At 46.2% G+C, this 121,896-nt stretch overlaps 3 protein-coding genes across 8 annotated transcripts in view; 1 reads left to right on the forward strand and 2 right to left on the reverse strand.

The window, feature by feature from the left end:
- sulf2b (sulfatase 2b) overlaps positions 1-738 on the forward strand; it is an 87,961-nt gene extending 87,223 nt beyond the window's left edge. For all 6 annotated transcript variants that reach the window (XM_061735659.1, XM_061735658.1, XM_061735663.1 and 3 more), the window contains one exon: positions 1-738. This exon is cut by the window's left edge and continues 3,008 nt beyond it. The gene's annotated coding sequence lies outside the window, so the exon portion shown is untranslated.
- Positions 739-4,311: 3,573 nt separating this feature from the next.
- On the reverse strand, positions 4,312-48,129 carry LOC133456938 (myosin-7B-like). Its single transcript, XM_061735657.1, has 46 exons — positions 48,055-48,129; positions 46,117-46,216; positions 45,933-46,036; positions 43,617-43,760; positions 43,370-43,526; positions 40,045-40,072; positions 37,386-37,479; positions 37,179-37,271; positions 37,027-37,090; positions 36,667-36,765; positions 35,874-35,977; positions 35,646-35,784; positions 33,936-34,054; positions 33,711-33,860; positions 32,451-32,621; positions 32,194-32,373; positions 30,122-30,254; positions 29,939-30,015; positions 29,500-29,587; positions 27,853-27,970; positions 27,649-27,772; positions 27,411-27,547; positions 26,254-26,424; positions 26,092-26,176; positions 24,708-24,950; positions 24,454-24,630; positions 23,299-23,444; positions 23,112-23,202; positions 22,866-23,023; positions 19,774-20,005; positions 19,412-19,538; positions 17,702-17,820; positions 17,396-17,592; positions 15,396-15,579; positions 15,149-15,314; positions 14,819-14,943; positions 14,622-14,737; positions 14,300-14,486; positions 13,835-14,044; positions 13,129-13,254; positions 12,795-12,885; positions 7,274-7,353; positions 6,787-6,891; positions 6,612-6,707; positions 4,556-4,696; positions 4,312-4,480 (listed from the first exon to the last, which is right to left on the reverse strand). The coding sequence occupies exons 2-46, from the start codon at positions 46,214-46,216 to the stop codon at positions 4,469-4,471; spliced, it is 5,808 nt and encodes a 1,935-aa protein (XP_061591641.1). The 5' UTR covers positions 48,055-48,129; the 3' UTR covers positions 4,312-4,468.
- Positions 48,130-55,224: 7,095 nt separating this feature from the next.
- On the reverse strand, positions 55,225-121,562 carry itpr3 (inositol 1,4,5-trisphosphate receptor, type 3). The gene is made up of 60 exons (XM_061735652.1): positions 121,028-121,562; positions 107,891-107,961; positions 102,803-102,924; positions 101,689-101,775; positions 99,146-99,304; positions 97,931-98,029; positions 97,524-97,607; positions 97,141-97,287; positions 96,925-97,020; positions 96,576-96,620; positions 95,806-95,948; positions 95,002-95,101; positions 91,769-91,929; positions 91,547-91,688; positions 91,170-91,334; positions 90,907-91,079; positions 89,833-89,952; positions 89,526-89,607; positions 88,811-88,926; positions 88,477-88,728; positions 87,143-87,287; positions 86,905-87,049; positions 86,605-86,819; positions 86,343-86,463; positions 84,290-84,344; positions 84,038-84,203; positions 82,456-82,623; positions 82,268-82,342; positions 81,672-81,791; positions 81,359-81,481; positions 80,788-80,988; positions 80,572-80,687; positions 79,234-79,369; positions 78,910-79,035; positions 77,571-77,696; positions 77,370-77,490; positions 77,098-77,279; positions 74,768-74,916; positions 74,573-74,681; positions 72,762-72,855; positions 72,386-72,561; positions 70,614-70,773; positions 69,478-69,674; positions 69,134-69,334; positions 68,491-68,601; positions 68,015-68,110; positions 67,823-67,924; positions 67,620-67,703; positions 67,414-67,524; positions 65,478-65,670; positions 65,275-65,394; positions 64,932-65,104; positions 64,113-64,277; positions 63,852-64,041; positions 63,668-63,769; positions 62,741-62,859; positions 57,889-58,054; positions 57,624-57,784; positions 55,899-56,060; positions 55,225-55,817 (listed from the first exon to the last, which is right to left on the reverse strand). Exons 1-60 carry the CDS (start codon positions 121,117-121,119, stop codon positions 55,701-55,703), a joined length of 8,055 nt encoding a protein of 2,684 aa, XP_061591636.1. The 5' UTR covers positions 121,120-121,562; the 3' UTR covers positions 55,225-55,700.
- Positions 121,563-121,896: the final 334 nt, after the last annotated feature.

The raw sequence follows: 121,896 nt of genomic DNA on the forward strand, positions 1-121,896 counted from the left end.
GCAGTCAGTCTGTTATCTGTCAAGTTTCCATTCCTCTCTTTAAGCCCTCACTCTGTATTTACTCTGTGGTGCTACTTGATGTCCGATGCTGAATTCATGGTTTCCATGTCCACAAACCCATAAGACTCCGCAACCCCCACGGTTCTGTTCACGCTACCTTTCGGTTCAACTGCAACTTTCCATGAATGCACATTAAATAGTTCTGCTGGACACTGCAGACATGTAGATACCGATGAACCCTTTCAGAACAACCTTCCCTGCTGACCTTGAGCTCCTTCTGCTTCTCCGATGTTTCCGGGAGGCTCATCCAGGCCCACCACCCGCCATCTATGCTACTAAACTTTTCTGGACGCTCCAGGGACCAGACGCCCCTCACAGACCACTGCAGATGTCCACATCTGCGCCACACAGGGCTCATACACACCCGGAAACCATGAATGGGCTTTAACGATCCTGATTGTGTTTGAATGTATTTGTAAATGTTTAGCTGTATTATTTTAAATAATAAACCGAGGTGGTTTGGCTAAGATTGGAGAAACACACACACACGCACACACACACACAGAAGGACAAACTGCAACGCACTTTGAGTGGAGGGTGGACGGGCGGACCTGTGGAGTGTTCGTGGGGAGACGAGCAGCCGGTTAACACTGATCTAACATGCGTGTACAGTCACCACTGACCTGTGGACACTGATTGGTTTTAGTTTATGAATAAAGTGTTGAATGCCAAAATGTACCGAATGTATCAAAGTGTGTTTGTGTAAACCAGAGCACCGGTAACCCGGCCGAGACGCTCCTACCTGACTGTGTGTGACATTGTTGTTAAACACAACCACAGAGACGGAGGGATGGAGGTATGTGATGAAACCGAGCCTGCAGAGACATCCTCCTCCTGCAGAAGTTTGCTCCTTTGTGATCCAGTTTAGTGTTTCTGCCTAGGACCTGGTGAGGACGGCCCCCGGACACCTCCCAGTCTTCTGGTTGCCCCAAGCTTGACCAGCATGTTAGCAGGGTTTGTTGTGTACCATCAGGATTTCCAGTGGCACTCTCCATCCTGCTACATCGCCATGGTAACGCCCGCTGTACATCCAAATATTCAAATAATTCAGACTCTTCTTGTGATCGTAACTCCTGCTGAAACCGTTTTAAATAATCACTGGAACCAACCTGAAAGTTCTCGATGTAAACTGAAGAAACGCTGTCAGGCCGCGCATCTGGACGCTGATTTTATAAGACGTGTAATCAGAAAACGTGTTGATTCATTCTTTTCAGCTCTGAATCTGTTGGAAAGTTCATCTTGCACTTGCACCTGTTCAAAAAACCTATCTAATACCAGAGATTTGTGTTCGGTTAACAACCAGTGATGGAAGACGTTAGAGTTGTAGGACATGAACCATGGAAGCATTGTGGACTCTTGGACTGCAGCAGCTACGGAGACACGCCGTTGCTCAGGTATCTGAGGTTTGACTTGGACTTAAACATCGATGTGAGATGAGATAACTTGTCTTGGAGCAGAGTCTGTGGTTTAACCTGCAGCTGAAGCTCAGCGTCATCTCCGTTATGTCCTCAAAAAAGAAGAAAGAACCACTATTTTCCTGCCTGTTGGCTTCCACTTCATACAGCTTAGTCTTAACATAGCTCAGATTACTTTGTTTATTTTGAGTTTATGTTAAAACATCAGTTTCAATTTTATTTGAGGGAATACTAGCTTAGTTTTGAGGAGCACGGTCTCACTGCAGCGGCGTAGAAAAGAATCACGTGGGTTCCATCCTGGGACATCTTCTGTTTAACATACACACTCCTTCTGCCACAGATTATAAAGAACAACAAAATAAACAACTATAGCTATACAGATGACACGCAGATCTATATTACAATGTCACCAGGAGACCGAGGCCCTGTACAGGCTCTTGGTAAATGCATTGAGATTAATGACTGGATGTGCCACAACTTTCTCCAGCTAAACAAAATAAAAACTGAGGTAATTGTGTTTGGAGCCAAAGAGAAATTATTACTTCCCCACAGAGCTTCAACCTATACACCTAAAAACCACCAACCAGGCCAGAAATCTGGGTGTAGTGATGGACTCAGACCTAAATCTGGAAAAACATATTAAGGCAATAACAAAGTCAACCTACTATCACCTTAAGAATATATCAATGTTAAAAGACCTGATGTCTCAGCAAGACCTGCAGACACTAGTCCAGCATTCATCTTTAGTAGCTGGATTATTGTAACAGCATCTTTACAGTCCACCTTAAAACTCAGTGAGACAACTGCAGCTCATCCAGAACTCTGCTGCTCCAGTCCTCACTAAGACCAACAAAGTGGACCACATCAGTCCAGCTCGGAGGTCTTCACACTGGCTGCCTGTCCGTCAGAGGACTTTAAAGTTCTGATGCTGGTCTATAAAGCTCTGAATGGTCCAGGACCAGAATACATCAGGGACCTCCTGAGCCAGTATGGACCTCCCAGACCCCCCAGCTCATCTGGATCTGGTTTTTAATCAGTTCCCAGAGTCAGAACCAGACATGGAGAAGCTGCATTCAGCTTCTATGCTCCACATGTCTGGAACAAACTCCCAGAAAGCCTCAGATCAGCTGAGACACTCAGTTTATTTAAGACCAGGTTGAAGACTCACCTGTTCTCAGTTGCATCTGATGCTCAAAACCTGCAGTTTTACTTTTAAACTTGAGTTTAGAAACTGGATCATATTTTAACTCGTTTTATCTGTTCTTGATTCTTTTTGTTAAATTTTAAATCATGCTTTTTATTTCTGCTATGTGATGTTATGTCTCTGTGAAGCACTTTGAATCTCCTTGTTGCGGAATTGTACTACACTAATACACGTGCCTTGCCTTGTCTTGCCTTGCCTAAATACGGAAGAGAAAATGACAAGGCACTAAACGGAAATAAATCTTGCTGTCGAAGCACTAAACATTTACACCTCATTAGGGACCCTTCGAACTATAAATCCCAAATCTCCTTCAATAACTGATGCTCCATTTAGACCTTGCTGGTCCCACAAGGCCCTTACTCAAAAATAATAACACCTTTTATTAAATGTACCCAAATGTATGCTGAGTGGCTCCAAATCCGTCCTGAATGTGATCAGAGCTGGTGTTAGCGCTGGTCGCTAAGAGTCCGTCTGCTCGATCTGAACAGGGTCCGAGTTCATCCTTAGATCCAAAGAGACACAAACTGAGTTTGTCTTTCGTCCTCTACTCATGCAGAGCGTTGTCTCTGAAGAACAGACCGGCAGGAGAACACGTATTTATGGTTCATTATTTATTCAGCAGAAAAACAAACACACTCAACACGTGAAGCTTTAATGAATCAAACTCATGTGACAGATGGATCAAATGATCATCAAGGCTGTCAGGACGTCCTTTCATGTCTTCTCAGTTTGTGTAACTGAGCTTAACTTACAGGCCCTATCAGCCTGCTGTACTTGCACTGAGTATTTTCATTTCTGAGTCTGGACAGCAAATACAAGACTTGTTGAGACACCAAACGGGGTGGATTCACGACCGGCATCTAATTACCTTGGTAATATGTTGAGAAACGTAGATTCTTGTCCCTATTTTGAGAAGTAATATGTGCTAAAACAAGGGGGAGAAGCAGGTAAGTGTCAAACCGTTTCCTTTGAATCAAATCAAACCCACACATCTTCCACAGTTTTTGAAGAAACCTCAGTGGCTCGTTGGCGAAGGCAGGTGGAGAAAAGGTACCGAGTCTAAATCCAAATGTACACTAGGGGGTGCTATAATCTGCACATTTAGGCATTTTAGAGTTACCGTTGATAGAAAGTTCAAAGATCAAATTGCTTTTTTTTCCCCCTCGATGTTTCTCAAAATAACGATTTCATGAACAAGGGGGAGGAGACAAGTCAATCTGAGGCGTTTCTTCCAGCTGACGTGAAGTTTGCTGCGCGTGGTATCCAGACAGCACTGACGAAAACAAAGAAACGTGATTTCTGAAGCAGTTTCAGCATCATAGGTCGTTAGATGGGGAGAGGCCAGGGGGTTAACGGCTCTGTGACGTTCATTCAAGTCTGACACATTTAGTAAAATGACCCCTGTGGGGGCGTCGGTGAAGCCCTTCAACCACAAGCTCCTCCCCCAAACCTGCTTGGGCCATGATGATTACCACTATGAGTTATGCGTTTAGAAAGAAAATGCATATAAAGAAAATCCATATGAGTTTTGCGTTTTCTTTAAAATTGTCCTATTCTTCACACTTATTTTCACGACCTTCTTGTTATGAACGAACTGTCTAGAGAAAGGTGACCATCAGGAAGAAGTCCCATCAGATGAAGCCAGTCCCGCTACAGCCGGTACTATCCGTGTTCAGCGCTACAAACAGACATGACCACACAGAGGATTCCCATTATTAACATAACTGGAAGCTTCTACGACAACAGCACGCAGAGGTCAAACAAGGGGATGGTGAAGGACGATGCAGCTTCAGTCAGTCATCTGAAACGCAGACAGAACGTCACATTTACTTGGATTACAACTCTGAACCAATAACGCGCCTTCAGCGGGACTCACCAAGGATAACCTGCTGGTCTGTTCACGGGTTCGAATCCGCAGCTTAACGCTTGTTTCAGCGACGTCAGCTCGTTCCTCAGCCTCGTCCAGCTTGTGTTGGATCTTCCGGAAGTGCACGGCACTGCAGTCCACCTGCTCCTCCTGGTGGAGGAACAGAGGAATGACATGTTAATGACGAACTCAACGTCCAGACCTGGGGTCTCACTTATAAAACCCAGCTACAAATGCTCAGTGACAAGCAGGACTTGATTATCATTGCAGCGATAGAGCCTGTTGGTCAAAGCGTGAATCACGGCAACAAAGGAGGAAAAAATAAATAAAGGAAAGAAGTTTATCCCACAAAGAAACTGAACTGCTCGTGGGAGAGATGGAGGCGGGGAAAGAAACTCACAAATTGAAGAAAACGCTGCAGGTGGCAACATGTTGCGTTGCAGTTTAGCAAAACTGAAGAAAGAAGTGGTTGGACTTCAAGGTAAAGCAAAAAAAGAGACAGTTGGAAGAGCTCAGGTTCAGTCCGAAGCGCCAGCCATGTCATAGCTGATGATGGTAAAGACTGTAGAGCTGTGATGTGTAACAGAGTGGCACATCTGGTCGGGGAGGGGCCTGCGGCTCGGAGTAGGGCTGGGCAATATATCGAGTATACTCATGGTATCTCTCTGTGCGATGTACAAAATGACTATCGTGAATATTCGAGTATAAATTGTCACGCATTTGCTTTTAGCCGCGGGTATTAAATTACAGGTTTTTCGCACTCTCTCGTCTCGTCTCTCCTTCTCAGAGAAATAATACAAACGCACCTAGTTACATACGTCAGTCACGTGCGTGCATCATCATACGCCCCCGACCAGCTGCAGGTGTCGGCGCTGCTGTCCGGTCTGCCGCTGAGTTCCACCAATCTTTCCCAAACTCGGCTTGTTTGCGCCGTGAGCTCATCCGTGTGGTTGCTACGCGCGACGGACTCTCTTCAAAGCAAACTGGGATGGTTTAGTAAAGACGGGAGGGGATGTTTTCTCCTCGCACGAGAGCCGAGGAGCCGCTCAGTGCCCCGCCGAGCCTTTCTCTTCCAGAGCTGAGAAAAGTCACTTAAGTGTTGCTTAAATGTGGCCACATGAAATCAATCACTATCATCGAAACAAAGTCAAACAAGACTATATGACGTCATATTTCTAAAAGTAAATGAAAGTGATGCAAAGTAAAGGAGGAGAGGATGAAACATTGCAGTCCCTACACCTACATTAGTCTGAATATAAAGGTGCTGTAAAGGCCCCTCCTGCTCATCCTGGTAAAACCAGGTAAAACCAGGACCAGAACATGTTCTTAGCAGATGTTCTTCAGACGGGGAGTCAGAGAGATGCAACGTGCACTTTCTGTTTTAAAATGACACTTTTTATATTTTTGCCACTCACTGCTTAGTAACTGTTTATTAAATACAGTTTTGGTCAATTTGACTTAGTTGTGATATTCCCCTTTTTGCATGAAAGTTTAAAATAAGCATATATTAATGCAGTATGAACAAGAATGTTTTAATGTAGACATATAGAATCATCATACTGGTGTGATTGTAGGCATCAAAGTGTTAATTCAAGGCTAAGGCAAAATATCGAGATTTATATCGCGTATCGTGACATGGCCTAAAAATATCGAAATATTAGTAAAAGGCCATATCGCCCAGCCCAAGCTCGGAGTCCTCATAATGGGGCGGTGGGAGACCAGGAGGGACATGGGGGCTCATGGGGAACTCCACACACCGCAACGATATTGTAGACTTTTGTCAGGTGGTGGAAAAGTCTGCCACCAGCTAACGACCGCTAATGACCGCCAATGACATTCTAAAATGGTTAAGTTGTTAAATCAAACTACAAAGGATCCTGGATGAATAAATAGAGCTAATAATAAGTAAACATCTGTTCATTGCATCAGTAGTTTCCTAAACGTGTGCTACAGAACAAGCCAGGAGACTTCCTACGTGACCTGGTGGATGTAGTTCGTCCCACCACCTCGTCCCCAGTTCAGCTGGTGGGAGACAGAGAGATAAACGTCTGTGGTAACAACTCACCGCGCTCTCCGCTTGCCTCTTGTAGCTCTTAACTTTGGCCTGAAGCTTATTGATCAGCTCCTGCATCCTCAGCAAAGTCTTCCTGTCCTCCTCAGACTGCAGGAACACAGAGAACCAGTAAGAGCCCAGAACCGGCAGAACTCTGGCCGGCATGAGTCCAACGACCGGATCAGACCTGGTATGTCAGCTCTTTGACTCTCCTCTCGTAGAGCTGGACTCCTTTCTGGTACTCCTCGCTCCTCCTTTGCTCCAGCGTCAGCTCTGCCTGCAGCTCCTTCACCTGCACACAGTAGTTTTACTGGATAAAGATGATCGAAAAAGGAAAATATCAGCAGAATATGGTTCCACTTTCCAGATATTTGTACTACTAATGTTCAGGTAACAGAAAAACAAAACGGTTCTGTTTTTGTTGGGTAAGGGTCAGAACCCCAGGCAGGCCAGTCCAGTACCAGGTTACCCCTCAGCCCTTCTTCATGTTCAGAATGTGGTTTTGTTTGTCACTCAGGCCTCTCAAGCAGTTACTACCATCCATCCATCCATTCATCATTCTCTTTGCTATTGCCAGGTCTGATTTTCTACCAGCTGTCCAGTAATTAATCTCAATAAGAAACCTAGAGGTTCGCTTTCTGTCCAAAAAGTGGGCAAAAGGAGGTTGTACTCACCCTCGTCTCCAGTTTATGAAGTTGTTTCCTTCCTCCCTTCAGGGCCATTTGCTCCGTCTCGTCCAGTTTGATCTGAAGCTCTGCCAGAAACACACCAACTCTGTTTACACCCACATGAACAGAAACTGTGTTTTTCTCTCAGGGCTGGATCATGTCTCTTGGTTGACACGTCTGTGCAACATCGCGTGGACTTCAGGGGACAGTACCTCTGGATTGGGACTGGGTGCTGGTCTCCCTCTTTAAAAAAGGGAGACAGGAGGTTGTGCTCCAACTACGTAGGGATCAACACCCTCAGCCTCCCTGGTAAGGGCTGTTCTACTGTACTGTTCTGTACGGTACTGTACAGAAAAAGCCTGTCAGATTGTGATCCTTGGATAAAAGAGGAGCAGTGTGGATTTCGTCCTGGCCGTGGTACGGTGGACCAGCTCTACACCCAGTAGGGTCCTGGAGGGGGCATGGAAGTTTGCCCAAACAGTCTACATGTGTTTTGTGGACCTGGAGAAGACATTCGACCGTGTCCCTCTGGGACTCTAGTCGGGGTACTCTGGGAGTATGGGGTGCCCAAATCCCTTATAAAGGCTGTACGCACCCTGTACACCCAGTGTCAAAGCTTGGTCCGCATTGACACCGGTAAATCTGACTCGTTTCCAGTGTTGGTTGGTCTTTGCCAAGCCAACCCTTTGTCACAAATTTGGTTCACTACAGTGAAGGGGGTCTGGTTTGGTCACCTCAGGCTTCATGAGGCCAGGACCTGCAAATCTCACTGGAGCAGTTCACAGCTGAATGTGAAGCGGCAGAATGAGAATCAGCAACTCAGCAATCCTCAGCCATGGTCCTCAGCCAGAATTTCAATTCAATTTTATTTATATAGCGTCTATTACAACACAAGTTGTCTCTAGGATCTTTCTAGAGACCCAAAACATGACCCTCGAGCAATTATTACATAAACAGTGGCAAGAAAAACTCCCCTTTAGGAGGGAAGAAACCTGGATCAGGGCCTCATACGGGGGGACCCTCCTGCCGAAGGCCAGCTAGCCAGAGCAGGAAAAGAGAGATCAGAAAAAGAAAGGGGTGGAGTACCCTCTCCTGGTTGGGGATTAGATTCTACCCCAAGTGGAGGAGTTCAAGTATCCCAGGGTCTTGTTGACAAGTGAGGGAAGAACAGAGCAGGAGATTGACAGGCGCGTGGTGCGGCGTCCAAAGAGATTTGGTCTATTGTGGTGAGGAAATAGCTGAGCTGAAAGGTGAAGCTATCGATTTACCCGTCGGTTTATGTTACTATCCTCACCTATGGTCATGAGCTGTGGGTAATGGCCAAAAGAACAAGGTTGCAGATACAAGTTCATTTCATTAAGGCTGTGATCCTAAGTTTTAGGATCATCGAGATGGTCTAACAAAGGCTGTAGTGAAGTGTTGCTATCTGACCTGATGTGCCAACACAGTCTCACTCCTAACTCATCAAAAACCGACGCCTGGTTAGGAACCTTGAGCGACACCTACTGACGCAAAAGGTACCCATCTGCGTCTCTTTCAGACGCAAGTAAACTCCAATAGGGTCCAATGTAATCCCGTCTGCGGCTATATGTGACGCCAACCCAGTCTCACATAAAAACGTACCCTGCCTACGTTTCTCATTTTTTAGTGAAACAAATCAATATTTTGAGTTAGTTTCTGCATAAAACTGCATTTTGATTACATTTCTAACAAGAAATATATATTTTACTTTCATAATATTCACTCAGTGAATGTACATAGTCACACGTTTCCTCGTTGTTGGGAAGTTAAAACTGCGTTTTGATTACATTTCTAGCGAGAAATATATATTTTACTTTCATAATCACACGCTTCCTCGTTGTTGGGAAGTTGTTTCAGATCTCGCCAGAATAATGTGAAATCGCAACGTTTCAATAATGTGGAATTGCAACATTTTGGAGCTGGGATACGTGGTCGTGATATATACACGGATTATTACATTATTATGGCAAATGTCTTACACTTATATAGCGCTTTCCAGCTGTACTCCTACAGCCCCAAAGCGCTTTACTGTAGCTGTAGCATACAGTCTACAGTGTAAAGATATTTTGTTATTCACTGTATCAAACACTGTGGACAGGTCCAAAGACACCAAAACAGCAGGATTACCTGAGTCGACAGTTAAAAGAAGGTCATTAACAACTCTTAAAAGAGCAGTTTCTGTGCTGTGATGTTATTTAAAACCAGACTGAAACTTTTCATGAAAGTCATTGTTGAGTTAAAATGGCTGGAGTTAATTTAATAGCAACGTTGTCTCTCTTGACAGAGAAGGCAACTTCAAAACGCGCCGATAATTAGAAAGAACAACTGGGTCAAGATTACTCTTTTTCGTGAGAGGCTGCAGGACAGCATGTTTAAAACAGCTGGAGCACAACCTGATCTCAAAATGAGAAAACTCGCTGTCTGAAAAACATCTCCAAAGAGGCGTGAAGGAGGGCTCTCTCAAGGAAAAGAGCAAGGCTGTAATTGATGTACCAACTCCTGTAAAACAGGAAAAGTTACTGGTTCAAACTGCTCAAAAACAGCTGAGCATGATGATGGAGGGATACAAAGGTCAGAATCTCTCAATTTCATGAAATGAAGAGAAAAAGTCTTTCAATAAAAATCTGGATCTGGAATCAAAAACGTGTGGAACAGAACATGAGGCCTATGACTACTCAAGGAAACTATGTTGGACAGATGGACAGTCTCAACAGATTTAACAGCTTTCTGATTCTTGGACAAACAATAGCAAGAGTGTCCAGGGAGAAGTAGAGCTCGTCTTTCGTCCTTTTTGTCTTAACACGTCTGGACTCCTCTCTGAGGGGGCGGGTCCTGCCAGTTAACCTGGGCTGAGAGGGTGATCGGACCCGTTTTGTTTTAGCCAGAAAATCCAGAATGTCGGTGGAAGTGGAGATTAACAAGTTGGCGATCTCCTCAAAGTCCAGTTTGGTACAGAACTGCAGAAGCAGCAGACAAATGCACTGCAGTTGATGGATTTATCACGCGCGTATGACGCACAGAGCATGTGGAGTCCTCCCTCGCACTGGGGACCAGGGTGGTGATGAGGTGGACAGCGTAAAGGAGGGGAAATGTCCATCTACATCAGCTACAGCTCAAAGCTGCTGTAAAAATCTAATTCAATCCATACACAGTTAAAATTAGATTGAAAAACAGACGTCAGACCTCCGCTTGGCCAGTGGTCTGAGGAGAATTAAAATATTTGCAGCCCGGAGGAATAAGTTCAGAACGGGACAGACTCACCCGGACAGAGCAAGTTTCAGTCAAGCACATAAACGTCACTGAGCAGAAATGTCTTGTTAGCTGTCGGTTGCACATTCAGGAGCACCTCCCAGACTTTAAAGTCCGGGTTAACTGGAAAGGATGCATGTTGCAAGGGGCGTGGTTATCAAAACTCACACCACCTCCAGGGACTACCACAGACCTGGTGTTGTGAATCCAGTGATGTAGGAGTAAGAGTGGATCTAACCAAATGATGCTGAAATCTATGTAAATTATTCAGTAACAATATTTTATAATTACCATTTAAGGTTACTATTAAACAAAAGACACAAAAACTTAAATAAGGGAAATCAAAGTTGCAGAAAAATGTAATCAATTGGTAATATGTTTTGTTTTGTTTCTATATACAATATTATTTTAATGACATACAGTAGTAAAATGTGTTCCTCCTATAGACAAGAGTTAGCCGGTAAAATAACTAAAACTGGATATCTACTTGACTATTCTGAAGAGTTTAGTTTTATAACATATTTTATGGAAGAGTTTTGATTTGTTTTACCTTTAAGTAAATTCAAACATTTAAATGTTAAAGTCAGTGCTATGTTCAAGCACTTTGTCACTTTATTACATAAAGAGATTAAATTAATAAAGAGACAAAAATTATTTTGAATATATTGGTTATTGCTTTTATTTTTTTCCAGTAAATATATTAACTTTGACATTAATATGCACTCTGTTCTGCTCCTGTGCATTTGCCAGGAGAGATTGAGTTCCTAATTAATAGTAAGTGAATTTGTAACGGATGCTCCAACAATTGTAGTCTTCATTTTTGTAATTATACGCCATATTTATACATAAATGGTGCTTGTAATAATTTTTTCCTTTCTTTCAGGTTGACGTCAGATCAATATGGCTTCGAGCCGTTGCCAACATGAAGAAGTACACCAGTCAACTCTGTTTAGTTTGTTTTCTACCTGAAAAATGCTGAAGTTTGAATGGAATGTAACTTCTGATATTCAGTCACAGTAATTAAACGTTGAACTCAATTCATTTGTCCGGGCAGTTGTATCTTTACCGGCGTTTTTAAAACATAAGATTAGAACAACAGTCTTCTGTGACATCACCGTTACGTCTGAGGAGGCGGCTTCCTCGTACCGGGTGGAGCCTTGTTGACTATGAGTTAGGCCTCTTGGCAGACATCAGTCAGGTATTTTATAGTGCTCAGCAGAACTGCAGGTCTGGACCCAGCATCTAGTGGTGAGTAGAGGAACTGCAGGTCTGGATCCAGACCCTAGTGGTCAGTAGAGGAACTGCAGGTCTGGACCCAGCATCTAGTGGTCAGTAGAGGAACTGCAGGTCTGGACCCAGCATCTAGTGGTCAGTAGAGGAACTGCAGGTCGGGACCCAGCATCTAGTGGTGAGTAGAGGAACTGCAGGTCTGGACCCAGCATCTAGTGGTCAGTAGAGGAACTGCAGGTCTGGACCCAGCATCTAGTGGTCAGTAGAGGAACTGCAGGTCGGGACCCAGCATCTAGTGGTCAGTAGAGGAACTGCAGGTCTTGATCCAGACCCTAGTGGTCGGTAGAGGAACTGCATGTTACATGTTGATGACAGATGAGCATCCAGACGGGGGAATCAGGTTTGACGCAGTTGTGTTTTGGGGTTTCTATAAAATAATCTCAACGTTTCCAGATAATCACAGAAATAACAAAAAAGAAATTCACGCCACTCTTCCTTTAAACCCATGTTGTGTTTGTTTTCAGCTCTACACATGAAAGACCAGAACCGCCTGAACCCAGCAAGGTTTCTCTGAAGAGCGACCACTCCGTGCGCTGCAACGAGTGACCCGCAAATGTGAGCCCCAGATGAGTCGAATGAAGGACCCTTGCATGCCTCAACATGAAAGCCTTTGGACCGACCTGGAGCTGAAGGAGGCAGCAGACCAGCAGGCACCACACCCCTCAACACCCCTTTACACCCCTCCGCCAGTCCATTCTTCCTCCCTCGCGCATAAACAAGCCCTGAGATACTTCAACTCCTCCACCTCGTTCCCGACCTAGGGGCCTTCCACTGAGTAATACGGCCTCTGATCTGGAGGAGCTGATTCTCATCTCTGCTCTTTCCCACTGATGGAGATGTGATCAGCGGTTTGTTTTTCTCTTTTCTTTTCCCCTTTGCTTTTTCATTTTCCTCCTGTTTGGGTGGACTTTGGATTTCTCTGCAGGGTGAGGTTTGGCCACGAGCTCACCACCAGGGTGCTGCCTACCTTTCACCGTAGACTCCGTGTTCCTCTTCAGCCTCTCCAAGATGCTGCTGCTGTCCTGCTCCTTCTTCAGCTCCTCCGCCATCAGAGCCGCCTGGCGAAACACAGAAATCCAAGGATGCGGTCAACAGCCCTCAAACTGTCCCAAACACGTATAAGGGCCACCGAGCTGGTTAAAGGACTCATTACAACACAGCAAACATGGAGAAATGTCAGGACTGTGGGTTACAAGATGGATGATCTCCAGCATCAAGCAACTTTAGAAACGATAAGTGTACTGAGAAACAAATGCAGAGGAAATGTTCATCTGTTTTTGGCGGCAGGGGTCACAACTGACATCAGTGACGGCCTTCTTGGCTTTCTCCTCGGCGCCGCGGCTCTCTTGAATGGCGTCGTCCACCTCACCCGCCAGCACAGACAGATCTGCCTCCAGCTTCTTGTTCTGGCTCACCAAACATCCGTTCTGATGCACAGGAAGCAGTCGATCAATCACTGACACATACCTGATCTATGAATCACAACAAGTGACATTACTCTGTCATTATTTACTGAAGACAGAATGTAGGAGCAGTGTTGGACCGCTGAAGCCCAGCCTCACCAACTCCAACTGGAACCTCGGCTGATTGAACCAATTCTGAACACCTGAAATCCAAAACTCACAGCTTCTGAACTGTTTGTTAACTACAGGTGGTGTAATCCTGGACATGTGATGGTTGGATATAAGTTAGATGTAAGAATCAAGGTGTTAAAATGGTCCAATAATCGTCCAGTCCTCCACCTGACGGAGATGAAAGCATCGTTGTGTAGAAGAAGGACCAGAGTTCCTCCATGTGAGCAAAATACAGAGAAAACCAGTTCTTCCAGTTAAAGGTGGATCTACAGCCTTCTGGGTTCTCCAAATGCTTCTGCATTTTGTCTTAGATTTTGTTCAGCAAATATGACATAATAATATCACAGGATGCTTGTAATAATTTAAGACTTGATACAAGAAGATGTTTTCAGTTATGTCCTGATATATGAAGCCAAAGTTTGGCGTCTTGAACCTGGACGGTGAGCAGGTTGACCCTCTCTGCCGCCTCCTCCAGCTCGTGTTCGGCCATCCTCCGGGCATGGTAGGTTTGCTCCAGGATCCCACGCAGGTCGTCCTCCTCCGCTGCCAACAGCGAGCAGCGCCGCTCCAACAGGACCGTCTGTTCGCGGAGCTGGTTGGTCAGCTGGACTTTCTCCTCCAGCTCCACCTGCTGCTCTTTGACCTGTGGCATAAAAAGGGAAACTGTGTCGTCTTCATCTGTGGGTTTCCTCACACAGACACAGGAGACAGACAGAAATATAACACCTGCAACATCATTCTAACTCTGCTTTCAGTTGGGCTGTCTTCTCATTTCAACTGTAGAGTTGGTGCCAGCAGCTGTTCTGATGACGTGCTTTTCTGAAATTTAACCATAAACCTGACCGCTGCCTGCTGGTCTGTTCTCCTGAACCAGTTCTGACGGGATTGGTGAGCCTACCTGAGTCTGCAGGTGCCTGATGATCTTCTGGCTTTCAGCCGCCTTTCTGTTGGTGTGTTCCAACTGAACTTCCATCTCCTTCAGGTCCGACTCCATCTTCTGTTTCAGACGAACCGCCTCGCTGCGACTACGAGCCTCCGCTTCCAGACCGGCCCGCATGGTTTCCAGGGAATGCTGGTGGCTCCTCCTGGAGGACAGGACTGGAATTACTACTTACAAACACCTCCCGTGATCATTCTTACTTTGGCACCCGCAGCCAGTTTTTAGCTTTTTACTGAGGTCTTCTTAACATCCCTGATGCGCTCTTCCTCAGGTTGGGTACCTGAGGATGTTGATCTCTTCATCTTTCTCTGCAATCTTTCGGTCAACCTCAGTCCTGATATCCTGCAATGCTGTCTTACATCTCAAGGTCTTGGTCTCCTCGTACTCCAGCGTGCCCTGGTGGTGCAGAGTAAGAAGGAAGTTTAGTGAGCGTTTCCCGTGAGAGCTTGCTGGCATCCATAGCAGAAAGAGAGTTACCTCTGCTTCCTCCAGAGCAGCTCTGATGTCACTCTTCTCAACGTTGAGCAACTTTTTCACCCTCTCCAACTCATGGATGGTTTTGCCTCCCTGGCTAATCTGGTCTGTCAAATCCAGGATCTCATCTGGAATGGAGACCAACAAACTTCTACTCACAAAGTTAAACCAGCCTTGGAAGCATCGTGCTTTGTTCGACTCAAGCGGCACTTCCCCTTAAACTGCTCCTTTGCTCATTCATGTCTTTACTAATGGTTTAAAACAGTGTGACTTGTGCTGGAATACTAACTGAATGTCCAGCGGCAGTAAGTGAGGACAGAGGGATGAAGGTACCTTGCAAGTTCCTGTTTTCCCATTGAACCGTCTCCAGGTGATCCAGAGCTTCTTCGTGGCTGTTCTTAAGCTTGAAAAGCTCCGTGCTCAGGTGGCGAGACTCCTTCTGCGACACCTCCAGATCTGTCTGACTTTCTTCAAACTTCAGCTTCCAGTCACTCAGCAGCTGCATCAAACATCACAAACCCGTCTTCCTGCATACTTCCTCATCTACAAACCTTGCCCAGATGTGTCACGGCATCTGTACCTTATCAAAGCTGCGCTGCTTCTTGTCCAAAGCCAGAGAGGCAGCGTTGGAGCGCTCCAGGGCAAGCGCCAGCTCTTCTATCTCCATCTGCAGACGCTGTTTGCTTCTCTCCAACGAGGAGCATCTGGTCTTAGACACCTCGACAGCTTCTTCAGCAGTCTGCAGTTTCACCACTAACTTTTTCCTGAAACATCCATAAAGACATCAATGACCGTCAAGGGATGAAGACAATCCTGCTAAGGGAAACGTGTGGATTTTCTTGAAAATTAATGGTTCCGGTATTGTCAGGTATTTGTATTCCTGAATGTTTCTGATTGGTCAAGACTTGCCACGGTTTTATTTCAGCCAGTCTGTGAGCCAGGCTTTGAACTGTTAGACCTGTTTAGATTAAGACCAAATGAGCAGCATAGATGAATTTTTGTAAGTTTTAGGTTTTAGCACATTGAGTCTCCATACAGCTGAAGGAGGTTAAGTTGTTCTTGTTTGGTCTCTTCCTCAATCATTCCATCATTTCCTTTTCTGTAATTACTTTCTTGAGCCTCTTAATAACCTCTGCAGTTCAGTTCCTTGTAGCTGATGTTCCTTGCAGCTCTGTTCCCTGCAGCTCTGTTCCCTGTAGCTCTGTTCCCTGCATTGACGTTCCCTGTAGCTCTGTTCCCTGTAGCTCTGTTCCCTGCAGCTCTGTTCCCTGTAGCTCTGTTCCCTGTAGCTCTGTTCCCTGCATTGACGTTCCCTGTAGCTCTGTTCCCTGTAGCTCTGTTCCCTGCAGCTCTGTTCCCTGTAGCTCTGTTCCCTGCAGTGATGTTCCCTGCAGCTCTGTTCCCTGTAGCTCTGTTCCCTGCAGTGATGTTCCCTGTAGCTCTGTTCCCTGTAGCTCTGTTCCCTGTAGCTCTGTTCCCTGTAGCTCTGTTCCCTGTAGCTCTGTTCCCTGTAGCTCTGTTCCCTGCAGCTCTGTTCCCTGTAGCTCTGTTCCCTGTAGCTCTGTTCCCTGCATTGACGTTCCCTGTAGCTCTGTTCCCTGTAGCTCTTTTCCCTGCAGCTCTGTTCCCTGTAGCTCTGTTCCCTGCATTGACGTTCCCTGTAGCTCTTTTCCCTGCAGCTCTGTTCCCTGTAGCTCTGTTCCCTGTAGCTCTGTTCCCTGCAGCTCTGTTCCCTGTAGCTCTGTTCCCTGCAGCTCTGTTCCCTGTAGCTCTGTTCCCTGTAGCTCTGTTCCCTGCATTGACGTTCCCTGTAGCTCTGTTCCCTGCAGCTCTGTTCCCTGCAGCTCTGTTCCCTGTAGCTCTGTTCCCTGTAGCTCTGTTCCCTGCAGCTCTGTTCCCTGTAGCTCTGTTCCCTGTAGCTCTGTTCCCTGCATTGACTCTCCCTGTAGCTCTATGTTGTTGACGTGTGACATGGCACCGAAACTTTTTATTATTAACGTTTTTATTATTTATAAATCTGCGTGAAGCTTGCATGTTCTCCCTCTGTGTCGTATAAACCAGTCATCTGTCATTTGAACTGGTTTGATTGTTTGTCTCGGTGCACATACGCTTTCATCTGAAGACAGCTGGGATAGGGTCCATCTAACTTTAAGGATGCCGAATACTTAAAATGATTGTGAAAACTACAAAGTATTTAGCTTAAGGTCTCCTCAGAAGTAGCTGTATGGTTTCGTTTGGACGTTAATAGTAAATGTGTGAAATGCACTACAAATATTTCACCATCCTCAAACATCAACTCTGCTGTTGTTGCAGCTTGTGAGAGGGAACGGTGCCATCTGCTGGCATTCTGCGCAGATCATCTGCAGTACGAGGAGGGAAACCAAACACTTGCGAAGGAGGTTCCCACCGTCACATCGCCTACAAACTGGCAGGAGATGGATCTCAACTCTGTAAAGCTTGTCTCCAGCGTAAGGCGCATGAGAAGATGGTGAAATGTTTGCAGGTAAAGGTAAACATTTGAATGATTGAGCCTCGTTCTCCTGGAATAAGTGGAAGTGCACAGCGACAATATCATCATACTTTGTATTTTCCAGCTCCTCCATTTTCAGCACGGCGTCGGTCTCGTACTTGGCCCTCCACTCAACCACCTGACTGTTGGCGTTTGACAGCATTCCCTGGAGTTCAGCATTGGCCTCCTGCTTCTCCTCCAGCTGATCTTTCAGCAGACTGCAGTCGTGACGGGAAGCCTGCAGCGCGTGAGCCAACACCACGCGGGCCTGCAGCGCAGAGAGGAGAAAAACGGACAGAAATCAGGGTTGTAACTTCGGACTATCAGGGATATCTAGAATTAAATGACTGTCGAGGGTTTGAAGAGTCCGGCATCACCTTGCTGTCCTCCTCCAGCTGCTTTTTCAGGTCTTCTGTGTTCTGATCGAGTCCTGTTTTGGTGCGCTGCAGATGACCAATCAAAACATCCCGCTCCTCCAGGCGACGTCTGTATTCAACTGAGAACACAACACACAAGAAAGTCCCTAATTATTCAGTTCAACCGGTCCCGAGTCCTAAAACCTGTCCTGGCCCTCGGTCTTGGTTGAAAACTCTTTACTAAGATGCTACAACAAAAACTAACAGCAACTGGTTTCTTGCTATTCAACCAATAGTTTGTGGGTTTATAGTGGAGCAGGCATCCGCATCCTGCTGCCTCTTGATGGGTACCCCAAGGCTCTGTACTGGGACCCCTTCTCCTTACAATATGCACCACTTTCTTGGGGCCGGTCAGGTACTTTTATTTTTGCAATTTACCACATATTGGCAAGTATTTGTTATGGCTTGTGGTCAGCGGTTTGAGGGACTTGGATGGCCCAAAGGCTCAACAAAAACCTAGCCTTGGACCGTGTCTGGTGGGTATGTGGACGGGTTTATGTAGCAACAGTCATACTCCAAATACGCCAAATGTGAGCTGAAGAAGGTGAGACCCATAATTCGACCAAATTTCTTTTTCTCTCTGGAGGACACATATGTCAGGAATAAACCACCAAATGTTGTCACAGAAGGCTTATTTCTGCCCACGTACATGAATATCTTTAGAAAACATGTCCAAGACTGAGCTTGTTGTCTGTCCAGCCAGTCATTCCTTACCTCCTCAGATAAGTGTACAGTTGGATTCCACCACGCTTGTGCCCAAGTCTTCTGCTAGGAATCTTGGTGTCATATTAGACAGCCAGCTGACCTTTAAGGACCATGTTGCCTCGGTTTCCCAGTCGTGCCGAATCGCTCTTTATAAAATCAGGAAAATCAGACCCTACCTGACAGAACATACGGCACAGCTCTTGGTTCAGGCTCTGGTCATGTCACGTATTGACTACTGTAATTCCTTGTTGGTCGGCCTTCCTGCGTGCTCAGTTAAAGCTCTGCAGATGATGCAGAATGCGTCTGGTCTTCAACCAACCCAAGAGAGCTCATGTCCCTCCCCTGCTAATCTCCCTGCACTGGCTTCCCGTTGCAGCGCGCATCAAGTTTAAAGTTCTGCTTCCCGCTACCAAACAATAACCCAAACGGCTCCTGCCTACCTTCACTTCTCCACCCAGAGCTACACTCCCTCTCGATGGCTCCGCTCAGCCAGTGAAAGAATTCTGGTGCTAGCACTAGCATGACAGCACCTGTGTCCAACTGGACTCTCAGCAGTCTGACCAGCACTTATATAGCTGGACCCTCCTTTGTGGTTTCTTGCTTGTGTTGTTCTCTCAGATGTAAGTCGCTTTGGATAAAAGCATCTGCTAAACGACAGTATGATGGGTTGTAATAGTAGCCCGGATAGCAAAAGATGTTAAATAAATGTTGAATTATGGCCAAAAAGTTTGATTTTTGGTTAAGGTCGACGATTGATGGTAGCTCAACCATCAATCATTCATCCAATTCTAATGCCAACGTGTAATCAATGTTGAATCAACGTATTCTGTTGTTGCGGACCGGGATTCAACATGGCTTCAATGTTTCTGCCTAAACATATTTCAACATCGATTCACTCATATTTTGCTATCAGGGAGGGGTGCATGTGTGCATGTGTGCGTGCGTGCGTGCGTGCGTGTACTCTACCCGTCTCTGCGAGGGCTCTGGTTTCCTGATCAGACACCTCTGCCAGTCGTCTCTGCAGGTCTTCAGCTCTGATGCTGCTCTCCCTCAGCTGGTCTTCATACACCCTGCACGTCTTCTCTGCCACCCCCTGCACACAGATCATTGACTAGAACTGACTTCCTCGTTGACAACTGAACCTCGATCAGTTCATCCAGAAGCAGTAGTTTTTTTTTTTCTTCTTGCATTTCCACCTGATTCTGGTCCTGTCTATTTGACCTTGTGTCATAGCGTCCCTCCTACCATGGTAGATCAGCCGGACTGGGCCAGCATGCCTGAAACTGCTGCTGTGTGTGTTTTTGGAGGTGTTGTGTTGCGTGTCGTACTTTTGCCCAGGTGAGTTGCCCGACGTTCGACGCAAGGTTGTCGGCCTCAATCCGAAGCTCGGCCTTCTCCTTCTCCAGTTTCAGTTTGGTTCTCTGCAGAGAGTCCATCTGTTCACCGAGCTCCACCACTGTGTCTGCGTGCGTCTTCCTCAGAGTGGCGGTTGTTGCCTCATGGTGAAGCCCGGCCTCCTCAAGTTCCCGCCGCAGCTTTAGAAAATCTGCCTCTCGTTTCCTGAGTTATAGTTGGAGGACACATTGGTCAGGAGGTAGGGGACACGTTCTGTAAATAGTCATGACCTGGAGACATTGTAATTCAGATATGACACTAATACGCGTTTAAAAGGTCATTTTCGCTCTAATGATTTTTTTTGCCTTTAACACAGGGATAGTAAACCATTTACCACTTTTTAAAGTCGTGGTTCCATCCCTGCAACACTTAAAAGCATTCTGGCTTTAAAGATATCGAATGACAGAATTTCAGGTACTGTCTTGTCCGACTGAGTCATCTGAAGGGTCACGCTTCCAGCTCAGGGTTGATCCATCTACACACTGAAATACCGCCAGATTTCTCGGCGGGTCGAATTATATTTTGTACTTTAGGAGAATAATCCAAATCCGCTCCAATCATTTTTGATAAACACTGTTTTTTTAACATTTCATTGTTGACCGAGTGGAGTTCCTCCGCATGGATACAACGGCGTGTGCTGCGTACTGGTGCAGGAATCATACTTAGTAGGTAGTTTTGAACCTCAGAAGTGATCGCGCTGCAGCAGAAGTAGAAGCTGGTCACGTGACCATGGTTGACGGCTCCTGCTGTGGTGGTTCATCCCACTGTGGGGAACTGGATCCCGCTGTTTCATCGTTACAATCACATCCCTACGCCACTTGTTTGAAATGATATAGTTATTTTTTCTTGCTAGCTTGCTAGCACTACCTTTCATAGAATGTGTTGAAGCCCTTGTTGGGCGTCGCCCATGTGAACTCTGAACTTATAAAATGTATGAACATTTTGTGATTATGAAGTCCAGTAAGGCCAGACTCGGCCCTGCTTCCTGAAGTCAGTTTTATGACCCCCTGCTGCTAACTTCTGGTTATCTCGGCCGGGCTCGAGATAGTCCATTTACGACCCCCGCTGCATGGCAGATCAAAAAGCAGGACAGCAAAACCCAGTAAACCAGGCCTCGGAGGGGGGGTGCTGCCCCTTTGAACAGAAGAAAACTTTGAAACCCTGGTCAACCCCCCAAGCCTGAAACCGGCTTTAATGGGCCTCCTAAAATGGCCACGGTGCCATGAACTACAACCCCCAGCATGCCTTGCGTGGGGGGGGCGACCCCTACAAGCGGCGCGCATCCAATCGCAACGAGGCACCGATGACGTCATTGCAGCGCGCGTAGGATCAAAACGCTGCGCTGCTCCTTCATCGCTCTCTTTTTCCTTCATTCCGCTGGCGGGTCAGCACGTCCTTTGGCTCCGGGCCGAAGGGACCACGACCTTCCCCCCCCAAAGGGGGGGATAAGAGGAGAGATCTGCCGCGTGCTCCAGCCGCAGGATCCGAGGACCCACGGCGCGCGCCGCTTCCCTCTCCCCTTTCTCCTCTCTCTTCCTACAACATCTCGTCCTGGAACAGCTGGATCTTTTTGGCTCCGTGCCAAAGATCCCATCTCTCTCTCCCCCCGGGCTGGGGGGAGGCAGGAGGCCCGCACCGGACCGGGCCCTGCGGGGTCCGGCCGTTGAAGCCGCGGTCCCGGGGAAGGCTCCGGCTTCCACTAAACTCTGTCCTCTTAAGTTTCACAGATCCGAGCTTCCGACGCCCACGCGCTCCCGGCAACCAGATCGGGACACAGCTGCGACTGAACGCTCCGACTGGACCCCCCCCTCCCCGCTCCGAGCCCCTGTCTGCTGACCGCGCAGGGATCGGGACGGACGGCCGGCGTCTCGCCCGGCGTGAGCTCTCGCGGGGCCCGGACGGCCGCGCGTCGGCGACCGGCGCGCAGGGAAGCACGGCAGGAGAGACCGGTCCCCCGCCGCGCCTAGGAATGCGTGTGAGCGTCCGTTTGGTCCGGAACCACGGCCCGGCACGAGGCGGCCCCGCCGCTGTCTAATCCGTTTCAGGGGAAGGGACGGCCCCAGTCGACAAAACCCGCAGGCACCCGATCCGGATCCCAGGTGAGACGTGAGCCCGTGAGCAGCAGATCAGTAGGACTAAGAATGGTTCAGAACTGTGTGAAGTCGGGATCCTTGTTTATCAGTAACTTAAGAACGTTTTCAGAGCTAAATCTGTGTTCAGAGCTGAGATTACATCAGCATCATTATCATGACTGTTGTCATTAATTTGTAGTCACCACTTTCTGCTAGTCATTCATGTTTTAAAGCGCCGTTCCGCCAGTTGATCACGGTTTAAACACCGGGATCACCACCCGTTCTAGATCTGCACGGGGCGTGGTTACAGTCCCGCCATCTTTAAAAAAACGCAGCCATCTTTATGCAGCCACAATATTTTACTTAAGTTCTGCCATCAGGTTTATTTGGGGTGTTGCGTTTATCATCTTTTGACACCTGTATGTAAATAAATCCTGATTGATTTTTAATGAGTGGTTGTTGTTATTTCATGCAAGATTTGGTCACAAATTGATTTGTTTAAGCAGAGCCTAGTGTTCGGATATCACGCCTTCAATTGTTATTCTGTAAGATATAGTAAGATTTGCTGTTCTGCAGGATAATTCAAATCATATGAGACTGATTTTCTGCTGTTTAGTTATCAATTTCCCCCGGAGTAAGGCATCGGGGGTGGTGCCCCTACGAGAATTATTATCATTTTGATAATACAATTTGATAAATAGTCAACTTTATTAATTATTAATAATTATTAATAATATTCATTAATAGCCTTCGATAACTGGACAGCCAAGCTACCTGAGTTGCACAACACCCTGAAACGTCAAACTGGATGTATGTTGATAAAAGGCAATTTGGTTACTGAGAAAGAGCGGGAAATTTGAAGTTGGACAAAAAACTTGATGTTCTTGTGTCTAAGGTGGTGTTCTGTGCAGCTCTTCATCCACCACACCGGGGGAGATGTCTGTGTTAAGAACCTGCTGAGGGCTATCTGAGCTGCCGACGCTCCACCTGTCTCCTCCAGCTTCTCTCCCAGCTCCTCTAGCTCTCTGGCGATGTCGTTCCTCTGACGTTCAGCTTTGAGGCGCCAGGCCCGCGCTACCTCCAGCGCCTCCTCCAGCTCCTCCACACGAGTCTGCGGGGAGAGTCGGAGGAGCGTGCTGAAGCAGCAGCAGTGACGAAGACGGAGATCAAAAGCAGAGCAAGTCCTGATCTGGACCAACCTGAAGCGCCTTCGTCTTCTTCTGAAGCTCAGCAACCAAACTCTGCTCAGCCTCCATTTTGCCTCGAAACTGACCCAACTCGGTGTCTTTTCTTTAGATAAGTGAGAAGTGGGAACGTCATATAAAGTTCATAATTCCTGAGTTGATCTGAAACATTTTCAGCTGAATGCTTAATAGTCTTTCATACTTTCTGAGTCTCTCCTCCAGCTCTACCTTCTGGCTCTCCAGGTCCCTAACCGAGTCCATGGACAGCTTCAGATCACCCTCGAGCTTCCGCTTGAATCGTTCCAGGTCATTTCGTGTCTTCTTCTCCTGCTCCAAGGACGATTCGACCTACCAGAAGCAGAACACAGTTCTTTACTCGCCTCTTCTGGCGAGTAAAGAAAGTTGGTGGTTCCTGAGAAAACTACGGAGGCTGGGTTAGTAGTTAGTTCAAATTGCTCATCGTCATGGTCTGAGGTGATAATCGACAGCACTCTTCACCTCTGTAAACAATTAGCCCAAAAGGGAATTGGGGGGTCATGTATTAGGATCAATCATAAAGGTTCCCAAAAATAAATAAGAGCTCAAACTGTTGTGACGCTCATGTGGTTCAAGTGTATCTCTGAAGATGGTCATCAATATCAAACACATACGTAATGTCATCTGAAGAAACTGAAGGATGTATGACGAAGCTGTCAGTACGGCCATCAGTGAACTCTGATGCGGTCCATTCGTGGTCGATTTGATCCAACCACGCTGTGAACTCAGCGAAGTTGAGCTAAAAGTGCTTCCCCAGACAGCTGGGTGGTGTACAATGGTTTTTACAGCCCAAATAAAAGAAAATAACCAACTCTGGGTCAGAATGTGTAGTTTTAGCTCTTTGCTTCAGGCTGGTTACCATGGAAACAACAGTACGGTAGGCTGTGACATGGCTAGTAGTGCAGCTACTGTGGACACGAACAGATCTAACTGAAAAACGATCTGGTCTGAAGCGAGGCCACGCCACGCCACAGGTGTACACCAACATATGTGAAAAAAAAAAAGACCTTCGTTAACCGAGCCGCACCGAACAGGGCATTTGTGGTACTTGCTACCTAATTGTTGCATCTGCAATTGTTATGTGGGGCAGATGTGGCCCAAAGGCTATGGACCGGGCCAATTTGGAGAAATACCTACTAAAGGAAATGTGTATAGTTTGGCCTAAGCTTTCTTTGCTATCACAACATTTGGTGCCTCCCCCTGTAAATCCTGTCTAAGACAGTTAAAATAATTTATTTTTACAAATAGGTCATTCTGAACATTACAAGCTTAAACTCAACATTACGGCACATTGTTCTGAATGAGGCAGATGTTTCCTCACATTTTCCACTAGCTCCTCCAGTCTAGCGTTGGCCTTTACCACCGTGTTGACCTTGTCCTCCTGGGCCTGGAGATCAGTCAGTGCCTGCTGGTGAGCTCCCTGAAGGGCAGCCTTCTCTCTGTTCAGAGACGCGATAGATTGATCCAGAACATACATCTCATGTGACAGGTTCTTCACCTGGACACAAGAAAGGAAGCGTTTTATTCTATTTGTGGAGGAAACCCAGAGTGATGGATATTTGAGTGCTGTCCCACTTTGCTCTCAGCCCCGTGTCTCTCTTTCTCCACTTTAGCCAGTGTCATCTCCAAGTCGTCCACATCTTGCTTCAGCGATGACACCTCGCCCTCCAGCTGACCCTTCTTGGACATCAGCCTGGCGTTCACTTCCTCCTCGTCCTCCAGACGCTCTTGCATCTCCTTCAGTTTTGAGTCCAGAGAGATCTTAGACCGGATCAGCTGGTTGCAACGGTCCTCTACATCTGTCAGGTTGTCTTGCTCCTGGGTGATTAATTCATGGAAATGTGCTATGATGAAATGTTACCAGTTAATGCCCTGCTCATTCCTAGGTTCATCCGTCCATCCATCCATCCATCCATCCATCCATCCATCCATCCATGGTAGTGGGGCCGGTAGTGTACTCGCTCCCTGCTTTATCTAGAGTTCCTGTCTGAGTTTTCAGATTTCTTATCTGATTTATTGATCAGTACAGATGAAGTCATCATAGTAGTTGGCTTTAACGTTGATATGGATGCTGACAGTAAAAGCCTCAAGTTTGCTTTTAATTCTCTTCTAGAATCGATAAATGAATCAACGCACAGCCTAAATCATACCTTGGATCTCTTCTACAGTATAAAAACTGATAATCTGTTACTGCCGCTTGTAAACTCCCTCCACTCCGACCGCTATTTAATAAAGTTTGAAATTAACATTGTTGACGTTTAAGTGCAAAATAAAACGTCTTATGTTAGCAGATGTTTATCCAATAGTGCTGTTGCTAAATTAAAGGATGCCATGGCTATTCATCTTCCTACAGTGAAACTATCTGAGCTGATCTCAGTCATCAATCCATCCTGTCAAGATGGTGACAATCGGAGCTTCAACAATTCAACCTAAAAAAACCTGCAGCTGAAGCTACACTAGGAGTCGTCAGCTCTTTTTATACGCTCTATGTTCACAGCTCACATCACTATTGACTTCCTTGGTTCTGCTTCCAGGCAGGAAAGATGAACCACTGTCTAAGTTGTCCGTCATGTAAGAGGACATCATAACTGGACACCAACCACATGGTTCCTCCCATGACTTCATTCACCATCTGGGCAGTGCAACCATGATGTCACGTTGCCAAGTTCTATTTAATTGCATTTTCAGCAACGTCAAGCACGTATTCTTCCACATATTATTTTTGAATCCCCGTCCTGTAACTTTGAGACAGCTCCTTTAATGTTTTACAATAATAGTGTGTGATGGTGTCGAAATTGTCGGGCATTTTACAAAGTTTCAGAGAACAAGGACCCTTTTTACTGCTATCACTGAATATGACGCTCTCTGTACTGGTAACAGACCCCTACAAAACAAATGGATGTTTGTGGGGGTCCAGTAAGGATAACCAAATCCTCCTTCGACTTTCAATGTGACTTACAGCTTGAAGCTGGAGACTGAGGTCATTTTTCTCCTGAACCAGCACCACCTGTTGCTCCTCGGCCTCCTGTTGCTTCTTTTCCGACCTGACAGAGAACAATAAAGCCATCAGATAACACTGGAGGGCTGTGCGGGTTTTGAATGTGTAAGAAAGGAAACAGACCTGTCAAAGTCTTCCTTCAGCTTGTTGAAGTCTTCTGTCAGAGCGGTGACTTCCTTATCCACCCGGGTGCTCTGGAGCATCGGGCGGAGCTTGTAGAGCAACCTCATCCACTGCCAAGTTCTTACTGAGAAGAACGCCCGAAGGTTGGACTGGATCACCCTCAGGGCATCCCTAAAGGGAAGAATGAAAACCCACAAAACAGCTCAAAGACAAGAAAGAAATCTCATGAATGCTAACAGATTTTATGTTCATTTTTCTTCCTCAATCATGTCACCAAGTGATTCATCCAGTACTCGAGTTGAGGGGGGATGAGGGGGGATGGCATCCCCCCTGAAATAAAAACGGTCAAAATCATCCCCCCTTTCCATCCCTTATGTCATTTCATCAATGAATGTGCTATTTCAACATTTAGAGTCATTACCAGAAAAATAACTTATTTGACCATTTTCACCTGTTTCAAGTAAATTTTCACTTGAAATAAGTAGAAAAATCTGCCAGTGGAACAAGATTTATCTTCTCATTACAAGCAATAAAATCTTGTACCACATGCAGATTTTTTTTTTACTTATTTTAAGTGAAAATCTACTTGAAACAGATGAAAATTGTTGTTTTTTCCAGTGATGAGTCTTGTTTTAAGTGTAATGAGATTTTTTTACTAAAATGAGATATTTTAACTAGAAATAAGACAAATATTCTTGTTAAGATTTTGAGTTTTTGCAGTGATCCATTTTACTTATCCTGTGAAGGACAGAGTCATATTGATAAGTTCAGAAAACTGTTTTTTATTGTTGTGTTTTGATGTATTTGATGTAAGCCCAGTGGATATTTAAAGCTTACAGAAGGCTGCATTTAACTGCTGCTATGTTATTCCTGCAGTATTTCTGCAGGTGTTTTGGTCAGTGCTATTATTTCTAATATATTATAATATTTGTAATCAGCACAAATTATCTGTCCCCATATGATAAAATCCACCATCCCCCCTGATCTTTTTTTACAACTCGAGTACTGGATTCATCTGACACGCTGAGTTATGGGATGTTCATGTTTGCCCATGCGGCCAAGACGCTCAGTAAATACGTGGTCCTGAAGCATTTTCCTCATCAGTATAACAGGAACTACTTTCTCCCTGAAGGAGTGAAAAACGAGTTGGTAGTGACCTTTTCAACATCAGCTCCTGTCGTTCCATCCTCATCAGCTTCCCTCTAGACATTGCCTGAACAGCGGTGAGGATCTGAGACAGACGGCTGTCCCTCATGTCCTCCAGCTGGCCCAACAGACCCACCTTGAAGAACACCTGAAGTGGAGGGAGAAGATGGATGGATGGGGAGGAGGGGGTCATGTCTAAGCATCAGCTTATGTTTGTGAACAGAGGAGTTAAATCAGAGTTAGTAGCACCTTTGTGTGTCCAAACCGGTACTGGGTGTGGTCTATGTCAAGAGAGCCCAGCAGCTTCTCTGCAGCCTTCCTGCTGTCCACAAACGAGTCCTCTGGGATCGCAAAGGTATTCAGAATGCGATATCTGACGGAGAGAGAATCGTGGCTCAGAGATGACAAGGAACGAGGCTCGAGATGTGGACGACTGAGTCATCAGGGACTCACCGCTGTTTGAACTCGCCGTACAAGATCCGGTTCGGAAAGCCCTTCCTGCAAATCTGGATCCCCTCGAGGACGCCGTTGCATCTCAGCTGGTGGAGAACCAGAAAGGGATCTATCACACCTGGAAATAACACATGGGGATGTCAGCTTCAAGAAGACACTGAGGGAAACCTTACTTTTCTTTTGTTAATGCAGTTTAATTGAAGTCAGAGGAACCAATCGGAGACTGAGGATCTGTAGTACAGGTGTCAGCTCTGCCATATTCCCGCGAGACTTGGATTAACAACCTCCAGATTTCCTACTGAAATAATTCCAGTGCTGTATGTCAGAAACCCATATTTTATTCCAGGTGATGATGATCGCCAATCTGTACAATCCCCTCTTCTTCTAACAATCGTCAATATCTGTCCATATATGTCTGGAACTGAGGAGACCAGCTGACGGAGCTTTGGCAGAAGAATGATGGAGGTCTGGGAGAAAAAATGCTGTCCCATCCTGGTCAGATCACATCGGATTCTAGCTGCTCAAGGGTCCTGGCTCTTCTTCCTCATATTTCTCATTTTGTGATGCTCGAACTGTTTCTCGTTAGTGGGAGGTCTGGACTCCAGCGAAACCAGTTCAGAACCCAGGCTCTTCTACTATAAAAAAAAAACAAACATATTCCAGGTGGGAGCAGATGTTGCTCTAAAACATTTCAGTATTGATATTTAATCTCCCGATGTGCCAGCTACTCAGAGACCATCAACAGCGCTGAAGACAGGTCAGATGGTCCCCTTCTCTTTAGTCTGGAGGATGGAACATCAGTGGTGTCGAAACAGCATTTCACCTTTTCTGACCGCAGTTTTTCAGTTTGCTTGCCAGCCTGGTTTCGGGCATCTGCTCTTAAATTACAACTGCGCCCTGTACAGGGGGCTCTGGTAAGCAAGGGCTTTTTTAGAGGACTTTGGTTCAGGGAAGGCGGCTGCGTCCTGGATCATGTTAACATATGGCTTCTGCTTCACATGATGGAGCTTTGACCTACGTTCGTGGATGACAGGACCAACTGTGCTCTTAGATGGAGGATTCTGGATCTGTTTGCAATGAGGGAACAAGGTCACAGACATCCAATAGTGATCTCCAAACTTTCACAGTTTGTCGAGTCTCGCGTATCGGTGAAAATCTGTCCATCTTCTGTAACCCAACTCACCACACATGCACTGATAAGCTTCTTAACGTGCACCAGGACCATGCTTGGGCATATTTGGGGGGAGGTTCTTCCATCTTCTTCCATCTTACTTCTGAGAGACTCGTCCTCTCTAAGATTATCTTTTTATAGTCATGTGACTTACCTGTTGATAATCAAGTTAGTTAAATTAGTTGCCAGATGTTTCTCCGGGTTTCTTTTTAGTACCACTTTCCTCGTCTTTTGGAGACGTGATGATCCTGCCATCAGACTGAAAATGTGCTTATATTTTTCATGGGATGGAAAAACGTCTCACTTTTAACATTCGATATGCGTTCTATGTTGTTGTGAATAAAATTTTTGTTAGGGTCCTTGCATTTGATTTTGTTTACATTTACACAACATCACATTGTTTTTTTAAACTAGCGACATGAGCCTCAAACAGTGGACGGATTCGTTCAGATGATGAAACAGCTCCATGCTTTTACCTGGGTGCTTGCCCTCGTTGGGGATTATGCAGCGGACAAAGTGAGGCTGTGTGCTGCGGAGGTTCGCCACCAGCTTATTGATATTTTCCTTTAATTAAACAAAGAATTGACAATTTCAGTACAGCGTACAGTGATTACGTTTCAAGTGAATGTTACTTCCTGCAGAGCATTCAGATGAAGGTAAAGAAGAGTCTGGTTAACTGTTACTGAGGGACAGAACATTTATCTCATTTGTCTGATATGATGCAAGTCCTTCACATGAGAGAACAGCTAACGACCTTGGAGATCAAGCTGCAGAATGTCTTAACTTTGCATAGGTGACAGTAGACGTTAGAGGCACTTTAAAGAACCATTAAGTGACTTTGGTCAGAGCTCATACCCCTCTTTGCCCTCACCGCCTGCTTTACGATGTCCTACAGCATGTGTCAACATGACTTGCCTTGTGCAACTGTGAAACTGTCTGGAAAGAAGCTGCTTTCCTTTTCCTCTGTTTGGATTCCACCTTCGGGTCACTACCTAAAAAGACATCAAAGAGAACACCCATTTTCAACAGTCTCACTGCAGCTCCTTTGTAATTTGTTGTGTTGCAAGCTGTTGAACTGCCATCAGTGAAGACATTTACCCATCTCTAAACTGACGTAATTCTCAAAGAGTCCAGCCATGAGTTTGTTGGAGGACTTCTGGAAGAGCGCCACTACCGTCTCATTCAGAGGATCTCTGTTCTTGTCCAGCCAGCCTGCAATGTTGTACGGCACCTACAGCACAAAGCAACAGTTACACTTTATATTATATACAGAGAAACTGTCATTACATGAGGACCTTTTACGATCAAACCCTAATGTGACATTTACCTTGATTAGAGTTTATTGTAAAGAGACCAAAACTTTCTATTTTAACACTATTTCCTTGATGAAATGTCCCCTTTATATAACTCAGTACAAGTCTCAGCTCACATAAACGATGTTCCACACAGCTCCAGTCTGGGGCCTCTACTTTTCAGAATACAAACTGTGATTAAGGACTATAACAAACATCTGACAACATTAGCCCCAACTTTGGTTCCAAATGATTAATTATTCAATTGTTCCAATTAACATAATTTTAAAAATATCTCTTGGTTTGACCTAAACTATTGTAGAAACCTTTGGAAATGTTACGGAGTGAGGTTTTGGACCCAAATGCAGCACACGGTGGTAATTTGTTTGGTTTGCTTTATTTCCCACAACAGGAACGAAGAGCAGGCAGGAATGAAAGACAAGGATCAGGCAGCAATCAGTGTCAGGTTCGGAAGACAAGGTCGGGCACCGGAGAACACTGTAGGAGACAAGGTAGAGTCCAGGAACAGGCAGGGTCAGCAACGGGAGGTCAGGACAGAGAACGCTGGAGAGTCTTGCATGGCAAAGTGTGACGATCTGGGAGTGAGTGTGCAGGAGAGTGGAGCTTTTATGCTGTCCTGATTGTTGAGGAGCTGCAGCTGGGAGAGTAGGTGAAGGGAGTGAGTGACAAGGTGGGCGTGGCTGGCAGATGGAGTGAGCAGGAGAGAGGTGAGTGGAAAACTACTGAAGGCTGGACGGCCAACCATGACAGGAAAAACCAAAACAAGTAAAAAAAATGGTGGTGATATAAACAGTAATTTCAGGAGTACTGTTTTAGTAATGCCTGGTATACACTGCACCATTTTGAGCTGTTGCTGATTAAATATGAACATGAAAGAATCATCCTTTTCACTGTTGCTTCAAACTGGCGGTTCTTCGTCTTACGACTGAGTGGTCAGATGACGGCCATCTCAAAGGTTTTGAAAACAGTAAAGTACAACCAAAGGTTGCACAAGACCATTTTTTCACTGCCAGAAATCCTGCAACTGTCTACTGATGAGCCGATTAAAATCCAAAATGGATATGTTGTTTTAATAATTGCAACTTATTGCTGATCTAAAGAAACAGTAACGGAAGCAAATTGTAAAAGAAATCAAGGTTTGTGGGACTCAAATTGTTTTCTATCGCTAGATCTGTTTTAAATTATCTTGGCACACATAATAGCTACCAAACTGTGGTTCATTTTCATGTCTTGCTTATTGTCAGTAGATGCTGATGATACTATTCCTGATCTGGTCTAGCCTACAGTTCAGGAGTTCCCATCGTATAATCTATATACACCATTTTTGACATTGTACTCAAGATGAAGCAGATGCAAGTTGCAGTTTGAGGTGTGACGATCTCATGAGACTAAAAATCAAGCAGTCTATGAAAAGATAAAGCTTTTCCAAGTCTTGACATTTTAATTTGCTTATCACATTAATAAACTGATAAAGCCAACACACAGCTCGAGCTTTGTTATGTACAAACCAAATGTCAAGCAATTATTTTACGCAATCATTACAGGATGCCTGAAGGCTTAGTGTTTGTTAGAAAATGGCATATGCAGGATGTTGACCTCAGCTACTAGAAGGATAATCACATATGTCCAGTTTATTTGGGCTGAAATAGTCTGCTTCAGCTTTCCAAGTCGAAAATGTTGGGAAATCTTAATCGAAAGAATCTACTAGGGTCATGACCAGATGTTTATGCTGGACATTCAGCAGAGAAAATGTAAAAGCTTTGCCTCCTTGAGAAGTCGGCTTTCTGCCTGGGATGCATCAAACCATTAACTCCAAAGAGACTTCAAGAGTAAAGGAAGAGGCTGGACGATACCCACCACTCCAGCATAGTGAACCAACTCAAAGTGCGTCTCATATTTGCGCTTTTTGTCAGGTCGTGGCTGCTGGAAGTTAGGGGACTTCCCCAGATGGTGGTCCAACAGTTTGGTTTTCAAGCTGTTGTCTGTGGCCTTGGGGAACATACACTCCTCCTCCATAATGGACAGAATACCCATCGGCTGCACACAGAAACACACATTCATTTAAAATATGTTCACATTCATTGTACTTTCAAATCATCTTCATTCAGACGCACCTTCTCTATGAGGTCTATGCAAGCCTGTAAGTCCAGACCAAAGTCTATGAAGGTCCACTCTATCCCGTCAGCCTTGTACTCATCCTGCTCCAGGACGAACATGTGCTGGTTGAAATACTGCTGCAGCTTCTCGTTGGTGAAGTTGATGCACAGCTGCTCAAAGCTGTTGAACTGTGAAGAACCGTATTTTTGCTGTGTCAGAGGCGGCGTCGGGCCAAGGCCATAGAAACAACTGAATTATAATTCAACGGGGACTCACCGTTCCAAGAAAAGACATAGTTTCTATTAACTCCAAAACAAGGTAGACCCATAAAAGGCAGTTTAAAAAAACTGCGGTTTGTTTATTTTAGGTTTCTTGAACTCGTGTTGCCTTTAAAGTAAACGTTAAACCCGTTAAACGTCAAAAACGTTAAACGTTAAACCCCAACCCCCCCCCATCTCTTAAATTAAATGCTAACAGCTAACTATGGTTTTTTCTTGGGTAGGCCAGTTTAACTGCCAATCATATGGTGACAAATGTCACTGAAGATGTTTCATAGTCCACCTGCTGTAAAGGTCCATGAGAGGGACAACGTCCCAATGAGGTCAAGACTCCAGCAGAACGTGTAATGCAAAAAAACTCAGAAAAGAAGATCATTTTTAACCTTAAAACCTTTTTTCTAAAATCTTAATCTTCTTAACATGGGTTTTACGGTACTTTGGGGGTTAATCTTTTTCTCAATGCAGCTCCAGTAGTTTGAATCTTACTTGTTGACCTGCAGCCACAGATCCTGGTTCAGATCCAGGAAAACTGGCGCTACCTTGGCACCAAAACTTTGCTGGTCTAGATTAAAATGTGTACACACATGCATCTGGATAGATCAGATCTGACCTTCCTGCTCTCCCGCAAATTAACGTGCCATTGCGTGTCATTTTTGCTAGCAAACACTGAGTGCATTGTTATTTTTTACTGCATGAGGCATCAGCAGTCTGACCATTGACGTAAAAGAGTATGTCAAAGAATCAAACCAGAAACTCAGTTATCTGGGTATTATATTATAGTGTGAATAAGTGATATTTAAACACCTCCCCCCAAATATGCCCAAGCATGGTCCTGGTGCACGTTAAGAAGCTTATCAGTGCATGTGTGGTGAGTTGGGTTGTAGCTGATCATTACGTAACTTTTATCACAGCCACAGCTCCATCAATTAAGCCAGATGTTGTTGGACTCTGACTCGTTTGGAAGGTTTCTGTGGTTGTCTGTCTCGAGTTCATTTTCACCTCAAAAATCTCGAAGCCAGCGATGTCCAGGACTCCAATGAAGTGCTGACGAGGCCGGGATTTGTACAAGGACAGGTTTATACGGCTCACCATCCACTCGAACATGCGGTCATAGGTAGTTTTGGCCAAAGCTGCCACTGCGTAGTTCACCTGCAGTCAGACGCAGAATTACCTGTCGGGATCCAGTTTTACACTCTCAGATCGGGGCGGTTGATTACGGGTTACCTGTTCCACTGTCTGCCCTTTAACGATGAACTCGTTTCCAACTCTGACTCTGGGGTTCAGCAGACCTTTCAGCAGGTCTACGGAGCTGATCCCCATCAGGTGCGCTGCCTTGTCCACATCTTAACATACACAACACATAAACCCATGACATGAACCAATTAATATGTTATGCAATAGTGTCATTTGCTAGATTCACTCCTTTTGATTGATGTTCTACAGAAAGTCTGTCGTAATATAGGTACTGTATGAAGCCATATTTTGCAGCTCCAGCTCAACCCTTTCATCAGAACATGATCAAGTCTGAGATTGGGCCGAGTGAATGCTGGATCCGCAAACGTGTGGATAAAAGTCAGTGGCTATGTCAGTCCTCGGAGAGTAAAGAGAGTTTGGTTCCCTCCGAGCGTGCTGATCATGAGGGTATCTGCTGGAAACCTTATCCTAACATGACACACGGCTGTGCCAAATATCTGTCGGGTGTTTTGGTCGTTTTGTCGTTTTGTTTTCGTGTTTGGACCAGCTCTACACCCTCCGCAGGGTGCTCGAGGGTTCATGGGAATTTGCCCAACCAGTCTACATGTGTTTTGTGGATCTGGAGAAGGCATTTGACCGTGTCCCTCGTGCCATTCTGTGGGGGGTGCTGAGTGAGTATGGAGTCCGGGGCCCTCTACAAAGGGCTGTCCGGTCTCTGTATGATCGAAGCAGGAGTTTGGTTTGCATTGCCGGCAGTAAGTCAGACTTGTTCCCAGTGCATGTTGGACTCCGGCAGGGCTGCCCTTTGTCACCGGTCCTTTTCATAATTTTTATGGACAGGTTTTCTAGGCGCAGCCAGGGGCCGGAGGGGATCCGGTTTGGGAACCTCAGGATTTCGTCTCTGCTTTTTGCAGATGATGTTGTCCTGTTGGCTTCATCGGACCGGGACCTCCAGCATGTGCTGGGGCGGTTTGCGGCCGAGTGCGACACGGCAGGGATGAGAATCAGCACCTCCAAGACCGAGGCCATGGTTCTCCATCGGGAAAGGGTGGCACGCCTTCTCTGGGTGGGTGGAGAAGTCCTGCCTCAGGTGGAGGAGTTCAAGTATCTCAGGATCTTGTTCACGAGTGAGGGAACGATGGAGCGGGAGATTGACAGGCGGATCGGTGCAGCGTCCGCAGTAATGCGGTCGATGTACTGGACCGTCGTGGTGAAGAAGGAGCTGAGTCCAAAGGCGAAGCTCTCGATTTACCGGTCAATCTACGCCCCTACCCTCACCTATGGTCATGAACTTTGGGTAGTGACCGAAAGGACAAGATCATGGATACAAGCGGCCGAGATGAGTTTCCTCCGCAGGGTGGCTGGACGCTCCCTTAGAGATAGGGTGAGGAGTTCAGTCACCCGGGAGGAGCTCGGAGTCGAGCCGCTGCTCCTTCACATTGAGAGGAGTCAGCTGAGGTGGCTTGGGCATCTGTACCGGATCCTCCTGGACGCCTCCCTAGGGAGGTGTTCCAGAGACCCCGGGGGAAGACCCAGGACGCGCTGGAGAGACTATGTCTCTCGGCTGGCCTGGGAACGCCTCGGACTCCCCTCGGAAGAGCTGGAGGAAGTGTCTGGGGTGAAAGAAGTCTGGGCATCCCTGCTGAGGCTGCTGCCCCCGCGACCCGGGAACGGAAAAAGCGGGAGAAGATGAGTGAGTGAGATGAGTGAGTGTTTTGGTCGTGTTCAGAGACTGCGTACTCTGAGTGCCGTCAGCCTCGGCCTGCTCTTCTCTCTGCTTCTTCTTGAACTTCGTGTTGCCGAAGTGCATGAGGGCGCCAACGATTTTGTAGCAGCCGTGCTTCTCCTCTGCGGTGAAGCCCAGCACGTCCATGGCGTGCTGCAAACACAAAGACGCTGATTATACATCGGAGGCGGTATCGGGGCGCAGAAGGAGCTCGTCATCTGGGAAGCAGGTGTGTCTCTTACGTCGGTGAGATTCAACTGTTCACCGTCGTTGACGCCCTCCACGGAGGTCACACCCTGGGAGCAGAACTGGTAGTCGTGGGGGTTGGTGGTCAGCAGCAGCTTTTCTGCAGAGCAAGACTCTTAACATCATCCCCAACCCTCAGATAAAACATGCGTATATGTCTCGTAATTCTCTTTAGTACCATTAACTCCTGGAGCTGCAAGGAGTTATAAATGTATCAATAAACCCAACCTTTATGGAGTAACAGTATGTGTGAATTTCTGCAACAGAAGCCCCCGAGTCCACCTCAAACGGTGCCAGGGTTCAAGTGACCCTATGCAGGTATTTTCCTCCTATGCAGTATGAACTGGATCTGACCAGTAGATGTGTAGGCAGTAAAAACTGCATGGATTTGTATATTTACAGATTGGTTTCAGGCTTCATTCATAAGTGGGAATGAATCCGACATGAATCAGATCATGTCAGTAATTATGGTGACAGCAAATCCAGACTAAGAGCTTGATTAGATGGCTGTTTTGAGTTGTTGGTTTAACTGTGGACCAACTAAACCTGTCGCTGACGTAAAACTGCAGTCACCTTTGTGCTCAGTTGTGGGTTAAACTGGAAAGGTTCTGTTTTAAACCCCAGCCAAGTTACTGACTTATCGTGCTGTTGATTTACGAACTCGGCTGCCGCCTGGGGACATCAGTGTCAGTAACAGAATGAATCCAGCCAGTGAACCCAGCAAATGGTGTTGATGGTCGAGGTTGTGTTGATTTCTGGTGGTCGGACCATTGCGGTGGTGGTTGTTACCTTGCAGCTCCGGCCTGTGACTGGACAGAATCTGGTAGAAGATATGGTAGCTTCTCTCTCCCGGCTGCTGAAACACGACTCTGGACTTCTCTAGAAGGTCTGAGAAAACAAGCGCATTAACAAAAGGATGTCACTGAGGAACATGCGTTCAGTGTTCGGACCACTTCTGTTGGCGAGGTTCATGAATCAAACCAGTTGTCGTCATGTTTTTGCTCAGTAGTGTGGATTTGTCAGGCACACTTGGCGTTCTGTAGCACAGTTACACGGTTTAACACAAACCTCATCTGAAAATATACAGTAAGATACCATATATGGATGAAAGTGGCAGGAATTGTTTATAAAATTGTAAATGCGACTCACAGATGTTGATGTCAGCAGATGCCAGCTTTCCATTTGGCCCAAAATGAATTCTGATGAATTTTCCCTAAAAAAACCCCGACACACCGTTGTTAATGACCTATAGACCCATAAACGTTCAACTCCAGAGTTGGCCATAATCTAAATGTACTCACAAAGCGGGAGGAGTTGTCATTGCGGATGGTTTTGGCATTGCCGAATGCCTCCATCGCTGGATTTGCCTCAATGATCTGATCTTCTAAAGAGCCCTGATCACACAGAGAGAAGAGGAACGTCACAAATGTCTGCCAGAGTCAGACATTTCTGAAATAATCTTAGCAAAAAATGCTAATGCTAATGTGGATCAAGAGCATAACACTTACTCCTTTCTTCACATTTTTTCCCAAAGCAGCAACGATGGCAAAGTACTGGATCACCCTTTTGGTGTTGACCGTTTTTCCTGCACCCGATTCCCCACTGATGAGAAAGCAATGAAGCAATAATAGTAACAGACCTGGTAAAACTTAAAAATTTAAATGCAAAAAACAGATCCACTCATACTCCCGTAATAACCGTTTTAAAACACTTCTACAGTTTTTAACGCATATGCTTAATCTCTGGATTTCGGATAATTTTTGTCTTAATGTCAAAATTCTGGAGAAGGTTGTCTACCAGAAATTACACAGGTATCTGTCATATAATAGCCTGTTTGATGTTTACCAGTCTGGTTTTAGAAAAAACCACAGTACTGAAACTGCCCTCGTCAGAGTTATCAATGATCTGAAGATTAACACAGACAACCACAAAGTCTCTATTCTGTTACTTCTCGACCTTAGTGCAGCTTTTGATACTGTGGACCATGTCATTCTACTTCAGCGCCTTGAACAGTGTTTGGGCCTCAGAGGCCTCAGTTCTTAACTGGTTTTCATCATATCTAAGTGGTAGATCTTTCTCTGTTTCGGTCGGCAGCTATGAATCTGATAATGTCACCATTCAATATGGAGTCCCACAAGGGTCAATTCTAGGTCCTCTACTTTTCAATTTGTATATGTTACCACTTGGATCATTCGGCATCATAATATTCAATATCATTCTTATGCTGATGACACACAATTATATGTATCTGTTACTGTGGATCATTTGAGCCCAGTCAATGACCTCATTCAATGCATTACAGATATCAAGTATTGGATGGCAACAAACTTTTTACAGCTAAATGAAGAAAAAACTGAGATTCTTTTAGTTGGTCCAAGTGCTCTGAGGCAACATATTCTCCCTTTGTTACCTCCTCTGTCAGTAAAACCTTGTGAACTTGTCAAAAACTTGGGTGTTATGTTAGATGCTGATCTTAGCTTCCAGAAACACATAGCTAATGTCTCCAGGACTGCCTTCTATCATCTCATAAATATATCTAAAGTAAGATGCTTTCTGTCACAAACAGACTCTGAAAAGCTGGTTCATGCCTTAGTCTCAAGTAGATTAGATTATTGCAATGCACTTTTTGCAGGACTGACAAAGCAAGTGTTACATAAACTCCTGCTTATTCAAAATGCTGCAGCCAGAATTCTAACCAAAACCAAAAGGTATGAACACATCACTCCTGTTTTATCCTCTCTTCATTGGCTCCCCGTTAAACAAAGAGTAGATTTTAAAGTACTTCTTATTGTCTTTAAATCTAAGAATGGCTTAGCTCCCTCCTACATGGTTGACATGCTCACTGAATACATACCGGACAGATCCCTTAAGAGTCTGCTCATCATACCTAGAATTCACACTAGATCTGCTCATGGTGCTTTCAGCCATACAGTTACACTCTCTGGAATTCCTTGCTGCAAGAACTAAGGTCTGCTCCAACAGTGCCCTCTTTAAAAAGCAGACTAAAAACTTACCTTTTTGCGCAGGCGTTTGACTAAACTCTACATGAATGGCTGAGTGATAGTACTTTTGTTTTAATGGAATTATTGTTGTTATTGTTGTTTTTTATTTTTCTCTTGACATCCTTTTGTCTAATTCTGCTATTGTTACCCTGTAATTTTGTTTGTTTGTTTGTTTATGTATTTGAGCACATTGAGTCCATGCTCGTCGTGTGAAATGTGCTTTATAAATAAATTTGCCTTTGCCTTTAATCTTTAAATCATTTATGATTTATACCGATGCAACAATTATGTAGGCAGTCAACATGTGGCCCAATAATTACTCCATCATACACTGGATGACGGGCTCCTTTTCTTTTTTGTTTATTTCCTTTATGTACCCTAGGTAGGAATGGAGCAAATAAAACATATCTCATCAGCGATTGGTCCTGGTAAATGATGAGCGTTACAGCAGTCGAGCCTTCTATCCTGCTTGAAAATGAAGAAGAAGGAGCAGGAAATATCATATTTTTCATATTTGCTTTAGTGTGTGTGGACTGAAATCATAGATATATTTTAGAGGAGGGGCATGTCAAGCCATGGCGGAGGTTACGGTGCAGGGGTCCAGCCACGGCGACGGACACAAGTCATCAGTTTGAGACGGAGGTAGAAATCAGCTGCTGGATAACTTTTCTTACGATATGATCATAAATAAAAGGTTGAATAAAAAAAAAGGTAAATGGTAGGTCAGTAGGTAGGAGGGTCATCATACAATGATGTCAGTCACAGTTTGATATCGGAGGTCTTATTTATTCATTCAGCCTATTTGAATTCATTTATCTGACATCAGTTGTAAATTATTTGAACGATTTTAGCATATGCTTATTTCTTAAGCTAACTATGTATCTATGCATTGCATTACTGTTTCTAAGAAGCTTTTTTCTGATCTTATTCTACATAACAATAATTCGTACGTCATCTGAAATATTTCCAGAACTTCCCATGGGAAACTTCTGGAAAGTTTCTGGAGAGGTTCCTAGCCAATATAGGATAGTAGGAATCTGAGGTAGCATCTGAAATATCAGAATCACCTACAAAGCTCAATGTAACTGCTCAGAAATGCAGTATTTTTGATTATGATGTAAAATTTACAGCTATTACTACGAAAGCAGCAGTGAGTCCGACTTACGTGATGAGTATCGTCTGGTTCTCACGATCTGTGGAAGAAAATTAGACAAGATGATTAAACCATGATGGAACAACAAGCAGGAATGTTATTTTGCTGTTTTTAGGAGACTGTTTTATATTTTTAAAGTGTCAGGGTTGAGGCAGCTCTTTTAGAAGGTGTTAAAGCTAACATTTAATATCTGATGACTGGGAACATAGATCTGGGTAAATTATATATATACTGTGTATATATATATATATATATTTATTACATATACTTATATATTATATATTTTTTTATATTTATATATTTATTACAGCATTAAATACAAGAAATAGTGGTTTTCATGCAAATCCTTGTGGGACACCACCATTAATTAAGTGTACAAAATATTCAAAATGGCTGTGGGTGCTGAAGTGCGTGTTAGTTCCCCCATGACTTCAGTGCCCACACCATGGGTGGGGTTGGCGAAAGGATCTTTCTGTGTGGAGTTTGTATGTTCTCCCCGTGTTCCCTGGGTAGCTAATGGGAGCTATCCTCACAAAAACATGCACACAGTCCTGGGCTATACATGCCCCCTCTGGCCAGCCGGGGCGCCAGATGGGGTGGGGAGGATCCGGCCGGAATAACGTGATCCTTCCACGCGCTACGTTCGGCCGGAGAAACCCCACCCTGTCTGGTGAAAAGATGCGGCCTGCTCACTCCTCAGGTTAAGGAGGAGACCTGAGCTCAGTGCAGGGCCCTCCCGGGGTTGGTAGAGGATGGCAATGCCCAGGACTGTCACTTAGGTAGGAGCACGGGGTGGTAAAAATGGGAAAAAAAACCGGGATAAAAATAAAAAAAAAAAAAAAAATATTCAAAATGAACAAAAGAACAGAAATTATTTTAAATAATTTTACTATGTTAATACTCTTTGCTGAATGAGAAGCACCCAAACTCATCATCACCAACTACAGGTTCATTTTTATTAAAACAATCTGATGTTAAAAAAATAAAAACCAATGAATTGACTGACGCAGTAGATAGGTACCGGCAGGCCAAGCGGGCCGCGGCTCGGGCAGTCTTGGAGGCAAAAACTCGGGTCTGGGAGGAGTTCGGGGAGGCCATGGAGGAGGACTTTCGGTCGGCCTCGAGGAAATTCTGGAGGACCGTTCGGCGCCTCAGAAGGGGGAAGCAGTACTCTGCCGGCACCATTTATGGTGCTGGTGGGGAGCTGTTGACCTCGACTGGGGACATTGTCGGACGGTGGAAGGAATACTTTGAGGATCTCCTTAACCCGACTGACATGCCTTCCACTGAGGAAGCAGAGGGTTGGGGCTCGGAGGCGTGCTCATCCATCACCCAAGCCGAGGTCACCGAGGTGGTTCGTAAGCTCCTCGGTGGCCGGGCACCGGGGGTGGATGAGATTCGCCCTGAGTACCTCAAGTCTCTGGATGTCGTAGGGCTATCTTGGCTGACACGCCTGTGCGACATTGCATGGAGGAAGGGGACAGTACCGCTGGGGTGGCAAACCGGGGTGGTGGTCCCTCTGTTTAAAAAGGGGGACCGGAGAGTGTGTTCCAACTACAGGGGGATCACACTTCTCAGCCTCCCGGGGAAAGTCTACGCCAGGGTACTGGAGAGGAGATTACGGCCGATAGTCGAACCTCGGATTCAGGAGGAACAATGCGGTTTTCGTCCCGGTCGTGGAACACTGGACCAGCTCTATACCCTCCGCAGGGTGCTCGAGGGTTCATGGGAATTTGCCCAACCAGTCTACATGTGCTTTGTGGATCTGGAGAAGGCATTTGACCGTGTCCCTCGTGCCATTCTGTGGGGGGTGCTGAGTGAGTATGGAGTCCGGGGCCCTCTACTAAGGGCTGTCCGGTCTCTGTATGATCGAAGCAGGAGTCTGGTTCGCATTGCCGGCAGTAAGTCAGACTTGTTCCCGGTGCATGTTGGACTCCGGCAGGGCTGCCCTTTGTCACCGGTCCTGTTCATAATTTTTATGGACAGGATTTCTAGGCGCAGCCAGGGGCCGGAGGGGATCCGGTTTGGGAACCTCAGGATTTCATCTCTGCTTTTTGCAGATGATGTTGTCCTGTTGGCTTCATCAGACCGGGACCTCCAGCATGTGCTGGGGCGGTTTGCGGCCGAGTGCGACGCGGCAGGGATGAGAATCAGCACCTCCAAGACCGAGGCCATGGTTCTCGACCGGAAAAGGGTGGCATGCCTTCTCCGGGTGGGTGGAGAAGTCCTGCCTCAGGTGGAGGAGTTCAAGTATCTCGGGATCTTGTTCACGAGTGAGGGAACAATGGAGCGTGAGATTGACAGGCGGATCGGTGCAGCGTCCGCAGTAATGCGGTCGATGTACTGGACCGTTGTGGTAAAGAGGGAGCTGAGTCGAAAGGCGAAGCTCTCGATTTACCGGTCAATCTACGCCCCTACCCTCACCTATGGTCATGAACTTTGGGTAGTGACCGAAAGGACAAGATCGCGGATACAAGCGGCCGAGATGAGTTTCCTCCGCAGGGTGGCTGGACGCTCCCTTAGAGATAGGGTGAGGAGTTCGGTCACCCGGGAGGAGCTCGGAGTCGAGCCGCTACTCCTCCACATTGAGAGGAGTCAGCTGAGGTGGCTTGGGCATCTGTACCGGATGCCTCCTGGACGCCTCCCTAGGGAGGTGTTCCAGGCATGTCCCACCGGGAGGAGACCCCGGGGAAGACCCAGGACACGCTGGAGAGACTATGTCTCTCGGCTGGCCTGGGAACGCCTCGGACTCCCCCCGGAAGAGCTGGAGGAAGTGTCTGGGGTGAGGGAAGTCTGGGCATCCCTGCTGAGGCTGCTGCCCCCGCGACCCGGTAACGGATAAGCGGGAGAAGATGAGTGAGTGAGTGAGTGAGAATTGACTGAGCCTTTTAGCAGCTTGAGCTTCACCATGTTCCCTGTCCACATAAATATCTAAAGACACAGATGCACACAATGAATTACCTTTGGGGATGAATTAAATATCTTTGAATTTCGATTGAATTTGAATGTGTCATTGAGTGTCAACATGGGTTCCATAATAAAATATTGTTCTTTTAAACGTTTATCCAGGAAAATGTCAAGACTTGATTGCCTTGATTTCTGGAAAATGTGCTTTTGACAACTTAAAGTCAAAACCCTTTTCTAATAAAACAAGGACTGAAAATATTTTATGTTTTATAAGAAGTGCAGTTTCCATGAATACTTGCATGTTAAAAATACATTAAAACATTTAGTCAGCCTGCCATTAAATGCCACCCAGGGGGTTGGAGTTTAATGGGAGACTAACAGTAAAAGAACACCTGCGTGAGGTCAAGAACAGCAGATAAAGGTGACCTACTCTGCAGCATGTCGGTGTAGGCATTGTCTGCGACAGCATAGATGTGGGGCGGCATGTCAGCACGACGCCTCCCTTTGTAGGCCGTAACCACCTCAGTGCCATAGACGGGCAGCCACTTGTACGGGTTGACCGTCACACAGAACAGACCTGAGTAGGTCTGACACACAAACACGGTTAGAAATAATAGATGGAAGCAAAAGAGAAGGATTTGATTGTAATTGATGTTTTGTGTGTTTCCAACGCTAACATAGATCATCCACATGCTGTATCTCCTTCTCAGGTTGAAGAGGACCGAAGGTTCATTTAGGTGAGTCAACATGGCCATGTCCTCGATCATGTCAAACGTAGGAGGGTTCACTGGCTGCAGGTCTTCTTCTTTTGCCATCAGAAACTGAAACACACACAATAATAGTTTAAAGGTATTGTGACATGAAAAACAAATTTTTCTTGATTTTTTGTGTTTTGTTGGGTGTCTTGACATCAATTACACCCAAAAAACAACAAACTTTTAACATTCAGTGTATTGTGTGCTTTCTGGGATTTTCCGCATAACTATGCAAAAACGGCGCATCTGGTTTGGTGGCGGGCCGTGACGTCAAGGCCCGCTAAATCACCGCCCCCTCCACCCAGCTCCCTGCCTCCTCTCCAGCGCACCATAAAGGCTGTTTTATGGTTCCGCGTTACACCGACGCAGAGCCTACGGCGTAGGGTTAAGCGGCGACGCGCACCGTACGCTGAACCCTACGGCGTAGGCTCTGCGTCGATTTAACGCGGAACCATAAACCAGGCTTAACACGGAGCTGTTTAGAGCCTCTTTTGTTCTAATCACCGAGGAAAACTGCTAAGAAGACCCGCGGCCACTGACTGGACTTAAGATAAGGGGACAGTGCTGCTTGCATGCCTTTATTTTTATGATTGTTTGCTGTGGTTCGCCCTCCTGCTTTTCCGTGCATGCTTCGCCTGTCGCTCCCGGCTTCACTCTCCGACGCCGCTGTGAGCGTATGGCTGGGTTGGAGGAGGTTTGGAGGAGGAGCGGAGCAATGATTGACAGGAAAGGGGGAAAAGGAAGCGTTTTTCACGGCGCAAAAAAACACTTTCATAAAAAGCCAGGAATGGAGTACTAGAGTGAAGTTTTTCTTGTTACACTGTTTTAGACACATTTGAGGGATGTTGGCCAAGACTTTTAATAGTGTTAAAAGCATTTTAAAAATGATGTCACAATACCTTTAAATAAGAGCTTCGGTGAACCAACAGAAAAACAGACCGGTTCATCTCTCAGTGTTAGAGAGAGAGAGAGATCTATCAGATCTATCAGGGTCAATTCAGGGTTAACTGACAAAAATAAATAATTACAACTTAGACATTTAGTTGGTTTTCAGAAAATAAGAATTGTTTGGCAGAGTGACTGTTTCTTTTTTGTCAAATCAGCCCGGATATCTGAGAGTGCCGATAACGCACCTATCTCTTAGAATGGGAGTCGATGACAGATGCCATCTTCGGTAAAGATAAAGTTTAGTATTTTTAACTCGCTCTAACTCCGGAATAAAACCCCTTACCACCTTAAAAAATGACATCATAATGTTCAGGAAAGACATCTACCACTAACACCCTACAAATGTTATTGATATCTCTAGGTCGCTTAGACATTTCAGCAGAGAGACTCAGGCTTCCGCAGGCAGGAGGATAATCAGCGGTGCAGCTGCGCAGGTGCAGCTCGTTTATCGGATGACGAGTGTCACGTTAATGGCTCCATTATAATGGAAGAGCCTTCAGATATCCTTGAAAACCTTTGTCATCTTTCAGGCCTTATTACTTCAGCATACTTTCAGCTAGAGTCCTCGAGGGCCGCAATCCTGCATGTTTTAGATGTCTCCCTGCATCAACACACCTGATTCAAATTAATGGTCGTCACCAGCTTGTCATCAAGGTCTGGACCGCTCTGTTGGTGTCACAGCTCCTTTTATCACGGTGTGCTGAAGCAGGGAAACATCTGAAACATGCAGGAATGCGGCCCTCGAGGACTGGAGTCCGACACCCCTGAGCTAGATAGTACGTTCGAACTTTAAACTATTATGTAATGATTCAACTTTTTAAAATAATTTGTATGTTTTGAAATATTAACCTTTTAAAATGAGTAATATTCAGCGATTATTGAAAAACTGTCATCTTTGACATATTTAGAAAATACTCATCTTTTTAAGTGTCTTATCCTGCCCTCAACTCAAGAGTTTTCAAATATTTCAGCTATGTTTTGCCATTTTCTTCACATTTTTGCCAGATTCTTAGCTATTTCATTGAATTTCATCAGTTCAGCTTTTTTTCAGCAATGTTTAGCTAGCTCTCATTCATCTTTCATTCAGCATCACAGCATTCAACCCTGCATTTTCACAGGAAATGCAGCCTTTCCTAGTTTAGTTGGTCATCTGGGGGAAAAAAAATCTATTATTGAAAAGTCAATCTGATTGCCTTATTTCAGACACTACACTGAAATAATTGAGGGTGCATGTAATGTGATGTCCCATTGGTTGTAAAGCAAATGAGCAATTTTAGCTGGCTAACTAACCCGTCCATCTTTGGTCTCTACAGTCGTCTTGTCCCCGTTCAGTTCTCTGATCTCCACTTCGATGTACGCATCAACATCATCCGGCATCCAAACACGCTTCGTCCCTGAGACAGGAGCACAGTGTTTCATTTTGCACTCAGTGAGGTGTGTACGCACAAGCAGTCGTAAAGATGAAGAAGCGTACCGTCGAGAGCCTGGGCCTTGGCAGCCAGCTGCTCCAGGCTGCTGGGCCGGAGGTAGCGAGCAGCGTCTCCAAGCACTGTTACGTCCAGAAAGCAAGACATCTGAGGAAATACAGACATCTTTGAAGAAACCATTTTTCTGCTCTTTTTATTCACAAGCTGACACCGTTTTCTCGGGTCTTACTGAAATGTCCATAACATGTTATCGTCAAAATATACAAAACAGCCTGGGGTGCTGGAATCCCCCCCCCACCTGGGGAGGGGGAAACGGTGCGTGAACGTACTTCTTTGTCAGTGAGAATGCGGTCCTGCCATGGAGGATTTGGGCCTCCATTGGCAGGACAACAAAATGTAATAATTCATTGGTATTATTACTATACAAAGAGGGTTATTAATATAATTATTATTATTATCATCATTGTTATTGTTTTCATCATTATTGTTGTTAGTATATTATATTATTATTATTGTTATTATAGAAATTGGATGGGTGAATGGATGGATGAATGCTGGGGTCTGGGGCCCTCCATTGTCGGGCCCGCGCGGGTGTCGCCCTGTTGGAGGGTTCCCTCTCTCCGGGCGCTCCTCTGGTCCTGGAGGGCCGCTTTTGTGGGGGCGGGTGCGCCTGCCCGCGTCGGCGGCCGGGGCGGCTCTGTCTCTCCGTGCAGGTTGGCTTCTCGCCGGGTGGGGGTCGTTGGCCTGGAGGGTGAGGGCCTCCTGGCCACATGTCCGGCCCGGAGCGGGTGGCCGGGGTTCACCTGGGTCGCTGTCCGCCGCCGCGGGTGCCCTGGTTGCCTCTTCCCGTAGTCGCGGGTCCCCCGCCTGCAGGTCCCCTCGGCTGCCACTGGAGGGGGGCGGACCTCGCTGGCGGTGGGTTTCCTCCCGCCCTCTTCTCGCCCTCTATGGGGTTGCTGGTGGCCTGGGTTCCAGGTTCTTCCTTGTCGGCCTCTGGTCTCGCGGGTGGCGGGGTATTGTGTATTTACCCAATAAGTACAGAATTTTTTTACCTGGCTTTTACTCAGTAATTAAAGTGAAACTGGACTGTAAAAGAAAGCATGTGTTGTTTCCATAATATTACCTGGTACTTCCTCATTAAGTACAGAAATAATTAGTAGTAATTATTAGTAATAGTACCAGGTAATATTATGGAAACAACACACGCTTTCTTTTACAGTCCAGTTTCACTTTAATTACTGAGTAAAAGCCATGTAAAGATTTCTGTACTTATTGGGTAAATACTTAGGAAATAGAATTACTGGGCAAGTAACTACAAGGTAAGTACCTTCCAATTGCCAGGTAAAACATGGTAACTATCAGGTTAATTACAAGGTCAATAGAGTCATTTACACCCCTCGGGGGTACATGCACCAATCCATTGATAATACATAAATCAATAATGAATGGGTAAATACCCGGTAGTTATCCATGAAATGTATAGTAAATACAAGGTATTTACATGGTCATTGAAGTGTAATTAGCTGGTAACTACCTCAAATATAGGTTATAATTTCCTGGTAGTTTGCAGAAAAATACTTAGTAACTACCTGGTACTTACTTAGAAATAATTCATGTAATTTCAGAGTAATTACATGGTAAATTGACTGGTAGTTACCAATATTAACCTAGTAAATACCTGTAATTTCCCTCATAGTTCCCATCTAATGTCTTTGTAATTACCTAGTAATGTTTAGTTTAAACAACCAGGTATTTACCATGTTATCACATGGTAAATACATATAATTACATGGTACAAGAAAATACGTAATAATTACCTAGTACTTACTGGGTAAATTACCCAGTAGTTACCATGTAATTACCTAGTAAATACAAGGTACTACTAGGTAATTACAGTGTAATTACCATGGTATTACCTGGTTATTACTGTACTGTAAAAGAAAGGGTTACCGTGTTTATCAGGTGAGTGTGTGTGGCGTACTCACCGGGCCTGTTGGTTTGGGTCAGAGGCCTGTGCAGGTTCTGGTGTTGTCGTTGTGAGGATGTGCAGAAGAATAAGAGCAGCAGCAGAGCGTCACCTCGCTTTTAAAAGGTCCCAGTGGACGTCTCGGCAGCATGTGACCTCTTCAGCTGCAGCTCAGTGGACCCACCGTTCTCACTGGACATAAAAGGGCGGCAGCTCAGGCTGAAATACCGGGATGGAGCAGATGTAACGGATCGGCAGCTTTACTCATTCCTCTCATCTCCTGCTGCATCGAGGTCTATCTGTGGAAACAGTACACGTCCTCCCGCTCATGTTCCTCTCCGTGCGTCTGTCCGTCTGTGACTGATCCAGCAGGATTATCTTTGGACATTAAAGTCCAGCCTTTCTCTGGACTGAAGTCTATGAAAAAAAACAAAACCTGGATTTACTCTGATTATTTTTGGTCATTTGAACCTCCTTTGCAGCGCTGACATGCGTCCATACCTATCTTTATTAAAACTTTTTGTTGCAGCTCTGAACAGCACATATTTGGTGAAATAAAGGGTCAGGTAAATCTGTCATTACTTTAGTTTGATTTTATTTTTATAAAAAAACCAAACAGTTAACGGTTCAGATGAAATCATTCCTGCAGCTGTCACTCTTCCTTTTCACCTGTAAGAAGGGGTTCTTCATCCAGGTAAATCAGTCCTCCAGGTGGTCTCAGCAGTGCATTTAGGTCCACTGGTGGGCGATGGCTGTCTAGACGTTTCCACCTCACGGTGGACTTGTCTTCATGGTTCTTGAAGACATGTCAGGTCTCATCTGAACGTCTTTTTCTGCTGTGACGGACTGGTGGAGCCTCGGGTTCCTTGACTGTTGTCAGAACCCTTGAGAAGATGCAAATCAGGGGTCCAGCCGTCCCTCCTGTGGGACCTTCCATCTGCCGGGTCAGCACGCCAGATGTTTTGGTCACATGAGTGAATGTTTGTGAAACCACCTGGAGGTGATTCACTTCCTCCTCTGACATCGTCTTTGTAATCATTCACCCATCTCCTAACTCACGTGTCTCCTAAGTGATCCATCGCATAACTTACCTGTCGCCTAACTCACCCATTGCCTAACTCAACCGTCTCCTAACTTAGCCCTCTCCTAACTCACCCGTCTCCTCCGTGTAGAGTCTGTGACATCCTGATATCCTGTAGTTGCTGGTGGACCTGGTCCAGGACTGGGGGACGCTGCTCTCCCGCATTGGTCCTTGTGTTTGTAGAGTTGTTTAAAGTTCAGGTGGTTCTTCACCGGACCAGATTGCAAATGCAACACTGCCCGGTTTCTCTTCGGCTGTCTCATCCTGACAGTTACATTGAAAACCCTCCTAAATATCCCGTTTGGACGAGTTTCCTTTGCGTTTGATGATGATGCTTTTTTTTTCCAGATCTCTTCGTTGACTTAATACAGAAGCAGAGAAGTCAAGTACTCAAAAAAGTATCTTGTTACTTCATGTAGTCATGTAGAACCACCTGCATTAACATATTTTTATATTTATATATTCTTATATTGGATTTCATAACAAATGAAAGCCGTTATCAGATCAGGAAAGCAGTGTCAGGTGGTTCATAGAGACAAGACTTTTAGATCGAAGTATTCAAACTGCAGGTGAGGAAACCTGGATATGCAGCTGTGAAGGAGCGTCTCTGCACCTGGATATTGGTTGGATACAGTCCTGAGATTAATAGTTTACATAAGTAACACAACTACATAACCCTAGGTTAGTTTAAACTAGCTAGTGCTTTGGGAAGTTTGGTAGCATGACAATTACGGATGAGCAAGTTATAATGGCTAGCCATTGCCGGCTGTCAATCAATCAATCAAAATTAGAAATAAATGTTTTCTTTATATAAACTCTCTTGACGTGGTTGAAAAACATTCACCCCCCTCAGAGTTGTCATGGTGTCAAATCAAACGACTAAAACCAAAACATTTTATTTTTAGCCAGACTGTAATCAGGTGTATTTCTCCTCTAAAGTTGGACATTTAAAGGAGCTTGAGGCCGGATTGTGGCAAGATTTATAAAAAAAATCTGTATACATTTTAAGTTTTCTAGTAATAATGTCAGATGAAGCGTTCCAAACCAAAAAGAATGAGCCCTCTAGTGTATCTCTCCTTTGCCTTGAACAGGCTGTTGCTGCAAAATGTGCTGCAATTCGGTCCCGAATTTCCCACGCTGGGCTGCGGATGTGACGTCACATGACGCTGCATGCGCGTTCTCCCCGTTCTCCCGTGCCGGCTTCACTGTTGGCTGCAGTACCCCCAACGACCGTCGTGGTGAAGGGTGGCGCTAGAGAGTCTCATTTCTTTAAAGGAGCCTCAAGCTCCTTTAAACAGAGAAGATGGACTGGCTTTGCGGCCTCTAGTGGCCAGTCGGGGAACTGCACAAGTAGTGTGGATGTTTGACGGTTGGTGTTTGTTCTAGACGGACCAAAGCTGGGAAGATCCACCAGACGGGCCTGACACGCCTAGAGGGCCAGTCACGGACTGACATACCCGGTCCCACATCCCCCGGTCTTCCATGCAGCGTTGGACGTCCCTCTACGATGGACACAGCATCTCATCGTGGACCCAGTAGCTGGCTGTAGGGACCTGCAGTCAGTGGACTGTACTGCTCTTCGCGACACTCATATTAAGAACTACAAATAAACTAGATTTTAACCCTGATTTTATTCTTGGGTCTGTTTTGGTAACAGTCCAGAGACAGAAATATTGTCCCAGGGCCGTTGACTCTCCACTGATACTGATCAGAAATATAGAATATATTTAACTTTGTGGAAGCTGTTTTAAGTTGGGATTGAAACCAGATAATGCGGCTGCTAACGCTTACACCTTGAGCAGCTCTTGGACGTTAATGTCAGATGAGTCAACAACAAGCTGGTGGGTGTGGAAATGAGTCAGCAGCTGTTTAGGTACATTCATTACCCGCACATGGCAGCTTCTGCCACCGTTGATGATGGACTGACTCCTCATATTGGAGTGGGATTGTCCTTTCACCGGGTCGTCTGTCCACCTTAAACACCTTCATCCCTCTGTGATCTCCATCACTGACAGTTACAGATGAGGGCCAGCTGTTGGGACGTGTCGCCGTCCCTGAGGAGACGTGAGACCCGATGTGTGTCGGTTGTTTTCCATGAACAGTTGAACTGAAATGATAAATCTGCTGTGAGCTTTAGCTCAAGGCCTTCAGCGTTGTTCCATCTATTTTTACACAACAGAATAACTCTTGAAAGTGTTTCCACACTGACACAGATGACGGCAGGCTGGCTGAAGTTTAAATGCACGATCTGTGATTCATAACCCAACCATCTCAAATCTACATTCTGTCGAATCAAAACCTCTGGATTTCACTGCATGGTGCTGGAAGTGGCTGGCTCCAGACTGATGGAGGTGGAGCTGATGGAGCTGGTCGAGCTCCTTGTGAGCCTTTGTGTTAAGTGTTTATATAATATAGAATATAATAAATAAAGCTTTACATGACAGAGTTCCCCGCTACACATGTCTCTGTAAGCCCCTTCATCCATCATCCATCCATCCATCCATCCATCCATCCACCCATCATCCATCCATCCATCCATCCATCCATCCATCCATCCATCCATCCATCCATCATCCCATGCTCCCAGCAGCTATCTCTCTCATCTCTACATCAATTAGCAGACAAAAAAGTTAAAAGTTCATTACCTGCCAAGTTAATTACTCCTTGTTAGCTGTCTTGATCTTTTCTTTACCTTTCTCTTCCCGTCTGATCCCTGAGTTTGAATCACCACATTTCCACATGATTCTACATTTGCACAATCAGTTCTGTCTTTCATCACTCATCGTTGAACCTTGCCATCATCTCTCCGTTTCTGAACTTCAAAGCTGAGTTTGTCGGTGGATTATTTTCATTCTCTATTTCCGAGTTGCTGAAGAAAAAATAACACTCAAGAAAAAATAACGCTCAACACAGTAACATGAAAGAAACTTTGTTCTTTCAGAAATGGCCGGTGCGATCAACTTCCTTTGGACCTGTCAGAATGCTCCATGATGTTCATCATTTGCCGCTGCATCTTCAGATCACATCATTGTGGGGTCTGAAGCACCAGCGTACGCCTGCTGTAGCCTGACCTGCAGACATGTTACCATGCAACCAATGTGATTGGTCCATATTCTCCTACGACGTCTAGTAGAAACCCACCCCATTGTCGGTAGGCTACAGCTTTGCGGAGAATAATCCACACCATCATGCAATGGTTAACATTTGTGTGTGGGATATGTGTGGGTTTTAGTCGTCACCGTCACTCACAGTGGTGTCAGATGTAGGAACCTCCTGTGGTTTTTCATGGGCCTACAGACTGAAGGTGAAACCCTGAACCCAATCTAGACCCGCAGATCCTGGATCCACAGTGATCCCCTTCATCTGTCCAGCAGCTCAATGTTCCTCAGTTTTTGTTCTTTCTTTCTTGGAATTTTCTTCTTCACTTGGGTGTTGTTGATTTACACCTGTCGGTTTGTCTTATTTGTTGCCTACTTTCTTTGGCAACTTTATTTTTTCATGCTATAATTGTAAGTCTAAGTTCACCTAGAATAGTGTTTGGGGTAGGCTGTAACAATCGTCATTGTTGTTACAACTGACCTGGAGTCTCGTTGTTATGGCAACTGACCCAAGGTCTAGTTTTACAACTGACCCAGAGTGTGTCTTTGTGCATGTATGTGTGTGTTGCTGAAGTGTACTACTTATTCTGACTGCAATCCTGCCGGGTCAAAAATGATCTTACGACAATTTGATGGAAATATAAACAAAAATGTGGTTTCATTTTTTTCTAAAATCAAAAAATTTGAAAAAATCATCAACTTCAAAATATGAAAAAAAGCCATTTAAAGTTTTTTTTCTTGTGAAAAAGTCTGGTTCTGTGAGGCAGATGGAGGGTAATGATTGAATTATTAAATGAAATAGTTTAATAAACTAATTCAATATGAATTGAATTAGTTTGAATCTGATGACCCTGAGCAATAAAACAAGGTATCTGGGTCACACACACTCCCGCATACTTGGATTATTGTGTGTGTGGGTGCATCAGGGTCCATAAATAGTGCCTGTTGATCTTGGCTGATCCGGCAGCCTCCTGTGTGTTTGTGATCTCATGTTTATATATGTGAAGCTTTGGATTTAACCTGAAAGTGACTCACCTTGTTTGTGCGAGAACAGCTGATGCTATTGTCTGTGGTAACTGTGGACGTGTGTGTGTGTGCGTGTGCGTGTGTGTGTGTGTGTCTGTGTGTGTGTGTGTGTGTGTGTGAGAGTGTGTGTGTGTGTGTGATCCCACAGTGGGACTTGGCGCTTTGCTTCGTGGCCTCTGCTGAATGCAACCAAATGAACTGCCCCACCCACCTGGTGGACATCGTTTATGGTTGGATTATCTGGGTAACACAATCGCAGCGGGAATGCTGGGGGGTGGAGGACCAACACTTGATCACTGACTGTTGGAGTAAAAACAGCCTTTGTGGCTGGACTAGGTCTCCAGAAGACGACTCTGGGGCTACGTCCCCAGTAGGACGTTTTTAGCTTGTGTTCATTCGTGTGAGCATGCTCAGACAGCAGTGATGGTTGTGAGAAGTGTGTTGGACAACTGGATAAACCCCTTGTCTCTTTCTTGTCCTCTCAACCACCAACAGGTCGAGGCAGATGGCCGTCCCTCCTGGGTCTGGGTCTACCAGAGGTTTCTTCCTTTGAGAGGGGTTGTTTCTTTCCCCAGTTCCCATATGATTGCTATTTCAAGTTCCTTACCTTGTGCTAACCTACGATGCTAACAAACGCTACCTGATTAAATCCATCCGTCTTTGTTTCAGAGCGTGTTACCGCTGACATAACATGACAAACCTGGATACCCAGAGCTGAAATGAAGCCTGGTATCCGGGTCACCGAGGTGGGCCCATAGACAGTGGACGAGGCAGTAAGGCACGTGACCCACAGGTCTCTATGGAGCAGGTTTGAGGCCTGTTTTTCTTCATACCGCATAGTCATGTCAATCAAAGTTATCCGCGGCAACCAGCTCCTGGTGGTGCCGGCAGGCGTTTACAGCAGGATGTACCGTATCACAGGTTGATTTGATCACCAAGTCAACCATTACTGTTTTTTAGATAACCAAAACCTTTACTTCCAGAATGACAGCTGTGGTGTGTGAGTTTGTGAGAGCTTGTTCTTGTCTTTATTATCTCATTAGCACCTTATTCTGGCATGACCACTGAACTTGTGGGGACTACAGCGTGGTTCTAATGGCGCTTTTCCACTAGTACCTACTCAGCGCGCCCCGGCTTGGTACGGCTCGTCACGCCTCGTCCCGCCTCCACCCGCTTTGTCCGCGTTTGTTTTTCCACAGCCAGGTGAGGAGTGGGCGGGTTGGGGTGAAGCTGCTGTGACGTACTCGATTGCGCAACCCATTTGTTTGTGTCGGCGCTGATGAGCCGCGAGCAGCTGAGAGTAAAACAGAGTGACTGAGGATCTGATCGTTCCTTATCACCCGTTTACATCCTTTTTTTAATTCTCTCCTCAGCCACCAGGTTTATGAACATCTGCACCTCAGAGTTGGATCACCAAACAGACGCACTGTAAAATAAAATCGCCGCGAGCCGCGAGTCGCTCTTGTGCTGACTCCTGCTTCCTGATTCAAACGTCTGACGGCCCCGCCCCCGACCAATCGGTGGCGTGTAGAGTGATGACGTCAGATCCAGGGCCGACTCAGCACGCTTAGAACCTCAGCAGCCTGGGTACAGTAAAAGTATCTGCTTGGCACGGCGCCACCCGCTCGGCCCGTAGTGGAAAAGCACAGGACGGGGCCGTGGCGGGTAGAAGCGCGCCAAGTAGGTACTAGTGGAAAAGGGCCATAATAGGAGGGTTTCCATTAGCAGCGGTCCGCTGTAGAACCTTAGAGGCAGAAACTGGACAGGCCGACCTCAGTCCTTCCAGCTGTTGTGTCTCCGCTCGTCCAGCAAACTACCGCTCCGTGCTACAGTACCTGGTGGTGGTAGCGCACCTGCATTGCTGTTTGCCAGCCACCAGTAAAATAAAAGAATAGTGACTGAGAACTATGAGATCAACACCAAGGGAACTGAGATGGTTGCTATGTTCTTGGATCTGCAACGCTCTCCAAAAGAACTGAGACGATTCTCAAACAAAGTTTTATTGTCCTTCTGCTCCATCAGCATCACAAACACCAGATCTTCGCTCTCCTTAAATACATCACTACAGAACCACAACGACAGTTTAAGTTACTATAAAAAACTACAAGTTTCTCCACGTACACAGACTAAAATAGTTTTCTATTTACATTATCTTCAAATCCCTAAACTCAGCTGAAGGCTGCAGCAGCTTCCTCTGAGGCCCGGTACGCGTTTACGGGAACATTTAAGGGTTGTATAAAAAAAATTCAACTCAATAACTGCTCGCTTTTGTCTTTTTTTGAACGTTCTGCTGGTTTGTTGTGAAGTCTGGGATTCTGTTACCGTGAACACGAGCTGGATGTGAGCTAAACACACATGTGAACGAACTAAAGCGGCCGTAGGTCAGCGCCCCCCTCCGGTAGTCCGGCCGGGCGCTTCATCAACGCAGACGTCGACCCGAACTGCGCTTGGCGGGCGTCTCTATGTCTTGTAGATCTGGTGGTTTCCTCCGGCGGCGCTGGGTGGCAGCGCGGCACTCCCCCCCGCCTGGACGTCCACGAAGCCCATCCTCTGCCTCCTCTTCCTCTGCTCCGTCATCTGCACACACACATTCACACGTTAATCTTTGTAACATGAAAACAAACCAGACCGGGAGGGAGGGAGGGAGGGAGGAGCTACCTGCTCCTTCAGCTCCGTCAGCTGGCCGGTCAGAGTCGTCACCACGTTCATGGTGGACACCAGTTTGTCCTGCAGAATCCTCATCTCGTTCTGCTCGCCGTCGCCGTCGGTTACCACCAGTGACATCGCCTGCATGCGTGGAAACCAGTCCAGGTTGTTGTTCTGCAGCAGGAGAAGGGAAGGTGTCAACGTGACCCAGTCAGTCCAGTACAAGGAGTATCTGAGTCTATCAGGTCTCTGGTCCTCCCTGTTTCAAGCTTCCCGTTGAGACCTTGTAGAAACTGAAAACCTCGTCACACCTAAAGCCCTACAGGTCCGAGTTATCTTTTCATTCATTTATTTATTTATTCAAACAGGTTAAAACAAAAACAAAATAATCAGAATGCATAAAATGTATATACCGAAAAAAACAAAGAACAACAAAGAAAACCATAAGCAAAACAAAGCAAATTAAAGAGACAAATCTATATGTAAATAAATATTTCCTGTTTGAAAGGGTGTAGGATGAAGTTTCAAAAAACCTTTCTAGTCCTACCCCTTCTAATGTTCTGTTTTTACCGTTTCTTCATTTCACACAACTTCAAAAGAAAAGCATAAAAGAAAAGAAAAAGTGGTTCAGCTGACCAAGGCACTTTGGTCATTGGCTGTCGGTTCATGTGTCCATTTTCGTTTTGTATACAGAGTAGTGTTTTTAAAGATTTGTTTAAACTTACTTAGTGATTTGCATGATTTCATTTCATCTTTACAGTTATTCCACAATTTGACTCCCTTCACTGATACACAATGGGTTTTGATGTTTGTTCGTACATGTTGTTTTTTAAAATTGCATATTCCCCTGAGATTATGTTTATTTTCTTTTATTTGAAACAACTTCTGGATGTCTTGTGGCAACTGATGATGATTTGCTTTGTGCATGATTTGTAAAGTTTTGAAGTCGACCAGATCCTTGAATTTGAGTGTTCTCAGTTTGATGAACAGTGGGTTTGTTTCTCGGACCTAGTTCCAGATCATAGAGTCCCAGAGGGTCTAACAGTAAACCAGCTATCGGACTCCTGGTTTATAATGCCTGTCTGATAAAGCTAAATCTGCTGGGATCAATCTCAACTGCTGAGGGACCTCCCATGATGCACTGGGCTGCTCCCTCACGTATGTCCTTATTATTGCAATTAAAACTGCTTTCTGTTGTGTCCCACAGATGCATGTCCGTGGATTGACCTCTGCGCTTGTCTGTCTCTCTGTGCTTCATCACAGACCTCCAGACCTCCAGACCTGCTCTGGTCGGGCCAGATGGTCTGATTCTGGTTCTGCTGGAGGTTCTTTAGCCCTGATTGGTTATTTCTGTCCAATGTCCGCTCGAGTGATTTGTCTGGCTAATTCAAAGTAGAGTCGTAAAGGGGTTCGGAAAGGTCTGGTGAACTTCCAGAAGGTTTCAAAGCTAAGCTTAGCTTCAAGACGCTGGGAACATTAATCCTGTACATAATATCATCAAAACATTTTTGCTGGTGATGGAGGAATGCACAGTGCCTGCAGGGGATGTGGCACCTGGGGCCGTGACCTCAGTACCCTGCAGCAGGCAGTGTGCGATGTGCATGGGATTGAGGAACAGCATCCATATATTCAAGAGTACGTGCACCTTGTTGTTTTAGTCACATGCTGCCAAAATAAAATTCCCAACTTAAAATCTGCACATTCTCATCTTTTTTACGGGTGCTTTCTCGGTCGTACCTTGATCATGTGGGCGACGTAGCTCTCCGGCCCCGTGTAGTCCGTCTTGTTCTTCTCGCACAGCAGCACGATGAAGTACAGGTAGTTCCAGATGTTGTGCTCCATTTTGATGTGCTCCTCAAAGGATACCGTCTTGTTGTCAAACTTGTCTCTCTCCAGACCTGCAACGATGAGGTAAACCAGGTTCTCCTCCAGTGGTCACATGACTCTGCTGCGAGCTGATTGGCCGCTAAGCCAGACCGGTTGGAGAGCAACTTCTACGTACCGCAGATGAAACATGTGGTCTTCAGCACCTCCTCCTTCTTCTGTTTCTCACTCCTCAGGTCGGCAAACGTGTCAATGATGACGCCGAAGATCAAATTGAGGACGATGATGATGACGATGAAGTAGAACAGCAGGTCGTAAACGACGCGGGCGGGAAACAGCGGCTCCTGCACAGAGGTGAGAGGACATTGTCAGCTTCCAAACATCTTCCAAGGCGCCATTAAACATGACGTCCATGGAAGACCATCACAGACCATCACAGACGTTCACAGACCATCACAGACCATCACAGACCATCACAGACGTTCACAGACCATCACAGACCATCACAGACGTTCACAGACCATCACAGACCATCACAGACCATCACAGACCATCACAGACGTTCACAGACCATCACAGACCATCACAGACCATCACAGACATTCACAGACCATCACAGACGTTCACAGACCATCACAGACCATCACAGACGTTCACAGACCATCACAGACCATCACAGACGTTCACAGACGTTCACAGACCATCACAGACGTTCACAGACCATCACAGACCATCACAGACCATCACAGACCATCACAGACGTTCACAGACGTTCACAGACCATCACAGACCATCACAGACCATCACAGACCATCACAGACCATCACAGACGTTCACAGACGTTCACAGACCATCACAGACGTTCACAGACCATCACAGACCATCACAGACCATCACAGACGTTCACAGACCATCACAGACCATCACAGACGTTCACAGACGTTCACAGACCATCACAGACCATCACAGACGTTCACAGACGTTCACAGACCATCACAGACGTTCACAGACCATCACAGACCATCACAGACCATCACAGACCATCACAGACCATCACAGACCATCACAGACGTTCACAGACCATCACAGACCATCACAGACGTTCACAGACCATCACAGACCATCACAGACGTTCACAGACCATCACAGACCATCACAGACGTTCACAGACGTTCACAGACCATCACAGACGTTCACAGACCATCACAGACCATCACAGACCATCACAGACCATCACAGACGTTCACAGACCATCACAGACCATCACAGACGTTCACAGACCATCACAGACCATCACAGACGTTCACAGACCATCACAGACCATCACAGACGTTCACAGACGTTCACAGACCATCACAGACGTTCACAGACCATCACAGACGTTCACAGACCATCACAGACCATCACAGACGTTCACAGACCATCACAGACCATCACAGACGTTCACAGACCATCACAGACCATCACAGACCATCACAGACCATCACAGACGTTCACAGACCATCACAGACCATCACAGACGTTCACAGACCATCACAGACCATCACAGACCATCACATACGTTCACAGACCATCACAGACCATCACAGACCATCACATACGTTCACAGACCATCACAGACGTTCACAGACCATCACAGACCATCACAGACCATCACAGACGTTCACAGACCATCACAGACGTTCACAGACCATCACAGACGTTCACAGACCATCACAGACGTTCACAGACCATCACAGACCATCACAGACCATCACAGACGATCACAGACCATCACAGACGTTCACAGACGTTCACAGACCATCACAGACCATCACAGACGTTCACAGACCATCACAGACCATCACAGACCATCACAGACCATCACAGACCTGCTCCGTCTGACATCACCAGGTCTGAGAACCACTAAAGCTGGGCATACACTGTGCGATATTTTAAATAGTTTGATTCAGCCCAACCTCACACTGCACGACTAGATCGTGGAGTTCAAAAGTTCACAGCCCATGATTTATGGTCTCACGCTGTATGACCCGATGCTCGGATGCGACCCGTCTGCTCACACTATACGTTCATAATCCTCCCGTCGGACCTCTGCTACTGGAACTCGAGGCCGGTTTTGGGGCAGGGGTAGGCTGTTCCCACCCAAACGTGCGTCCTGCCCACCCGATCAAAGGTTATGGGGATCCTTTATTTTTTATAATTTTATTTTTTTATATATACTGTATATAAAAAAAATCCCAAAATATCTGTACCGTTTCTGATTGGGTGGGCACTGCGCATCATTTTTGGACACAACAATGAACGCATACCACAAAAGTTGTGTCTCGGCGGAGGGACCTGGCCCGGGTCCCTCCGCCGAGACACAACTTTTGCGGCGTCCCAGCAAAATGAGCACAACAGAGAAGAGAAGTGTTCAACAGCACACAGAGCGCACACTAAAGGCTGATTTATGGTTCCGCGTTACACCAACGCAGAGCCTACGGCGTAGGGTACGCGGCGACGCACACCGTACTTGGAAATGCAGTCTTTTTTTTTTTTGCTATTAAAACATGATTTGTAATGTGAATTTGCAACACTTAAACTACAAATAATAGTTTTTGACGTGACATCAGAGATTGCGCATGCTCTCTGTGAAAGGATGAGGCAAATCGGGTCGTAGCTGCTTCAATTGTGCGATACCTTCACGAGGAGCGACCAGGATTTCAAACCCGTTTGATTTTCTTGCGAGCTCATGATTCGTGATCGGGAGCTCGCCGTGAGGTGTTAATCTCTCGTCGTTACCCCACGTACACTGCACGAGGCACAAGCAACGATTGGGTCAAAATCCGTCCCGATCCAAAAATAGTTGCACGACTGGAGAAATGGCTCAAAACGACCCGATAATCGCACAGTGTATGCCCGGCTTAACGGAGCTGAAGGTTTGATTCCACCGGGAAACAACTTCACTTCGGCGTCAGCCGGGATGGGTGGGGAGCCTGGTCGGATAGATTGACGACTAAAAATGGAACAATTTAAGTTTTGCTCACTAAAATGCTTTCGATCTCCATCTTAACAACTAGGAGTCTGTAACCGCCGGCAGACTCGTGACTGAACGCTGATGCTCGGCTGTCTCTACGGCAACGAGACTCATATTCTGCTGCACCAGCACAGCCTTGAGACCAAGGAAACATTCGGTGAAATGACGGAAACAGAAATGACAGCGCTCACCGTTGATGGAGGAAGTTAGTGTTGCCATGGTGATCGGTATCTATAGAGCTACACGCTGGAATGGTTTTCTCACTGTATTTGAATAACGTTACTCTTTGAAGCTTTTCTCTTTTTAATGATTATTATAACAACCCCTCGCATATATTAAGTCATTTAAATCCAGGTCAAGGTTCCATATTCTGTCATTTCGATCCCTATTTCTATTGATTAGCACCAAAATAAAGTTTTTTGACTCGGACTCAGACCAAGCAGCCCAAATATTCGGCTGTTCAAGTTCAAGTTTATTCATAAAAACAGTGTTGGGACTAACGCATTATTTAGTAACGCCGTTAATTTTGCGGTAACTAATACTCGCATTACTTTTTAAATTCAGTAACGCAATTACCGTCACCAAACTACTCCGTTACTAGTTACTCCGTTATTTCTGGCTACAGTGAAGCTTTTTTTCCCCAGACGCGGAGACCAGAGGAAACGTAGTGGGCGTGTGTGTGTGCATTCAAAAACATGACGGTCATGGCGAGACAAGAGAAGGAGAAAGAAGGAGAAAAGAAAGGAGAGGAGAAAGAAAGGAGTTTCGCAACGTGGAGATATTGTCATTACAGTAATCCCTGTTTTTTCGTGGGGGTTACGTTCCAAAAAGAACCTGTGATAAGTGAAATTATTTTCACAATTATTAAAGAAAGCTTCAAATTGCAGAGATCAGCACCGCCGTGCACGTATTTCACTGCTCTTCTTCGACGCTGCATCCTGACTTGGTCTGTAGCATCTTTTTCGAGAGAAGAAAATAGTTATGGGTCTTTGTTTTCGCTCTTTTTTCTTCTGGGCAAAAAGATTCTTATAAACCGACATGCCACCATGGATTATATCTGAGAACCGTAATGAACGATTCATCAAAGGGTCCCGTTCTTGAGCTGCTGCTGAAGCTCATTGGCCGTTCTCAGCTTGTTGCTAAGCAACCAACGTTATTGACACAGGAAGTGAAGAAGCGGGGAGACTGTTTAGAATGCAGAACACGATGCACAATGCAAATCCATACAGTACCTGCTGAAATGAAGGCTAGAGGGGCATTAATGAGAGCATTTAAAATAATGTTTTTATTTAAAGTAACTAAAAAGTTACTTTTCATAGTAACGCATTACTTTTTGGTCTAAGTAACTGAGTTACTAACTGAGTTACTTTTTAATGAAGCAACTAGTAACGGTAACTAGTTACTATTTTTCAGTAACTAGCAAAACACTGTTTATAAAGCACTTTAAACACAACAAGAGCTGACCAAAGGACAAATGAAAGAAAAAGAAAAAGAAAAACAAAACAGTACAACGTAAAACATAAAACACATACATGAAATACAACTATCTTGGTGAGTTAAAAGCTAGTGGGTAAAAATGAGTTTTAAAAACAGCCATAGAAGGAGCCAGGCGTATGTGCAGCAGCAGCTCGTCCCAGTCTGTCCCCCTGCTCCCCGCTCACCACAAACCCTGCTGTTCCTGGTTACCCTGGTTACACATACGTAGTCTGGTTGGACAAATCTGTAATTAATGCTTGCAGCACAAGCTTCTGGTGTGACTGCTGGTTCAAAACTTTAATTTATTTCTAAATCATCTACCCATCTATCTCATCCAGGGGGATTTTTTACCTGGGAAAGTTGAGGAAAGCATAATGTTTATAATATTCATAATATTGTTTGTGGTCGCTATGGATGAAAGTCAGACCAGTGACGGTGGCTGGAGACGAGTCAACACAGAGTTTGGGTCCTATTTGTGGTAAATACTGAAGCCACAGGCGACTCCCTGCAGGTAGGAACAATAAGAAGGCATCCTTACGTTCTTGGACGGTTTTCTCAGCACGTCACCGACTCCTCCTCCGTTCCTCAGTCCGTGGTTCAACACGGTGACAATGCACATCAGAAGGGTGTCGCATGCTCGCTCCGAGCTGGACGCCTCTGAAAAACCACACCAATAAAAACCATTACTGAATCTGTCTCAGTGTTAGGGCAAGATCACAACATAACACTTTTTCTGGCAATTTATTTATCCAACGTTTGTGATAAGCTCACTGGGCCCCCTACAGGTGTGGAGGTCCCAACACCTTCACGACGCTTTATCCTCGTTGGACGATACACGTGACGCGGTCGTGCTCTTATTTTCTCTATCCGGTTCTGTCGCCGTTTACTCGTGACAGACGGCTCTGAAACGACGCTGTCGTGGTAACGAACCACCGAAGGCGGAGTCCAGCGCTTCCACTTCGACTGGTTTTATTTCCAATAACAGAGTGAGTTGGATGACGGCTCCTAAAATTCAGCAAATATTCCTTTATGTGAATTATTACCAATATTTTAACATGAAGGAAAGCTGCTGCAGTCACGGAGGTCGACGCTGTTGCTTCAAGTTAGTAGACCGTGACCCTGATAACCCGCCCCTCCCTATATTTGTATTAGTTCCTATTTTCTGCCATAAGTTTTGAATGGTTTGACATAAAGAGTTGTGGGTGGTGTCATCGGACTTAGTTTTGAGTCCTTGACCTTAATTGGTCAAATTGCATGCACGAGGGCCCGGTCATCGCTGCTTGCAGCTTTAATTTTACATATTTTTGCAGCTCCAGGGGTGTTTATTACAAATTGTCGGACAGGAAATGGTGCAGACGTGCAGCGAAAGGGGAGAGACCAGGACCTGAACCTGGGCCACCTGAACGGGTGCTGCAACTCTGTCATCAACATTTTCTGCACCGGGGCTCATCTCGGCAGCTCGTACCCTCCTCCTCAGCGTCGGCATCGGGACTCGTTTCTGCGGTGCAGCTAACTCCGTCTCCAGAGCACGACTTCAGGAAATCCTGAGAAGCTTCACTCTGAGGAGCTGAGGGACAGACGGAGACTTAGCAACATGCACACAGCAAGTTGGGTTGTGCTTCAGGCGTCGGCGGAAACGCAGCCCTCACCTGAAGCAATCTGCAGCAGCGGGTCCACCTCCATGATGAAGTCCTCCTTCAAGCAGAGGAAACCCACGATGGAGAAGAGGTAGACGAGGATGAGAGCGAGCAGCGCCGTCAGCAGGATGGAGCGTCCGTTACGAGTCACGCTCTTGATGACGTTGAACAGCGTCTCCTCCCGGTAGATTAGGTCAAACAGCTGCACAGAGGACACTCGTCAGCTTTTCTGTCCTCAGCAGACACAGAGCAGACACTCGTTTGGGACGTTACCAAGATGCTGTAGAAGAGCTCGTGAACGAAGAGTCCCAGAGTGGAGGTCAGAACGTACACCAGGTGGTAAATGAACTCCACGTCCGTCACCATGGCCTTGTAGCCCATGATGAACGTCCCGTTGTTCCCCACGAAACTCACCACGAACACAACCTTATTGAGCAGCTGGAGACGAGCAGAGACAGTCAGCAGAGCAGGTCAACACCTCCCACGATGACATGAGACTCCAGGTGACTACCATATTGGCCCAAATATAAGACGGTGTTTTTTGCATTGAAATAAGACCGAAAAAGTGGGGGTCGTCTTACATTCAGGGTCTAGACATTATACCCATTCAGAACGCTAGATGGCACCAGATATCTTTAAAGCGAATGCTGAACTTAACTCCCCAGGCCAAAGCAAACTCCTGTCACAAAGAATAAAAATAAAAATAGCGGTAAGAAAGAAAAGAGAAGAGATAACACAAAATGGAGAAACATAGCAACAATCTGTAGAAAAGTGGGACGAAGATCGGCCAGGTAAACCGGCAGCTGAGGAGAAGTTATGATGCAAACTTCAAGATGATTTGAATGAGGCAAAATAACATGCTTTTTCTCTCGAATATATTGTTATAATCATTTGTTTCAGATGTACTGTAATTATTTTCTGTATAGAAATGTAATTTGGTGTTCAAAAAGTCTTTTTTCAAACTTGAGTCTTGAAAAAGAGGGGGTCATCTTATAATCAGCGTCGTCTTATATTCGGGCTAATACGGTACTGTATAGGGGGAAGCACTCCCGTATCCCCCAGAAGGGGAGGTTTAGGCCCGCCAGGTCTTACATTGAGAGATCCGAGCAGGATGAGCGTGTTGCCGATGCCCAGGTGGTAGATGGACCGGAGGATCAGCGCGATGGTGAGCGGCTGCAGCCCGTAACGCTGGGAGAACAAGCCCAAGACGGAGAGACCGGCCAGGATCCAGAACAGCATCAGCAACAGCGAGTCGTCGATCGCTCCTGCGGGAGCAGAAGAAAGATAGAACGGCGGCCCGACGTCAGAGAGACGGTGACGCAAAAACAACATAACATGTCCCACATGTTTGACCTGAGCTGTTAGAGGGAGTGTAACTTTGTGATGGGACGAGCAGCACCAGTCACGAGTTTATGGTGCAGGATAGCAGAAGTACCTTGGCCGGAGTCGTAGGGGTAGAAGAAGGCGATGATGAGGTTAATGAAGACGGCAAGGTTAAAAGAGATGGTCCCCCACAGACTCATCCTCCTGGAAAACCAGTACAACACCGGCATACCTGCACACACACACACACATAAGGGTTACACATCCAATGACACTGCTGGTCTGTCAAAACCTAAATTCTGCGTGCGTGCTCACTCCGCAGCTTCTTCTGCCACTTCATCTCTCCATGCAGGAAGGACGTTTGCTCGAAGAAGTGCGTCACCTTGGACCCCTGCTCGTCCTGCTCTGTGGTGTTGAAGACTCGGATCTTTGACTCCTCGGTCAGAAACTCGCAGATGGGATGGACGGGGAACACGATCTGCTCCATGCTGCGGTCGTCGCGCACAATCTGCACTCGGAGATGCAGAAGAACATGAACGTCACACTGTGGACTTCCCCGACACATTCAGAGACGACCCTCTCTGCACTGATACCCCAATAAAAGGAGTGAGCCCCAGTCAGAACTACCTTCAAGAGAAGGAAACTGTACCCGTCTGCATATGCAGAAGGATCTAGTACCCGGTGGATTAGTCTCTGTTCTTCCATGTGGCGAAGAGCTGCTACCGCAAATATACAGGAATCAAAAGGACCCCCGGGATCTGCAGCTACTGTTTCTAGAGTCAGATAAAGATTCACCTAAATGTCAGGATAAAGTATTTTCTGTCAAAAAAGGCCGTTAGAAATAGGGGTGTGCAAACCAGGGTACCTCACGATTCGATTCGATTTCGATTATCGGAGCTTCGATTATAACGATTGTCGATTCGATTCGATTATTGGTGCCACGATTCTTCGATTATTGTGATTTTTAATGCTTTTTTCCATACAAGATTGATTTTGTCTTCATCTGTGGCTACATTTGTAAATAAATAGCCAATCAATTAACTCAGTTCCTCTAACAACACTCATTAAGTAAATAACAAGGTTTTTTGAACATTTGACATGTATTTTTCAAAGACACCAAATAATTTATTTTATGACTATGTAAACATTTGCTCTTTGACTTACTTAACTTTGACCAGGGAAAGCTGCACTTGCATGAGAGCGCCCTCCATTGGCGGAAAACACTGAAAACGGTCAAGCCCTGGATTTAATGAGTTCATTAATTCAAGTAAACAAGATATGTACTTCCATCAAATTTATTTAGTGTAAACATATCTGCCATATTTCTTCTTTTTTTTTTTTTAAGATTTTTTTGGGCTCTAGTGGCCCTTTATTGAGATGCAGACTGGAAAGGGGTAGAGAGAGAGAACGGGGAAGACACGCAGCAAAGGTGCGCGGGCTGGATTCGAACCCGCGACCGCTGCAGGAGGACTGTAGCCTCAGTATATGAGCCGCCGCTTAACCCACTGCACCACAGAGCGGCCCTATATCTGCCATATGTCAAGTGAACAATAAAAAATGTGCATTCTTGAAAATGAAATGATTCAGCAGCTTATTCAGTCTGGAATCTGGATAGGATAACTTATTTTATTTTATTCTTAATTAATCGATTCCAAATCGCCACGCGATGCATCGACACATGAATTGCACCCACCTCTAGTTAGAAAGTCGGTGAAGGTAAACTCCAGGCCTTGTGTGACAGAGCTTCTGAAGGATCTCCTGTGGATCGGTGATGTGTAGTTGGGATCGTGATCGACCCGGAGACGGGCCCCCACCACCACTTGCACTACTGGTCGTCTCTCACCCACCATCTGTATAACACTTTTTACTTATTTGTCTTTTTATTGATTCTTTTATTTTTATTTATATTTTTGTTTCTATTCTGTTGTGCACTATTTTCTCTTTGCTTTTTACTCCATGTTTGCAGCTGACGCCCGGACAAATGTAAATGTTATTTCTGATTACTGACAAGAATACGTCCACATCTGGGACGTCTCCTACGCACAAAAACCAGACGGCAGGCTGCAGGTGCAGCAGCGCAACAGACAAACATCAGGGTTTCCGGTGAGGTTCAAATGATACCTTAGTCCGCCACAGATGAAGGGGACCCCAGATTCAGATTTCTTATTCAATGCAGGATCAAGGACAGTCAGAAGTCCATTACAGATGTTCAAGAGCAGGTGGAGGGAGACACAGCTGGATCTGCTATTACCTCTATCTGTGCAGTCAGCTGTTCGTAGTATTCCAGCGGGTCCTGCTCCACCACCGGAGCCGGAGCGCTGGACTTCAACATCTGGGACAGAGGCCGGTTGTTCAGGTTCAGCTGTGGACACACAAGCAGCAGAACGAAGGCACGTTTGAAGAGTACGGCATAGCGGAGGATGAAGGGATTGGGGGGGTGGGGGGTGTTGGGGTTACCATGGAGGAGATGCCCTCCTCTTCCTCTGCACACTTCTTTGGGGGTTTCAGGAGGTTCTGCAGAACTTTGTTGTGTCTTGCCAGCTGTGATGGAGAACAAGCAGTACAGAACTGTAACACTGATCTAGGATGTTCCTCAGTCACAGAAGGTCATGAACTCGTGAGCTGTCCAGGCAGCCAATCAGGAGCCTCCGTTAACCCACCTGCTGAGCCAGGATGTAGATGTTGTGTCCAACTTCCCGAGGAGAAACTTCCACGTCCTCACACTCGCTGTCCTGTTGGCAGGCCTTTTTTATCACCTCCACCTGTGGACACACACACGGACACTGAGCATGCTCTCTGACGTGCAACGGCTGCTCTGTCAACATCTGTCAACATCTGTCTGAAGCTCTGACCAGCTCTCGTGGCCGCAGGTTGAACAGGATCCTCTCTGCGTTCTCACTGTCATGACGACTCTCCATCAGAGCCAACAACAGCTTGGAGGCGTTGTCCTGGCAACCAGACAGAAAACGGCCGTGAAACATCTGGACTGAGCAGCTGCATCGTTGTTTTTGTACTTGTACTTGTCGGCTTATGTTGAACACATCAACAGTGTTTCAAAGTAAGATTATTGTGTTTCTTGAAAACCGAACGGATAAACTAGAGTTTCATATTCACTTTTTAAACATTTGCTTTGCTGCCCCCTGCAGGCAATGAGCAGTAACTGCATCCAAAAATGTGTTACAAACTACTTCTGGTTTTGGAAATGTTTAAAAGTGCTGGATACTTTTTTTTTTTTTTAAACGCACATAGAAATGTGTGGCAGGGGTGTCTGCATGCGTTTGGCTGTGATGAGCAGAAACATGGACTGGGTCCAGAGGAACCAGCGTACCTTCAGCTGCAGCACCATCTCCATCTGATAGTTACACAGAGGACTGATGTCGTTCAGGATCAGAGCCGTGATGATGTCGATGCCGTTGGACTCGTGGGTCACGATACACGTCTGGAACGCACACAAAAGTCATGATGAGGTCAAGATGTGCGAGTCAGAGAAACCCCAAGGATCCTCTGGACTAAAAACCCTCATTGTTCTTGTGCTTACGGCCCATCTTTGTTGATAAATGAGGTTTCATCAGCCAGTCAGGCGACAGAGACACTGTCAGATCGTCTAGTTTGTGAACCTCCATCAGCGACCAGTCACGTAATGTGAACAGCTAAATGACTTTAAGACTCCTGATACCAGGATATCGTGATTGATGGATCGCTCGTTGTTCATGAAAGGCTCCCTCTACGTGGACATTAACCTGTGATCTGATGAAATGACCTCTTAATTTTGTCAGTCAGTCTAAAAAGTTAAAGATATAAAGTCCAAATCCTACCGGACTCGAGATGCCGTTGTGCTCTACGGTGCGTAAGTGAGTATAAAAAGTTTATATCGGTTTATATCATAAATATGCTTTCATCTAAATTCATTCATCCTCAGCTTTTCGTTTGGATACTTTTTATCATGTCTAGACTAACTCCGGCAGGCCTACCTGGTTCTCCTGGCAGGGCCCCTGACAGTACTCTGTGAGCGTCTCCAGGGTCTGGATAATCAGGTGGACGTTGGATTCGTTGATGTAGAGGCCCAGCAGGCCCAGACCGCCCGTGGTGCTGCCGCACATGATGTCCAGGAACTGCAGGGTCTCGCACACCAGGTTGTAGTTGGTTTTATTGTTCTGACAACGCAGAAAGTTCTGCAAAGACAAAAACCTTAAAACATCTGCTCCTGACGCCGAGTTCAGCTCAGGAATGTGCATTTCTTCCGCCGGCCACTAGATGGTGGTGAAGTACCAGAACATGTGACTCTTTATTGATGAGTCAGTTGGCAGAGACGCACCTGCAGGTCCAGGTTGTGGTTCTCACACAGCAGCTGCAGGAACCGCAGGATGGGCTTCATGATGATGACAGCTGGCCCCATCTCCATCTCCACCTCCCGCTGCTCCGCCGCGGGCTGAGCCGGCAGGGCGGAGGTCACCGCGATGGGAGCGATGGACTGACCCTGGGACAACAGCGGGTGACCTGGAGCTGGAAGTGCTGGGGTTGCAGAACCAACATCATAATGACAGGATCACTGAAAGATAGTGCTTCACCATTTCGTTCAACTTCATGAACCTGAACATTGAATAATTAAATACCGTATTTTCTGGACTATAAGCCGCACCTGCTCTATTTTTTAAAAAATAACAAAAAAAAGATATACAAGCCGCACCTGCATACAAGCGGCATCCGCTCTATTAAAAAAAAAAGATATGCAAGCCGCAGATATTTATGTTGTTAGATTAGATATTTACTACATGTACAGAACGATTTGAACTGTAAATGATGTACATGTTTGTACCGAAATAGATCCTTTCCTAACGGTGTCTTTTAACACGGCAGCAACTTTGCTGATTAAAACGGGACAGAACCAAGAGAAAATAACCGGTATTTATTTATCTATTTATCTGTTTGAAATCTGCTTCTACTATCTGCTAAAGAAGAAGTAGCGTATTTTTCTTTGCATTTATTTTGTGGTAGTTTTGATTCTAATTCTGGTAAAGCGCCCCGAGCGAGCGGTAGAAGAAAAATCCACAGAATAGCCGCACCTTTGTATAAACCGCATGGTTGAAAACCTATGAAAAAAGTAGCGGTTTATAGTCCAGAAAATACGGTAAGTAAATAAACGAGCATTTGTTCTGTTGAGGCATTAAAATGAAACAAATGCAGCCTCAGACGTACCACAGTATGACTGTGGACGCATTATCACTGCTTTCATCAGAACCAAGAGGCTCGAGCAGATCGACCTCAGAACGATGAGAAATAAACGAATGACCAGTCCAGACCTGAACCTGACCAAGACGCTGTGGTGGGACTTTTAACAAATGTCCTCACCTTTTACCCGTCTCCGTTTGTTGAAAACGAAGACGGCGTGTGCTGCTCACTGAGGTGGCATTTATCTCATTTCATATGTACTTTTGAAAATATAATTCTCACCAGTCTCCAGCTCCTTCTCGCTGGCCTTGTACGTCATCTCACTAACGTTGACAGAGACCGTCGCTTTGATGTCCGTCTGGGCTTCTTTCATCCGGTCGTCAAGGACTTTGAAGAACTTCTCCGACTTGTTGTCGCCCATCATCAGTTTGTAGAAGGAGTTCTGCAGAGAGGGCGCGGACAGGCAGGGTTTTAACCCGGAGAACAGGCTCCACCACCACTTAATGTGGTCCAAAACAAAGAAAACATGTCCAACATCGAAGCCGAAACTGAGACGGACACGAGTCACGAACAAAACTATGAGCAACCAGCTAAACACGTGAATTTCTGGTCCTAATCCTGGCTAATTTAAGTCCAGAATACTGGTCTAAAACAGGGCTGCATCGTTTTCCTTTTCGGTGAAGGACAGAATATCAAACTAGTCGTCAATAAAAACTAGTGTTCAGCTCTGAGGTTTGCTTGTTCGGCTTCCTGTGGAGGGAATCTCTCCTATCTGGCTGGTTACTGGAGGGTTCTAGCAGTTCTCCAGTCAGTGGACCCCCCACGGTCTGCTCCGAGGGATCGTCTTGAAGTTGAGGTGTGAGTGTGGAGACCAGGTTTTAGGGTGCCGCCCTGAAGCCAGGAATCTCAATGTGGTGAGATGTTTTTGGCCTACTGGTGGGTTGCTGTTCACCTCACGGTGCTGAAGTGATCACCCCTCTCTGATGGAACTACCAGCAATTTGAAGTTTGAGCCCCTCAAAGCAAAAAAAAAAGTCTTAATTTTGTTCGGCACATCTTTTTTTCAGACCTGGACTGCAACTGGTCCAGTTCAGATCTCAGCGTGTGAAAAACCCAGGTCCATTCCAGGATGAGGGCTTGGAACGTCTAGCAGTTCCTGTTTGTGACGTTCACACACATCTTCCTACAACCGTCAGACGAATGCCTGCTGCAGAAGACAAGGTTTTCTCTGCGGCGACTGTGAGGAGGCTGATCCACTTTGAGCTCCGGCGGTGAACGTGTCTTTGGGTCACAGTTTAAATCCTGGAGTTTCACTGCAATGAGACGAACCGTTCGGGTTTCTGGAACATCTATCACACGTTTCGGTTTGATCAGTGCTAGAGATGCTGAAGTTCTTTTCAACCATGCTCCTACAGCTGCTTTTAGGGTGCGGGGGCGGACACTCAGGGGTGCGCCACGTTCGTGACCTGACAGGTGAGGTTTGGAGCTGTACAGGTGCTGTGAAGTTAATCAAACTTCTGAACTAGTTAGTCCTCATGAAACTATCACATGTTAACAGATGACAGGGCAGCCCTTCCTGAGTTCTGTCACGGGGGTCGACTGTCCCACAACTGTCTCATTGTTAGCCTGGACCATCTGTTAAAGACCCCCATGAAGTTCCTGTTTTTGTCCAGGAAGGCATTTGACCCCTTGACCTTTGTGTTCTTTTAAAGACTTTAAGCTAAAGATGTCTGTTTGTTTCTTCATACCAAGCCTCTTTAACTGAAAAGTCACATGTGTGACCTTTTTAAACCTCGATGTCCGTTTCTCCATCTGTTTCCTCCCATTGTCCATTCACTGTTCCTAATATGGTAATGTTCTTGTCAAAGTTTCTCAATAAAAGCTGATGCAAAGGAGGAGCCAGCAAGCATTTGTCGAGAGCATCCGAGAGGGCCATGTTGCTCTGCAAGCTCCGACTTTGCTTCCTTTCTGCAGAAGGCCTTAAAAATCATTCTAACAGCCTCTGTGTCTTTCCTTGTTTATGTTACTTTGATTTGGAAGCCAACAGTGCGTTACCTGTATCTCTGTGTTTCCTCCCTCCAGCAGACAGATGGCCAGCTGGATGCTCTCCTGGAAGATCTTGTCGTTCTTGGTGCTCATCACCAGATCTGTGAACAGCTTCGTCCCTCCTTCTCGGTCCAGGCGACACTGGCTGGCCACCACCATCGCCGAGTCGCGTTCCTGCTCACCACCTGACACACAAACGCACCACGGACGTGCCGCTTCGGTGAGATGAATTTGAAACATTTCATTTTGGCCAACTCCAGTCGCCTTTGCCAGAACAAACCCTGCAGCTTACTCCTGCTGGAACCTTTCAGGGGGGTTCTACTGAGAGTGTCGGACTAACAGAACCGGGTGGAGCAGGTTACTTCTGAAGTACGAGGCAGCTCACCTGCAGTTACCAGCTCAACCAAGTCGTTCTTCGGGTTGTTCTTCCCGTTTGGAAACAAGTAGTTCTGCAGCAACACTTTCCGCAGAGCAACTCCCTGAAACAGAGCATCAGGAGGAGACTTCAACCGCTGTCCTGACCCAGTAAACATCCACAAAGATCCATAAACAAAGAACCATGAGAAAAAGAACATAAATACAGATTAAAATCATGACAAGTACATTTATAGAGAAAAAGGAATAAAACGGATCCCAGAACAGACGAGTAAAACCAGTAAAATTAAACTAAAAGTCATGAAATAGCTTGGTTTAACTTTAATAGCGTGGAGACTGGGAGCACATTTAATATCAGGACGTTTATTCCATCTGTGTGCAGCATCGTAGCTAAAAGCTTTTACGACCTGTTTGGTTCTGACTGGGTCCTGAAGACCTCAGAGTCCTACTTGGTCACCGAGAAGATCAGACATGTCTTCTGGCCCCATATTGTCCACCTGAGGACGAGACTGAAGTGGACTCTGCAGGTAACAGAGCAAGTGGAAGGAGCTCAGACCAGGACTGGTGTGTCAGGTTCCTGGTTCTTGTTAGAACTCCGGCAGCAGAGTTCTGGTTCAGGTGAAGACCTGACAGGAGTCAAGTCTGCTGGAGGTGAAGACGTGGAGGAAGTCCTCTAAATGTGGACCTCAGATCTCTGACTCTTGATGTTTGTTTGAGGAGATAAAAAGCTGTTTTAGTCTCAGTGCGGCTGCTGAGGACCAGGTCTGAGTCCTGACCTGAGTCTAACTTTAGCCCTATCGACTCAAGCTGGGCAGCAACTTTTATTCTCTCTTGTTAACAAATAAGAGTGTTTCTGTCTTGATTTAACTGAAGCTAGCTTGATTGCATTCAGCGATTCCGACGCTGTAGGCGGAGTCTGATGGACCAGGGTCATTTGTTAGTGAGCCAGGTAAATGGTGGCGTCATCTGCATCGCTGTGGTGAGCAACATTGCTGTCGTGGGCGATCTGACCCAGAAGAAGCACAGTGGTTGAATAACAGGGGTCCAAGAATGGTTCCTTGAGGGACTCCACGGGTCATGGGAATAAGCTCAGATTTATTCTCAACCTCTTAAACAAAGACGTTTCCGCCTTCAACATATGATCTGAAGCCACTGAGAACCGAACCTGATAACCTCAGCCAGTTTTCTGGTCTGTTTGGAAGGATCTTATGGTTTATAGCCGGGGTGGCCAGTTCTGGCCCTCAAGGGCCGCTGTCCTGGATGTTTTACATGTTTCATGCTCATCATCAGAGTGTCATCAAAGGTCTGTGAATGTCATTTGTCTCTTGTTGAAGCAGAGACATATCAAACCGGCAGGACAGCGGCCCATTGACGACCAGAACTGCCCAGCCCTGGTCCACAGCATCAAAGGCTGGACTGAGATCCGGGAGCACAAGAACAGATGTTTTACACAAATCGGTGTTCAGATAAACATCATTTAAGAACTTGATAAGTGCCGTCTCGGCGCTGAGGTTATGACAATAATGCAGAGACGTGTCCTCCAGTCCTCCTGCAGGATAATCAGTTCTGCATAAAAGTCATCTCAGTCTGTCAGAATAGCGGCTGGTGGAGTTTGTAGACATCGGCAGGTTGTTTCTGAAGTTTAAGATCACCTGACACGGAGCAGGTTTCTGAGCAGGTGGGAAATGGGGAGGGATTCTGGAAACTGGACCCAAAACAAAGTGACTCAGAACCACCTGTACTCGATCACAGAGGTGAACCATCTGTAGTCACTTCAGATCTCCTTGACTAGTGATCCCACGGGGTTGTGAGTAAACCAACCTTTTCATCAAAGTCCAGCGTCCTGATCAGCATCTCCTGCAGCGTCCTCAGGACCTTGATGCACAGCTTCTCCTCAGAGGACATCAGAGCCTTGGTGTGCTGGATCAACCTGCACATCACACACAAACACCATTTCCCATTGTGCCTCTGTCACCTCCCATCATGCCTCTGTGTGCTTCTCTTCAGAGAACCCACTTGGAGATGAATACTCCGGCCTCGCAGCGCTGCCATGCGTCGGTTCCCTCCAGGAACAGCAGCTCCGGCTGGTGGAGGACGTCCACCAACACCGACAGCTCAGCGTTCACCAGCGGCTTCAGGCGCTCCTCCAGAGTGTTGATGATGTCCTGGAAACACACGTCAGGTGGAGATGGTGTACAGCATGTTGGTTTTTTTATTGAAGATCTTGAAGAACTTTAGTTTTTATTTGGACATTTGGTTATTTTGGAGGAGCAGATGCCTTTAACTATGTGGACCTACTACATGGTCACGAGAACTTTAACCTGGTTTCCATCCATCCATCCATCCATCCATCCATCTCTTAACCATCCATCCATCCATCCATCCATCTCTTAACCATCCATCCATCCATCCATTTATCCATCTATCCATGTATCCATTCTCCAGCCATCCATCCACCCATCCATCTCTTAACCATCCATCCATCCATTTATCCATCTATCCATCCATCCTCCCACCCACCCACCCATCCATCATCCATCCATCCATCCATCCATCCATCCATCCATCCATCCATCCATCCATCCATCAACCATCCATCTATCCCTTAACCATCCATCCATCCATTTATCCATCTATCCATCCATCTATCCATTCATCCATCTATCCATGTATCCATTCTCCATCCATCCATCCATCCATTTATCCATCTATCCATCCATCCATCCATCCACCCATCCATCTCTTAACCATCCATCCATCCATTTATCCATCTATCCATCCATCCATCCATCCATCCCTTAACCATCCATCCATCCATTCATCCATCTATTCATGTATCCATTCTCCATCCATCCACCCACCCATCCATCCATCCATCCACCCACCCATCCATCCATCATCCATCCACCTCTTGACCTCTTAAAGTCCCGTTGCACCGCTAGCACCACCTGCTGCTGACGCTTAATTTGATCTCACCCAAGTCAAGCCTTTTCCTGCGTGTCTCCTTCGCCTGTCCCCAACAACCCAGCCAGAACGTCCATGTGGACTTCTTGGGTAAAAAGTGGCTTGAAACAGGGATGAAACTTGGCCTCCGTGTGGTTTCAGTACTACGGGCCCCAAAACATATGTGGGCTAGGGCTGTTCGATTAATCGATTTTAAATCGTAATCGCGATTATGTAATTAGAACGATGTTAAAATGTGAAAATCGTAAAATCGATTTTTAAAATTTTTTTTATTTTTTTTTAAACCTTGTCTGCACACATATTTATGATTGATACCATATTAATGATTGATGGAAATACCTCTCAATACCTGCGACAAGTGCCCCATCGGAGAGGCTCTTTAGTGTAGGAGGGGGCGTTGTAACATGCCACCGGGCATCCCTCAAGCCAGATGCGGTAGACCGGCTCGTGTTCCTTGCAAAAAACTTGCAAATGTGAATAGAAAATGTAATGACTGACATTACACACCTCTACCTCCTTCATGGGTTGCATTATTATTTAGCATGCAAAGACCCAGTTTAGTTTAATTAGAAAATGTCTTGTTTTATTTAATTGGAAATATAACTTACTGTATGTTTGCAAGTGCTGATTTGCTGATTTTTTTTTCCAGAGATAAAACTTTATATTTTATTATATTTCTTAAAACTTTTTTTCAACTTTTTTTACAAAGTTTTGCACTTTATTCATTCATTTTTTGTTTAATAAGAGCAAAGTTTGCACTTAAAGCCCAATGGGGCAAATGTTCAATAAAAAAACAGCATATTTGAAATCATTTCTTTGCCTTTTGTCAATTCACAAAATAATCGTAATCGAAAATCAGATTTTGAGAGAAAAAAAATCGAGATTTTATTTTTGGGCAAAATCGAACAGCCCTAATGTGGGCGAAATATTCCGACCCATAAGGGATACAAGTGTACTAAAAGGACAAGGGGTAAGAAAGGGACAAACTGCGTGGATCCCACATATTTTCAGCTTAACCAGCTTTCAAACTTATGAAGACCAGACAGAACACAATTCCAATTAGCAACTGCTCTTCATCATCACCAACAACCTCCACAGCACCACGATCCAGAGTATGATGATGATGAATTGCACTCTCGAGGGCCTTTCAGAATAAAAGCCCAACGGCTGCGCAGTTCACTGGGTCTCATGGTCTTTTCTATTTTAACTTTTGTTCAAAATGTAAAAACAAGTGATCTGAAGAGTGCATGAGGTGTACGCAGATGCATGTTTTTTCTTGTCTAGTGGTTCAGTGTGATGATAAAGATTTATGTCTTTAAGGGGTAATGAAGCCAATCTCACTCCTGGATCCATGTGTCCCGGTTAACTGGAGGTTTGCGTACCTGCAGCTTCTCTATGATGTTCTTGTAGTCCCAGGGGTTGCTGGAGGCGATGGGTCTGGAGGAGCGTGACGTGGACTTGTAGCTGGCGCTGGATCTGGACAACAAGCTCATAGCCGAAGTGGACAACATGGAGCTGATGTGAGCCTCCAGCTCCAGAGGAAGAGAGATGGACCGGCTTTTAGCTGAACGCAAAGACAGAAATACAATCAGCATGAGTATGGATGAAGGAACTTTAGACTTTAGATTTCTGCACTTAAAATAGTGTGTTTTACCCGTCATAGCCAGCGTCTTGATGCAGGTCTCCACCTGTGCTCGGTGCTGCTGCTGCAGCCAGGGACAGTCCAGCAGTCTGACGGACGACTGCAGCAGCTGGACGACGATGGTGTGATGAGTCTGACGGAAACACAGAACTCATGTAAACGAAGTGCCGAGGTGAACCCTGAGCTGTCGGGCGGCTGGATCATGTGACTCACCTGCAGAGAGGTGCTGTTTTCAGAGAACGGGGAGCTGAAGAAGGCGTTGATGGTGTCAAACACCACGTTGATTATGTATTTCTCCAGGATGGGATCAGTAAGACGTTTCTCGCGCTTATTACAAACCTGCAGAGGAAAAGAAAGGCCACCGTGACAGATACACAAATCTCAGTCAGCCAATTCACCAACAACTCAGATACAGCTGGAATCAAATATGTTGATGACCTGCTATGTTTGGTTTTAACTCATCTGTCACGGCAAAGAAAAACATCTTCATTACATCACCTCTCCACCGGGGTGCTCCAAAGCTCGGTACTTGGGCCCCTTCTCTTTGTCATATACACCTTTGTGGACCAGATTATTCATTAACACGGATTCTCATATCACTGCTATGCAGATGACACACAACTCTACCTGTCACGACCTCCGGACGACCCTGAAATCTCTGCACGACTCTTAGCTCATCTCCGACCGGTCTACATGGATTAAGGATCACAGCCTTCAACTTAACTCCATCTAAGACTAAAGTCCTGGTTATCGTTCAGCCTCGACATGAACATAAATATTGGCTCTACTATAGTCACTTCCACGAAGGTGACAGAGAACCTGGTGGTCATGTTTGAGCCCCCGGTTATCCTTCTCTGACCACATAGCCTTGACGTCCCAGTCGCGTCGCTTTGCTCTCTACAACATGAAAATATGACCGTCCCTGATCCAATATGCAACTCAACTCCCGGTACAGGCCTGAACTGCACTTGAATGAGGTCTCAGCTCTCTGAACGCAGGCTTAACTGCACCTCCTTTGTGATCTGTGATGTGTGTAGTCCTCTGCTGTAAGTCACTGCTGAGTTTAATGTAACATGTGAGCAATCATCTGCTGACTTCATAAATAAACTACTTCCATGTCTTTATAATCAGTCTTCAGAGTGTTGCCTGGTTTTTCCAGCTCAGAGTCGGCCGGTCGCTACGTCATCTTCATATGATGGGTTTACTGAGCTGCCCTGTGTTGCAACCGTGTTTTGGTTAGGTGGAAACGCTCTTTACGGTATTAAAGTTGAGGTTTTCCCTGTTTGTTTGGCGTGCTGCAAGTCTAAATTAAGGATTTATGAGATTTTTAAGTGCTTGCATGCGATTCCTCTGTAACAGGAGATAAAATACCATGAAATCTTTGACAACTTCATGATGTCACAAGCTCTGCGGATTAACTATCCGTTTCTCATTTTTATTCCCTAATGTGCATCATTTCGCTTTGGTTTGACTGAGTTGATGCAGAAAAGTTAGTAAATACAGGAGCACCGTAAGTTGTGTACTGGAATGGGGCCAGTGTTGACATGGTTACCCGAGCCATGTCCACTGTGAAGTCCTCGAACAGTCTCCAGATGTGGTTGGACGTGTAGATCTCCTTCATCTCCACCTCCGTGTCCACGTAGCAGTGGTTCACAAAGTTCACGTAGGCGGTTTTCACCTGTACACACACACACACACGTTAGTGTACGGAGGTGTTTGTGTCATGGCTAACCCCCCCCCCCACACACACACACACACACACACACACACACACACACACACACACACACACACACACACACACACACACACACACACACACACACACACACACACACACACACACACACACACACACACACACACACACACACACCTCTGTGATGCAGTCCTCGTGGGTCACCACCCGGACCACATCCTCCAGGGGCAGCAGCGAGGTGCACTTGATCTCCGTGTACACGTTCTTCCCCTCGGCGCATGCAGCCAGCAGCTCCACCAGAGAGATGTGGTACCTGCACAGGAAACACACCCCGCCCGGTCAAAGACACGTCCCTGGAACCTTGCTCGGGTGAAGTACAGAGTCAGAGACTTCATCCACTGTCCCCTTAAGCCGGATCTGCGTTAAACCAACGCAGAGCACACGCCGTTGCCGTGACGCCGTCTTGAACCCTTCAGACTTCTCCGTCACTACCCCCCGAGACCGCTAGTTGATACTTTGTTTAGCTTCCGTTTTTTTCTGGTCAAAGTGAATCAAAGGGATAAGTACGGAGCCCCTAAAGGGACATGGATTTTATTTTTTTATATATAATGAGTTTTACGTGTGCACGTGAAACATTTAAGTGAGCATGTAAAGTTGTTTACGTGAGCACGTAAAACGTTTATGCACTCACTAAAAAGTTTCACGCGCTCTCGCAAAACTTATAAGTGAGTGCCTAAAAGTTGTTCTACGTGAGCGCGTAAAAACAAGTACATGGGAGTATTGCTGGAACAGGAGACCCTCCAGTTGCGCCCTGCTCTGTTTATGAATGGAAATTACATTACAGGATTTAGCTGAGCTATATTTTAACCTGGGACTCCATTATAAGGACATTACCACTTTGCTTGCAAGTAAACAACTTTACGTGCTCACTTAAAGGTTTCACGCGCGCGCGTAAAGTTCATTATAAAAAAAAATTAAATCCGTGTCTCTTTAGGGGCTCCGTAGATAAGGACAACTATTGTCCAAAAAAACAAAACAACCCAAAAAAAAAAAAAAAAAAAAAAAAAATCACACACACACGAAGAAAAGAGCGCTGAAAGTTCACCACTGCTTCACGAACCGGAAACGGAAATGCATTGCTACCAAGCAAACCAATCACAGCCCTCTCGGTCTGCGTTGGGTCTGCGTCACCCTAACGTGTAGTTAAATTTTTGGGAGGTGCACGTCAGGCTACGGCGTAGGCTACGGAGAGACTCCTACGTAGCCGCGTACCCTACGGTGTAGGCTCTGCGTTGATTTAACGCAGAACCATAATTCAGCCTTTAAACGTCTTGGATGATGATGATGACGATGATGATGTTTAGGAATCAGGACCCTCTGACAGACTTTTATGAGCCACTCTGAACCAAGCTAACTGGAGGCTCCTCTGCGGACGCACCTGAAGCATCCTCAAACAACTGTTTGGAAACATACCTCCAAATTAGCTGCGTTGTGACTTTAGGTTGCCGTGGTTACCTGAGCGGGCTGCTCTCGCTGACGCCCTCCCTGCTTTCAGCCATCAGCTCCAACATGACGTTAAAGGAGGCTTTGTCGTTGTAGAAGACGACCACGTCCTCACCGGCGTTCGTCAGCTGCAAGGAGGCACAGAACAACGTGACGTCGCCGCGAACGAGGCGGAGCGCTCTGGCGTAGCGGTCTGGCAGGGCACCGCCCCTCCTCCCCTCACCTCACCTCGGTCATGATCATGTCCTGGCACTTCTTCACGTACTTGCCCTCGGCCTTGATGATGGTGTGCAGGAAGTTGAGGTACTGGACGTGGCGGCCGTGCGTGGCCAGGCAGTGGATGAAGTGCTGCAGGACGCTCTCGGAGATCTCGCTGCACAGCTGGTAGTTGTTACTGAAGATGTGCTGCACCGTCTCTGCTTCCAGCAGCTGCAGACCCCCAGGAAACATGCAAACGACATTCATTAGGCCACCACCCACGTCCCCATCCACACCACCCAACGAGGACTCTTCTATTCGCTCCGGCTGTGGCAGAGGACCCCATCCCCTCACACACCAGCTTCCCCTCTCCAGACACCAACATGACAACAGACGTTGTGCTACCGAGCTACCGAGCCTGCAACCACCAGCAGCTCAGTGACTTCAGACTCAGAACTCATCGCCACCACGGTGAAGCGCTTTAAAAGGCAGCCTGAAGGGGCATCAGTGAGAGTTTGGCGGCGTTACCTGCTCATTTAGCTTAATGTTTAACAGTTTATTTCCTTGAGTAGCCTGCTGACATCTTAGCCTAACAGCGTACCCCAGGGTTGAGGAACAGGTTGAGGTTCTTGTGCAGCAGAGCCTGGTTCTCCTGGTTCCCCATACAGAACCTCTGCAGGAACAGGTGAGTGTACTTGATGATCTCCTGCATCTTCACGTCATTCTGCACACAAAGAGGCAAGGGACAGAGTCTGATTCTGCAGATCAGTTCTTCTTTCATCTAACGGTTCATTAGTCCTGAACAACAGCCTCGGAGAGCAGAAGTGAAGAGAGCAGGAAACTAAAAATCACATCAAACTCCAACAGTCAGACCCTGAGCATCTGTTCCGATTACTTTATTTTGGCGGTCTCACCTTGTCGTAGGACACCTGCAGCAGGTCCAGCATGACTTTATGAGCTCCCATGTTCTTCAGCAACCTCTGCTGCTTCTTCCAGACTCCGATGCTGCACATCTTATTCAGCCGCTCCAGGATCTGCAGCGACACCGAGGATGGACGGCGGGTTGAGGGCAGTTGAAGACAAAAAGATGAATCAAATATTTCACCCTGACCGTCTGGCAGGTACCTAAATATCTATCTATCATGAAAGGGATTTTATTAACACTTAAATCCCCATTTATTAAATAAACTCAATGTTCATTAGAGCACTTTTTTATAGAAAGACAGGGCGCTTGTCTGTGGGGTTCCACAGGGCTCGCTGTTGGGAAAACTGGTTTGCTGTTTACACACACTGAAAGATGACTGTATTTTGTTTCTAACAAGTTCAAATGGGTTTATTTACAGATAATATAAATGAGTTTTGCTGAAGAAAAGTGCTGCACATATTCTGTTTATCATTTGTCACGGTGCCGTGTCTGTGTTGACTCTTCACAGCCCTGCCCATACTCATTGATTGATTGACAGGTGAAAGGGGCAGAACAAACACGACTGCGACCTTCGGGGGGGCTCACCTCTTTGACATTCTGGTAGTTCTCGTTACTCTTCTCCGGCTTCTCTTTTTTGGGCGTTGCTTCCTGTGATGCCCCCTGTAGGATGCAGATAAAACAGGATGTGTCAGTCTCTCTGTACCGTATCTGGTCAGGAACTGCCCACCCAAGAGTCACGTGAGCCTGAAACTCTGACGTTTGCTGCTGCTAACCTCTCCTTTCTCCTTCTTTTCTTTCTTGTCCTTCTTCCCATCTCCTCCACCCGAGCTCTTCTTCTCCACCCACAGCTCAGACTTCTCAACCAGCGTCCGGAGGCGATCCAGGTCGGCCTTGATCAGCTTGTAGTTCTCCACATCCTGAGCTGAGATCAGCAGCTGCACCTGCAGACGGACAGAGGGGGGATCAGCGCGACTCCAACACCGCAGATGTTGGTTTTTATGCTCTGGTAAGTTCTTAAATCGACTAATTCACATGAAGGGGGAGGAGAACCGTGGAGCGTCTGATGAGGAATCTGTTGATTTTCCAGAGACACTGTGTCATCAGTTCACTGCATGAAGTCCAGCTCGGTTCTGATTCAGGTGATACATTAGCTCCAGCTCAGCGTTTAAACGCCACGCCCCCAAACCCCACCCATCTCTGGAAGGCTCCTCCCAACAAGACAACACTCCACGTCCCAAAGCTCAGCCCCTCTCAGACTGGTTTCTGAGCTGAGGCCTCCACCGCCCCCAGATCTCAACCCGACACCACCTGTGGGACGTGGTGGGACGTGAGACTCCCATCACGGGCGGGAATCCCACAAACGTCCAGCAACCGCGTGATGATATCATGTCAACGTGGACCAAGGTCTCTGAGGTCCCCGCACCAAGAAACGGAGCAGTTTTAAGGGGAGTCAACCGGGTTCTGGGAGGATGCACGTTATAATGTGGTTTCTGTCCGTCCTCGGGGTTCTGTGACGTTGGAGACCCAAATTAGAGTTGAGTTATTGACTTAGTTTTAGTTTAGTTTAGTTTATTTTCGGTCATGACACAAAAAAAAATAAATAAATAAAAAACCAAGAATAAAACTGACAACAAGAAAACGTTCAATTGTTCAAAGAAAACATAACAAAGAAGTTTCCAGTATACAAATAAACAAATAACATCTAGACCGAAAAAAGGGGTAGGCTGAAGCAAAGCTTATTATTTGCCTACCCTCATTAATTTAATAAAATAAAAGCAAAAAGTAAGAGAAAGACTGCCAGTAAAACAAATTGCCTCTGTAGGGATAACAAACATTCCTCAAAAAATAAAAAAGATTTTTAAAATAAAGGTGCAGTCTACATGTTACCATCATCCTTAAAAAATCAAAGCAAATCACCAATTAAATAAATACCCAAATCAACATCAAGTCACTCATTAATTTAATATAAGGAAATCATCCTTCTTTTCAATGTTTTTTTAAATAAAGTTAAAGTTCTATATAATTTCAAATCTATATCTAATTTATTCCATACATCCACCGCTGCCACTGTAGTGCATCTCAGTTTAGTGTTGGTTCTGATTGTTGATTTTCTGTATATTGCCTCCCCTCTGAGGTTGTAACGGAGCCACTTAACAAAGGCAGATCTCCGATATGGCTTGGCCCCTAGTTCAGTGGGGAGGAGCTGACTCTGACTCCGCCCCTCTAAAAACCACCAACCTTCATTAAATTATGTTTTAAAACAGAGCTGTTGTACTAAATGATAAAGGTTTGATCAGTTATTCTCTTTCCTTCTGGCTGACATGTCTGAGTGCTCTGTGTGTGTGTGTGTCTTACCTGTTTGAAGGTGTGCAGCACTTCCTGTCTCTGGCTGAAGTGCCTGAAGAGCAGCTGCAGCGCTCCGGACACCAGAGGAGCGTACTCGTGCATGGTGAGGTGGACCAGCACCCGCAGGAACATCCGGCCGCCTTCATCGTCCACCTCCAGGATGCTGTTCCCCTTCCTGCACACACACACACACACACACAGACTGCGTGACACACTCCTCCAGCCCGGTAAAGCAGCGGCTGAACCTGAATCTGTACGTACCCCACTCCGAACATGGCCTCCGCCTGGTCGCCGATGCGCTGCAGGTTGATGGAGGCTGAGGAGGGACAACAGGGGAGGTCAGTAATCATCACCAGGAAATGCTACATGTGAGCATCACACTTTATCCTGACTCTACCTGTCGTCTCCATGGCGACCGGCACGTCTGGCAGCATTAAGAGAAGTAACAACACAAAAGATGAAATCATCCTCAACTTTAGACTTTTATCTGACCAAAGGGTTGTTCCTTTTTCTTTTACTGGATTTAAAACGTTTAAGGGACAATTACAAGTAAAAGACTGAGCTAGAAATGAGAGCCAATGGGGTCGGTTAAAGAAAACGGTGCTACTTCTGGCACCATGAACGTACATGAAGGAACGTTGTTTCCCAAGTCAGGATGTCTCGACTAAAGGCGTGTTTCCACTAGTGGGAGTTCTGGGTAAACCCGCCAGACAGGAACCCTAACAGCGCCGACCGTCTCTTGGCCCCTCCAGCTGCCGCGTTTCCATCACACTGCAGCCACACAAGAACCTTTGACTGAAAAAAATAGTGCTGCCGACCACCAAGTGGTGGTAATGCTCATTTTTTGCAGTTCGCAAACAGCCAGCAGAAAAATGAAAAGAAGAAACACGCCAACAACGGATGCTATTGCTTTTCTTTTAAATCAATGTAGCGATTGATATTAAAAGAAACCCCCGGACCTCTATACTGTTGTTATATGACAGCAAGACCTGGACCGACTCGTTGGTCCATCCATCGTTTTTTTTCCAACTTCATCAAATTTACTCGTAGCAAAATGCCTCTGGTCCAAATTGCCTAAATGATTTGTGGTCACATGATTGTTGACGTTGAGGTTGGGCCCTCCCAAACGTCTCGGGAGAAACGAAGTGAGGCTGAAGAGCAGCGGCATCAGGAGGGAACGGCTACGTGATAATTCTGCTATTTTAAACTTAGTGATGAAGGCAGGAAACTTTCAAATAAACCGCCTCCCTGAGATGAACTTGTCCTGTCCTGAAGGGCCTGAAGAGTGACCGGACAACAATGAGGACAGCAGATATGTCACATTTATGATTTTCTTATGATTTTCTCTGAATGTGTAAATTTACAGTAGAAATAAACTTATTTACAGTTTTGGTCTCCATGGCAACTGTATGGAGGTGACGTTTATGCACTTGATGAGGTGAAATGATATAACACAACAAATGTCTTCTTGATTGACAGGTGGATTTGGTTAATGGCTAACAGTCATCCCTTTAGCTGCGTAGTGAAATGTGCTAACGTGACCTCACGGAGTCAAGGCCGTTCTTATTGTAATGATGCTGGGTTTTCTTGCTCCGTTAACCGTACTAAACAGGCCGCTGGGACCGGCTGCGAGTTGGACTGGAAGGGTCTGAGGATGAAGCTGAGCTCAGCAGCAGGCGGGCGCTCGCTTCACAGATGAAGGTTGTCACCTCGCCTAACCAGCGAGCGGCCTCAAGCTCAATGTCTGCAACAACCAGAAAACCCAGGTGAGCCAAAGGCCGAGGGTCCTCCCTGGGCTTGACTGGAGCCCCCTGGGTCCTTGTTTCAGAGCCCGTTTCAAATGTTGTTTCAGTAATGACAAAACAATCATGGATAGATGGACAGAGTGAAAGTAAGAGTTAGCATCCCAGCTACAGACGGAGCCATGTGGACCCGGATCTCAAATAAGTTAGTCAAGCTTTAGCTGCTCTAGGGTCCAGGTGGAAGCTGAAACTCTCCAGCTTCTCAAAAGTCACTCCTGTAGATACATCTGAGGTGTGGAGTAACATGAATCAGTATCAGAGGTTAGCCCCAGCTAGCCAGCCGAGCTAGAACAGCCGGCCTGTGGTAACAGTGGGGAGGGGGGCGTGTTCCACCAAGCGTCCTGGCCTGCCAGTCCCTCTCACCTGCCTCATTTTTGCATTAACTGGGTTTGGGCAACGTCGGTCCTAGCAATGTACAGACACCGATCCAATCTAGAAAGCAGCGAAGAAAGCAACGAAACACAAAGCTTTTGGTTTCGGTCATTAAGCGTGCATGTCCGCTGGATGTCTACCTGCTTGCTCCGTATTAGTGGTGGCGTCCGCGTCAGCCATGGGATAAACATCCACAAACTCCTTCTTGAAGACGGACAGCAGGAAGGAAATGCGGTAGTCCAGACGGACGTTCAGGATGAACTGATGAAGAGGAGCAGCGCTCAGTTACAAACACAGACAAGTACGTTTGGCTCCTCAGCTTATCCTCACGACTTATTCATCCAAATTTCCAATAAACGTTGGATGAAGACATGGTTGCAGCTAGCTCCTTTCATTTCTCACCTGTAATATCTCCAGTATCTTCAGCTTGGTATCCATCACTGTCAGGTTCAAATTATCAATACTGTCTTTGCTGCCTTTCTGTCCATCGAGCCCAAGCCCGCCCCCCAGACCTGAGCCCCTGGCGCCCGAGCCTCCAAACAAGGAAGGTTTCCTGCTGAGGACCATGGTGGAAACCATCTGACCCATCCCGTGTATGGAGCGCTTCACATTCTTCCCTTCAGACAGAAAAACCCATTTACTGTCTGTACCATCAACCAGATGGGTTTAATAATCAGTCGTTCAACATTGAATCAGACGTACCTGCTCCCTCATCGTGGAATATGGGGCCAGCATGTCCAAGACCCGGTCTACAATCGATGATGCCCAGCAGAGTCCTGGTGAGCCTGAGCAGCTCAAAGAAACTGTAGAAACCAAAGTAGATCAGGTGTCTGGCCAAACTCACCACCTGCGAGAAGAATGGAGGAGAGGGAGGCAGTCACAGGTGAGAGGATGAACGTCGAAGGATAAAGAAAGCTGTGAGGATGAAGAAGAAGCAGACCTCATATGTGAGCTTGTTTTTCTCCTCGTCGTGGAACGGCATTTCATCGTTCAGGACGTTGTTGAGGTACTCCTCCATGAACACCATCGTGTTGGCGAAGCGGTTCTTCTTATTGTCTCGGCTGTCATCCATGTTGGAGTCATAACTGAAACAAAACACCTGATAAAAAACGTGTCTGAGCAGGAAGTGAAGCACAACACCTGAGTGGAGATGCTGCTGGGCTACAGCTGTATGCCGATGACACCATTTTTACATCAACATTGCTGGATCTCTCTTCCTTCAAACGTCCACTTTACGTGAATTCTTTAAAACCAGTGGCGGCTGGTGATAAAAAATGTTGGGGGGGGGGGCGCACTGGCGAGTGGGGATTACAACACAACTATAAACTCTACTTTTTTTTTTTTAAACTTTGTTTATTAAGATTTTCACTTGCCTGCTGCTGGATTTTTAGGTCTGGTTGGTCTGGTCCAAGCTCCTTAATTTGCTTCTTTTCCTCCGGCGAACGCCTCGTGAAATTATTATTTTTTAACGAAACAACGAGTTTACTTTTTTTGCTGCCATTGTCTGCTGTCTTGTCGTTGTGACTCCGTTTGTATGCGAGTCAGCAGTCACTGTCAGGGGCGTGTGACTGATTGACAGCTCATGAATCAATCAGATTGGATGAAGAATGACAGAAAACACGCTTGATTGGTCCTGGTCGCAGAGAGCTGTGCCCGGAGGAGTCTTTGAGTAACCAATTAGAGACCAGCATGAAGTCACATGGAAGAAAAGTATATGAACATGCAATACACACTCATTTGGCCGGCGCCCCTCGCCATTGAAACCTATGTATTTCGGTCTGCACAAAAAACAACTAGTATGGGATGGGAAGGCTTGAAAAATTAAAAGTCAGACACATTTAATGAGTGCACAGATGTGATAATTACTTTTTATTACGTAATTTATGTGTACTGTGTCTATATTCTTTATTTTTATTTTTCCCTGTAATTTTAATGGGGGCGGCGCCCTAGCGCCCCCTATTGACAAGCCGCCACTGTTTAAAACTAAATTAACTAACTTTCTTGAATTTTCAGGAAAGGCGTTTTTTGGTGGTTGCGTCTCTAAGATCACTGTTGATGTCTTTTGCCTTCAACTTAAAATCCGTTTATGCGCCCTTTGAGCGACCCTGGCCCTGTGAGCAACGCCAGCTCTGTGAGCTGCCAACCACATTAACGGTTGGCTAATGTCGACGTGGAGTTCTTGTTCACAGCTCCATATCCTGCACATAACTGATAAGCTGGAACAAAAAAATTGACTTCTATTTGAATATTACTGCACTTTTAAAATCTACCAACTCTTTGATGGTGATGGAGGTGGGGATCTCCGTCCAGAGGCGGGCAAATTTGACGGGGGTCACCAGCTCCTGAGGGTCCCGGTCTACGTGGGCGTGGAGCATGAGGCGGCAGAAGGACGCGCGCAGGTCGAAGGGCAGCGTCTCGTCCATCATGCAGAGGAAGATGAGCTCCACGTCCAGCTGCTTGGATATCTCGTCTATGGCCAGGTACTGGCGGTCCAGACACATGCGGGCGAAGAGCTTCAGCTGGTACCTGAGGACGTGCAGGAGAAAGGAGGGCTGAGAAAGGAGGACTGGTGAGGTCTCCTCTGGCCGGCCCCCGTGTCAGAGCGTACCTGTAGTAGGTGAGGACGTTCTCGTCGTGAGCGTTTCCTTGACGTGCCTCCTGAGCCAGCTGCCTGATGCTCTTCTCCTGTCTCTCGTTGGTCTTGTCCATCCACATCAGCCACACCTAAAGCAAGACATGAACCGAAAGCTCACAACCTACGACCTCGACACTCGAGACTACCGCAAGAGTTCTTCCAGGGTTGTCATGATCTCCAACACCTAACCCTCTACTTCAACAAAGACCAATAGGGTTGCAGTTACATGTTTTTTCCATCAGTTACAGATTACAAATGGGAGATGCTGATTAGTCTGTGAGAATAGTACAGCAATGATTTAAACTCAAAAACACACAAATTGGGCCATCGATGCTCCTGAGATGTTGCTTCAATGTGTGAACATCATCTTCCTCAAGGAATTTCTGGTCCTTCCTGTAGCAAAGCACCCCCATATTATGATGTTACACCCCCATATCATGATGCAGCACCCCCATATCACGATGCTGCACCCACATATCACGATGCTGCATCCCCATATCATGATGCTGCACCCCCATATCATGATGCTGCACCCTCATATCATGATGCTGCACCCACATATCATGATGCTGCACCCACATATCATGATGCTGCACCCACATATCATGATGCTGCACCCACATATCATGATGCTGCACCCATATATCATGATGCTGCTTCACAGGTACAACTTGACCGAGAGTCCCACCTCATCCTCGTCTCCGTAGTCGTCCATCCCCATGTACTCTCCCTGAACACCACCAGACGGGGCATCTTTCGGCATGCGACGGCTGCAAGAGTCAATGTAGAGGAAAACTTTAAAGGCATCAAAAGCATCGTCTGAAACCACCGAGGAGCAGAGCTGCTCAGACTGCAGGGGTGAATATGGTTTATAGATGCACAAAAAAACTGTACATATGTCAAATAATCATTGACAAATGTCTTGTTGGTTCAAACTCAAAGAGGAAACTAGTTTAGGGAAGTTAAGAACAAGTCAGAGCTCCATCAACGCTCACTCCGTCTTGATGAGGATGTCCTGGTTTTTGGGATCCAGCACGCATTTACAGATCAGCTCCTGGGTGACGGGGATGGCCACGTTGTTCGACACACAGAGATCCGACAGGTAGTCCAGAAACCTGCACAGATGGACACAAGCGGGAGATGACACAAAGGTCATGCGTTTTTACACAAAAAGAGAGCAATCATAAGCTGTTTATCTGTGAAATCCTCTCCCACTGGACGTAGCAGCCATTTAACCCCCACATGGCAGGGTGCATGTCTGTGGATCCTGCAGGCTGCGTTGGATGTTTCTACTTTGAGGAAGTCGTGTAGCTATGCATGATCCTGTCCCTGCTAACGGCGTAACTCACCGTGGTGTCCAACCACGAGACTACGTCTCAGACGCACAGGAGGACATTCAAGATAATTCAAGATAAAAACTTGACTTTCAGATTTAACTTATCTTCTTCAATTTCTTTGTTCTGTCCTCAAATAATGAAAAATAAAAACATTACTACCAACCGCTAAGGTCCTGACTTCTGAGCTGTGTATAAAGACCTAACAGAACATAGTCATACATGTTGTAAAGAACATACGTTCTGCCGTGTTCATGTCACCTCCAGACCTCCTCCAGACCACCGAGACCTTTTCCGGGTTGGTCTGGACGGGTCAAAGGACGGAGCTCAGCTGGGAGCAGGTAGCTGCTGATAACGACTGTCAGCTAAATGCAGCGCTCATTTCTGAGCTTGAAGCTGCCGTTGCAAATGTCCGGACAAGCTGAAGGACCCGGGAACCACAACGGATCATTTAAGGACGGTTCCAACCCTCGAGTGACCATCAGTCCTTGTTTCAGATTAGATGAGATATAACTTTATTTATCTCTTGGGGAGGGATTTAGATGACCGTACGAGGACAAGGAGGCTTCGAACAGACTCTCTAGAATCCTACTGGTCAAGGTTTCCTGATACAGTCTAGGATCAGATCTCAGCTCTTAAACATCAACTATTTTCATGGACTTATGCTTCCATAAATATGTGCTCTTTCCTGTAACCCTGCAGCGGCACCCCCCACACTCAGCCCTCTGTGCGCACCTGGGCTCCCGGTTCTTGCGGACCAGGCTGACGAAGGTCTCCACCTCGGTCTTGGTGATGTGTTTCTCCAGCAGCTTGCGGTTGTTGTGCAGCAGGGCGGTGATGGTGTCCTCGGCCAGAATGTCGTAACCGATCTGACTCTGCATGACGCCAAACTGCTTCGCAATGTGTTCCTAGACACGGGGGGGGCGACAGAGAGGTGGGCGGTGGCCAATAAAGACAGTATGTACCACCACCACCATCATCATCATCCTCGTCCTCACCTGGTTCTTGCGGTAGTCCTCCTGCGAGTGCCGCAGGACTCGGTAGCAGAGCCGGAACATGTACTGGTACGGAGCGTTCTTCTGGTCGGCCAGCTCCTCCAGCTGCAGCAGCGGCCCCTCGCCTCCCCCCCGCTCCTTGAAGGGAGTCTTCAAGATGCCGAAGATCTGAACACACAGGTACGGTCAAAGACCCGGCACATGGGGGGTGCAGAAGAACTAAACTGATGGAGATGAAAAAAACTGAAAAGGAATCTGGATTTTTGGTGAGTTAACGGGTCAGGCAGCTTTAAAGAGGTTTATTTAAGACGACAAAGCTTTCAAACGTGACACGAGGATCCCCTTAAAGACCAGTGAGAAGCTCCCTGCTGTGTGCGAACCTGTTTCAGGATGTTCTGCTCCCTCATCAGCTTCTGCCTCTCGCGGTTGGGTTTGCTCATGACCACGTCCAGGACCGGCTGCTCGCTGTTTATGACGTCGGCCACGAAGAAGACCACGTCCTCCAGCAGCTTGAGGGCAAACCTGGAGAGCAGAAAGGAGCACCGGTGTAGGTGTGGACCGTACCTCACCGTCATGGTCCCCGGCGCGCGGCGGTGCGTTACCTGCGGTCGTTCTGGCTGATGAAGCCGCGGCTGAACTGATCCACCACGGTGCTCAGCATGGCGCTGGCGTCGTTGGCGAAGTCCAGGTCTCTGATCTCCATCACAGGAACGGAGACGATGGCGAAGGCCTCCTTGTCTTCTTTTGTGGGACACGTTCCCAGCTGCGGGAGGATTTACATTCACACCAAATGAGTCTACAGTCGGTCGTCGTAGACAGTGTTGGGGTAGTTACTCAAAAAAAGTAATCCATTACATATTACTAGTTACTTTTAAAAAAGTAATCCCTTACACTACTTAGTTACTGGTTGCTGAAAGTAACTAATTACATTACTAGTTACATTATTTTTGGATTACTCCGCAATATCACCTGAGCTGCACCATAACTCGATTGCCAATGAACAACATATACAGGACTGTCTCAGAAAATTTGAATATTGTGATTTTCTGTAATGCAATTACAAAAACAAAAATATCATACATTCTAGATTCATTACAAATCAACTGAAATATTGCAAGCCTTTTATTATTTTAATATTGCTGATCATGGCTTACAGCTTAAGAAAATTCAAATATCCTATCTCAAAAAATTAGAATATTCTGGGAATCTTAATCTTAAACTGTAAACCATAATCAGCAATATTAAAATAATAAAAGGCTTGCAATATTTCAGTTGATTTGTAATGAATCCAGAATGTATGACATTTTTTTTTTTTTTTTTTTTTAAATTGCATAACAGAAAATAAAGAACTTTATCACAATATTCTAATTTTCTGAGACAGTCCTGTAGTTGGAACCTTATTACTGCAGTGCCCAGATCAGCACCAGAAGTCCCGTAAAGTCCCGTAAAATCCCGTTAAAGGCTGATTTATGGTTCTGCGTTACACCAACGCAGAGCCTACGGCGTAAGGTACGGTGTGCGTTGCCGCGTACTCTACGCCATAGGCCTGCGTCGATTTAACGCGGAACCATAAATCAGCTTTAAGTCAGACAAGTGTTGCGCAACGCGTGAAGACGGATGAAAGGCAAGTTTGATTTTCTTTTCTCTTCTCCCGTAACGTAACGTATTTTTTTTTGTCTTAACGTAACGCGTTACATTACTGCGTTACTGGCGAATGTAATCTCGTTACAGTAACGCGTTACTTTGTAACGCGTTACTGTAACACCGAACACTGGTCGTAGAGCAGGACCGATGCTTCCTGAAGGCTTTGGTTCAAAGAGGCGGACCTCGTTCACAGTCCACCTGATCAATTATCCAGCAAAAATGATTGACAATCAGAAACCCTGGCTGACGGGGGAAATCCACGGGGTACCGGGAGCCCAGATCGCTGCCTCTAGAGCAGGACACACGGCTCGTCTGAGGACAGCCGGGCCCGTGGCATCAGACTAGCAGAGAGACAGTAAAGGCAGCTTGCGGCGGGGAATACAGACCATCATTTGTAAACCCCAACCACAGACCCGTCAAGGTGACATATCCCTGCTCAACTCTCTCAACAACTTCTTTGGATGGTTTGAGGCTGACGACAGCAGCCCTGGACAGAAGACACCACCCCGCCAGATGACCAGGTATTGACCAGCTTAAGGAGGTCACTCTCCAGGGTCAACGCTCGCAAGGCTGAAGGACCTGAGGACATTCCCGATCAGTACTTTATGACTGTGCAGGGGAGCTCGCAGACGTCCTCTCTGACATCTTCGATGCCTCTCTGAGCTAAGCTGTTGTCCCCGCCTGCTTCGATGGCCACCACCCATCCTTCCTTCCCTGGACCCCTACCAGTCTGCATATCGGGCCAACCGGTCCACTCAGGAAGCAAATCTCTGTCTAGGACTGAACACCTCACTGTGCAACTGGTTGCTGGACTTCCTGTCGAGACTACAGTCCAGTCAGCAGCAACATATCCAGCACAAGCATGCTGACCACCGGGGCCCCCCAAGGATGCGTTCTAAGCCCCACACTCTTCGCCCTGCTGACCCATGACTGCACACCAGGACACAACAGCAACCTCTTCGTCAGGTTTGCGGATGACACCCCCTTGGCGGGACTCTTCATCACCGACGACAATGGGTCAAACTTCAGAGAAGAGGTGAGCCAACAAGCTCTCTCTCCCGCCACCCAGCACCCTCCACCGGCCATCAGGTTTCTGGGTGTGCATCCCACTGAGTAAAGTAATCCCTCGTTTTTCACGGGGGAAATCCGTGAAATAGTAACCTTTATTTTTTTTGCAATTATTATACAAGGCTTCAAATAGCGGAGATCAGCCCCGCCCCACCGCGACCCGATTAATTGGATTTGAACGGGAGAAAATGAAAAACGATTATGAAAAAAAATACAATAAGTTCAGTAGGACAAATTGTAACTTGCGCGTATTTCACTGCTCTTCTGACTGAGCTGCTGCATCCTGACTCGCTCTGTAGCGTCTTTTTCTTCTAAAACCTGCGGTGCAGGTGTGTTTTTTCGAGAGAAGAACATAGTTACGGGTAGCAAAAAGATTGTTATAAATGACATGCCACCATCGATTATATCTGAGACTGTAATGAACAATTCATCAAAGGGTCCCGTTCTTGAGCTGCCGCTGAAGCTCATTGGCCGTTCTCAGCATTGTTGCTAAGCGACTAACGTTATTGACACAGGAAATGAAGAAGCGGGGAAACTATTTAGCCAATCAGAATGCAGAACACGATGCACAATGCAAATCCGTGAAGCAGCGAGACGTGAAAGGTGAACCGCGTTATAGCGAGGGATAACTGTACCTCTCATGGAGCAGCAACACGCATCACGGCAGCCCCTCTACTTCCTCCAGGACTAAGGAGAGCCAGAGCACCAGCCCCCCTCACATCAACCTTCCACCGCAGGACCACCGAGAACATCCTGACCAGCTGCATCCTGAGTGCTACGGCAGCCACCGCATCCTGCCACAAGACCCTGCAGTGACTAGTGAGAGCCGCTGAGAAGATCATCGGTGCCCCCCTTCCCTCCCGCCAACACATCTAGAACACCACCTGGCCCATCAAGCTCTTCAGCCTCTTGAGAACCAGCACCTTTGAACCACCACAGATCCTGGCTACTCGCTGTCGATGCACATAAAAACCATCAGCTGCACTTGATCTGATGACGGGTAAATGTCTCGATGCCCCAAAATATTTGTTTCAGGAAAAGGAAGCAGGTTCAAATCTTTAAAAACATAAAGTTATGGCGTTCCTTCCTTCAAATGTGTTTGTTTTCCTTGGCATCGACTCACCATGAGCCTGATGGGCCGCTCCTCGTCGATGTCGATGGGGACGTTGGTGCTCTGGATCCACGTGTTGGTGCACAGGTGCCTCAGCCGCACGTACGAGTTCCTGAAAGACCAAGATATTCTGACGTCAGCGTCCATTGCATTCCCGGCTGCCGTGAACTGACGTCCTTGGTGAAAGGCAGAGGGACCTGTCCAGGTGGTACTTATATTTTTATCGCGGATTTTTTTTCCCATTTTATCACCCATTGCTGCTACCTACTGTAAGTCAGTCCTGGGCATTACCATCCTCTACCTGGTCAACCCGTGGGGTCCTGCACTCAAGTCTCCTCCTTACATGAGGAGTGAGCAGGCCGCTTCTTTTCACCAGACAGGGTGGGGCTTCTCTGGCCGGACGTAGCGCGTGGAAGGATCACGTTATTCCGGCCAGATCCTCCCCGACCCGTCTGGCGCCCCGGTTGGCCAGAGGGGGCATGTGTAGCCCAGGACTGTTGCATGTTTTTGTGAGGGTTGCTCACATTAGCTACCAAGGGAACACTGGGAGAACATGCAAACTCCACACAGAAACGCCCTTTTGCCAACCCCACCCAGGGTGTGGGTGCTGAAGTCATGGGGGAACTTAACACGTCCTCAGTGCCCACAGCGTAACATGATCCTGGTTCTGTGCTGGCCTGGAAGAATCAGGAGGTGAACGCCACCTTCGCCTCCAGCTGTGCAGATGTTCTACGCCGTTTGTACCTCTTTCTAATAGCTCTGAGGATTTTTAACATCAAATGTCAGCAGGAGATGAAAGGACCAAGCATTTCCTACCGTGGCACAAAAGAGTCGGTTTTCTGCAGCGTGGTGGGGTCGAGCTCGAACAGCGAGGCGATGTCGTTCCCATGAGGCACCATCACCAGCTTGTACTTGATCCTCTCGCCGTGGGAGCGTTTGTTGTTACGGTTACCATCCATCTGCAGGGAGGCCGGGGGTCAGGATGAAGAGGTGAAGGAGATAAAGCATTCGCACTGCCGGCGCACTTGTTCAGGCTTACCACTGCTTATGTCTTTCCCTAATGTCATTGTGTTAACACCAATCTGAAATCTCCGGACCAGCAAACTGCCAAAACATCTTCTTTAACAGAGGTTTGCACACTGATGTTCAGTTCATCATGGCTGATGAGTAACATCCCCTGCCTGTAAATTACCGGTACAATCTTAAATCCTGAGGAAGCAGGGTACTTGGTATTGCCCATGGGACTATTTTCTTCTTGGCTTTTGTCAAGATTGCAGGGAGACTTTAGTCGTTGTCACAGATGTTTCCATCTAGCAGTCGGTCAAGTCACAGTTTAAATCAAAGAGGTTTGTGTTGACATCAGTTGTATCAGATTGTTAAAGCAAAATAAATAAACATTTTCTACATTACTTGAAGACAGCGAACCTGCATGTGACAAGAGTCAGAAAATCTGCATCGCTATGGTTACTGGTATCATGAAGCTGTTAAAACAGACTGAAATGTAGAGGCCCAAAGGCGGTTCCCTGTGGAACTCCACAAATGTGTTTCAGTGCGATTTCAGCACCGACAGGAAGGAAGCGACTCACCGACGACGACAGCTCCGGGTTGTCTCCTTTATACCCAGGGTTCTCCTGTCGGAACGACAAAAACCATCTTGTCTTAACAAAATTAAGGAACACAGAGAAAGTATATATAACATATATAACATACTGGCTCATATCTTATTTTCCTTTTTGACAAAACATTTACAAAGTTGATCTAATTATTGGATACAGCCTTTAAATAAAAAGGTGTTGATGAAATAGACGTTTGAAGCCTCCGGGACTCGCTGAGGCTCCTCGTCTCTGTGGATCTAAATCCTTGTACTTGAACACTGACGCTCTCCACCGCTCATTCACGCCCTCGTCAGAGGTGCTGCAGGGTTGCCATGGTTACCTCGGCAGCCAGGTAGTTTCCAGTGGCCAGGTGTTTGAAGCGGTAGAGGCTGTTCCAGTGGCCCGCCCCCCCACGGCACGGGTCATGATGGACGACCTGACGGACCAATCAGAACACGGAGTTCAGAGAACGGTGTATGTGTGTGTGTGCTTGTGTGTGCACGTGTGTGTGTGTGTGCGTGTGTGTGTGTGTGTGTGTGCGTGTGTGTGCGTGTACCTCGACCTCCCACAGAGCGTTGGAGCTGGTCGCCGACGTTGCCGACTGCCTCAGAGTCGTTCGCAGGAAGACGTGGACTTTGCTTTTGTACTCGTCACACGTCAGAAACTTCTCCTGCTCGGCGTGGAACAGACGCACGACGTCGCCCTGACACACAGATCACAGCTTTACGGTCACGAAGAGGAAAAACAGAACCTCGACCTTGCTGTAGATGCTCACTAAACAAATGCAGGAGACTCTTCTAAAAATAAAGTTATACTTAGAAAGATCAAATAAAATGTGGCAGATGTTGATCTCCAAGTCTAAGAGGACAAACATGCTAATTTATCTTGTGTCTTTTTCTCTGTGGCTGAAGGGAGGCGTGTCATCCGGCTGCCACTCACTCCTTTGAGAACCTCTTCCCGGTGGTCGCTGAACATCATGAACAGGTTGATCTTCCAGCTGGTGTTGCAGTTCACAGAGTTGACCTACAGGGGGAGGAAGAGTCGCATTATCGGTCCTGTTTTGTAGCCCTTTTATTATTGAACTTGTTTTCTATCACGTTGTCTCTCTACACTGGGGGGCTTTAACTGATGAGCAGCTCTATCGTTCAGAGCTGGAGTGCCTTTGAGCAAACAGCCCGACTGCTCTCCAGCTGCTGCACCTCCAACTGGTCTGGGTGAACAGGTAAAGACTTGATTGTGTTGTTTTCTGCATGATTGTTCTTATTTTAGATGTTTGTAGGACGCTGACGCCTGCTGGTGGATGAAGTGATGAAGTGGGGCTTGTGTGAGATCAGCATGGGACTCACCTCTTTGCAGCCCGGGTGGTCGGTCAGCTCGTAGTTGGAGGCGTGCAGCGGCTGCCCGGCGTTCACCGGGTTCAGGATCACTTTATCTCCGACCACCACCTGCAGTCAAGACAAACGCACATCACACGTCCGGAGAGACGGCGTTCCCTCCTCTGTCCCTTTAACATCATTGCCACTGATGACATGTTGCTTTTATAGATTCAGGTTTTGTTATAATGTAAATAGTTTAATATTTCATAGAACTTCACTAAATTTAGAAAATATCTAAACAAAAAAACACATAGTCGTCATTTATCAAGCAAAGATCCAGATTTGATAAGAACACGAATAGACAACATTAAGGAAAAAAAAACAAAAGTATTGAAATTCACTCCAATAAATTGAATCTCAAATACTCACTGAGGGATTTATAAGTTAACGTTTCTGGCATATTTGTATTGATAGTGTTTTTTTCTTATGAACTTGTACCTTTAAATATCGAGTTGTAAAACAGATATTTAACAAGTTATTATATTTGATTTAATATAATTTTTTTTTAATGATTTTTTAATCATACATTTTTTTTTTAATGATTAGGCTACATTTGATTTCATATTAAAAATCTAATTGTAGACTGTCAGCTTTCATTTAAGACGTTTCACAAAAATACTTCCAGACATTTTCAGCCTCCAAATTCACATAATCACAAACTGTTGATATGATGACATTTGAGGTTTTTCTACCTCTCTTAAATATAAATGTGTTGTTTCAGTCTACAGATGGCTTCTCTTCTCTTTGGACTTCATGTTGGTAGCTCCAGTCAAACATCTGCCAAACTCCAAGCCTGATATAAACTCCAGGCCTTTGAAATGCTGCATTTGTCTTCAGGTAACGAAGGACCTGGACAGTTCTGCCTACTTTGCTTACAATGGCTGCAATTTCTGGATAATAAATTTCATATTTTCATCAAACCTCTTAAATTAAAACTAAAAGTCTAAACTTTGATCACATCCTGATTGTTTTATTTAAAATCCACTGTAGTGGTGTACAATAAAACATCAGTAAACAGTAAATCATTTTACCATTTCAGTTTTTGGAACTCTGTAGATTACAGTATACCAAGTGTTTTCTGTGATGTCACATTATAATGAGGGTGTTTGATAGATTTAAAAGGTTCAAATACTTTTATTTCAGATTTCAATTTCCATTGTGTGCATGTGAGTGCAGCCTGTTTACATTGTCGCCGTTGGCTCGGAGCTTCCAGAACGGCTGGATGAAGAGCCAGGAGCCTTCGTTTCCCGTCCCGTCCAGCGTGACTCGCATGGCGTTCTTCTCCAGCAGAGCCGGCAGCCGTTTGTTTACCGTCAGGTATTTATTGCTCTTCATGTGCAGCAGCTGGACAGAAGCACTGGGGGATTACTCACCATCACTGAACATTACAGCAACATTCTCACCTGTAACATGAACACCTGAAATATTTACACCAGTGACATTCACACTGGTAACATTTGAACCTATGAAATTCAATCCTGTGACATTTACAGTGGTTAAAATCACACCTATAACATTCATAACATTCACGTGTGCCGGCGGCTGAAGACGAACGGCCTGATCTCCAGATTTACTCACTAAGCTAAAAGTGGATTCATCCACCAATGCAAATAGTCCCTAATCACAAGAATATATTTTTTCCAATAAACAGATTCTCAAATGTCTTTTATTGGAAGAAGGTATAAATTTATATTTGTAAAGCTTTAATGTCAATAAAAGTGCTGTGGAACCCTTGTAACTACATCCTACTACTACTACTACTAATGCTACTACTATAATTTTAACTTTTTTCCAAAGAGACTTACATCTGAGAGAACAACACAAGCAAGAAATCCCATAGGAGGATACAGCTGGATCAGTGCTGATTAGGCTGCTGAGAGTCCAGTTGGACACAGTTGCTGTCATGCTCATGCTAGATTTCTCTTGTTTTTCGTTCCCTTCCCACCCAACACAACAGTCCTTTATACAGGGAAACTTAAAAAAACACCATCATAAGTGCATGCAGCTTTCTCAGAGCTGAGTCACAATGGACAAATCTTCTAACTCATCCCGATGAACAACAAAGTTCTATTAAATGCAACTAGATACAGAAGTGCTCCTTAAAGAGCTGAATCTTTCGCTTGCTCTTAAAAGTAGGTACAGACCCTGCAGATCGGACAGAGTTTGGTAGGTCGTTCCACTATTGGGGAACAATGGAGGAGAAGAGTCTAGCTACTGATTTCACACCACGTTGTGGTGGAAGCTCCAGGTGTCTTTCACTGGCTGAGCGGAGCTGTCGAGAGGGAGTGTAGCTCTGGATGAAGGAGTGAAGGTAGGCAGGAGCTATTTGGGTAATTGTTTGGTAGCCAAAAGCAGAGCTTTAAACTTGATATGCGCTGCAACGGGAAGCCAGTGCAGGGAGATTAGCAACAGAATGACATGAGCTCTCTTGGGTTGGTTGAAGACCAGACGTGCTGCTGCATTCTGGATCATCTGTGGAGGTTTAACTGAGCACGCAGGGAGGCCGACCAACAAGGAATTACTGTAGTCAAAGCTTGACATGAACCAAGAGCTGTGTCGTATGTTCTGTCAGGTAGGGTCTGATTTTCCTGATGTTGTAAAGAGCAAATCGTCAAGACCGGGAAACCGAGGCAACATGGTCCTTATAGGTCAGCTGGGTGTCCCGGACTGGTTCAAGTGTGACCCGGGAATATGTGAATATGTGATAGGAGTTTTGCACCGATAGGATGACTTATCATGGTGAAACATATACGGTAAGAACCTAGGAATTAGAAAGTGAAATTGTTTTTTCATTTATTTCTTTAACAGTTCTTGCCTCAGGATCTGTGAAGTCTTTAAACTTGTTTTGTTTAGGCCTGCATGTGTGTATAATGTCATACTTAAATACCGGTATGTCTTGAATCATCTCTGCGTCATCTGACCAGAGGTGTTTCTTAAGAACAGGCTCATACAGATGGAGAGCACAGATGTGTAATGGTTATTCTGTTCTTGTAGAGTCATGTAAACGCTCCACACCCTAAACACACACACACACACACACACACACACACCCTCAACACACACACACACACACACACACACACAAACACCTGCAGCCTGTCATGCTGCTATCTGTCAGTGTCAATATTGACTTCACTTCAAGGCTGAAGATGATCACACCAGTCGGGTGTGACTGTTCAGATAAAGAATCCTTTCAGAAAAAACACTTCATTGTCTGCTCTTTTTTCTGTATTTCTGGGGACCTCGAGCTTGGAGGTTGCTGCATTTGTCGGGTCGCCCAGTGTTACGTTGACCGGACTGCTGGACCACATTTTTCAAGCGTCATGATTCAAACCACATGTGAGGCTTTGGGGTCATGAAATCCATCATGTGGAAAGCGGGTTCCCGCAAATGCAGAAAAACAATGACTAGTCCGGATGTGTCAGACGCCTTTAGTGATCCTACGTGCAGCAGCGCAGCTCTGACAGGTGGTGGGGTTGGGGGTTGGGGGGGTCAGCTGGCCGTCATGGAGCCAGGCGCTGCACTGATTCGTAATGGGAAACATTTTCTAAACAAGCACGTGGATCATTAATACGGCAGGTTTTAAACACAGACCTGTCCAGGCGTGCAGACACACCCACACTCACACCCACACCCTGTGAACCTTTCACACAGACAAGCTGCAGTGGTGACATCTGGCCGCTGGAGGGCAGCAGAAACTCACAGCGAGCCGTGATATTGTCAGTTACCTGGATGACGGTTCCATATTTGACGACGTCTCCGTGGACCTTCTTGTTTTCCGTCTCGTTCTGCTTCTGCTCCAGGTTGGATGCATGCTGCAGAGCACAGTTCAGTTAGCTCAGACACCTGCTGATGGACCCTGACGCTTCTTCTTCAACGACTTCGCCCCACAAGGAGAGCGAGGACGGAGGAGACGACTGCATGAGACCCTTGAGAATCACGGTTCGAAAGGGTGGGTGCAGTAAGCTCCGCCCCTCAAGCACAGATGAGCCAATCGCTGCGTCCGAAATCGCATACTTCCACCCTAATGAGTGCGCAAAATGTGTGCGAGATTTTTTAGTGCGAAACATTAGAACGTACTCAATAGTATGCTCTATCCATACTCATTCGGGAGAAATTTTTTAGTGTGGATTGATGGACAATAACCGAGCAGAAACTTCCCACAATGCAATGCAGCGGCGTTTGGTTGCTAAGTGATACGTATATGTCATAAGTATAATGTTAAGTATAATAATATTATTATATAATATTAATATTATAATATTGGTATTTAATAATATTATATAATGTCATCTTGTTTGGGCCAGGATAAACGGGAAAGTGCGGAGCGGAGTGCTGCTACTGCTGCCGTGACAGGTTACCATGGTAACCACCCCCCCTCCCTACGGCAGGAAGTGCCGTGTGCGCTCTTAATAGTTCGTCCGAATTAATGCACACTACTGGTATTTACTCAAAAGTGTGCCAAATTTAAGTATACTTTTTAGTATAAACTTATTAGTATGGCATTTCGGACGCACCCAATAGCTGTTGAGTGTCAGTTCCACAGGGACCAGAACTCAGACACCTGCAGTTTAAGATTAAACCTTTGCGTCTGGGGGACTAATGACTCCAGGTGTCTGGAGAGGACGGACAAAGGAGCTCATCTTATTTTGTTTCCTAAAAGCAACAAAAATAGACGTAAATGTCTGCTTCACATTCCACATGTAGAAGTTAGCTAGCCCACACTGCAACCAGCTAACGTTAAGCTCCACCAGCGTCGTGAGTTTACCTCTGGCACCGGAGTCAGGTAGCTAAAGGAGTTCTGAAGTATGTACCACCAGCGCGTGCACGTGTGCGTATTACCTGTAGTTTCTGAAGCAGAACCATGTCAGAGATCTTGTCCTTCTCATGTTTGGCTTGTTTGGCTTTCCAGAACTGTTTCTGAGCCGAGTACCGGCTCATGGGACAAACCTTGAACAGGCAGTCTGGAAGGAAAACACAAATTCAAGTGCAAATAAGTCATAAAGCAATACTTTTAATACTTATAACTTTAAAATTGTAAATTGTAACTTTGGTGGTTCTGTAACGGGAGCTCTCAGCCCGAAACATAACTCTGACCGGACTCTTTTTTTTTTTTTTTTTTTTCTAAGGTTTTTTTTTGGGGCTCTAGTGGCCCTTTATTGGAGATGCAGACTGGAAAGGGGTAGAGAGAGAGAACGGGGAAGACACGCAGCAAAGGTGCGCGGGCTGGATTCGAACCCGCGACCGCTGCAGGAGGAGGACTGTAGCCTCAGTATATGGCCCGCTGCTTAACCCACTGCGCCACCGAGCGGCCCAAACTCTGACCGGACTCTTTATCGGGTCCTCCTGGTCCTGACTGGATGAGCGGCCATCTGTCGCTCAAGTCAGTACATTTAAATACGCTGCTGTCACAACTAAGAGGCGATGCAGGACGGTGGACAGAGGGGGATCAGGTCTTTGTAACCTGGGACCACTGGGTTTTTGGGGGGTCCTGGTCTCCCCAGCTGCTGTTTCAAACCTCAGACTGTAAAAGAACTGGACAAGCGCCCCCAAAAGTTTGGATCCTGTTTATACAGACGGATGCCGAACTTAACAATAGGCCCTGCCTTCTCCAGTTTGCGGGCTCCTCCCAGTGAAATCCCTCCTTCTCTTCCAGTCGTATCAGAGAAGGAAATTAGCAAGAAAAATGAAGCTGGAGTGAGAGGAAGGTAAATATTGACGCTCCTCCACCACATCCTGGATGTCAACGCCGCTTCAACAGCGTGTTTGTCGAGCAAACACAGTTTCCCTGGGTGTGATTGACTTGCATCATCAGTGTCTTAACAGTTGAAAGACTCCGCCTCCAACTCAAAAACACGCAGATCAAATGGGATTTAATCAGATAACGGAGCTGATTCTGCTTCCCAGTTCTAGGATTGTGGAAGCACGACTGGCACCTGTTATCAGGTCTGGCCTCGTTAGATCCCCATCAGAACAGGTTCCTGGACGCCGAGTTGATCCTTGATCCTTGGAAGTGGGATAGGTCTGGAACGGGATGAAGCCACGCTCTGGTTGCTCTGGATTTAAAGTTTGAGCTGTCAGTCGCGCTCGGTGATCTACTTGTAAACTGGTTCATCTGCTCGACAGCTCAGAGCTGGACTCGTCAGATGGAAACATCTTTTTAGAAGTGAGCCATCATCATCATTATCATCAGAGAGAAGCCGCTGGACTCACATTACTCGTTCAACACCCCGGAGGTTTGTGTGGCACCAGAGTCCGGGCCATCAATGCGGATTTCTGGGGTTTTCAGCTGCAAGGACGTGTCGCAGCCAACCGTGGAAATCTCCCAGCAGTCCCAGCACAAATGTCACTGCTCCCATTTCCACAGTCCGACCCCGGAAATGTTTCCGCTCCACCATGAAGTCGCTTTAACGACGAAATCATACCAGTGAGCTTTTAAACTGAAGTGGGGCAAAGTACTGCTGGTGCCGGACGGGAGACACCGCATTTGCCTGCATTCATAATCTTCAGCACCTGAACACGAAACATTTCCATGACCTTCAGAAAACGGTTTTCATGCATGGGGAATTCAAGCATCAAGTAGAGTTTTAGGAATTCCACAGCAGGTGATGGAAGAATATAACAAATGTTTGGAGCCGCTGGGGTATCCTATCGAGTATTCATCAGATTTATCAGCATGTCACACCAATAAAACGCCCGGTTACACCGACCCCAACATAAGACGACCCGTTACGACGACCTGTTACACCGAACCCAACTTAAAGGGGCATTTAATGTCTATTTTAAACAGGCCTTGAATGTCTTAAAAACAAGCTTTTGATTGTTTTTTCTATATAAATTAGAAATTCAGCCTCAGGGCCATGTCTTTATCTTTACCGTTTCTAACCTCATTCTCTATGTGGGATTCTGAGTGGGCGGGGCTATGATAATGAGGCTCTGTGCTGATTGGCTGCCTGAATGACGTGATACACCGCTACGAAAAAATGGCGGAAGCTCCGGCCGGCGGAGTTAAGCCAGAATTATGGTTCTGCGTTAAATTGATGTAACGTGGAACCATAAATCAGCCTTTACACCGTGTCATGCACGCGATGCGAGCGAGCTTCAGCGACAAAATTCAATTCCATTGCTTTATTCTCTATTGGACTGTCCTAACTGGCCGCAGCGACGCGCAGGGCTCCAGAGTGCGACCTATTAGGTCGCATATGCGACCTAATTTATTAAGGTGTGAGTTAAAATTTAATGAGGTCGCTCCGGTGCTACTTGCGAGAGGACTAGTGGAAAAAAAAATATAGATAGATGTTTTTCTGTCTGTCTGACTGCACCTGGTACGGTCTGCGCACGTTACGTGCACAGCAGTGCACGCGCGCGTACACGCAGCGCGCTCAAAAAGGTAAACAAAGCAGATGCAGTATGATGCGGTCTATAGTCGATTATTTTAAGAAGAAAAATGTGCCGGATTCAACAAACGAGGCTGGTGGTGGTGGAGGAGGAGGAGAAGGGTTAGCAGAAGGAGCGACAATAATCATGGATTCTTCTTCTTCTGATGAAGAGAGTGACAGGTTGGCGAAACAGGCGGGGGAGAGTGGGGAGAAGAAAAAAAAGTACAGCTTTCAACAACAATGGCTGGCACAGTTCCCGTGGTTAAGATACGAGGTTGCATTAGCATTGCACCCTCAGTTTATGTGTTTGCATCCTCAGTTGAAAAGACGAAAAGAAAACTGACAAATGCGCGCGCGTTAAGCCTCATTTATGGTTCCGCGTTAAATCGACGTCGTAGCCTACGGCGTGGGGTACGCGGCGACGCGCACCGTACGCACCGTCCCGCGTATCTTACGCCGTAAGAACTGCGTTGGTGCAACGCGGAACCATAAATCAGCCAATGTCCGTCACTGATCTGCAAGACGCTGCTCTCTGCTGCTCCGTTAACACAAACTAACATGGATATTCAGAAGTGGTTCAAGCACAAAGACGCAAGCAAGTTTACAGGACTGTCTCAGAAAATTACAATATTGTGATAAAGTCCTTCATTTTCTGTAATGCAATTAAAAAAACAAAAATGTCACACATTCTGGATTCATTACAAATCAACTGAAATATTGCAAGCTTTTTATTATTTTAATATTGCTGATTATGGTTTACAGTTTAAGATTAAGATTCCCAGAATATTAAAATTTTTTGAGATAGGATATTTGAGTTTTCTTAAACTGTAAGCCATGATCAGCAATATTAAAATAATAAAAGGCTTGCAATATTTCAGTTGATTTGTAATGAATCCAGAATGTATGACATTTTTGCATTACAGAAAATAAAGGACTTTATCACAATATTCTAATTTTCTGAGACAGTCCTGTATATTTATGGTTATATTTATTTTTGTTGCTATGTTTTATTTTCTGTTGCTAGATTGTCTGATGGGTGAGGTAGCCCAGACTAAATGTAGCATTTTCTTGGTTCTGCAGCGATATTGCTGCAAAAATGCACTTTACCATAAAGTCACCTTAATTAGCCTAACATTAGTTAGTACAACATTACTTAGCATTTATATAAATTATATTATCCAACTTTTAATGTATTAACTAACTCTGAGTAGTAAACATTAATTAGCCTAACTGTAGTATATGCGTTTCCTATACATAATGATTGTTAATCTGTAAACAGTTAATTAATGCTTAATAATGTAACTAATGTTAGCAATGAAAAATATGGTGCTACCTAATTTGTTTTGGTGCTACTAAATGAAAAGCTAGGTGGCACCAGTGCTACCTGTGAAAAAGTTAGTCTGGAGCCCTGGCGACGCGGCGCGCCGTTTTGAGCTGAACATTTGTCGTATGCAGGCTTCTATTCTCTTCCTGTCGCTCGCGTTGAAAGCCGGTTGAAAGCGCTGTAGGAAACAGTCATGGATGAGGAACGGCTGATCCAGTTAGTTGAAATGAGAAGATATCTCTATGATACCTCCTCATTTCACTACAAAAACTTCAATAAAGTGGCAGCTGCTGGAGGGAGATGGACAGAGAGCATCCGATGTCACGCAGTGCGACGCGATAGTCGGACGCTCGCATGCAGTTCATGAATATGCATTGTCCCGTCTAAATAAACGTTGAAACAGTTAGGATACAGTGTTTAGTTGTGGGCGTGGTTTGCATTTTGGTTACGTAACGAAAATGCGCAGAATCTGAACGGCTCGTAGAAGTCACATCACACTGGATGGCTCATCCGGGCAGCTGTTCAGACACTGCAGAATTTGGTTGCTTTCCTCCTTCTCTGAGTTGGCAGGCTGAGGGGAGACCACTTTATATATGTTAAAGCAAGAAAAAACCTGTTTTTCATAATAGGTCCCCTTTAAGACGACCCATTAACACCAACCCCAATATAAAAAGACCCGTTACACCGACCCCAACATAGCACAGGTAAATATGAGCAGCATCCATGAAAAGTGTCCTGATTAGCTGATCGTTCTGAACTATGTAAATGAGCAGGTGGCTGTGGGCACTTTTAATTAATGCTACTGCAGAAAACACCATGAAGCTGCTGTTTGTTTGCAGTAAAAGTGTTTTTCATGTCAGCAGTGGCCAGGTACCACCCGCGTTGGGAGTGTATGTCTTCGTGCTTTGGGACATCCAACGGTCAAACCTGCTCCCGGTACGATTCCCAATGACCCAGCGGCTTCCATCCGCCAGGTGGGACGGTCTTGATGGCCACATTCTGGGGGTTTGGGTACGGAGGCTCGAGCTCTGGGCCCAACCACTTTCAGAACTCCAATCTCGGTGCGGTGGTTTCCCTCCGTTCATCCAGCACATCTGGACACATCTGCCTCCGCTAGGAGTGTGGAGGTGTTGTACTGAACACTGGAGCTGCTTCAAGCATCGTCTTGAGAGCGGTGAGTCTGCAAACCATAAAAAAGGTCTGAACAGCAAAGAGATCAGTACTCACCCCTGAACTTCTTCGGAGGGTTCTCCAGATCTCCGGCAGCCGGTTCGACCACACAACGGTCGTCGACCAACCTGCAGACACACCACCATCAGGATTCATCAATCACGCACGAGTCAATTCTAATAAACCTACAGAGGGCCCGACATATTCAACACTCTGCACCCGAAGACGACGCCTTAACCACGGACATATTTATGTTAAATGATACAACAATACGTCCTAAAAGGTCATATTTTTTATAAACTTTTGACCTAAGGAATCTTTTTCTGCAACAGAGATTCTGAGTGCACCTGTGAACTTTAACTTGATCTTATACGTTTGTAACATGGTTTTATTTAACAGACGCCTCACCTGGGACCTGAACGTTCTGGTTCCGCTATAAATGTATAATAAATGTCCCATCAACTGAGCCTGCTGCTACCCCCATCCTGAATCAGGATCTGCTTGGAAGATCCTCAGATCCTGCCAGACCAGCCTCCAACCAGCCATCGTGGTCTTCACAAAAGTTAACAACAAAACTAGACGTGTCCTTAAAACATGAAAGATTTGTTAGGTTTCTGAGGTCAATTCAGCGCTAAAATTACATAGCAGTAGTGATGGAGGTTAGTCAACGGATCTGCTGGGCACCAATCAAACCCTAGTGGTCGGTAGAGGAACTGCATCTGGATCTGGACCATGGCGGTCAGTAGAGTGGCCACGAATGAACGAGTTAAAAGGAGAAATCTAAAGCATGCTGGGATTCAGGCTACAGTTTTAAAGGGGGCGGAGCACAAAGACTGTTTAGATAAATAATCACCCTAAAACGATTCTCAGCTGAAGGCGGAACCTGTAGGATCCTGAGAAAACCTGAAAGTTATTGAATAGCAAGAAAATTCAATGCGGAGGAGGAGGACGTGACAGATGCCAGAAGTGACTTTTTGAACGTGTTAAAACAGAGGCGACAGGCAGGAAGTGACTCAGCGTCCCTGTGATCCTCACTTGTTTTTTTAGAAACTCTTCACACTTTTTATTTTTATTTTCATAAGAAAACCTCACTGCTTAATGGAGTCTAGCTGCATAAGTACAGGCGCCCCACGTGGCCAGTGCACAGCGACTACACACTCTTATATCCGCTGTTTTAGCTCTTGTTTACTTGTTTTTCCTCTTGAGGACTTCAGGTTCCTTTAGTCTATGGCTTGTTGACATTTAGGTTGGTAAATTGTCAGAACCACTTGAGGGGGTGCACTGTGGCCTTTCTGAATCACTTCATTTCACAAACTCCACTGGGCGTTTATTTTAATACCTCAACATGCTCCAGGCGAGTTTAGATGTTAATGTCTTTAGTACTTCTACTTCTTCTGAAGGGGGTCTGAGAAGGTGGTGATGCTCCACTAGTCAAAGCTCACCTCTGCATGCATGGTTATTCATCAGCATCTGGTGTCGTTACTGTCCAGGGAACCTCAGGCCTTCTTATCTGTCTGATCTGCTTTCACCCTGAGGTCCTCCAGCACCGGCCTTTTAATCATTCCCAAAGTCAGAACCATAACCATGAGGCAACATTTCACTACTACGGCCCACGTCAAGGCCACAGAGACTGTTGATGCTTTTAAAAGCAGGCTCAAGACTCACATTTTTAATTTGGCTTTTAGCTGATTCATTTTAGTCTTTCTTGCAAACCCTTGTTTTAACTAGCTGTTCTTGTTGTTTTAACCCAGGTTTTATGGTTTTAAGTTGTTCTTATGCTTGTTTTTAATATCTTGCTTTTTAGACCTATGTGGCAGGGTGGAGAGGTTGATGGGACACACGCACCTGTGTCCCATCCGCCTGAGTGGCTGCCGCGCCTCCACCCTGCCTGCCTTATAAGGCAGAGCTGAACAGCAGCAAGGGTCCCTGGTATGCTGATGTGCTTGTGCACATGTTGGCGGTGATTTGGGTGAAATAAAAAGGGTTCTGCACAAAACTCTGTGTCCTCTCCATCCTGTCGGTCGGGCCCCCGTAGCACTCGCTCTGCTACAACCTTCCTTTAGGATTTTATGTTATACTTTTAAACTCTTTTAGTGTGTATTTTAACTTCATGCTTTCTTGTAGCTTTTAGCTCCAGTGTTTCCTCATGGGGAGCCTCCATGCTGGGAGTGACTCTGGCCTGCAGGGGGTCGTCCTGGGGGTGGTTCTGGCCTGGATGGTTGTGCAGCTCTGCACCACGGCTTCACCGCTGTGGTGTGGACTCCTCTATCTGTCCGGGCCGGGATGGTCTCTGTGGAGGCCTCCCTTGTGGTTGCGGGTTATGAGACCTCCTGGCGTGGATGGCTCTTTGATACCGTTTCCTCACCTGGATCCTCAGTGTTCAGCCATTTACTTGTGTGAACTGTAGTGTGCTTGCGCCTGTAGGTGTGTGTGTGTGTGTGTGTGTGTGTGTGTGTGTGTGTGTGTGTGTGTGTGTGTGTGTGTGTGTGTGTGTGGGTGGGGGATATTATTACATTTTATGTTTTATGTAAAGCGCTTTGTGTTGCATTTTTTACTTAGCGCTATACAAATAAAGATTGATTCGATTTGTAAAGAGCTTATCTTGATTAATCCAAAAGTGGGCGAACGGCTGGAACAAAGAAGCCTGGCCGCCAGCCAGGATACGGCCACCTCCCCTCGCTGCGGTGCTGACTAACATGAACGTACATTCATCCTGCTCAGATCTGAAACGAGGTCTTCCAGAGTTGAGGCGAAGACCGCCACAACTCCGGCTGAGCTCCAGCAGAGCAACAGCAGCCATCTGTCAGTAGCAAGCGCCAACCATCCAACCTCCAGGTTGAATCTTGAACTAGGGCTGGTTGCAGTTCCTCGACTGGCCGCTACAGGCGCTCAAAGGCCACCTGGGCAGCCGGCCCACAAATGAGACCAAAGCTGACCAGCAGCAGCGGCCATAGCAGTCCACTGAAGGCCGCTTCATGCTGCTGGCGTCACCAGGACCCGAGCTAATGCCGGCTACGCCAACCGAAGACCACTAGCCGTTCAGCATCAACTAGTGGCCCCCTCCCCCTCCTGACCCCTGCCACAGTCACAGGCAGGCTGTCAGTAAGATCGGTGTTGCCAAATCAAGAAATATGGTCCTGTTGCTTAATAAATGTTTGACCCAAACTTTCATAAGTGTTTCATAAGATCCTCTTTCAACTCTGAGCGCTGTTAATAAATAAAGCCATACATGTTCATACTGTACCACCTTGTAAATATACCTGGACAAAAGGTTGGACCCCTTTAAGTTAGGACCGAGCTTTGGTCCCTAAAAGGTCACTAAATACACCTGAAAACATCCTCATGAGGTACTGTAGTAAAAACATGGATGCTAAGTTTCCTCACAGGAACGTACACTCCTCACCTCGACTACATATTCACCTCAACATGGAACCTAAATGTAATGATTTACCTCGTGGAGACTTTATCTCAAACTCTTATCTCAGCGCTTTCTTCAACTGAATGAAGAAAAGACGGTTATCATAAAATTCGAGTTGATAGAGAAGGCTGAGGACCGACTGTCACTTCCGCCGCCATCCGCGACCAGATCAGCTATGTAGCACTGATGCTCGACTCAGAGCAGAGGCCTCACGTCACGATCCAGATAAAGCTGTTGGTGCTTTTTTGTCTACCTGTTGGATGTGTTTCAGCAGTAAACACCTGTGGAACTCGGAGATCTGTGATAACAAGACCTGCAGTGAAACCAAACACCATCAAGGAGCCAAACGCCCTGCTAGACTCTGCAGGAAGTTGGCAGAAAACACCAGGTGGCAGCGTGTCCTGGCGGCGTATCCTGGCGGCGTGCTGCGGCGAACACCGTCTTCAGTCTTTACCTCATTTCGTCCCTGAGGGGACCATGAACTCCCCTGTAGACCTTCTGCAGACAAATCTCGGACAGACGGACATCTGTCTGACAGACAACCTGACAACCAGTCCAGACCTGAACCTGGCTGAGATGCTGTGGTGGACCTTCAGAGAGTCGTGTAGACGTGAGCGTCCAGAACCCCTCAATGACCTGAAGCAACGTTGGAAAGAATAACGGACCAGAACTCGTCCACGACCATGAGACCCTGCTGAGGTCATGCAGGGCGTGACTGCGGTAGATCAACCAGCTGCTGGACCGTGGAGGTCGTCAGTAACACCTGCATGACCTTTGATTAGCAGAAAGTGACCTACTGCTGTTCACTCCTGACCTCTCTGAGACGCGCGTATCTCTTTTAATCTCTCTAATCTTTCCTCTTATCTCTGTGTGTCTTGAGAAGGACTTTGAACTGCCGACAGGGATGAACTACGCTGGGTAAATAAACCTGTCTCGTCTTTATCTGGGTGTCTCCTTGCAAAAATGTGCAGGTTTGAGTGCTGGGAGGATGAGTACTACTATGCATGTACGCATGCACACATGCACACATGCACACATGCACACATGCACACATGCACACATACACACGCACGGCCGGTGAAGCCAGCGGAGCGTCCGCCAGTCAACAGGATCAGCTGTCAGCCGCCCTGCCGACAACATTTTGTAAACAAAGACTCCCTCATGTAACACGGAGCTAAATGAATAAAAGACCATGATGTGAAGTAGATCCAGGATCTTCCTGCAGCTTCTCTTCCTCCATCTGCACCATCACCTCAACAGTGTAGGAACTCTGTCAGTCACACAGCGACTGGTATCAGCTCTAAGCTTATTAGTGGGAACAAAAGTGGGAACCAACGTTTTTCTCATGTTCACCAGACTAGTGTGACAACTAAACAACTATACAAATATCTCAAATAGTTTCTCCCTCACAATCCATTGGTGGTGGCGGGCCAAACAAATCTGGGGAGGGAGTACAAGCTCTCAAGGTGATCCGTCAGCAGGACTATTTGCATGACTTCCCCGAGTCACATTTTTGCATCGAGTCTCAAACCAGAACCTGTAAACAAATCAGTTCATGCAGATGATGGTTTGAAGCTCCGGTGTGATTGAGGTTCTTCCTCCGACCCACTGACGAGTAAAATCCAGGACATAGACTCCACCGTGTCTACAGTAAAACACTCAACACACCGACCTGCCTTGTTAGACCGTAGTCCCATCCATCCATCCATCCATCATCCATCTGTCCATCCATCCATCCATCCATCCATCCATCCATCTGTGCATCCAGCAATCTGTCATTCATACATCTGTCCATCCATCCATCCATCCATCTGTCCATCCATCCATCCATCCATCCATCCATCCATCCGTGCATCCAGCAATCTGTCATTCGTACATCTGTCCATCCATCCATCCATCTGTCCATCCATCCATCCATCCATCCATCCATCCATCCGTGCATCCAGCAATCTGTCATTCGTACATCTGTCCATCCATCCATCCGTCCATCTGTCCATCCATCCATCCATCCAAACATCTGTGAATTCAGCAATCTGTCATTCATCCATCCCTCATACATCCATCCATCGGCAGAAAATGTCCTTTCACCACAGTGGACCAGTACAAAGACCACATTACTGCACACAGTCAGTCTCCGGCTCTGTTCTTCCTCCTGAACCCCGACATACTCCAACTCCACCAGTTGAGGCCACACCCTGAGAGGGTATTTCCATTGGTTTTCCAAACAATAACTATAGTCTTAGATGAATAGGTCTCTCATTACTTCCGCTCTTCTTTCCCTCATTCCCTCTTCTACTTGTGTTTTTTAGCCTCCTTTCACTTCAACAGCAGACTTTAGGTTCTGTCCCCCACCTGCCAGGTGTTTTCCTGGTGCTGAACAGCTGACTGCTCCACTGACCACTGACTCATCGGGGTGTGATGAGTCGGTGCCTGAAGCTGCTACAGAGGATGAGCGCTTCTGTGCACCATCTGAGACCCCGTCACGGTAATGACCAGCACCGCAGTTCTTCTTTGTTGCTCTAAAAAACAGCAAAGTTCGACATGCAAAACTGAGCCGTTGCATCATCGCCTTCTGTTGGCCCCGTGTTGTTATTTTAGGCTGGAAAATCCTGGAAAACTGATCATGCAAAGGCTGCAGTTTCCAGAGGTGGCACGAAGGCTGGTAAAAGACGAGCGGCCTTGTCAAATACCGAACCTCCTGAGGCCTGGTGTCATTCTTAAAGATATTGTGACATGAAAAACACATTTTTCTTGATTTTTTGTGTTTTGTTGGGTGTCTTGACATCAATTACACCCAAAAAACAACAAACTTTTAACATTCAGTGTATTGTGTGCTTTCTGGGATTTTCCGCATAACTATGCAAAAACGGCGCATCAGGTTTGGTGGCGGGTCGTTACGTATAAACCCGCTAAATCACCGCCCCCTCCACCCAGCTCCCTGCCTCCTCTCCTCTCCAGCGCACCATAAAGGCTGATTTATGGTTCCGCGTTACACTGGCGCAGAGCCTACGGCGTAGGGTTACGCGGCGACGCGCACCGTACGCTGAACCCTACGGCGTAGGCTCTGCGTCGATTTAACGCGGAACCATAAATCAGGCTTAACACGGAGCTGTTTAGAGCCTCTTCTGTTGTCATCACCAGGAGGAAAACTGCTAAGAAGACCCGCGGCCACTGACTGGACTTAAGATAAGGAGACACTGCTGCTTGCATGCCTTTATTTTTATGATTGTTTGCTGTGGTTCGCCCTGCTGCTTTTCCGTGCATGCTTCGCCTGTCGCTCCCGGCTTAACTTTCCGACGCCGCTGTGAGCGTATGGCTGGGTTGGAGGAGGTTTGGAGGAGGAGCGGGGCAACGATTGACAGGAAAGGGGGAAAAGGACCCGTTTTTCACGGCGCCAAAAAACACTGTAATAAAAAGCCAGGAATGGAGTACTAGAGTGAAGTTTTTCTTGTTACACTCTTTTAGACACATTTGAGGGATGTTGGCCAAGACTTTTAATAGTGTTAAAAGCATGTTAAAAATGATGTCACAATACCTTTAAGGTTAAGACGCCATCACGTAAAAGAGCATCAAAGGGAAACATGAACAAGACACAGAGCTGACAGAACCTGGGCCTTCAGGGGAACCAGACAGTCAACCAATCAGAAACCCTCCAAAACAACCACATTTCTTTTAAGGACACATCGTTACTTGTGATGTTTGTTCTTTATCATTCTAAAGTCATTACAAACTGCTTGAAGGTTCAATGGGCCGCTACTGACATCATGTATTCATTCTGCAGATTTGAAGGAGACAACAAACTTCTGGGAGGAGACGAGATCCTGAACCCTGGCTGATCCGGCCTGAAACCTGCAGTGTTTGTGTTTGTGCAAAAGGATTTGACTATAAGAAAACAAGCAGGCCTGTCCATCATCAGGGACTCCTTATTCAAATATGGACTCTGAAAACAAGTTACCAGAGAACACCACACCGTCACAGATGGTTCTTCAGCAAACACCACCACGATGGTTCTGGGATTCCTGTTCAGGGACATTTAGGGGCAGGTTCATGGAGGTCTATGAACTTGTCCATGACACATTGAAGGACGAGGTGTGCATTTAAAGTCCTGCTTCTGGTTCTGTATCTTTGTTTTCTGCAATTTTTAATGACGCCAGCAAACAGTCAACAAAAACTGTCCTCAAACTGAACCTGGTGAAAGAACCGAAGCTCTTCCGATGGATGGATGGATGGATGGATGGATGGATGGATGGATGGATGGATGGATGGATGGATGGATGGATGGATGGATGGATGGACGGATGGATGGATGGATAGACGTATTTGAGCAACAATCATTGAGGATGACGTTGCTGGTTTGAAGTGAAACAAACAGGTACGTTTGGATTTTTCTACTTAAAAGAAGAAACCAAACAAAGTAGAAAATACCACTAGTCTACAAACCCATCCTCTAGTTGTAACCAGAGTAAACCAACTAGCTAACTAAACTCAGAAACAACAGCGCCAACAAGCGTGTCTGAGTCTAACTCAGCGGAAGAATGCTAACGTGTGTTTGTGCTAAAAATGGTGAAGGCCGGTTTTTATCAGCGGTGTTCAGATGGAAACGAGGAGAAAAGGGAAAGCAAGCTGCAAAGGTCAAACTCTGAGGAGTGGGTGGGAGTGGCCGCCATAGGAAACACACCTTTGTGAAGAACCAAAGGACGACCTTCTCTGACCTTCCCAACCGGTCTCTGATCTGGACCCAAAAGCTGCTCTGAAACTGGAAACAGCCCAGAGCCAACATCCTGACAGCACCACGCGTTGTTCAGTAGACGTATGAGAGGACACACACGCACACACACGGTGGCCACTTCTGTCTGCTTGTATGGCAGGAAAAGGAAGTGGTACCGAGTATGTCCAAGAGAGATTTCCACCACCAGTGTGTGTGTGTGTGTGTGTGTGTGTGTGTGTGTGTGTGTGTGTGTGTGTGTGTGTGTGTGTGTGTCCTGAACTCAGGAAAACATCATTTCTACTGACAGTGTTGTCGAAGAGCGAAAGTGGACCTTTGTGTCGGAGGACGTCAGTTGTTCGGCCCGTTGAGATCTGGACGATTCTGAAATCGGTTCACGGATGTCCAACATGGGCTTCCTGAATGTTAGCTGACGCGTATCAATGACTGTACGACTCGTACAAACGCTGGCAGGCTTCTCAAGCCTGCTGGCCTGCATCGTGTCCTCTGGAGCCGGGTCTTGCAGTCCTGGCACGACCTCCTCCCAGCGGTTATGCATCAATACCAACACTTTTCTGTGTCTAAAGCAGGGGTGTCCAAAGTCGGTCCTTGAGGGCCGCAGTCCTGCATGTTTTAGTTGTCTCCCTGCACCTGATTCTAATTAATGGTCGTCACCACCTTGTCATCAATAGGATATTTCCGTTGATGACCAAGCTCCTTGTATCACGGTTTGATAAAAAAAAAGGGACACATCTAAAACATGCAGGACACCAGCCCTCGAGGACCGACTTTGGACACCACTGGTCTAAAGCTTCCACAAAGGAAAGAAAGTGAAGGTTTAAATGTTTTATTTCACGATTAAAAATAATCCATTCAGAGTTTGGATCAACGCCAACAAACTTTTACTGAACAACTAAAACTTCTGGCACTTAATGATGTCAGATTCCCTGGTCTCATCTCAAAAGAGGAACTGATTATAAATCATGACTTAATATGTGAGAATTTAACAACTTAATGGTGAAGTGACGTTTAAGCAAATAAACAATGGAAAATACTGCTTTTATAAATCAACTCTAACTGCCTCAACCTCCCCTTTACGTCCTTCAGACGCATCATTGGTTCCCACAACTGAGCGAAAGTTCAGATCTGTCAGAAACGTAAAGTAATAAAAACCTGAATGAAACATGAATCTTGGGCGTTTGCAGGACGTCTGAGAGGAGTCCTCAGGAGGGTCATGCGACGAGACCTAACATGTCGACATTGTGCTCATTTCTATACTCTAATTGAATCTCTGGTCTCCAGAGCAGCTCTACACCCGCAGAGCTCTGAACATCTGTAATTATTCCTGGGAACAAAAGAGGACCACAGATTTTGTTCAGGTGTAGGTCCTCTACCGACCACTAGGGTCCATCAGTGATTTAATCTACACTGACCTTCATCTTCAAAGTTACAACTTTACAGCAGGATGAATATAATCTGAGTGGACGACCACTAAAACACACATTTTTCCTTTTTCTATTTATTTATTTATTTCAACTTTGTTCTCGTCACCTCGTGGACCTGCAAAGATGAAACGGCTACATGGAACATGGCCACCGGAGCAGGGTGAAGTTGGAGATGGTGAAGCTGAATCCACAGTAACACTCGGAGGTGCACTGCAAGAACCCCGACGCTTTCAACGCACTTCTACAACTACAGCCAAAGTCTGAACCCGGGTCTGTTCCAGACCAACTCCTGGAGCTCAGCAGCAGTCGCAGGCTCCTCCTCAGCTCAGGTTTTTCCCACCGTGGCCCCTGAAACTCCTCGTCCTTCAAGTTCCAGACACAACAGTTCAGAGAATGACTAAAGCGCATGCGGCAGCGCCGAGCTTCATTCCTGGACCATCACAGATGAGGACACCTGGCTGGACCGGTGCTTTGACATGAGAAAGTTATTTAGTGGCTCGTCTGGTCCTCACAGCTCTGGAAGTGGAGGTGTTTAGTTTCAGATGTGGTCGGTCCAAGGATTCAGGAGGTCAAATCTACGAAACAACTGCTTTGAAGCTGAATGTGTATAAAACCGTCTTATGGGACTTTGTGTTGACTGTGTTTATTCGGTCAAATCTAAGAAGATAAAAAGGCCCATCAGAGCCCAAATTAGATTGTGAGCAGCTCTTGATTCTGACATCAGTATCAACAAAGTCTTTTGTTAAAGATGAAGCTATATTAAAATTGTGATGAGGATCTCTTTATTTAATTATCCAATGTGCAGGAGCCAGTTGTTTCTAAACATATCCCAGTAGGACATGTCTTCTGAGTAACTTTAGTCATGCTGCCAGCATTGTGACGTAAAACAAATCAAGTGAGAGTCATTTGTCCGTCCACCGCCACCCGGCCAGGAAAGGTCATGTGTGGAGAAATACTTGGGCTCTGGAGCTAAACTAACCTATTAACCTAACTAACTAATATAACTCTTTCTCATCTGTACCTTGTATTTCCAGTTAACAGATTCAATGTTTGGGCTAAAAAAAACATCAAAATATTGACACCAACCTTTGTTGAGCTAAGGTTTTTAAATGTCTTGTTCTGTTTAAACACAAGCCTTCAAAGGATCCGGCCTGCACCGGTCTGCAACGATAACCAACTAAGAAAAGCTGCAAGTTCTCCTTTTCTGGAGCAAATGTTGCATTTTCTCGGTCAGTCTTCTTCAAAGTTTGACTCGCTAACTCCTCTAGCCTGGGCGGCCCTCCCAGTCGCAGCCATTTCTGCTGGTACAGAACGTACCAAACCAATCGCAACAGGGGCAGGGGTGGGGTTTACGTCACATGTGATCCAAGAACCAGCATTAACAACAACCAAGATGGCTGCTCTATAAACTGGCTGCTCTTGGTGTTGAGGAGCAGCGGCTCTACTCCAAGTCCCTCAACTTCCCATCCCATCTGTAGAGGAAAAGGCTCAACTCTCTCCACCACACCACAGCACCACCTGTGAGCCAATGGCAGCAGAGGACCCTATGGGTACAGTCCAGGCCACCAGGGGCTCACCAGTTGGTCAGGAAGGGCTCAGGGAAGGGGCCCTGGTAATCCCAGCCCAGAGCAAGGGGCATCGAGCTTTCCAAAACAGTCCCATTGCGTCCCATTATGACCGTCTAACACACCCTCAGATGTTCTTCATCCAGATCCTGGTGGCTCCAGAGCTGCTCTAGCGGCATGAGAAGGACCCACTTAAAGTGGCCACGCGGTCAGGGGTGGCCAGCGTGCATTAGCAGCTAATCACAAGCATGACTTTAATCTTTAACCAACAGTTTGATGAGATGATGCTATTAAGAAGAAACACCATTAAAGCCCCAAAAGGCCCCCAGTATTTACTTCATGAGCGAAATACAGGACAAGGTTTTAATTAGCTGTCACCTTTGAACCTTTGTGTTTTGGCATGATGTGGCGACACGAGCTGGCGATGGTCCGACCAAAATGATCCCATCCGCATCTCCAGCAGGTCGGCTAGGTACTTTAATTTAGAAACACTTTTGATTGATTGGTCTGTTCGCATTTTTTAAAACTAGCGTTACGTAAGCACCAGCGTTGAAACTTCATTAAGAAGTAAACGTACAAAGTAAATTCAATCACTTACAGTCGTTTGGAAACAATAAAATGACATTACAATTACTAAACAGAATGCATTCCATTACAAATTGTTACGTGGGAATATTAAATATTAATACATGTCAGGTTGTCGGTGTGTAAATCTGGACTGGTTCTGGGGATGTTTTCTGTTCCCGGTCCCAGTCTCAGTCCCACTCCCTGTCCCTGTCCCAGTCCCTGTCCCAGTCCCTGTCCCTGTCCCAGTCCCTGTCCCAATCCCAGTCCCAGTCCCAGTCTCAGTCCCGGTCCCAGTCCCATTCTTTCTGATGCATGACCTGTAGCTTTTACATTCTCTTTATAGCTGTTTTGTTTTCTTCTCCTGCTGATCGGATCAATGTTCAGCTGCAGAATAGATTTCACTGAGAGCATCAGATCAGCAGCTTGTTCTGAGGGGAACGAGTATTTATTTGCATGTGTATCAAATAACATCATGAAAACAAGCATCTGTGAACTCCTGGTCTGTTTTTTTTCTGCTGGTTGCAGACTCTTCACAAACATGGTGACCGGGGGACCCCCAACCTACAAGGTCAACCGCAAAACTTAATATTTAGAGAGAAATAAAATGACCCGTCTTCATTTATAGCCTCCTTAATGGCTCACAAATGGCCCTATTTGTGTACATCTGTTAGTTCCCTATGAAGCTCCCAGACCCCTGAGGTTCATCTGGATCTGGTTTGTTGTTTGTCCCAAGAACCAGAACCAAGCAAGGTGAGGCAGCGTTCAGTTATTCTGCTCCTCACCGGTGGAACAAACTTCCTGTAGACCTGAGGTCTGCTCCAACTGTAGATCCTTTAAATCAGGCCTAAAAACATTACTGTTTACTCAAGCGTATTCTTAAATTAAATACTTACCTGCTGTACTCTACTGCCCTTACTTTTTAACAACTTGTGCTTTCTATTATTTTACCTTCTTTTCTCATCATTTTATTTGTTATTTACTGTCTAATTATGTCTTGCCGCTTTTAATCTTGATGTAAAGCACTTTGAATGACCTTGTGTCTAATTGTGCTATATAAATAAAATTGCCTTCCCTTGCCTTTCCTACATCCACATCAAGAACTTACATTTCACATCTGCTGGTTGTTGTAAGAAAATTCGTTTTTGTTCTCAAATGAGTTTATAAAGTCTATAATAAAGTCACAATTTCGGAGTTTTCCTGTAGGCTATAAACAAGAATGTTTCTACACTTTCTTTTAATTTTTGTGCAAATTTCCAAGTTTGTCACAATTTTTTCATTCAAATTTTCCAGTTTTCATAGTCTGAGCATTTCTGAGCATTTCTCATTTCTGAGCTTTTTTGTGTTGTTTTCTCAACTTAAATCTAAACTTTAGATGCACCATGGATCATCTTGCACGGCACTTTCACAACAGAAAGTTTCCGCAGACCCCCCCCCACTCCCCCCAGCATAGTGGGGCCCCCCGGAGCCAGGAAGGGCCGTGGTGAACGCACTCACCCCAGGGTGCTGATGAAGCCATTCACGGATCCCTCCGCGTACAGGGACAAGATATCCCCGATGTGCAGGAAGCTGGACGCAGACTCGGACATTCTGCCGGAGGGAGAGGAAACCCGCAGGTGGAGCCGGAGAGAAGCACCGCGGACCCCCGGGGGAGAGGAGCAAGTGTCAGCCGGAGGGGAGACCGGAGAAGAGACCGGAGGGGAGCAACTCTTCACGGCCGACCGGGCTCAGCCCTGCTCGGACTCACTGCCGGGTTGTGCATGACAGCTCGCCGGGAAAACCCCCTCGGAGTCCGGGGACAGTTTCAGGAGGAGCCGCTGGGTCCCGGGAGGAGGTCCGTGCTGAGGTCCTGCAAGCGCGTCCACACACACAGGTGTCCGCGCACACACAGCCCGGGTCTGCTGGCTCCACAGTGCGGGGCGTGCGGGGGGCGCGCGCTTGCACCCGAGTCTGGGGCGTTAAGAACCAGGAAGTGAGTGAAGGCGCTGATAAGACACGAGGAGGAGGAGAAGGAGGAGGAAGAACTCGCTCGTTCACTCACTCACTCACTCACTCAGTCGAGTCTCTGCCCACCCAGGAACCAGAACAAGTGGAGTGACACATCTGCAGAAACATCTGCAGAAACCAGTGTGGGTCTGGTCTGACCTTCTTCTGGGCTCCGGTCACGTGACTTACTGACTTACTGAGCGACATAAAGGAGTTACTGCGGTTTTCAAAGGAACAACACTCCGTGTTGACTTCTACCAGCCGTCTGAAGGCTCCGAAACTCACAATAACCTCACAGGAACCACAGAAACTCATATGTGAAGGTCTCCACTCCTGTTGACCTGGAAGGGTTCGGGGTTCATCCACCTCCAGTTGAGGCA

This window comes from Cololabis saira, chromosome 12, assembly GCF_033807715.1.
Source record: "Cololabis saira isolate AMF1-May2022 chromosome 12, fColSai1.1, whole genome shotgun sequence".
Lineage (NCBI taxonomy): Eukaryota > Metazoa > Chordata > Actinopteri > Beloniformes > Belonidae > Cololabis > Cololabis saira.

Bases quoted from the DNA above. Each gene is read 5' to 3' on its own strand.
- LOC133456938 (XM_061735657.1), bottom strand. From the start codon at position 46,216: ATGTCTTGCTTTCTGGACGTAACAGTGCTTGGAGACGCTGCTCGCTAC. The intron at 32,622-33,710 runs GTGAAAATGAAC...GGTTCTTCACAG, and splicing joins CTGGCTTCGAGATTTTTGAG to TTCAACAGCTTTGAGCAGCT. The intron at 27,971-29,499 runs GTAAAAGCATGG...TGTTATTTCCAG, and splicing joins CAACGAGGGCAAGCACCCAG to GTGTGATAGATCCCTTTCTG.
- itpr3 (XM_061735652.1), bottom strand. From the start codon at position 121,119: ATGTCCGAGTCTGCGTCCAGCTTCCTGCACATCGGGGATATCTTGTCC. The intron at 68,111-68,490 runs GTACGCTGGTTC...TCTGGTTGCCAG, and splicing joins AGATGGTGCTGCAGCTGAAG to GACAACGCCTCCAAGCTGTT. The intron at 64,278-64,931 runs GTAAGACCTGGC...GCTCGTCTCCAG, and splicing joins TCCTGCTCGGATCTCTCAAT to CTGCTCAATAAGGTTGTGTT.